At 43.1% G+C, this 144,179-nt stretch overlaps 1 long non-coding RNA gene across 19 annotated transcripts; it reads right to left on the bottom strand.

The window, feature by feature from the left end:
- Positions 1-93,973: 93,973 nt before the first annotated feature.
- On the bottom strand, positions 93,974-139,443 carry LOC102151232. 19 transcript variants are annotated; one of them, XR_005372136.1, is made up of 11 exons: positions 139,029-139,420; positions 135,027-135,131; positions 131,264-131,419; positions 129,756-130,013; positions 127,290-127,442; positions 102,640-102,779; positions 100,973-101,149; positions 100,531-100,635; positions 98,914-99,095; positions 94,861-94,918; positions 93,974-94,284 (listed from the first exon to the last, which is right to left on the bottom strand). It is a non-coding gene; the product is annotated as an uncharacterized LOC102151232 (long non-coding RNA). The 19 variants fall into 19 exon arrangements; XR_005372135.1 differs by having other exon boundaries at positions 93,974-94,918; XR_005372137.1 differs by lacking the exon at positions 94,861-94,918.
- Positions 139,444-144,179: the final 4,736 nt, after the last annotated feature.

Raw genomic sequence — 144,179 nt, 5'->3', positions numbered from 1 at the left:
TCTGGTTTGAGGAAGAGTGTGGAGGGCAGTGACATTCCCTGAGACAGGAAAGCTTAGGGCAGTAGTTTTGAAGGGTATTGGCAAGTTCTGATGGGCATGTCAAGTGTGGACATCTACTGGGACATCTAGCAGCCATTGAAGTTAAGTCTGAGGTGGTAGGGGAAACCATGTTGAAAAGGTCAGTTTGGAAGTTATCAGCTCATAGGTTATAACTAAAATCTGATGAGAATTTCTATAGAAATTCTCAGGGAAAAGGCATGGAGAACAGCAGTGTAAAGCCTGCAGGGGTGGCGGTGGGGATGGGGAGGAATGGGGAAGGAGAAAGTTTTGCCACAGACTCTGTAGCAGAGTGCCAGAAGCAGGGATCAGCAGAGTGATTAACAAGAGGATGAAGATGTGTATTGGATTTAGAGAGAAAAAGAGTATGGAGGCCTGAAGGAGACTCGTTCTATGGAAAGGTGAGGGCAGAAGGTGGTTGCGATGAGCTGTGAATGTCATAATTGAGCATGTATTGAGTATGTCTTTCAGTCATTAGGAAAATTTCATGATAAAATGTCAATTCCTTCTAAGAATTAAAGGGAAATCCTTTGCACTGAGGCCTCCCAGGGCCTCTGATCTTACTAAAGGGAAAGCAGAAGATGTATAATTCATTCGTGTTCTATGTTTGCTTGGCAAGCGTGCAGCACATTCATTGGGAGGCCATAGTTGGAGAATATAGCAGAAGTAGCAATAAGATGTCTTCCACTAATGGGGGTGAAAGGGTGGTCAGCTCGTGATGCAGAGTTTGTCAAATTTTATGAAAGCAGGAAAAAGAGATGGTCTAGCAGTCTTCAACTGGGTCAGACAATGGCACACCTTGTGTCAATACATAAAAGCTGTAATAATGAACAATTCCACCAAGCTCAAATCAGCTTTTTTTTTTTTTTTTAAATGTGTAAGCCCCAGAAAAAGATTTCATAGAAGTGTGTCTGGAGGAGAATAGGAAATGTCACTGCTGCTGAGCTCTATTCAAAATGAGCAGGAGAAAAATACAGACTCAGGTAATTAGGTTTTTAGATCCAGCTCAGACTGTAGCATCTGTTACCCGCCCTGTCTTCTGGGTCTGATGTGTTGATCAGCTGTTCCGTGGTGGAGAGCAGAGTCCAGAGCTTTCTTCTCTAAAAGCAGAGCAAGAACATGGGCTTTGAGCTGACCCAACATTTATTAGTTCCATACTATTTGCAAGCTCTCTGAGCTCCATGGATTTTTGTTTGTATTTTTCATTTGTTAAAAGGAGTCAGCAGCACTTTATCAAAGATTATTGAGAAGATTAAACTGCCTTTTAAAATAGTTGAACAAGTCTATGAAATGCTTACAATATTATGCAATAAGAAATTTATTTTTTCAAAAAAAGTTATTTATTTGAGAGGGAGAGAGAGAGAAAGGTGGGGGGAGGGGAGGTGGGCAGAGGGAGAGGAAAAAGCAGACTCCCCAGTGAGAAGGGAGCCAGGCATGGGACTTGATCCCAGGACCCTTGGATCATGACCTGAGCTGAAGGCAGATGCTTAACTACCTGACTCACCCAGGCACCCTGAGAAATTTCTTGATTCTATTTTTTTTTCTTTCTCTGCCCCCTCCCTTCTTCCTCTCTCCCTTCTTGCTTTCCTACCTTCCTTCCTTCCCTCTCTTTCTCCCAGTGAATATCTATTCCTTCAGGTAAAGGACCTCTCAGGAACCTAGTGCCACCTTCCCCGAAATTTATATTATTTACATCAAGATCATACCCTGCAGATAATGGATGTGAACTTCAAAGTGCCCCCCAGAGGCAGAAAGGCCTTCAAAGGCCTTGGAATTCTCCTAAGCAGATTGACCCTTACCAGGACTTGATTTCAACAACAAACCTCATCCAAGCTTTAAAGTGACTCAGCTCCCGAGGGCCATATGCACAGTTTTCCATCTCATTAACAAAGAGCTTATTTCTCGTGAACCTTTAAAGAAAAAACAGCTCTTTCCCAAGAAAACAACCTCTTATCACTCCAGTCTCTGAAATTGGATTGAAAATCACCAAGCAAACTGTAAACACCATTTCCCAGTGCAAATGACCCCCATCTGCAGACTTGGCAGGATGGAAAGTGTCTCCTTTTGATATTCCAGCTATCTGGTATTTTCCTGGCATCAAGGTGTAAACTGTAATTTGGAGAGTCACAGCTATTCAATTTTCAGAGGACAGAATTTGGAATTTTTTTATCTAAAAATTTTAGGGAAGGGAAGCTAAACTGATCACTGGCAAGTGAAAATGTACATCTAAATCTCTTCACTGGACTCAGAAGGAGTCCTTCTGTCCTTCCATTCCTTTATGGGGGAGTCTATTCCCTTAGTCTGCACTCAGGAAATAATGTTTACCAATACCCAAATGCATGGTAGATTAGAAGTAAAAAAAAAAATTGAAGTAGAATGAGAAATTATGGGCTGACAGTATATCAAAAAGAAATGTCAGCTAATATTTAAAAACGGGAGTGAAAGCTAAACATGACAAACACAGGGAATCAAAAGCCACAGCAGTTAATGAACATTTGGTGCTCAGAGATGGGCTATGCACCTGCCAATCCTCCCTCCCCAAGGTCACCACTCTGATGCTGCTCATCATGGTGAGGGTTGTTCAGTGCAAACATGGAGAAGAGAGAAATGTACACATGATGCAATCACTGCCTTATTAAGACTAGAATATTTCCATATTCTAGGAAAGTTCCCTCATTTCTCCTGCCCTGATTTCTGTCTTGGTAGATTCCTTTTGCTGGTTCCAGAGTTTCAAGTAGAAGGAATCATACAGAATATATTCCTTTGTGCCTGACTTCTTTGATTCATCATGTTTTTCAGGTTCATTTATGCTGTGGGTATCACATATCCATTTTTTTTTTCTAAAAATTTATTTATTTGAGAGAGAGAGAGAGCACGAGCAGAAGGGACCAAGGGAATCTCAAGCAGACTCTGTGCTCAACAAGAAGCCCACTGCAGGGCTTGATCTCGGGACCCTGAGACCATGGCCTGAGCCAAAACCAAGAATCAGATGCTTAACTCACAGAGCCACCCAGGTGCCCCGTAAATCCATTCTTTTACTGCTAAATAAGTATTCCACTGTGTGAATTTACCACACTTTGTTTATCCATTTACATATTAATGACCATGTCTACGTAAGTCTTTTCATGGACATATGTTTTTATTTCTCTTGGTAAATATCTAGGATTGAGACAACTGGGTTTTATATGGTTGGTATATATTTAACTTTTAAGAAACCACCAGTTTCCAAAGCGATCATTCCATTTTACACTCCTACCAGCAATATGCAAAAGTTCTAATTCCTTTGCATCTTCACCCACACTTAGCACTGTCAGTCTTTTTACGAGTTAGCCATTCTAGTGTGTGTGAAGTGATATTCCCATTGTGGTTTTAAGCTGCATTTGTTTTATGACTAATGAATGATTTATAGAGCAGGGATCTGCAGGCTATGTCTAGGGGCAGGACCAACTACATGGAATACATGGAATAAAAATACGGAGACACTTGCGTAAAAGTTAATAAAAATTCCAAGATAACAGCAGCAGAACATTAAACAAAGCAAGAAGCCCTTTTAAGTGCAGGGACCTGTGGACTGCAGAGGGCACATGACCTTGAACCCGGCCTTGTGTATGGGCCAGATCTAGCCCAACACCTATCGTTGTTAGGCTTATTTATAAGCTTTTTTAAAATATATATATTTAAATAGTTAAAAAATGAAAAAAAAGTCATTTTTTTCGTGATATTTGGAAATTGTAGCAAATTCAAATGTCAGCATCCATAGATAAAGATATAATCTAGCCATGCTCATTTATTTATGTATTATTTAGAGCTGGACAATGACAGTATTAGTAGCTGCAGCAGAAACTGTATGGCCTGTGAATATTAAAATGTTTACTGTCTGGTGCTTTACAGGAAGAGTGCGAACTCTTTTCATGTGTTCATTTTGCCATTTGTATATTTTCTTTTTTGAAGTATCCATTCAAGTCTTTTGTCCATGTTTAATTGCATTGTTTATCTTTCCATTTTTCATTTTTTCAGTTTTTTGTTCTTTTATGATTAATGCTTTTTGTGTTTTTAGAAATCTTTGCCTACCTCAAAGTTGCTAAGAACCTTTTCCTGCCTTTTTACTGAGAACTTTATACTTTTATCTTTTATACTTAGGTCTATGATCTATTTTTAATTATTGCTACTTTAGGAGGCATACTGAGAGATAGAAGTCAAATTTCATTTTTTTCCCCACATGAATATCTAGTTGGTTCTGAACTGTTTATTTAAAAAAAATTTTTTTTTCCCATTGAATCAGAATTCTGTTGAAAATCAATTGACCATATCTTTTTGGATCTTTTAAAATGTAAAATGATATAAGTGTGAACTCATGCTGTATTTTCTCTTTACAAAATGATCTGTATTTTCTAGGTCTGTCCACTGGTAGGGACTAAAAACAGTAGCTATCTTTGTAGGAGTGAGCACCGCAACTCAAATATTGGTGTCTAAAAACCATTTTACAGCAAACCAGAATGAATCTGGAAGAAAAAACATAGAGAATCTGGGATACTTTTCATGCCAGAAAGTAGAAAAGCTATGGAAGACCTTTGGAGTCTTGGGGAAATAACAGAACGGCCAATTTCAAGAGGCTCCACTGCCCCAACATGGGCCAATTTGTACACCAAATTAATAATAGATGTAATAGATTTAACATAACAAAATGCATGAAAAAATCCCTATGCTTATACGCGTGCAAAAATAAACACACGCACACACACAGAGAGCAAGTCCATTTATATAAAAAGCAGTCTATCATCATAAAAAAAAAAAAAAAAAAACAGATCCAGGGTTACTGGGGGACAAAGAAAGAGTTGGACTGCAGAAAGGACACTGAATATCTATCCTACCAGTGGTGGAAGCATTCCTCATCTTGAGCGTGGCAGTGGTTTCACACATGCGCAATTACCAAAACTCCTCAATCCGAGTACTTTGAATAGATGCAGTTTGTTTTTACATAAGTTATTACTCGATACAATTGACAAAGAAAAAAATTAAACTAGGTAAATTTAGTTGAGAAGATATTTCTGAATTTCTGTATACGCGGCAATTGTTTATCCTGTCCGTCACTGTGAGGAATGTTGACATGTAGAGCTATAACTGTTAATGTGTGTGTTTCTTATCTTAATTTTATAATTTTTGCATTCCGGAATTATGAAGCTATTTTTAGATTCATACGTATTTATGATTGCTGTGTCCTTCAAAGGAATTGTTGTTTGTATTATTATGAAATGGTCTCTATTTTTAATACTGTCTTTTAAAAAAGTGTCTATTTTTTATTGGAGTTCGATTTGCCAACATATAGTATAATACCCAGTGCTCATCCCGTCAAGTGCCTCCCTCAGTGCCCATCACCTAGTCACCCCCACCCCCTGCCCTCCTCCCCTTCCACTACCCCTTGTTTGTTTCCCAGAGTTAGGAGTCTCTCATGGTTTGTCACCCTCTCTGATATTTCCCACTCATTATCTCCCCTTTCCCCTTTAATCTCTTTCATTATTTTTTATATTCCCCAAATGAATGAGACCATATAATGTTTGTCCTTCTCCGATTGACTTACTTCACTCAGGATAATACCCTCCAGTTTGATCCACGTTGAAGCAAGATACATCTATGAAGGCAAGGGAAACAAAAGTAAAAATTAATTATTGGGACTTAATCAAGATAAAAGCTTCTGCACAGCAAAGGAAACAGTCAACAAAACTAAAAGACAACCTACAGAATGGGAGAAGATATTTGCAAATGACCTGTCAGATAAAGGGCTAGTATGGAAGATCTAGAAAGAACTTATTAAACTCAACAGCAAAGAAACAAAGAATCCAATCATGAAATGGGCAAAAGACATGAACAGAAATCTCACAGAGGAAGACATAGACATGGCCAACAAGCACATGAGAAAATGCTCCGCATCACTTGCCATCAGGGAAATACAAATCAAAACCACAATGAGATCCCACCTCACACCAGTGAGAATGGGGAAAATTAACAAGACAGAAAACAATAAATGTTGGAGAGGATGTGGAGAAATGGGAACCCTCTTATACTGTTGGTGGGAATGTGACCTGGTGCAGCCACTCTGGAAAACTGTGTGGAGGTTCCTCAAAGAGTTAAAAATAGACCTGCCCTAGGACCCAGCAATTGCACTGCTGGGGATTTACCCCAAAGATACAGATACAGTGAAATGCCGGGACACCTGCACCCCAATGTTTATAGCAGCAATGTCCACAATAACCAAACTGTGGAAGGAGCCTCAGTTAATACTGTCTTGAAGTCCATTTAGTTTCTTAAAAATATGACTATCCTTCTTATGCTCATTTTTATGGGATTATCTTCTGCATCCTCTATTTGTTTTTTTTCCTTCAAATTGAAAATACATTTCTTATAGGCCACATATAGTTGAGTGTTCCTTTTTGAAATTCTGTTCTGACACTCTTCTATTTTTTATAAGCATCTTAAATCTTTTACCTTTATGCAATTATTGGTATGGTTGTTTCATATCCACACTTTGTTTTGTTTTTCATTCGTCTACTGGTTATCCTTCTTGTTGCAAAAATCTTCTTTTTTTTTCTTTTTAGTATTCCATTTGTTTTCTCTGTTGGTTTCCCACCTATCCTAATCTTGCCCCAAGGCTAACAGTATTCAACATTAACATATCCGTCTGTTTAGAGTCCACATTGCACTACTTCATACTTCACACTTTACACTTGGCATTTCAAATATTAAGTTTTCCAATTCCCATTTCTAATTTCATGTCTGATGCTTCCTGTTCTCAATTCCTTCTCCTTAATTCACAAATATAATAGCTTCAGAAAAAAATATAATTCCATTTACCATCCCCCCCATCCTTTCTCTTATAGTGCATTAAATCATCAGGTGTCTTTTATGGAAGTTATGAGAATAATAAAACATAACAAAAATAGCATTATATATATATAATATATATACATACATATATATGTATGTATATTTCCATTTAATTACCATGTGCTGTACTCTTTATTTCTTCCTGTAGATCCCAGGTTACATCTGGGATCATTTTTCTTTGACCTCAAGAATTTTTTTTAAATCATGTTTTATTTTGATTACTTGAAAGAATTTTTTTTTAAATTATTGAAGTATATTTGACACAGAATGTCGCATTATTTTCAGATATGCAACATTGTAACTCGACTGAAGAGCACGCTTTAAAATTTATTGTAGTGGTATCCTGCTGGCAAAAATATTCAGCTCCTAATTTTTTGAAAATATCTTTACACTATAATTTTTAAAGGATAGTTTTACAGGTTATTGGATTCTGGATCAATGGATTGTGGTTTTGCAGCAATTTAAAGCTATTGTTCCAGAGTCTTCTGGATTCCATTCTTTGTTTCTGGTGAGAACTTAACTATCATTCATACATTGTTCTTGTGTATGTAATGTGTCTTGTTTTCTCTAAGTGCTTTGAAGACTCTTTATTATCAGTTTAACTGAACTACTTACATCTGATTTTATCTGTATTTTTTCTGCCTTGAATTTACTGTGATTTGTGGATCTATATGCCAAGTGGGGTAAATTTTTAGCTATTGTTTCTTCTTTTTTAAAAGATTTTATTTATTTATGAGAGACACACACAGAGAGAGAGGGAGAGACACAGATAGAGGGAGAAGCAGGCTCCATGCAGGGAGCCTGATGTGGGACTCGATCCCAGGTCTCCAGGATCAGGCCCCAGGCTGATGGCAGTGCTAAGCCTGTAAGCCACCAAGGCTGCCCTAGCTATTGTTTCTTCCAATATTTTTTTCTGCCCTATTCATACCATCCTCCTTTCATAGTTCCTATTACATTTATAATAGTTTATATTGTCCCATAGTTTCTTGAGGTTCTGTTTATTTTTAAATCTATTTTTTCTTTGGGAACCTGGGTAGCTCAGTTGGTTGAGGATCTGACTCTTGTTTTTGGCTCTTGTGGTCTCAGGGTGGTGGGATCTAGCCCAGAGTGTAGGGCTCCTCACTCAGTGGGGAGTCAGCTTCCTCCTTCTCCCTCTCCTGCTGCCCTTCCTCCCATTCATGTACACTGCCTCTCTCTCAAATAAATAAATCTTTAAAGAAATTCTATTTTTTTCTTTCAAATTAAGTAATTTCTATGGATCTGTCTTCAAATTCATTGACTTTCTCATTTGTGAAGCCTATCCAAGGATTTTTTCTTTTAAATTCTCTTGTTATATTTCTAAATTCAGGAAATTCATTTGGTTCCTTAGAAAGTTTTTATTTTTCTGCTGAGGTTCTTTTTTTATATTTTATTTATTAATTATTTTTAATGCATTAAAGCTATACTTCTATTATTTTAACAGTAATTCCCCATTGACTCTTCAAACTTTTTATAAAGGTCATTTTAAATACTATATTAGTGATGCCTGGGTGACTCAGTCAGTTGGGCACCCTACTCTGGGTTTCAGCTCAGGTCAAGATTTCAGATCATGGGATCAAGTCCTGCGTTGGGCATCTCTCTGAGTCAGGGAGAGTCTGCTAGAATTTCTCTCTCCTTCTTCCTTTACCCTGTCCCCCATGCTCAGTCTCTCTCTCTCTCTCTCTCTCATAATAAATAAATCTTAAAATAAATAAAAAGTACAATATACAAAATCCAACACATGGAGCATTCCAAGATTCCTTTTTTTTTTTTTTTAAGATTCCATTTTAATGACTGTCTTTTTCTCTTGATTGTATGTCAAAATTTCCTTTTTTCTTTGCATGCCTGGTAATTCTTGATTGTTTAATGGATTTTGTGGGCAATATGTAGTATAGATTCTGAATTCTGTTGTTATGTCCACTAAATGTTGAATTTGTTCTACTAAGTAGTTCAAGCACTGGCTGATTACACTGAACTTGGATAGACTTGATTTTATGCCTTGGTAGGCCAGATCTTAGGAACACTCAAGCTGTTGCCTTGACCTTTTCTAACTCAGTAGGACTTAATGTTTAAACTCTGCATCTCCTATAAATCTCATCAGGGCCTCATTTTAGTTTTGTTGAAGGTAGGTCTAAGATAGACTTTTCTCTTAAACATGTCTCTTGCTCCTAACATATGACCTTTATGGTGTCCTAGCTAGACATGTGCTGTGTTCATGAGATAATGATTTTATACATTTCAGCTAGACAAAAATATCACTGTCTCCCAGCCCTTCCAGACCACAAGACTATCTGTTTTATTCTCAAATCTATGGCAACCACTCAAGTAAATATGATAAAAATTCTACATACATGTGCAGCCCAACCCTCAGCTAGGACTTGTGAACAGCTGTTCCTATACACAGGCTTCTGGCTTAGCCCTCCATTCCACATTCTCCTCTTCTCCAGTGCTCTTCCCCAGAATGACAGTCATTTCAGTTGTCCTGAACTAAGATCTCTACATCTGTGGATCAGTGGGACCTCCATGCTCTGCTTGCGGATCTCTCGCTGGCAGAAAGCCAGTGCAATTATAGGGCTCACCTCATGAGTTTCCCTTTTCTCATGGTTTGGAGTCTTGCACTGCCTGGTGGTTAATGCCAAAAAGAATTACTTTTTCTATTTTCTTCAATGTTATGATTGCTTATATTGGGAGGGCTAGACCAGGACTAGCTACTCCATCATAGTCAGAAAGCATAAGTCTTATGCAATTGCTTTTATGACTAATGTCCTTTGGATATATACCTTAATTCTAGGTTTCTACTTTATAGAAATGTACACGGGCAAAACATGCAGATATTATTAGCTGAAAGTCCTAAAAAAGTTCTACACCAATTAATATTTTGTTTTACTGGATTAATGTTTTAATACTAAACCTTAAATAACAAGAGTCACATTTAGCCTTCATTATTTATTGGAGATTTTTTTCAGCAGAATCATAAGCTAGTGATGAAAAAAATAATAACTGCTTAGTTCTGAAGTCATTACCAAGGATCTCTGGAGCCTACTTACTGTCTGTTCCTTATGGCCACCTCTACTTCCCTCCAACAACTAGGACTGGCTCAATCTTGATGGAGGCACCAGCTATTTAAGTTCACTGTACTTATTCTCCTATAAATTAGATAGTATATATCTTTCTTGAAGCTCAGGGATGAAAAAGTTAAGGTTAAGATGGGTCTCAATCAGCTGTTACACTCTCATCTAGTGGAAAAACATATCAGTGGAGTTTCTATCTAATGTGCCAAATACTAGGTAGAAGAAGGTGTCCAGGAAAAAAAAATATTTAAAAAACAGAAAGGGAGGGAGGGAGGGAGGGAGGGAGGGAGGGAGATGGGGAGGGAGGAAAGGAGGGAAGGAGGGAGGGAGGAAGAAAAAAGAAAAGAAAGAAAAACAAGTCCCTGTTCTGAAAGATATTACTGCTGAATAATTTCAGAAGACCTAAATTCTAATGTCATATGATGGGATTAATTCTGGAAATATAAGAATGAAGTACTAAGGAAGCTTGGAGCAAAGCTACCAACTGCTTTATGAAAGAGAAGGCAAAGAGATAAAGTAATAGGTATAAATACAATAGATGAAAATTTCACAGTCAAAATTTCTCACTAGTAAAGATACCACTTGCTTTATTTCTCTACAAGTAAACTTACTTTATTGGGGAAACCACCTTTCCCTTTTGGTAGAAGACAACTTAGTCTTACCAATTCAAGAAACATTCAGTCACTTCTGGCTTAATATTGAGTCTCCTGAGAAACCACTAAGCCAATTCAGTATTTTCTTTCCCTCCTCCTTTACTGAAAGTATGCCTCAGGATGATGTCATTCTTAGGAATTGCTTTTTATCTATTTGTTTGGGTCTGAGTAGGGGCTTTACCTTTATTATCCAAGAATTGTGGGGAGGACAAGTGCCCTGTGGTCATCAGCATGTATCTGTGTTGGCATCTTCTAAGATAAAGATTATTCTTCATCATCACTCCATTGCTGACATAAAACTCTACATTTCTGTTTGTAATTGGTCACTATGTTCATGCAGGTCATTCTCTATCTTCCTTAACCCTACTTTCATACCTGTTCTGGCCTACTGGCTTACACTGAAACATTTTGTACCCTTCCCAGAACACATGTATAACAGAAATTGGACATTTGCCTTCTCCAGATGATTGTATAGTGTATGGCTGCCTGTGGACCCATTCTGACGTAATGAAGTAGAGTGATTAATGTACAAACATTGGAGACGTTCTTCCTGAGTTTGATCCTGGCCCACCAAGGACCAACCTCAGTCACCTAATCTCTCCATGCTTCATGTTCCTCGTTGATGAGGTGATTATAATAGTATTCTTTACTTCCTGGAGTTGTCCTGAGAATGAACGATAGTGATACATCCAATGTGTCTGAAACTAGCACAGAGTGAGCATTATATAAATATTATTTATCTTAGCAGCAGCAGCAGCACAGCAGCCTAGACTTTTCACTCAGCAGTTTCTACTCAAGCACCAAGTTGAACCTGGCTCTTAAATCATAAGGCTTACAGTCTTGCAACAATACCTCATGGGAAATTAAAGATAACGAAAAATAGAAACTAGGCAATGTCTCTTTGTGCTTGGATTTATATCAGAGAACTTTCCCAGATTCGCAACCTTTTAACTTCGAGTTGTTTTCTTCAAGTTTGCCTTTCCTCACCAACTATATTGCTTCAGTGTAGAAAACTTATCCTACAATATTTGGTATTTTGTTCTTCTCTCTACACTTATGGGAAAAAGATGCTCTGCATCCTAGAGCACTTAACCTTTACCATTCAAAACAAAAACAGAATTCACTTTCTTTTTTCAAAAAAGCCTCATATGTATAAGCTTTGATTTTAAAGATTTGAATTTCCTATAGAATTCAGAGCCTATTTTTGTCAAAGTTGAATATTAGCTACTTCTCTTCGCAAACCTGCTGTGCAAGTCTATTCTGGGGCAATGGATAGTAGTGACCAAAGAGCCAGATTATAAAGAAACGATTTTTCAAAGGCCATCTGAATATGTTTTACCTGCCTCCTCCAGCTCCACCTTCCAAATTTCTCCACCCTGCTCCGTGTCTTAAGACGCTGAGTTTTATGAACTATATCAATAGGCCCACTTCCCCTCTGACTTCCAGTTGGGTTTGGCCAGTGGGGAAGACTGACAGCCATTGTACTTGATTTCCTTCCTGTTTACTCTCTGCAAGTGAGCTGGGACTCTCTGCTAAAGTCAAATCCTCTCCCACCATTGTGGGTACTCTTTCCCAGGCCTGATATGTGCTCCTTCTCCTTCCCTTTTTTGGATTGGGGTTGCAATTACTGTCCAATATTGCTAGCTTTTAAACACTTCATTGCTTCTATAGGCTTCCTTTTAACCTCCCCATGATGTAAATAGTCTCTTTATTAAATACTTCTCAATTAGCCCATTCAAGTGGGCCTTCTGTTTCCTGCTAGGATATTGAGTGATCCAAAAGGAAAGTGGAAACTTTGGAGGACAAACAAACAAACAAATTGACCAAAAAGGGAAACACAACCACAACATACTGTTTATTATTCCAAAAAACCAATATTAAGATATTCACATTTTCAAATCTAAAAATCAGTCTTTAGATGATTCACTACAGACTTCATTTTGGTAGCAGAATATGAGGCAATATAATCAAGTGTGAAAAATCAAGATAATTCACCAGATACTGAGGAAGAAGAATAAGTAAGATCAAGAACCACTAATATCCAATTGTAGTAAATAAAGAGTGGGGGTGGGGATCAATGGTAAATAGAATAGAAATATGTTCGTACATTATCTACATTTATAAAGGTAACTAAAAACGGTGGAATAATGCTCTTTTGGAGTGGGGAAAGGGAGGTAGAGAGAGGTATAAGTGAACTAAGTCTTCATCTCTCATAGCAAGAAATCAATAGCTTACATTTAAATTTGACAAATGAAGAAAGAGAGGTTTGACTGTATTATACAGACTTATGGAAATAATGACCAGAATAATGACGAAAGGAAACAGTATGGAGTAGTGGCTTTAGAGGGCAAGGCTGTGTCAGAAAAGGAAATTATGGCTTTCCATCCAAACTCCTCTCCATTATTAGGACATGGTTTTGAAAACTGTGTGCATGCCTTATTTTGATTCTAAAATATTAACAACCCTGAGGGGGCTGCAAAGCACCACTTGTTGGCCAGTGTTGGCCGGTGTTGCCCAGTGAGTATGTGAGTCAGGCAGAGGAGAGAGTGGACGAGAATGACTTTTGGAAGCTCCCATTTCCAGTTCCTGGGGAAGGAGGATGTTTTTTCTCACATCCTGAAAAGGCTTGCCCTTGCTGCTCCAGGTTTGCTTCCTCCCTTTGTACCTGAGTCCCAAACCTGGGCACACCTCTTTAGACTATGATAGTGTCACTTCTCAGGGGAGCTGAAGAGAGTGAGGCTCTGTTCCACTTTGTGCCACATGCTTGATGCAGGGATCTGGGGAAAGTGCATCACTTCTGCTCTGATGTAATGACATCATTTGGTTTGTCATTTTTATACATGAGTGACAAATCTGTTTCTTTGCCAGCCACCCTCCTCCAATCTTCTTATGATAGCTGTCTTTTCAAAACCCAGTTGGCATTGTTTAAAGTATGTGGGTATCTCGTAGGCAAACTGTGTAGGTCCCCTCTCTTTCTCGCAGAGCCTTTAAGACTGACTTCTGGAGAATAAAGAAACAGGGACCCTTGGGTCTCCAGTCAGGCTTGAGATGAGAGTATGCGTCTCAAATGAAGAGTGAACAGAAACACAGGCTGCTCTGATTTCAGAACATCACAGGAATTTGGAACCTGCTGGCTTTAGGTTGAATTTCCCTCCACAAAAGGGTGAAGGTAGCGCTGAGCTAGCACTCAGGTACATCCGTGATAACCAAAGCCAACCATGCTTGAATCTTTTCATTCCCCAGTAGGAAATGGCCCATGCTCCTTAGCCCATCACCCAGGGTCATAAGTAATATGCCCCCGGTCCTAATTCCCTCGCCCTGGCTCACACATTCAACTCCTCACTCACAGAATATACAGTCCTTGTTCTCAGCAAATATCCCATGCTCACTCAAGTCCACAACTGTGCTCAAGCCATTTGTTTTCTCTAGAACATCTTCAGCAGGAACACATCCTCCCATTCCTTCAAGTCTCAGCCAATAGGCCACTTTCCCAGGGCCTTTTACAGTGGAGAGACCAAGGTTTAATGAAGAGAAAAAAGTCCCCCAAGGTTACTTAAGTGTTTAGCAGAATTGCAGAAAATAAGACGCTACCTTCCCTGTAGAATTTCTTCCATGAAACTACATTGATATTTGTGTCTATAGTTTTGTGTCAATGATTACAACTGACTTCTGAGTGAAGTTTTCTTCTTCCTTTTGCCTTGGATATCTGGGGTTCTTCATATGCTAAGCCTCCCAGGTCCTGACATACTTCTTTCCTCAGCTCAAGGCTGCTCTACATCATTCTCTAGATGTCTTCTACTCCTTTATTGTCATGAGGGCTCCTACTTTGGTTCTTTTCCCCGGAAACCCCAAGAAACCATGGGTTTCTTGCCCATGGTTCAGCCTGGGAATGATTTTCATTCATCTTCTTCATAGCAGGGAATTCAAGGAACTTTTTAGAGCACCTAGAGGCCAAGAAAATGAAGTGAGTCACTCATTCACAAAGAAGGGTTGGCATCTAACAGAATTAATCTCAGCATCACACCTGAGTCCCACCAAGTTAGGAGAATGCCCACAGGGAACAGAATTGGAGGTAGTAGCAAGCCAGTGGAGAAAGGATTTCTGCAGGCTGCTAATCAGCAGAACCACAGACTCAGAGTCTATCAGAAAATGGCAAGACCATCAAAGGTCTGTGGGTACCATCACTTGATGCTCAGATGGAGGACTGGATCCAGTGGAGGGCAGTCAAGTGCAAGGCAACAGCCAGTTAGCAGGGAAGCCAGAAACAGAATAGAGATCCCTGAACATAGGGATCCAGAACTCTCTTTGTAATTTTATTCTTACCCAGGTATATCTTGTGTGCTTATAATTTTGGGCTGTGTTAAAATGTACCCCAAGTTCCTGGGAAATACGATTCTCTTCTTGGATACAGCCATGGCCCTCATATGACCTCAACTACATGCATGAGAAGAGTGGATCTATAAGTGCTAATTAATCGTTGGAGGAAAACAACTAACATCCTTCCTGAAGGACTGAAGGACATACAGAGACCATATGGTATTTGTATGGCAGGTCCTTCTTTGCACAAGGACCCTAGGCCAGTTCTGAGAACAGGTACACCTTCAACACCCTGGCGTTACATTGTATCATCACCTCAACTCAATCCAGCACTACAGGGGGAGTAAGGTGGGAAATTTGGGGTGTGGAGTGATGAGGCTGGGAGCCAGGGCCTGGGCAATCTAAACTTTGTTTTATCTCTAACTACCAGTGTGGCTTGGGGCAAGATTGTTTCCTTCCTTTCTGAGTGGATTCATTTGTGCAATGGAGCTAAAATCTTTTACAGATTGGATACAGAAGACTACTGAGTTGGATGATGTCTTGTACTGGTGGTAATGTTTAAATTTCTCTAGGTCTGGGTATTTTATTCTATGTATGCTTCAAAATGGATTTGCTGAGGCAGTCCCCACATTGAGACCTCTTGATCTGGGCCCTCTGAGGTCATTTCTATGTCCTCTAAACCCTAGCATGCTCTGCAGATAACCCTGCCCCAAGCTCCCATCAGGAACTTGTAGGTGATGAGGACAGGAATCCTGGTCCCCTGATTGGATAGACCATGTTGCATCAAGGGAAATCACTAATTTCACAGCCATAACTAGATGTAAGGTTACCAACTCCCCCCTATTTGCTAGAACTTTCTCAATTCTAAAACTGAAAACCCTACATCCTGAGAACTTTCTCAGGATCAGGCAAATGAGGATAGTTGGTCACCTAACATGAAGGGAAAAAAGACAGCTTCATTGTCCTGCTTCTAAACATGCAGCAGGGGGCAGCCCTGGTGGCTCAGTGATTTAGCGCCGCCTTTAGCCCAGGGCCTGATCCTGGAGACCTGAGATCGAGTCCCACGTCAGGCTCCCTGCATGGAGCCTGCTTCTCCCTCTGCCTGTGTCTCTGCCTCTCTTTCTCTCTCTGTATCTCTCATGAATAAATTAAAAAATCTTTTAAAAAAAATAATAAACATACAGCAGGTAGCAGAAGCTACTGTTTTCCATACTAGATTTGGTGGTTAAAAAAAAAAAAAAAGTGGAAAATCACATAGGCTGGGCAATCAGCAATGGGTTATTTACTCGATGGAATATAGCCAAGAATGGAGGGAGGGAGTGGGGGTAAGGAGATTGGACTTGATACTACAGGCACAGGGTCATATTTGTGGTGTTTCTGTATGTTATAGTGATGTGCATAGCAAAGCTCTGCTGGAGGCATATTCATCCAACATTTAGTACAGAATGGATTGAACTAGGTGACACTGGTGATAAAGATGGAATTTCAGAGTAGAGAGGATGTGACTCTTCAAGAGTGGAGTGGTCCACAGAAAGTCCACTGTAGGGTCAGAAATAGGACTTAGGGTTCAATAAATATCCTGGATACTGACCAAAGAATTGGCAACTTTCTCCTTGAGGTGATGGTAGTGAAGCGGTAGGATTGGTGGTGGTGGGAGCCAGGAAAGTGATGGTGGGGACCAGAATATGAAATCAGCTAGAAGTGGTCTCTCAGTGACTTCACTGTCTCCCTCTCTTCCTTTACCTCCTTGTCCTCCTCCTCCTCCCGTTCCTCTTCCTCTCCTTCATCAGAACCACTTCCCCATAGTCTGCTCAGAACTTCCTCTCTACCTTCAGTCTTGCTCAGTTTTCGCACCTGTCTACTGCATCCATCCTCTGCCACCATCATATTAGCCCCAGATGGCAGTAGTATGAGCCAGTAGTAATTTAGTATGAATGTTAACTCCTGGCACCTGCTCCTCAGGATTCCTGCTTTGCACCTACTTTTCACTAAAGAAAATGGTAGCTTTAGGAGAGGGATATCAGAGCTCAGAAAGCGGATGGGGAAACACCACCCAAGAACCAACATCTCCCTCATGCCAGTGGAATCCCACCATGAAGGGGAGAGTGGGAGAGAAGTTCGTGCTCACTGCAATGTTTCCCACCTCTTCAGGTTCTTGGCCCACTTAGGTCATGGTTGCTTTTATGCTCTCTGATGATATCAAATGGCTACTTTTTGTTATATTTCATAATTTGTCTCAGCAAATGGATTAGTCTGACAAAAGATTTTCTATTAGAACCAGAAGCTGAAGCATCAAGATGCATTTTAAATGCACCATCTTTGAATCACATTGCATTAATATTTTAAGCATCTTAATAAATAATATTATCTGCCTGCTAGGAATATTGTACTAAATTTTGCTCCCAGTAGCATTAATTAGAATGCTTCTTTTCTACTCCACTGAGTACACTGGACCCAAAATCATTATTTTTTTAATTTAATTTATTTCACGAAAAGTATGTTTTAATTTATCAGTATCTGTTAAATTATAATCAATTAGAATACTTAGAAGTGATTTTTAATATGGTTTGTTTCCTAATGCTAGGGAATGGCCCATGATTCATTATGAAGAATTAACATATAGAATTTAGTAAAATTATGAAAATGTTTTGTCCTCTAATCCATCCTTCTTATTTCCTTTTATTCCAATCTCTCATTTTTGCCATGAAAAAAGAAACTGTGATATCCTGCATCTCACTGAGAGAACATATAAGCCTCCATATTATTATTATTATTATTATTATTATTATTATTATACTGTTATTACTATATTATTATACTATTATCATATAATGTGCCTGAACCCACATGAGAATAAGTGACAACATGAGCACGAAGTATGATGATTGGTCAGTGCCAACAGTCAATGGTCTGTTATTCCAAAGAACTCACCTAACTAAGCAAGCTGAGCCCCACTGAGCTCTGTAGCCCATCTTCATTCCAGGGCTATGTAGGTCAGCCAAGGCAAAGAAACAAGTGTCCATCTATGGCTGTCAAGCTGAGGACTAATTGAATAAACCAGAATTTTTTTTTCCAGGAAAAAATAAGAAGTATCTTTATTTTTTGCTACGAAGTTATTTTTAAGAAAACTAAGAATGAAAACAGCATGTGAGTGGCATTCTAATAGTAATTTAAGAATGTGAAGATATTCATATAAATATATCAGTTTAAAATGTTTAAAATATGGACAAATAAACTATAAAAATTTTGTAAAATTATGAAAGGAGGGAGGAAGAGGAAAAGGATGGAAAGGCGTAGACAGGGATAGAAACCAGACTTCCTTGAATAGATCTGGTTCTGTAGATTTGATTTTGAAGCAATGAAACTATTTTATATGATAATAAAATATGAAAGTCATAAAATACTATACCTAAATTTAAAAAAATGAATAAATGAACTAAATTTACCAGCTCCAGTTGGTAGAAAAAAAATGTTAAATAAGAAAGTATTGCAGGCAATTTTAAAACACAAGAATTTGTACATTTCCAGTGGAATTTACTTTTAGAGGAAAAAGAATAACCTATAAAATTTTTGAATATTTTTCAGCAATCATATTGGTAATGGTAGTATCATTCTTATTTCTCTTTATAGAAGTATTTCAGCTAATGATGAAATACAAATAATAGAATCAAGGATTAAAGTATCACTATTTTACAACCCCTAAATAATTAATGTCACTAACACAGGGGGTCCTGGGTGGCACAGCTGGTTAAATGTCAGACTCTTGTTTTCAGCTCAGGTCCTGATCTCAGGGTCTTGAGATCAAGCCCCATATCGGGCTCTGCACTCAGCATGGAGTCTGCTTGAATTTCTCTCTCCCTCTCTCTCTGCCCCTCCTGCTCATGGTCTCTCTCTCAAATAAATCTTTTTAATAAATAAATAATAAACAAATAAATAAAGTCATTAATATAAAAAAACAGTCACCAGAAGTTGTCTACCCCTAATATAAAAAACATAATACCTCCTGTGACTTATAAAAATTAAAAGCTCAAAACTGAATATCAAGCTCCTAGAGTCAACTACAGATTTATAGACATCACAAGGGGCCATCAATTAAATCCAATCTATGGGAAACTTTATAGGACAAATGGCCTTTTTCTCATCAACAAACAAGTTGCAAGGGAAAAAATAGTGGTGGAGAGTGAATCTGCAGATATAAGAGGGTTCAGAAATTGTATCAACCAATTGCAACATGTGGAGATTCTTCAGAAATTTTTAAAAAGATTTTATTTTTTAACCAATCTACACACAACATGGGGCTCAAACTTACAACTCTGAGATCAAGAATTGCAAGCTCCACTGAGAGAGCCAACAGGTGCTCCTGGATCTTTTTTCTTTTTTGATCTAGAATAAAACAACCTATAAACAAAAAAAAATATGTATAACAATTAGAAATTTGGGGGGGTGGGGAAGTAGGTGAAGGAAGTCAAAAGCTTTCAGTTATAAAATGAAAAGTCATAAGGATATAATGCACAGCATGGCGACAAAAAGAGAGAGGGGCAGAGAAGGAGAAAAAGAGAGAGAAAGGAAAAAGAAAGAGAAATTTAAATGTTGACTGAATATTTGATATTGTGGAACCATTGATAATTTAAGTTGTAAAAATGATATTTTGCAGAAGTACCAGATAAAATACAGAATATCCAGTGAAACTTGAATTTCTGATAAACAAAATAGAAACTGCTTTTGTAACTATATTTAATGCAATATGCCCTGTATGTTTTATTTGATAAATCTGGCAATTATGGTATTCTGGCTACATTGAAAACAACAGTCCTTATTTCTCACATATATACATACAGAAATGTTTAAATATGAAAAAGAAAGATCCCTGAAATTGCTTAAAGATACTTTGGAGACAATGAGGTGTATGAGGGTATAGATAGAACAAGATTAACATTTCACTGTTAACTGTTAAATCCTAGAGATGGATATGGGGGTGGGGCAGGCTCATTATATCATTCTACTTGTGTGTCTGTCTTGAATTTTTCAAAATGAAAAGTTCAAGGAAACATAGTCTGAATATTCCCAGGTCTATCAGCACCTGCATACAAACAACACACAGTAACATCAAGGCCCACTTTTTTGGCTTCCGCTGAATTATGTCAGAATCTTCCCTGTTTGTGTTAGCTTCTTTGGGGCTGTTTCACATGTACTTAAGATGGTTCCAGTAGCTTCTCGTCAGGGCAGCAAACACCTATCTTGACTGCTAACACCACTGGCCAGGCACAGTCACTTTCCTGGTAGCTTCCTGAGCTCTCCAGGTGTCAAAGCTGCATTCAGGAAGCTGGAAGATAGGGTTGGGAAGGGCTGTTATACAACTCTGTATCTTACAGTGTAATGTGAGTCCTGAAGCAGCACTCCTTGGACCCAGTCTCAAAAAAATCATAAAACATCTCATTTAGCTCTGAGAGTTAACTACTCTCTTCAGTGAAATAAAAAATCAGTCACTCAGGCTGAGAAAGAAGTAAACAAAGTTCCACCTCCTTCATTGCTTTGTCCCCTTCTCAGGTCTCCTCCACCTTCAATCCCTTCCTGCCCCAGTCCCTGTCCTGGAACTTGTTCTGAGCTAAGGTCTTTGGGAAAGGTTATTGCAAATGAAGGGGTGGTTGCATGGCTCCAACCCTCCTAATATACAGCTGGAGAAACTGAGTCCTGAAATAGTGTGCCCAAGCGACACTGCATCAGAGGCTGATTCTACATTCTAAACATGTTTCCCTGTAGTTATCAGGTGCTGGGACAGGCAGCGGATTTTCCTATACACAGTGGAAGCGATAAGAAGCCGCTCCAAAAGGCAAAGTCATAGCCCTTGAAGCAAATCTCACTGTCATCCCAGGTCAGGACAATAATTCTTGCACACTTATTGGTAAAAAAAGGTAATATAGTCCTCCTTTAGGGTAGTTGAGGTAATACTGAGTTCCCTATAAACTGGAATCCTGGACATTACATCTGAATCATACCTTTGTGCATCATTATCCAGAAGTGTGCTTCTGAACATAAAACCCAAAGTTAGCTTTGATCATCCAGGTCCTTCAATCTGGGACATGGTAAACAGCTACAAGTTCAGCTGTCTTTGTGGGGAGAGAGCAGAGAAGTGGGTCAGGCAGTGTAGGAAGTGAATATCAGTTGCTATGTAGAGAGCACTTCCTGGGAGACAAGGGCTTTTAAATGCTTCACACCATTTAATCCTGTAATATCTTGCAAAGTACTATACAGTTCCCGTTTTACAAAGCAGGAAACTGAGATCCAAAGAAGTTAACACACTTCTCACACAGCAAGAAGAGCACTTTCTTCTTAATATCTGATACCATACTCAGAACAGATCAGAGATAGATGGCTGTCCCCATTTGGAGATACTCAGGAAAGGTGTGATCTGTATGGGGTCACTGAGACACATTAAAACAGGTCTGGGTTCATAGATTGTGTCTCTTCCTTCTTGGTCAGTGGTCTGTCTACAGTTCCACAAAGTACTCACTGGGGTTAGGTCATCTTACCCTTGGGCTGCAGTGAGCAATCAGGCCATTCTAAAGAGATCTGCTCAAAATATGTTCCATCCTAGCTCTGATTTCAGCAAATTCCCCACTCAGAGTTGTGTATATTCTCCTAAATGTTAACCAAAAGGTACACATTACTCATAAAAGTGGATTCTGACACTCATCTTCCTGCAAAGGTTAATTTCTATCCAAATTTTCCACCTATGGCCCCCTCTGATGATTCAGAAGGTGTGTGCTCATGAATGAGGAGGTGCAAATACATATTTGGAGTTTTAATTTAACAGTAGAGATATAACTCCACTTGAATTAATAAGAACTTCCCTCCTTATTGCTTGTAGAGTCAATGGCATTTTGTATCTTTGCAAGTTAGCACCATCAACCTAAAGGAGATGAGTCAAACATTATTATTCATCTCCTTCTCAAAGTCCTCAGGATATGAGATATAATATTGATTTTTGTATTGACAAATTTATAAAACGATTTTAGAATTTTTATGCCAGGAATAAACCCTGCTTAAATTACCTGGGACCTCTTTTGTGCTAGAGAAGAGGAACCTTGGATACTCTGTTGGAGCAGCCACTACAGAACAGAGAACACAGCTACCACAGTGCTTTTGGGCACATCTGGGTCTCCTGCCCTTAACACTCTGGCACACAACACATGCTGCATTCATGATTCCTGAATGAATGACTGAGGGAATGAATGTAGCAGGGAAAGTCTGCTTTTTAAAGTAAAATAGCACATAAATGAAATGAAAAGTTACTTATGAAAGCAAATCAACCAACCAACCAAATGACAAAATGTTATAAAAAAGTGTGCTGATAGAGGAAAATAAAACAAATGGCCCAAAACTTAATGCTCATGAAAATTAGACTCCAGAATGAAAAATACCTCAATCTGATTCCCTCTGACTTGTAAATACATGGAGTTTCATCTTAGCCTTTATATAATTCTATTTTTTTGGAATTTATATTTATTTCTACTAAATTCCATTTATCTTGGATAAATGCCAAGTGGATCTGTGGTTGACAATTATGGCAAACTAGGGTTGTGGTCTCTGATAACTCTCTTTGAAACCACACACACATACACACACACCTCACCAATTATTTATATAGGACAGAATGGCAAATAAAAGCTCAGTTTGAAAAGGCACATTGATCTGTGTTTGCTTCCTGGCCCTTCACTTACTAGCTTGACTAAAACTAAATGTCTCATTTGTAAAACTGGAAACATGAAATTTATGTTGTAAGAAAGTTTTTTTTTTTTTGTTGTTGTTGTTGTTGTTGTTATAAGAAAGTTTTAAAGAAATAGCTCATTTACCATTCTACCAATACATATACAGGATGCATCCCATATGCCAGGAATCATGCTAGGAACTTACATGCACACACAAGTTTCCTGCCTTCTTCAAGTTTACATTCTAGAGGGAAAGACACAGAATAAAAAGGAAGCAGATAAAGGACAAATAATTACAGACTGTGATTAACGCTCTGAACAAAATAAACAAGGTGTTTTAATAGACCGTGGTAGGAAGACCCATGTTAGATAGTCCTATCATGAAAATCCTCTCTGAAGACATTGAATCAGAATCCTTAGAATTGAGAAGGAACCACTGAGGAGAGAAACTTAGGCAGGGAGAATGGTGAATGCCAAGGCCTTGGGCTGGCAAGGTCCTGGGAGGGTCAGGGGGCTGAAGAGCAGTGGTCAAGGAGAAAGTTAAGAGGTGAGCTGAGAACAGGGTCAGAGTCAGATCATGCAGGGCCTTATAGACCTGGAAGAGCTTAGGTTTTATGCTAAGGGCAAAGTGAAGCTGTTGAAAGTACCAAGCAGGGAAGATGACTTTGTCTGATCCACATTTTTTAAATAATATGGCCTCTGTCTGGAGCATAGACAGTGCAGGGGCAGAAGTAGAAGTTGAACTACAAATGAAGAGGCAAATCATAATAGATGAGAAAAAGAAGATGGGGATTGGAACCAAGAACGGGTCCCTGGAGAAAAAGATAGATGTGTGCATTTTTTGTATATTTTGGGTAGAGGATGGACAGGACTTGATGAAAGGTTGAACAGTGGGAGTATGAGAAAGGGATAATTCTAAGATGACCCCCACGTTCTGCTTTGGGGGATAGTCTGGCCATTTACTGAGGAAAAGACCTGAGGAGGAACAGGTTATGGGTTACAAATAAGATAATGCATACCTTGTATGGAAAGCACTTAACGCAGTTCCTGACATGTAATGTGCTTTCAATGGGTGGTACTAAAAGAAAATGCTTCTATTATCTGATAATTCAGGTCCATTAGTTTCCCTTGACAACCTATTACAATTTAAATAAAATCTTCCAGAAGAATTTTCAGTTTCATTTTTCTGAGCTTTATGTTCACCTTTTTGTAACTAAATGTTTAAGGTAGATATATTCCTAATCTTAAAATCTCCTGGGGTAACGAAGACAAAATTCCTATTGCTGTTCCATTTTTCATTTTAAATAAACACTGCACACTACAGTGATTTTTGTGATCCATTCTTCCCAATTCTTACTTTTACAAGAAGACAGAGATGCCCTTTGGCCATCCACAACAAGAATAGTGTCTCGCACGGCGGCCACAGAGAGACCGACTATGCTTCTTCTAGTCCAGGGCCTGTGACTGGGGAGGCCTAGAAATAGAGAATAAATGTTGTTAACATGTACTGGTAGATTGCCACTGGTTGGACAATGGGCTTTAAGTACTTTATAATAGGGACAGTCCCTTGGAGCAGACAAGTTGCTTCTTGACTTACAGATTCAGATGGTTACTATAGCAACTTTCCAGCAGAAGGTAGTAAATGATCCTAAAGAAGAGGAACCTCATTAAATTGCATACAATTGTTGTTGGGCTATGACTGGGTGCACAATCTCTCATTAAAGACTTATGACCACCCGGTGGATGGGTTATGTCATTATCACCTCCACCATGCTGATGAGAAAATTGAGACTTATAGAAGAGTGACTTGTGGCCCAAAGTCAACTGTACAAAATTAGAGAGTTGGGATTTAGAATCCAGGTTCGAGTCAAAAACCCAGAAGCTTAATTCCTATTCTGTATGAACTTCCCAAAGACATGTGTGGTTCCCCAGAATGATTGTGGATCTTGCCAGGATACAAATTCTGGCTTAATGTAAAGGAACGTATTCTAAATAGCAGAGCTGCCCCGCAGTGGAGCAGACTATTTCCCGAAATGACCTGCTCACCAAGGCTGGTGAAGGTGCTCAGATGGCTGACCATGTCAAAGCAACTTCTACAGAGAAAAGGAGTTGAGCTAAATGGCCCATGACACAGAGTCATACAGAATAAACAAAGTCAGTCTCTGGGGGGAGGAGTGTAGCCAATATGCTCGTTTCAAACGACTCAATTTTGGGTTACAATTGTAGAAAACCTCAGAGCTTTATTACTTGTTATTTCTTATTTCTCTTGGCTGGCTTTCTCTTTCTTAATCACCAGACTTGACTCTAAATAGCATTTAGCTGTTTGTTAAATTTAATGTAAATCAAGGTGCAGCCTGCAATCTACTCTACTGATAGAACCCAAAAGGGCATGTCTACTAAAGACAAGTAGGATCTTTGGATGAGTACATAATCTCTCAGGGTAGCGAATTTTAATCAGATAATACACTTCAGTGCTTTTTTTCTTTAAAAAGATTTTATTTATTTATTCATGAGAGGCACAGAGAGAGAGGCAGAGACATAGGCAGAGGGAGAAGCAGGCTCCATGGAAGGAGCCCGGTGTGGGTCAGTATCGAGCCCCACACCAGGCTCCCCATGTGGAGTCTGCTTGTCTCTCTGCCTATGTCTCTACCTCTTTCTCTGTGTTTCTCATGAATAAGTAAATAAAATCCTTAAAAAAAAAAAAAGCTTGGACTCTATCTTCCAGTAATTGGTTTTACTCTAGCCCTTTCTCTTCTTAGCCACATTGGCCAAGTCACTCAATTTCTCTGGCCCCTAGTTCCTTTATTCTTAGAATAAGGGTAATGAAAATATCTATCAGATAGAGTTGTTGTGAAGATTATATAATAAAATCTAGGTACTGACCAGAACATGGTAGCACAACAAATCTTAGCTACTACTATATTCCATTGTCTCTCACACTTGTGTATTTATGCTACTTGTGTGATAACCACACACTGGCAGTTGGCTCTGACATGCTTGATGCAATAAAAGCACTTCAGTGTGGCCCAGCTCTGCTCTGACACCGATACTGTAAGTAGAAACAGGTGCGACACCCAGGGTGAATGTTCCATAACACAAACCCAATTGGAAAGTGCTAATAAAGGAAAGGATTGTTAATGGCACCAAAAGAACAAAATCCATGGTAGCAAAAGCAGGTAATATAACCACAATAAAATTAAGAATTTCTATATTTTGAAATATGCCATGATTAGTGTGAAAATACAAGCCTCATTCTAGGGAAATATAATTCATACTAGATGAGAACTAGCACAGAATTCTTATTTAGAATATGAAGAACTCTCAGATATTTGTATTATCTGGACAAACAGTGATTAGGCATCTACTGTGTGCTAGGAAGTTTTCTGGATAATGAAGTGGAACTTAAATTCTAGGGAAGGAAATATACATGCAAAAAAACTAAGTATGCAAATGCATATATAATAAAATCTTCAAAGATGCAATGAAGAAAGTTATAATACAGTAAAATGTCAAGATTGTTGGACATAGTCTTGTAGTCTCTCTTTTTTTTTGGGGGGGGGACATAATCTCTTTCCAATGGGAAAATTGAAGGAGTCTTCTCTAAACAGATGATATGTCAATAAAAATTTGAATGAAATGAGATCCAGTCTTGCAAACCTCAGGAGGAAGGACATCCTAGGAAGAGAGAACAGCAAATGCAAAGGTCCTAGGGCAGGAACATTCATTACATAGTCAAGGTATAGTGAGGAGACCGCAATGGAGTTAGTGCTAGAAATTGACAAGAGATGACCCTAATAAACTGAGACAGGTATTGGGTCATATTGTGATCCATATGTCTTGGGAAGGCATCTAGATTTTATTCTGAGTGTAATGTGAATCCATTGGAGGATTTTGAGCAGAGAATGCACAATCTGATTTCTATGGTGCCATTGCAGAATCATGGGCAAGAAATGATGATGGATATGACTTCAGTGTTAGCAGTGGAGATGAAAAAATTCAACGTTTATGGGATGTATTTGGAAATAAAACCAATAGTGCTTCCTAATGGATGTGGGAGATGAGAAACAAGGAAATCAAGTGTTTTGAACCCAAGGAATTTGTTAAACAATGATAACACTTTCTAAGATGGGGGGCGGGAGTGGGACAGCGATTTATTTCAGAGGACGGGCTATCAAGAATTCTGTTTAGGCAAGTTACTTTGGAGATGCTCAATAGAAATCTAAGCAGAAATGCCAAATAGGAAAGTGAAGGTATGAGATCTTGGAAGAATGTGGGACAGAATGAGATCACATAGGGAGTCTGTGGAGCTGAGAAGGGAAGAGAAGGTGAGAGATAGAAGCAAGTAAAGTGGAAGTAATCAGGTTATGGGAAGAAAACTGCTTTTGGAGTGGAGATGGAAAGCACTTGAAAGAAGCTAGAATGTTTCAAAAGCGACAATCAAAAGTTACAAACACACTTATCCTACCTTTATATCCTTCAGTTCATGGAGATCAGTGAAAAACAGCACCCACTTGAGAGGAACTCTGGATAGGGCAAAGCACTTTGGATAGACCCAGTTTTGAGATACAATAAGACAGTGAATAGTCTTAGAAGATATTTTAAAAATAGTGAATTTACTGGTGACAGCGAGTGAGGAGGGCAGAGGAAAGCTGTGGGAAGTTTGAGGAAGGATGGAAAACATAATGGGAGGACAGAATGCACAGCCATATGGGATCAGAGTCATGGGAAGGGTGGATGATGACCTGGAGGTCTTAAACTTCCCAGTCGAGTGAGTAGCCATGCTGTTACTTCTGACGGTGTTATTGGGGGAGATGGGTAACTCATATTAACCCCAATATTCATCTTAGGACTGGGCTCTAGGTCTGTTTATGGTGTCCTGCACAAGGCAATAGGTGGTTCTGATTCGGGAATTAATTCTAGCAGGCCTGAAATTAGCCTGAGATGTTTATTGTTACCTTCATGAGACTGACTTATGATCAAGATGCAACATGTATGGATTAATAGTATCACTAGTAAGTATAGGCCATGGTGAGCTTGAGAAGAGTTTTAACCAGCTCGTGAGCATTGTTTATTGATAACAGCAAAGATGGATGGTTTACACTTTAATTTTTAAAAAAGATACTTCATTGCTAAAAAAATGCTAAACATCATCTGAGCTTTCAGCAAGTTGTAGTCCTTTCATTGGTGGAAGGTCTGGCTTTAAGGTCAATGGCTGCTGACTGATCAGGATGGTGGTGGCCCAAGGCTGGGGTGGCTGTGGCAAGTTCTTAAAATAAGGCAAATGTGAAGTTTGCTGTATCAATGGGCTCTTCCTGTCATGAACTATGTAGTATTCGATGCTGCTTGATACCATTTCACCCACGGTAGACCTTCCCTCAAAATTGGAGTCAATCCTCTCAAACCCTGCTGCTGATTGCACAGCTAAGTGTGTGGAATAGTTTAAATTCTTTGTTGTCATTTTGAAATTTCACCAAGAGTAGTTTCCATCTCAAAAAATCACTTTCTTGGGGGGCACCTGGGTAACTCAGTCAGCGAAGCATCTACCTTCAGCTCAGGTCATGATGCCTAGGGTCCTGGGACTGGGTCCCTGTCAGGCTCCACACTCAGCACGGAGTCTGCTTCTCCCTCTCCCTCTGTCCCTTTTGCCGGCTCATGCTCTCCCTTACTCTCTCATAAATAAATAAATAAATAAATAAATAAATAAATAAATAAATAAATAAATCTTTATTAAAATAAAAGTAAACCACTTTCTTTGCTTATCCATAAGCAGTAATTCCACATCTATTGATGTTTGATCATGAGATGGCAACAATTCAGTCTCATTTTCAAGCCCCACTTCTCATTCTAATTCTCTTGCTGCTTTCACCACATCTGCAGGTACTATCCCTGCTGAGGTCTTGAACACCTCAAAGTCATCCATGACGGTTGGAATTGGCTTCTTCCAAACTTCTGTTCATGTTGATATTTTACTTCTTTCCACAAATCACAAATGTTTTTAGTGGTATCTAGAGTGGGGAATCCTTTCCAGAAGGTTTTAAATTTACTCTGCGGAGATCATAAGACAAATCGCTATGTATGGCAGCTATAGTCTTACAAAATGTACTTCTTCAATTGTAAGACTTGGAAGTTCATATTAACTTCTTATTCTTAATCTATGGGCTGCAGAATGGATGTTTTGTTAATAGACATGAAAACAACACTGATTTTGTTGTACATCTCTGTCAGAGCTCTTGGGTAACCAGGTGCACTGTCAACAGGCAGTAATATTTTGAAAGGAATCTTTCTTTCTGAGCAGTAGGTCTCAACAATGGGCTTAAAATATCCAGTAAACTAGGTTGTAAACAGATGTGCTGTTATCTAGGCATATCTTGTTGTTCCATTTATATATCACAGAAAGAAGGGATTTAGCATAATTCTTAAGGATCCAAGGATTTTCATGATGGTAAATGAACACTGGCTTCAACTTAAAGTCATTAATGGCATTAGCCCCTAACAAGAGAGACAGCCTGTCCTTTGAAGCTGGGTACTGACTTCTCCTCTGTAGCTGTGGAAGTTCTAGATGGCATCTTCTTCCAATAGGAGACTGTTTAATATACATTGAAAATCTGTCGTTTAGTGTAGTCAATTTCATGAATTGTCTTAGCCAGATCTTCCGGACAACATGGCTGCAATTTCTACATCAGCACTTGCAGCTTCCTTCATCTTACACTTTTATGTTATGGAGATGGCTTCTTGCCTTTAGCCTCATGAGCCAACCTCCACTAGCTTCAAACTTCTTCTGCAGCTGCCTCACCTCTCAGCTTTCATAGAATTAAAGACAGTTAAGATCATGCTCTGGAATAGTCTCTGACTAAAGGGAATGTTGTTGCTGGTTTGACCTCCTATCCAACCCACTAAAACTTTCTTTATATTAGCAATATGGCTGTTTTTCTTTCCTATCATTTGTGTTCACTGGAATAGCTCTTTTTAATTTCCTCCAAGAACTTTTCCTTTGCATTCATAATTTAGCTGCTTGACACAAGAGGCCTAATGTTCAGCTTATCTCAGCCTTCAATGTAACTTCCTCACTAAGCTTAATCATTTCTAGCTTTGGATTGAAATGAGAGATGTGCTGTTCTTCCTCTCACTTGAACACCGAGATACCATGGTAGGATTAGTTAATTGGCTTAATTTCAATCCTGTTGTGTCTCAGGGAATAGGGAGGCCAAGGAGAGGGAGAGAGATGGGGGAACAGACAGTCAGTGGAGCAGTTAGAACACATGCAACATTTACCAGTTAAGTTCACCATATTATATGGGTACAGTTCATGACACCCGAAAACAATTACAACTGTAACATCTAAGACCATTGATCACCGATCACCATGGCAAATATAAAAATGAAAGAAACTTTGAAATATTGTGTGAATTAACAAAATGTGTCACAGAGACACAAAGTGAGCAAATGCTGATGGGAATATAGCACTGAGAGATGTGATCCATAGGGATTTTCCATTTGGGAAAAAATACAGTATCTATGAAAGGCAATAAAGCAAAGCACAATAAAAGAAGGAATTCTTGTCTTGTGATAAATGTTAGAGTAGTTTGTAGCCTTGGGGAGTAGGGATAGTCTGTGAAGGTCAGGGAGAGAACTTTCTGCTCTAGCAGTTCCCACATTCCAAATGCACAAAACACTCAAGCTGAGGGCACTTTAATGCATGAATGTTATGACTTATGAAAGATCTTAAAATGTACAGAATAAGGTGTCATTTATAAGAATTTTGAAAAGAACACTACGTGTGATATATACAGATGTAGACATGCCGTAAAATACAAAACATATATATTTAAACCATTAACACCAACTCTAGGATAATGGTTATTTCTGGGGAGAGAGGGTGAAAGATTTGGTCCAGAGAAGTGGACTTTAGTTATATTTATTTTAAACAGGACACCTCGTCTCAGTCCAGTTAGGCTGCTGTAACAGAATGCCATGGACCGGATGTCTTATAAACAACAGAAATTTATTTCTCGGTTTTGAAGACTGGGAAGTCCAAGATCAAGATTTCAGCAGATCTCAGGTCTGGGGAGAGCCCACATTCTGGTTCACAGATGGCTGTTGTCTTGCCATGTCCTCGCATGCCCTAAATACTATCACATTGACGGATTAGGTTTCAACAGATGGATTCTAGGGGGACACAAACATTCAGTCTATGGCACATATGATACAAAAATGTCTAAGAGTTAACATTTAGTTGATCTTGGTTGTGAGTATATACATGACAGCTACACATCTGTTCTATTTTAATATTTTGAAAAAATTCGTAATTACAAACTTTAATTTTAATGAAAATGATAAGAAATTTCTGAGGGTCAAAAGCTGAAAGGTAAACTAGTAGCTGGTAGTTCTAATTCACATTAGATGAGGCTTCCTTTCCCTGGTGCCTGAAGGAGCAGCCCTCCACCCCTGCTTCTTAAGTTCTTCTGCTCCTCAAGTGTGTTAAGCCCAGATGGTTATTTTCAGACCTCCTGGGAGGGGTCCATTGCCAAAGGACTTTATCAGTGGTCAGGAAGCCATTTCTTCTGTGTTTCTGAGCCTATCTTGGGTCACAAAATCATCTCAAGCAATGTGGTTTCAGGACCTCTGGTTTTATACTAGGAAAGCTGAGATTTTTGGCAAAATTGAAGAGTGCCAGAATTGGAGTCTTCAAGCCTGACTGCCGATTGAGTGGTCTTCCTTCCTCCCTCCTTCCTTCCTTCTTTCTTTCCTTCCTTCCTTCCTTCCTTCCTTCCTTCCTTCCTTCCTTCCTTCCTTCCTTCTGTAAAACTCTTGATTGAATGCTTCTGCAGAGAAAGCTCTTTAATTCAAAAACAAGAAGGTTATTTGACAATTAAACAGAAGAGATAACTTCCATTTCTTTCAACCTTTTACCATCAATATGATTAAATTTGCTACAACAAGGAAGATGGAATGATGGATGACAAAGAGGAGGCTCATTTTGGATTTCAGATCTGGAGCAAGCAAGATATTACCTTCCAAACACCTATCTGTAATGTGGTTGCATTGAAAAGGCCTGGCAAGTATATAGATAGAATGATTTTTTTTTTCATTTTATGGGCTTAAAAAAAAAAACCCAGATTTACTAATGTATAATTTACATACCACAGAATACACTCATTATAAGTATGTGTTGGTGATGAGATTTAGTAAACTTATCAAGTCCTGCAACCATCATCACGGTCTGGTATTAGAACATTTCCATCACCCCCAAGAGTCACCTCCAGCGTGGCTGCCGTCAGCCCTTGCTTCCACTGACTATTCAAGCCATTGCTGTCCTGAGTTCCACCTCTGCAGATTTGTCTTTTCTGCAACCTTCACATGAATCATGTGGTTTAATCCATTTGTATCTGGCATCCTTCACTTCCCATATGCCTTTCATGTTCACCCATGTTGCTGCATGAACCAATACTTCAACCCTTTTTATTTCTGAGTAGTATTTCATTGTATGGATGTTGAGCCCATTCTGTTCATCTATTCACCAGATGCTGGACTTGTGGATTCCATCCAATTTATCACTATTATGAAAACATGCTCTGAACATTTGTATAAAAATCTGTGGGAAGGCATGTTTCCATTTCTTTTGCGAGGTACCTAAGAGTGGAATTGTATGTGAAAATTTAGTTTTGGAAGAAACCATGAAACTATTTTCCAAAGTAGCTATACGATTTTACAGTTAAACCAGCAATGTAAAAGGGTTCTACTTCTGCTATGTCCTTGCCAAGACTTGGTATTGCCAGTCCTTTTCATTATAGGAGTTCTAGTGGTGCACTCTCCATGTCCTATCTACTATAACATTCGGTTTTCTACCATTTCTGGACCTTGTCATGCACCTTCACAGACCTGTACTGTTTTTATTTATTTATTTGAGAGCTAGAGCAGGGGGATGGGCAGAGGGAGAGGAAGAAGCAGGGAGCCCTACTCAAGGCTTGATCACAGATCCCAGGACCCAGAGATCATGATTTGAGCCAAAGTCAGACACTTAACAGAATGAGCCACCCCATGCCCCTTGCATATTGGGTTTTTCTTTGCTTCCAATGCCATTCTTAGTCCTTAAAACTCCTTATCCTTGAAGACTCTAAGTTGTGATGGCTTCCTGATGGCTTCCTGACACCCATTGACGCTCTTGGATATTCCTTAATCTGTGCTCCATCCTCAGCATTCCACTTATGGCATTGTATTGTACCTAGGGATTGATCTATCTGCTTTCCCCATAATTATGTCAGTTATTTGAGAGAAAGGCACTCTTATTCCCTTTGTACTCACACTGGGTAGTATCTGGAATACAGTAGATATTTTCTATATTCTTAATTAAGGAATAAGTTAATGAGCATTTTAATGAACAGATGAGTGAGTGGTTGGATGAGGGATCAGAAGATTATAGAAATGAAAACATTTTAAAGAAAGAAGAGCTTTGAGACAGTGCCAGTCCCAGTCAGCCTCTGCCTCCTGGGACAAGGGAAGCTGATTGCAAAGGTGATGGGAGAAAACCTATTTATTAAAGTAGAGCAGCAGACATGCTTGCAATGAGAATGTATCAGACTGGAAAGATTTTGATCACAAGAGCTGAAAGACAACGTTCTTTCATCAAGAACTTTTCACTTGACAGTAGCAATTTTTATCACAATGTTTTCTGACCCAGGGACACGTGGAGGGGCTTGTTTTTGTGATTCTATTTCCTCTCAGTGTATAGCCCTTGACTTTTAAACTACTTCAATAAAAGAAACCTTGATACACTGGTGTCATTAACAATGGCTTTCCTCTTTAAATGGAGTTTTTAGCTCATTCCTAAATATGAACTTATTGAAGTTCATATTTAAAGCCAGATGAATCTCTCAGCTGCCCCTCTTTACCAGAGCTTCAGGAACCATTAAGTCCATCACTGGGTGAGAAAAGTAAGCCTAAGTTCTACTTCCTTTAAAAATGATTTATTGTGAAGGAATAAGAAACAAGGCTCGTGGCACAAGACAGTTCTGAGAAGTGCATAGAGATCTGTCAGAATAGAATCCAGAAGAGGTAGTGAATCCCCAAGAGAGGAGATACATCCCAAAATGCTGTTAGAACATTTTATATAAAACATAAATTACAATTTCCTCCAATATATTTTATACCGATTTTTTTTATTTGATGCCATGGCAGTTCTATGAGGTAGGTAACAATTATTGCTACTATTTTACAGCTTAAGAAACTAAGGTCAGACTGTTTATGCTACCCACAAGCACTAGATTGTGGGGGTGCTTCAAATAAGTGGTGAAGCTAGAATTTAAAACAAAATATTTTTGTTTCCAAAGATTAGACAAACATTATCTCAGCTTGAGTTCGAAACAGACATTACAGGCAGATGCCTTTTTACTTGATGGTTTTTGTTCAAGTACTTCATAGAAAACAAATTTTGCATCATAAAGCACACCTAATCCTCCAGAGGTGGCTATTCCCATTTTTATTCATTACTTTGTGTAACACAAGGAGAAGCTTCACTGAAATTCAGTCTCTGCCCCCAGGAAGTTGCAATGAAGAAGTTGCTAGTTATTCAGTGACTAAGAAGCTTCAGAAACCTGCATATTTTTTTTGAGACTGAACCCAGCTGTTTGCCACTTCTTGGGTAGGAGATACATTGAAATGCATTCTGGAGAGGTCACCAGAATGTTCTATGAACTTGGGGCTCTTTTTTCCATCAGAGATCTTCAATCCTTATCAGTAAAAGGAAAGGGTTTCTTGGAGATAACTTCCACTTCCTGGGGAGATATAATTCAAGTAATGACCCTCCTGGAAAAAAATGTATCACACGTGAAGAGTACATGTTGAAAATAACCCATTAGTTAGTTGACAAATCTCACAAGTTATGGAAGAAGAGAGAATTGGTCCACTCAGACCACTTGCCTTACTGCCTTGTCACAGAACCATAGAATTTCCACTGGGGTTTATTATTGACAGTATTTTACAGATAGGGAAACTGAGACACAGAAAAGCTAAATTGTTTGCCTAAAGCCACATACTCGTCATTGAGCTATACCAGGTTATAACCAAAACACCATCTTCTTCTAAATATAAAAATCGGTTTCATCAAATTAATTTGTACTGGGAGCCAACTACATGCCAAGAGCATGAGTTTTGAAATTAAAAAATTTGAGTTTGAATTCATAGAGTGGTGGCTATTCAATTCTGTGAAGCGTAGCCAAACAACTGGCCTTCTGCTGCCTGATTCCTTGGCTTATAGCCAAGGAGTTGGAGTTGGATGGAGGGAAAGAACAGAAGATGGCCATGATGGTAAATAAAGTGATATAGGCTGATGTGTCCAGGATAAGGTTCCAGTTCAAATTAAGTGTTAAATAGTCAGGTTTTTTTTTTTTTTTTCCAAAGTCTTAAACATACTTATTGATTAAATTGTTAGCTACCTGTTACTGGCCATGGAAGATGAAAAGGTATTCCTCATGATTGATTCTTTTCAAGATGACGGTTAATGATATGATCCAGTAAAGGGCAAGGCAGGGAATGATTTATTATTATTTCCCACTAAGAATTTGGGACCACCCAGAGCCACTTCTCAGCCCCACAGTTCTAGTGGAGTAGAATCAGTCTGACTCAGAGCCCTCTATTCAGTTTTCCCAGTTTCATTGTAGGGGGTGTGGCATTAGTTGGGAGTGAGAGATGAAAACCCAAGGAGCCATCAGGGGGAAAGGCCATGCTCTTTTCCACAGCTCTGACTCTGGATATAATAAAGAGCAGAAAGCACAGGGTAAGCAAAGGTGGCCCTTCCTTGAGGAGGTGGTACCTTCAGTGGGAAATTAGGGCATGTGTGTCAATGTCCTCAGGCCATTGTAACAAGTGAGTGGCATGTGGACACTTGAACCCAGGGGACATACAGTGCGATTCTGGGAGCTCAGCTTTCATAGACAGAGACCAGAAAAAGACCTAAAAATGTCTTGCTTGCTCCTGAGCTCTTGATTCCTGGAAGCCAGCATGAGAGCCCAATGAACGAGGAGGCCGTGGATGCTAGTGACTGAGGAGGCCATGCTTCAGAGGAGAGAAGTAGGGGCTGTAGAATTGGACCCATTGGATGTCAAGTCCCCAGTTCCCTCCTTATAGTTCTGTGGCCACGTCTCCCTGAGGCACAGTATTCTCCTTATGTGTGAAACTAGGGTAAGAACACATACTTTGGTGTACAGTAAACAAGATAATGTATTTAAAGTTAACGAGTGTGTGGCACGTAGTAGGTAGTTAATAAATGACTGAAATTAATGATTCTGAAAGAAACAAGGTGGCAGTATGTGGAAATATTAGACTTAAAAGAGCCAAATTATAGGAGAAGCCTGATTCCACAGGCTTCAGAGGCTGACATCCAGCACCGGGACTGGATTGGAGATGTTCTGACACAGATGGGGAATCCTGGATGCACAACAGCACCATGAGCCACTGGGCAGAAGGAAAACAGTGATCCCGTCTCCTTCCTCCTTCAATCTCTTTAATGAGACTCTGAAACCAAAATTTACCTCTTCAAACCAAAGAGCTACTCAATACACCTTTCCCAGTAAAACCCTTCCCTTCTCAAAATTCTTTAGCAGATTTAAGCTCTGAAGAGAGAAATAAAGAATATTTAGGTCTAAAAGGGCAATTACAACAAACTTAACCCTTCCCATGTTTTACGTACAGGGAAACTGGGCCCTGGAAGGAGAAATGACCACTCACATCACACAATGGTAGGTTGGAATTAGAGTTCCTAACTTTATCCCAACTACTGCAGAGGCCACTTTAAGAATTAGTTTTTCTATAATAAGTGGGATTAAAAAAAATTAGAGGAAGGAAGGCAGGAAGGCAAGGCAGGCAAGCAAGAAAGAAGGAAGGAAGGAAGGAAGGAAGGAAGGAAGGAAGGAAGGAAGAAGGAAGAGAGGGAGGGGGGAAGAGGAGGTGCAGGGAACTTAGGTACATCTAAGGAAAATTTGTCAAATCTAAGGATTTTTTTCAGCAGGCTTCCTGCATGGGAGCTTCTAGAAGTAGTGAGCCCTCAAAGCTGCTTGGCCTTCCTCATCTCTCTGATTTCATCTCCTGTAAGCACCCCAACCATCCTCTACTACATCAGCAAATCCTAGAACAGACTTTGCCTCCTGGCCTTTGCACTTAATGATGCCTTGGAGTGTGTACCTGGATTCTGACCAATGGAGTTTCATTCCCTAGCTCAGGTATCCCATGGGACTCTGGGCTTTCAGCCTTGGCACTTTTCATACCAAAGTGTAATGGTCTGTTTGCTTTTCTGTCTTACCACTAGACAGTGAGCCCCTGGAACACAGGGGCTGTGTCTTACCATCTTACTCCAGTTCATGCTGTTTAACTTTAAAAAAAAAAAAAAAAAAATCTTGTTTAAATGACTGAGTGAGGGGCACCTGGTGGCTCAGTGGTTGAGCATCTGCCTTTGGTTCAGGTCATGATCCCGGAGCCCTGGGATAGTGTCCCACATCGGGCTCCCTGCATGGGGCCTGCTTCTCCCTCTGCCTGTGTCTCTGCCCCTCTCTGTGTGTCTCTCATGAATAAATAAATAAAATCTTTTTAAATAAATAAATAAATAAATAAATAAATAAATAACTGAGTGAGTCCATGTTAAGCATGAAGGGATATTTATTTCTGCAATGTTCTTGCTCAAGCTTTGTAGGTATCTTCATAAATCCTTCATCCATAATGCAGTGCTCATGATATTATAAAGTCCTATCCCTAGAGTGTATTCTACTCAGATTATTCTGTTAAATAAAACAATATTTATAAGCCATGAGTAAATAGTATTTATATACTACAGAGATTGTTATTAGAAACCTGTCACAGGAGGTTTCTAGTATAGTGAAACAAGAGTTTCAAGTGTAGCAACTGTAACTCCACTAGAAGATTCTACAAGTCCATGCTGGACCTGTTCACTGTGTTCACCTTCCCTCTCTTCCTCTCCCTCATGCAGGCTCTGATCCTCCCATGTCTCCTCTCCTTCACCCTGGAACCCAGGCCAGCAGTAGAAGCCAGTGTCCTAGAAGGAGCTCCACCTTGAGAAGTTCTGCTTCCATCGGGGGCTTCTCGACCCTGGAGTGAACCCTCAAAGAACAGACACCCAGTCTGTCTGCTGGCTCTTCCTCAGAAGAACTTTCCTATTTGCTCTGTGATCTTACCATCACTGCCCAGGAAGAGGTGGGCCAGGCAAGCAAAGAGGTCTCCAAGGCCCAGAAGAGGTTTGAAGCTTCTGTTTGGCTCACATTCACCCATTCCATCATTTTTAAGAAAACTTTCCACAAATGAGATGCTTATGGAAGCATATCATAGACTACTATCCAAACACAGTAATTGTTACTATTTTTCTACCATATTGTAAATCCCTTTCTGGGTGGAGACTCCAGCTTATTAATCTTTGAATCCTTAGGACTTGGCACAGCATCTGGTTCACAATAAATCCTCAAAACACACATTGAATGAATGAATGAATGAATGAATGGTTAACAGCTAGTATGAGTCATAAATAATCATATGATTTAATGTAACCAAAACCCTTAGTTTGGCACTTAAGGCCTCTTATGACTAAAAACACTCTGTGGATATGTGGACAGGGCTCATAAAGCTATTTTGAGGATTTGTAAAATTCTTTTTGATAAAAAGATTAGATTTGATAATCCTCATTATAGTTAAATAAAACAAAAATTGAAAATCACCAGAGGAAAGAGATAAAGAGTATTTTGTGCTCTTTTATTCAAAAATATGTGTTTTCTGATGCAGAACGTCCCAGATTTTAGCATTAATGTGCTCTGGCTTGCAGGGGCCACACGTGGCTGGTTTTGATGGGTTTTCTGGAGCAGCTGAGTGTGGCCACAGGCCTGTGCAACTCATTCTTTTGATTATGTCTCACTGTAACGAGCACAGGGACTTACTTCAGAAAGGACAAAACATCAAGATACGAGAGGACTGGGTTTAGCTTCCTGAGCTGCACAGACAGGAGTCTGGACCTTTTCTGCCTCTCTGGGCTTGCCTCACTGGGTTCTGGGGCTGAGATCACAGATTTGCAGTGGCAGTAAGAAATATCCTCAGGCTGTCTGGGGGCCGAGAACATCCTCACATAGCCCTGAGTATCCATGTTGGAGGAAGAGTACACCCTCAGGAAGTTGCTGGACAAGAGAGAGTTGCGGGGGACTGCCCGGGTCAGACATTTCAAGGTTCATGAGAATCATGAACAAAATCTGCAACCGGAAGCTCCTGCCTGAAGCGCCCACTTTCTTGCTGATTTAAACGGCAGGGTAGTAATTACAGGTTCTTCGCAAGCCTCCTTAGACCACACTGCGTCTCTGTAGGCACTTACATTTTATTTGATGACAGTGACATTGATGAATAATAGTTTCCACCCCTGCAAATGATTACTGATTCTATAGCTGGTCTAGTAGAAATTTTGCTGCAAAATTTAACACTTTACACCAGGAGAGAAACATTCTCCCTTGTGTGCAGTTTTCTCATTGGTGATCTTGTACCAGATTTTCCCTCTTCCCAAAATCTTGGGTATTTTGCTAGAAAACTCCATTTGTCCTCTCTCAATCTGGGATACAGAGATCAGAAACAATACCTGAGGTACACTGAACATGTACTGCATGCCAAGCACCCCATGGGTGGTAACTCATTTGATTATATGCATTCCCAAAATAATTTGGGTTGGTACAACCTAATTTTACTGCCTCACGGTTATCATTGATCCTGATTGTGGCACAGAAAGATGCTACAGACACAGGCACCCTGTATGAATTTAAGTAACTCATCCAAGATTAGCATAGATAGTGATGGAAGGCGGCTGAGATGAGGATCCAGGGATTCATAATCCGTGCACTACAGTTTAAGAGGAGGGACAGGGACCCGAAGCAGCAGGGAGAGCCCAAGAAGCCAGAACCCCTGGGGCTGAGTTTCAGCTCTGCTGCTAATGACTTGCTGTGACTGGGACAGACCCTTGTGCCTGTTGGCTCCAGCTGCCACAGCAAAGCACCACAGAATAGGCAGCTGAAGCTTAAGACAACGATGTGTTGTCAGACAGTTCTGGAGGCTGGAAGTGCAAGACAAAGGTCTCGGCGGGGTTGTTTTCTTGAGGCCCCTGTTGGTGGCTTGTAAAGGCCATCTTCCCCTGGTGTTCTCCCGTGGTCTTTCTTCTCTGCATGTTCTCTGCTGATGCCTCTCCCTCTTCTTGGGAGGACCTCAGTCATACAGGATTAGGGCCCACCTATAAGACCTCATTTATCCTAACTACCACTTTAAAGACCCTGTCTCCAAAGAGAGTCTCATTCTAAAGTACTGGGGTTAAGATTTCAACACAAGAATTCCAGAAACACAGGCTAAAATCAAGGCGTCAGCAGGGCTGCATTCCCTTCAGAGGCTCTAGGGTAGAGTCTATGCCTTTGCCTTTTTCAGTATATTTTTACTTCTTCAGAGAACATCACTTTAATCATGGCCTCTGTTACCATATCCCCTTTCTCACTCTGACCCTGCTGCCCCCTCCTTGTAAGGACTCATGATTGCATTCGGCCATCCGCGTAACCCAGGAAGATCTCCTGATATCACAATCTTAAGGTAATTACATCTGCAAAACCTCCTTTACCATAAAATGTAACATACTTATTTTATTAAGTGACTATTTGAGACTCATTTAATCCTATCTTATAATTAATGCTGTTTTGCTTACCTATTGCTGCATAACAAACTACCCCAACATGTAGTGACTTAAAATGACAGTTGCTTCATTATATTGCATGATTTTTATGGATTAGGCATCCTGGCAAGCTGTGACAGACCAATTCAGCCACTTGTGGCATCCATTGAATTCTCTGGTGGTAGACAGGTGGCAGCTGGCCTGCTCTGCAGATCCAAGAAGTCTCCTATCTCTCCTGCCTGGGGCCCTGGTGAGCTGGCTGAGAGCGTGGTTCAGATGAATCCCTCTCCTCTCCCCATGCCAGCTCTGAGACTCTCCTAGTATCCCTCTACTATGGTAGATGGACTTCTTACCTGATGACTCAGGGTTCAAGAGAGGTGCCCAAGCCACTGCCAGTCTCTGAAGCCTGTGCTGAAAAATTGACATAGTCAGTTCCACCATATTCTCTTAGCCAAAGCAGTCACCAAGGCCATCCAGATTTAACAGGCGAGGATGCAGACCCTCCTCTTGATGGGAGTAGTGTCAGAGAACTTACAGCTTTCTTTAATCTGCCATAAACACTAACAAATGTGTCCTTTTGTCCTCTATCTGGAAAAGATTAAAAGCATATAGTCAGAAAGAGGAAAGATACTGTTGTAGGCAGAGCTGTTAAATATTGCGGTCATTATCCTTGGTGGACGAGCAAACTGAAGAGGAATGAGACGTGACCGGAGTCATGAGGGGAAACAGAGAAAACACATCAGATGAGACCATGGCAATGAAAAAGCGCTAGAGCCTGGAGCTAGCAGGTGCAAGGTCAGCTAGCCAAATGGCTGGTTGGTCCTTGAGGGCATCACTACTCCCAGCAAAGGATGTTAGGAATGTCCATCCATATATGCATTTATCCAACTTAACACTTACTGAGCATCTACTGTAAACAAACACTGAGCCAGTCATTAAAGGTATAAAGATCAATCAGACAAGATCTGCCTACCAAGAGCTCCAAGTCCCTGGAGGAGAAAGACATGGCAGTCCTTAAATACAGCATCCTGACTACAAATTATATTTCCAGTGATAATCCTGGGTCAGCAAAAGTAGGTTGCACCAACCCAAATTATTTTGGGAATGCAATGGAGTGGATAAATAGAACAGTTATACATCTATTTGATTTTCCTTGCAATTGCTACTTAAAATACATCCATCCAAGGGAACTTAATTACTGAGTTTCTTCCATAGCCTGGAAAACTCAGATATCAGGAATTACTTGTTTGCCGTGAATATTGCTGTTTTCCAGAGGAGTCTCAGGACTCCCCTATTATCAAATATTGATGGAGGTCACATAATGTCCCTGGCACGGTGCTGGGAGTTTGTGTTACATAATCAACACAGCACCAATCCTGGAGTACTTCTCATCGCATTCAGTGAGAGAGAGCAGTAATGGCTCGCCCTTTGCTCTAATGTTGATCCCACACTGTTCAGCAAATGAAAGCCCGCTGTGTGCCAGATAGAGCTCTGGGCAGCAATAGTCAAGGTAGACTGAGCTCTTTCCCTCATGGGACTTACAGTCCCATGGGGATGATGACAATAAAGAAAAAACAAATAAGTAAATAATAAAATTCAGAGGACATGAAATGATCGGGAGAAGAAAAAGCTGAGGATGAGGCCAAGTGACTGAGACAGAGTAGAGAAGGAGAGGGGGTCTCTTTTAGATAGTATTGTCACTATTTTTAAATGTCCTGGGTCATTGAAACATATTACATGCCTAGCCCAGTGCCTGGAACACATTATATAGTTACTATTCCGATGTGTGACCATCACCACAGCCCTGCTGACACAGCGTCACTCCTATACTTGCCTCCTCAGAGAGTAAAAGCACGATGAAGACACACACCAAGGCTAATTAGACAATAAATAGTAAATAGTTGGTGAAATGTTGCAGCCAGCAACCAAGAAATAGTCTAACTCCGAGGCCCCAGCTTGCCTGAGAAAAGACAAGACAGAAATAGATGCCCCAAATCTTTTCATCTAAGATTTTTCATGGACACTCAGAGAATGCAGCAGGAAGGGACCCCACATGGAGAACAATTAGATCGTCTTCCCAATCTCGTTGCTGTTTTATTTATTTGCTGGTCTTGAGGATGAGAAGTATTTATGGAGCAGAAACACCTATTAGTTTAGAATTTCCAGGGCATACTTATGCACTTGTTTTAGTAATTAACTCCCCAGAAACCAATGTGGGACTTAATTTGGGGAAATTTTGTACTGCCTGGTTTGGCCAGTTTGGTAAATAAATGTCAATAGCAAAGAATTGTCTATACTGGGAAGGAGAGAGAAGGGGGGGTGTGGGAGACACACAGACAGACAGAAGGGGGAAGAAGGAAGAGAGAGAGGAATGTGTGTGAGAAAGAGCGATGAGGAGAAAAAAAAAAAAGAGAAGGAGGGAGGGGGAGAGAGAAGAGAGGCACTTTCCTGTGAGCGGAGAGTCAGAACTTCATCCTCAAGTCAAAGGCCAACCAAGAGAAATAGCCAACATATATGGACCATGTGCTCTGTGCTAGTCTTAGTAGGTACTTCATGAACATAATTTCATTATATTCTTTCAACAACCTTGAAAGGTAGTTGCCATTACCCAGGAGATAAACTAACTTGCTCAATGTCACACAGCTAGTGACAGAGCCTAGACTTGAGTCCAGGGCTGTTATTTGACTGGGAAGTATTTCACTACGTATTGACTGCACTCCAATTCTTTGAAAATTAGCATTCTCCAATGAGCTTTTACTGTATAAAAACCCACCCTAAAACTAAGTAGCTTGAGACAAGAACCTTTTGCTCATCTTATCATTTGGTGGGTCAGCTGACCACTCTTAGCATCTGGGCCAGCTCAGCTGATCTCTGTCGGGTGCATGTCCCTTGGCCAGTGGTGGCTCAGAGCCTGTCCTCTGTTTCACCACTCAGCATCTAGCAGGATGGCTTGGGCCATTCCCATGGTGGCCTCGGAGTCCCCAGTGCAGCAAGGGAGGAGAGCCTCAATAACCAAGCACTGTCAACCCTCCCACCGGCCAAACAAAATCACATGGACAAGCACAGTGTCAAGAAGGAGGAAAGACTACTCGAGAGTATGGAGGGGAAGGAAATTTTTTCATACAATCATAACACTGTTTGGGGCAGACTGTTTATTTATTCATTTACTCAGCCAACCTCAGTGAGGTCCTTTGTAGCGAGGCTTACTCTGGATCAAAAAGAAAGATGAAACAGACTTTGATCTAGAGCTTCCTATCGAAAAGAAGAGATGAGTACGCAAAAATACGGACAATGTGGTCAGCACTCGGTATCATGTTAGGGAAGTGAACAAGTTACTCAGGGAGTCAGAGAGCCAGGGAGTTATGGCAGGAAAAGCTTCATGAAGGAGATTGCATTTAATCTGGACCTTGAAGGATGGCTAGGAGTTGTTCACACTCAGATGTCAGAGAGCAGGTGTATTATTAGCTTGAGGCTGAGCAGCAGCTTGGCTGAAAGTGAGACCTGAGCCCTTACTTCTCCAGACTCAGCGGGTTTCTGCACTTGCATTGCCGGCTCATGAGCTGCAAGTTTATGAGGCTCTCTCCTTCATAGAAATTGCTCAGGCTCTTGTTCCACTTTCCAGCTCCATTATCTTGGCAGAGGAGTAATATCTAAAGAATTAGATCCGTGAGAATGGAGAAATGGGAAGGAGTACAGTGTTTCAGGAAGCCCATGACCCTTGAGTTCTCAAATTCTGTCCCAGAGCTAGAGAAGGAAAAGGATAGACCAGGGCAAGGTGTGTGGGCGGGTAAGTGCTGCTTCCAGAAAGGAGGAGGTAAAAATCAACAGAAAGGGAATGCTTGCGAGATGCTGGAGGCAGGAAAGTCAAGAGTCACCACTAACTCTGAGATTTCTGAGTCAGCCACAGAATGGCAGTGGTGCCATTGACAAGACTGGCAAGTGAAACGGGAGCCCCATTTGGGATTTGTTAGGTTTGGGGTCTTTGTGCGACACACAGGAGGGACTGCGCATGCGACGCTGGACATTTAGACTAAAACTGTGGGAGCAAATTGGAGGCTGGGAAGGGAAATCATCAGCGAGGGGCTGGGTACTAAAACCCTAGGTCCAATGAGATCACCAGGGAAGAATTTACCATAAACACAAGAGGGGGGAAATAGAGGATCTTTTATGTAGCAGAGGCGAAGAAAAGGGAGAGAAAGAACACAAAATCTAGCAGTTAATGGAATGGCATCACCATCCACACATCTTCCTAGAATCAGTCAGAATTTTATATCAAAGCCTGAGGGTTGAGGCCCCATGGGTGGAGGCCTGGAGGGAAGTGGTGACTGCATCATGATAATGATCCCCACCATTTTCAGAATCCCTTCTATTCTAATCGTGCACAGCAGCACGGTGCAATGATTAAGAACACTGACTTTGAAACCAAAACCCTGGGATTCAAATCCTGGCTGCACCTAATTAATGATCGCCTCTCAGACCAGTCACTGAAACCCTCTCAGGTTGCTTGTGTGTAAAGTGAAGATAAAAAAATAAATAAATAAAGTGGAGATAGCTTCTAGCTTGACGAGTTATGGCAGGGATTACTGGTGTGACTAAGTTAAGTCTTGAGAACTGCGCCTGATACAGAGTATTATGAAAGTAGCCATAAACTTAAATATTTATGGATAGATGCCCATAATTTATAGGTGGAAAGAAGAACATTGAAATGTTGTGTCATTTGATGAGTTTGGGTTAAAAAAAAAAAAAAGAACCAAATTATTGAGTACAGGACTGATGTTCTACTCAGGAGGTGTGGACAGGTAGAAGCTCTGGGAGAATCAGGACCCACGCAGAGTGAGAGACTCAGTAATATGGGAAGGGATTGCACACTGCACACACCCCAACACCCTGCGGTGTGCAGGCTGGAGATGCCACGGCCCTCAGGCTGAAAGCACATGTCAAGGAGAAAATGGGCTTGTAGCATCAACCAAAGCCTAGAGCCCGGGTCCTGATACCCCCAGAGGGTGGGGAGGAATTAGTCACAGGGCAGTTGGAGGTCCTGTGGCACAAGAGGCAGCAGGACTTGATCATGCTATAAAAGAAAGAAAGAGGATTCTAAAGATAATTCCACGTTCACTTGTGTTCTCTGCTTTCAGCTGCCTGGAGCACTGGGCTGCCCGTACTTTTCTATCCTGGGAAACTCAGAGAACACATTCCAAAATTTAATAATGTGTATGCTGGAGGGAGTGTATGGAAATGTAATGCCGAATGAAGGTAAGAATTGATACGTAATGTCAGTCAAAATTCCTGAGCACTGCTCCCTAGGACCCCATCACCTCTGTGAACACACAGGTGTGTGTGCCAGTGCTCATGGTGTGTGCACGCACATGCACACACACAGTCTTCCCTTCTTTTCCTTTTTCTTTTCTTTTTTCTCCTCATCTTCTTTTTAATTTGTGCACTGGTGCCACATGACCTGTAGGTCAGGCTCGCCTTCCTTAGGATGACATTCAAGACTTTTCATATCTGGCCCCACCTTCCTCTGCTCCCTCATTTCTCATGACTCTCTCGACGCTAACCTACAACTAAATGGACGGCTCCTCATTTTTTGAGCATGCTACAAATGCTTATAATTTTTACCCTTAGTAATTTGTTTTTTCAGTAAGTCTGAAGCAAATCAACTAATTTCTCAATCTCTGTTTCCTTTTTGATAAAAACTATCTTTAGCAGATTTGTAAGAAAAAATACTTTCAATATAGGTAAATTATTTTCTTTCAGTGCCAAGCACATTACAAGCACTTAAAAAACAGAAACAGTTGTTTTATTTTTATTATTTCTTCTGTTAGCAAAATTGTTGTTATTTATAAGAGATTTTGCGTATTACAAAGATTATGGAAATATAAAGAAATTAAAATGCCCCCAATTCCATCTTTGTGAAACACTCCATTTATTTCCTGGATCCGTGTATCTACAAATCTATGAGTTCATGCTATGTATAACTGTGTTTCCTGACTTTTCCACACAGCTTTATATCACAAACGTTTCCTTACATTCCTAAAATTTCCTAAAAATACATTTTGCAGCTACGTATTATTCTACTTCATGGATTTGTTTACTTGATCATCCCCAGTTCTTAGCTATGTAGGTTCTTTTGAAAATATCTCTTTATAAATTAAGCTATGATGCACATATTGCTAGAAAAAACTCTTCTGAACTTGGATTATTCCTTTAGGATGATCTATAGAAATTGAATTAGTGGATTAACACATATGAACATTGGAAAGCTCTTTACACATATTGAAAAAAAATTGCTTTTGGGGAAGTGAGACTGGTTTTACACCCACTGCCTACTCCTGATGGGCTTCAGTTTCCTCCTGACCACCTCTCCTCCAGCCCTGTGGCTCTGGGAACCAGTAACCAACAGCCGTGGGTTTTCCAGGGAGCAGACTGGCCTTTCTGGATGCCTGGACAATAATAGCACTGACTCAAATACTCCTGGGGTCTCCCACAGGAGACAGAGCAGGGACTGGACTCCAGTGCCCCCCAAACTTGACCACAAAATCCAGCATTCTTTGGCTACCTGCATAAGAAGAAAATAAAAGCTCAAGCTCTGTGCCTCTTGAGCAGCAGATCTTGCAGGAATGGGGAGGCGAGGTGCTTACTGAAAGGAGGGTGCTCACCACAAAGCCTGGCGAAGAACAGAGACCAATCCAGTCTGTGCCGAGGTGTGGACCCCACTGCTGTCATTTCACCCACTTTCCCCCTCATTACAATACTAAAAATCAGGCCCAGGGGTGGAGACTTTTTAACTTGTTAATTAGACATGTGATGCGTGATGAAGCATCTCCTTTTAGTGCGCAGGCGCTAAGAAGTCCCTGCCTCTGCACCCTCAGACAGCACTCTTTTCCCACCTAAGTTTCTTTAAAAATTTTAAAAAACTTCCCCCTGATGTCTCCTTGGGGAGTCTGCCTGAGGAGGCTTCCTCTTCCTTGTGCTCCAGTACAAGCCCCAGTGAAGCCTTGCTTGTGCTTGTAAAGGTTGGCTCAGCCTTGTTTCTGGCACTCCTGGGTCCAAGGACCTGAGTCTGGGAACACACAGACGTGCCAGGAAACCTTTGTCTCCCACGATGAGACAGTGGAGCGCAGGCTCTCAGCCAGATCTCTTGGATCAAATGTCACATTGTCTCTGCACCACAGCCTCCCCATGTGTACAATGAAGAGAGCCATGGCACCCGTCATGGAGGGTTTGAGGAGAGGATTTTGAGAGCTACTCAACATACAGATGACTAGGACACCTGCATCTTTCCATTGCTCTGCTAATACTCCTGGAAACTGCCACAATGGAAGGACTTTCTAACAGCACGTCCCTGCCATGATAGCTGCAGCAGGAGAACAAGGTCATGAGCAAAGTAAAGGCCACAACCGATGAACACGACTCTGCCTGCAGCTGGGGGTGCAGCCTTGGAAGGGGAGTAAGCAGTGGAAGGTCTGTGGGGGGGGCGGGGGGGGGGGGCTTGTTCTCATGCTCTCTGTTCCATGAAGCCAAGCTTGGATTCTAAAATTAAACTCGTCTCCACTACCCCAAACTGCCATGTGCATTTGAGTGTCGCTTGCATTAAGGAACAGTTCTTCATCTGATCTCATTGCCATGGTTACACCTCCAAGAGCAAGAAATGTATGGCTCTGCTGCTTTTGTCAAGTCAGGCCTACTTTTCTGTGATTCAGGCCCAGGGTTGCCAAGTCGCTGCAGGCTAGTCTTGGGAGGGGCTCACTGAGGCAGCCGGGGAAGGACCAGAAAGCCCTTCTGCGGGAAGGTGGCACCTGGGCCCACGATGCAGACCAGTTTTCCAGCACAGTGGCTGACTCTGACTTGTCACGAGCCCTCCGATGTGAGAATTGGTTGGTGGTTTGGACAGACACAGGGTCAGTTAGTGCACACGGGTGGTGCTCCTGGCCATGTGAGTCCATCAGCCAGGTCCAGAAATCCGGGTCTGCCTAGGGCCGCAGCACCTGCCCAGAGTCCAGCAAGGAGACAGACACATAGACGAAATGCAAGGAGAAGACATGAAAGGGTTGGTTTTGGGGGCTCAGAAAGAGCTCTCTACCTGCAATCAGGGGAAGGGTGGATGTAAGCAAGTGTGCATGCTTCTTTCGTCCACACTCCACCCCCCACCCTATGGAGAGAGCTTGCCTTCCAGCACAGCTCAGAGAGGGGGCAGCAGAATGACTTCAGCTCAGGCAGCTGCAGACTTCTGCTGTGAACGGTCAGTGTCCATGTCATAGTCTTTGAAGGCCACGTACAATCTGTCACATAATGTGCTCCTTTTCCTCCCACAACACTTGGAAAATGTAAAAACCATCCTGACCTCACGGGCCACACATAAACAGGCCTTGTGCCAAGCTCCCCTCTAGCCTCTTGTTACTCAGGGGGACCTCTGAACCAGCAGCAGCCGCATCCCCTGATGGGCTCTTACAGATGCAGAAACCCGGACCTCTCGCCAGACCTACTGAAGCAGGATCTGCCTTCTTAACAAGATCCTAAATAACACTCTGGAAAAATCCCACATGAGTTGTTGAGAACAAGTGTTTCTCTATAATAGCAAAAAACACAGGAACCTGTAAGTATGGATGAAGTGCCCCTTTGGCAGGTCTCCTGTACCTTTGTTTGAGCATGCGTTACACTCAGCCTTGTAACAGTGTGTGTATGTGTGTGTGTGTGTGCACACGTGTGCCCCTCTAACTACATGGTGAACTACTGGAGGGCAGGGAACCAGAATTTGCTCACGTCTGAGTTCTTTTTCCCTTAGATTTCCATGTGGAGAGAAAGCACAGTGCAGAAGGGTTCTGTTTGCCTTACTGAGCAATTGCTTCCTACCACTTGCTGTGAATCTCCCTAAATCTTAGTTTCCTACTCTGTAAAATGGGGCTCGGAATCCCTTCTTTCCGGGGCCGTTGAAAGTATCCAACCATGTACAGAGAGGGTCCTCCTCTTGCCTAGGACCTAACTGGGCCTTTGTAAGCAGCAGCCCTTTAGGAGTGACAGGTCTCGCCAGCAAGCAGAGTCCTGAGGTCTGTGGCATCATCCTGGGAGGAGGACTCTAACATTAGGGGTTGAGGAGCAGCTGGGACCCTGAGACACCCCCAACACACAAGCACAAGCAAGATGTGGCCCTGCCACATCTCCTACATGATGGGTCAGCACTCCTTGACCTTGGAATAGAGCAACTGAACCTGTAGAGTGATGCTCTCAAGTCCTTCCCCACTGGGTAGGAATTTCAGGAACATAGCTCTCCAAGTACTCAGCGTGGATATGTCACACGATGGAACCAGGACCATTAATAATTACATGACAGTAGCAGGGCTCTAAAAACACCAAGAATCTGAGGTGCTAAGCACGGAGGCTGCTGGTGGTGACTTGTTGGGGATGAGCGCCATCTCCTGGAAACAATTAGAAACGCTTTAATAATTACCCCCAAATCCCGTCCTACACATACATGTAAGCCAGTGTTCCTTAAAGATGTTTCTTCAAAACTCCTATGGGGAGAGGGGGGGAAAGGTGAGTATCTAATCATAATATATGATTAACTATTATTAAGGTTTATAAAGTATAACATCAGTAGCATATTATGCATTATGTATAAGTTATAGCAGCAATTCAATCAATCCATCCTTCAAACAATACCTATTGAATTTATTTTGTTCCTGCTATGTGCCAGGTACGGTCCCAGGCATTTGGAAAACTCTCAAAAATAAAAAAAAGATGAAAATACTTATCCTCGGATGCCTGGGTGTCTCAGCGGTTTAGCGCCTGCCTTCAGCCCAGGGTGTGATCCTGGGGACCCAAGATCAAGTCCCACATCAGGCTCCCTGCATGGAGCCTACTTCTCCCTCTGCCTGTGTCTCTGCCTCTCTCTCTCTCTCTCTCTGTGTGTGTGTGTGTGTCTCTCATGAATAAATAAATAAAATCTTAAAAAATACTTATCCTCAAGTGATCAGATAATAATCAATACACATAATTAGTGAGAAAATCATACAGTATGTTAGAAAATAGTAAGTGCTGAAGAAGTGGAGAAGAAAATGAGCAAATTGTGTGTAGGGGATTGAGTGGGGAGGGTATTTGGGGGAGGTTGAAAAGATGTTACTTAAATAGGATTTGTAAGTGAGAGAGGTGAGCATGTTGGTGTCTGAGTTTCTGGCACTGGGGTCAGAGGGAACAGCCAGAACAAAGGCCCGGGAGCAGGAGTGTCTGGCACATTTATGGAACAGAGGAAGCCTCTGACACTGGAGTGGAGTAAGACACGGGGAGTGGGAAGAGAGGAAATCAGAAGGAAACTCAGGGGTAGATTAGCATTGGGTCTTATGGGAAGATTCTGACTGACGTTTTAAAAGCATCCTTCTAGCCATGGAGAAGAGACTAGGACTGTGGACAGGGATCACGGACAACAGCAGAGCCTAATTAAGGGGCTATTCCATTTTTCCAAGTGAGAAATTAGAGTAGCTCAGCGCAAAGGGATCGTTGTGGTGATGGCCCTACAATAATATATATATATATACACACACACACAGAGAGAACTGAAGCTGCCTCTTGTCTCAATATCTAGAGGAACTGAAGCTGCCTCTTGTCTCAATATCTATCTATCTATCTATCTATCTATCTATCTATCTATCTATCATCTATAAATATATATTGAAGATTTTATTTATTTACTCATGAGAGACACACACACACAGAGAGAGAGAGAGACAGAGACACAGGCAAAGGGAGAAGCAGGCTCCATGCAGGGAACCTGATGTGGGACTCAATCCCAGGACCCCAGGATCATGCCCTGGGCCGAAGGCAGGCACTAAGCTGCTGAGCCACCCAGGGATCCCCTACCAGTATATTTTTTAATGAACAGATGAGATCAAACTATGTAATTAGAAGCTCTAGGATTTTCTTGCCATATGGTGAGACTGTGTCACATTGGAGATCATACACTTAGGAAAGGTAAGTTCTAGAGATCAGAGGCTGCAGAAGGATTTTACAAATCTGTACACTAAGTGTTACACAAGAAAGGGGTTTCGTGAAGAACGAGATTTGAGTGCTGATGACACAGGCTTGTTTCACAAGGACTTAAGCAAACAAACCTATACCACACGAAAGGCATTTAAGGTGTTGAATATATTGTGACCTAACCCTGAATTTCCCCCTTGGAAAAATAATAATTCATAATTCAACATTCACTAATTCAGTATCGGCGGTGACTTTATAGAACATAGCTGTCCTGTAAGTAGTAACTGGCTGTATATTTTCTAAATGCAAATATGAATATGTTCATCCATTTATTAATGTTGTGATATGTTGATTGGAGAATGACCCTAATTTTTCTCTTCCTTTGCATTACATCTTTTCTTTTTTTTTTTTTTTTTTTTGCATTACATCTTTTCAAACCCCTCCTTCTAGAGAGAGTCTATTTTGTTCCCTCTCTTTTAAAAAGATTTTATCTATTTATTTCTGAGAGACACAGAGAGAAGCAGAGACATAGACAGAGGGGGAAGCAAGTTCCTCATAGGGATCCCGATGTGGGATTCGGTCTCCGGACCCTGGGATCATGCCCCAAGCCAAAGGCAGATGCTTAACCACTGAGCCACCCAGGAGTCCCTATTTTCTTCCCTTTGACTCTGCCCTGGTCTTTGTCTTGCTCTGGTCAATAGAATGTTAGAGAAGAGATACAGCACCACTTCTGAGCTCAACCCTCAAGAGGGCAAACAGCTAGTATTCTCTTTCCCCACACATAACCCTGAGATCACCCTAAGAATGCATCTGTGAGACCGAGACAGTTGTTTAGGCCACCCTAGCCTGCCACCTGCTGTACGTGGGAGAGAGGAACTGCTAGCACATGCTCACCAAGATCCGCAGAACCATACCACTCCACCAATCTGTGGGGTCGTGAGCAATAATAAGTGGGTGTTATTTTAAGACTCTGCTCTTGGGATGGTTTGTTACACAGCACTACTGCGGCAATAGATTACTGGCACAGACGCTGAGAGACACTATTGGCTTTGCCTGATGTTTTGTCTGTGACATAACTTAAGGTGATGCCACAAGGAGACCAGAGGGTCTGAGACAAGAGGCAGCTTCAGTTCTCAAGTACTTTATGGGAACCACGTTTTTGTACTTGTCAGATCCGGCCTTCTGGAATCATTCCTCAAGCTCGGGCCTCTATTGTGGCTAAGCCCCCACCACATAACAGAGGTGGATCATGGTGGTTTCATCCTAATAAATGGACAACTAGCTTGTTTGTTTTGAGCAGCTAATGTTTGTGCATATAGTCCCACAGAAGTCTTATTGTTTAGACAAATAACGAACATGCTTCCTCGACAGTGAACACTTGTTCAATGGTCCATATGTGAGCAACCTCGGGGCACTTGCATTATTGACAGCAGTGAGTTGAAGGAGTCCAATTTTGTTGGATGTCATGATTTTAACTCATGCTTGTTTCCCTTCTGCCCAAAATCCTGCAAATACCCCAGTTTCATGATGTCATTTTAGTGAAATTAGATTTGAATATTTTCAAATTGTGTAATTCATTGTATTCAGCTTTAAGACAGACCACTAAATAGTGGATTCAAGCCACCAACAGGATACCTGGCAGTGCCAGTCGCACATCACACGTGGCCTCCTGGGATCTAAATATGATAGCTAATTAGATTCCCACACTTTTTTAAAAATTAAATTCTCTATTTGGCTAGGGTCAGGCAATTTACCTTTAGTCCACTAGTGAATTATTAATGTCTGGTTCCAAGTTAATATTCATGGAAAGACTTTAAGTACTATACAACTAAATATAATTAAGAGCTAAAATGTATTAAGTATATTTCCAAGCCGTGGTAATAAGGTGAGATGGTGATCGTGTGACCTTTTAATGACATCATAGAGTATTGTATAACAAGCCTGCCAGAGCCACCTTTCTGTATCAGGAACATAACTGTCTTTGACTCATTCACTGATCTTAACTGACCAGGGCTCTGACATCTTACAAAGTCAGATGTTAACCCACAGAAAATTGATAAAAATTGGGGCTTTGTATGTGTGCTTCTGAAGTCTATGACATTTAGAGGAGAAGGATGGGCACCAAGGGGCTGAAACATACAAAATTTGGAAAGCCAGGATGGAGAAGCAAGGGGTTCCCAAAGAGGAGGCATATCTGAGATGAGACAGAATCTGAAGGGTCTTCCTGAGGGTGTGAAATTCATGCACTGACTCCCTGTATTTCTCATTCCTTCATGGTTTCCAGGACATACGGGGATCTCAAATCAGTATTGGATGAGTGCAATGTGTTGAGGGAAACACACAGAGAAGACAAGATCTAGGTGGGAGGAATCACAGAAATAAAGCTCCATATAAGCAACACTTTGCTCAACTAAGTGGATTCCAGGAGGGGCCATGTAGCAGAAGACCACAGCATGCATCAGCACCGTAGTTTCTCATCTGAGGAAATGGGAAGATTTTATTTCTATATTATTTCAAGCATACAGAAGGATTCATTAGGTTTCTTAAAGAAGCTACCAGGTGAAATAACTCCTAAAATAAGAAGTTGTAAGGTGTATTAGTTATCTACTGCTGCATAACAAATTACCCCCAAACTTAGAGGCTTAAAACAACACACATGCACCCTCTCACAGTCTGTGCGCTGTGAGTCTAGGCGTAGCCTAGCTGAGTCCTATGTTTCAGGGCCTTCCTTGATGCTGTGATCATGTTGTTAACTGTGGCTGCAATCTCATCTGAAAGTTCAACTGTGGAGGATCCGCATCCACGATCCCTTGTGTGCTGGCTGACAGGATTGGGCTTCTTGCGGAAGTTGGGGTAAAGACCTCAGTTCTTTGCTAGTTGCTGGATGGAGATTGCCCTCAGATCTTTGGCAGGTGGGATGCTGCCCTATGGCAGCTTATTTCATCACAGCAAGTAAGATGACAGGTGGGACAAAATGCCAGCAAGAGAACAGTTTAGCAAGACAAAGTCACAGTTGCATGTAGCACAAATCATAGAAATGACATTCCATCACTCACCTTATTCAGTTCTTCAGAAGCAGATCATGAGGTCCAGCCAACACCCAAGAGCAGGAATTACACAAAGGCAGATGCCGGGAGATGGTGAAAATTTGGGGCTTTTTCAAAGTCTGACTACCACAAAGAAAGGCTCTAGTGAGATGGACCCCCTCATATTCTTCTGATAAAATTGTAAATGTGCACAACTTTTTTAGAGACCTCCTTAGCAATATGTGTCCAGATAGCAAATGTGTATGCTATATGGTCCAAATATTCTAATACCAGGACTATTATAAAGAACTGGTTAAAAATGCACAGCAAAAAAATCTGAAGACAAAGATCTTCTTCTGATCCTATTTGGACAAATGAACATAAGAAGCCACATAAAGGAGTCCCATTTAGGTAAAACCATGGCATGTGTAAATCTGGGGATGTTCAGCAATAATTGAAAACAAACTTTATTCACTTAAACTTGTATTTTAGACACAATCACATGACAGAAAATACAGTCTTCCCCCAATCTCACTAATGGCCACATAATATTCCATTATATGGATCTTATAGAATTATTTAGCCCAAACTTGTGGAAGTAGTTCAGTTGTTTCCATCTTGCTTTTACAAATGTCCTTGTAAATAAGCTTGCTCACAGATTATAGTTTATGTGGAGAATAAATCCCTAAAGGTGGAATTGCTTAGGCAAAGAGTTTATATGCCTTTAATATTATTAAATGAAGTATGTGGTAACAATATTCACACACATGGACTTCATGCAGAGTGACAGGAAACATCTACTCATGATGGCAGCTTGAGACACTTGTCTCTTTCCCAACTACCTTCCCCACCCAGATTCCCACCAGGAAGAGACTAAAGGGAGACCATGCCAGAGGGCTCCAAAGACCACTGAGCAAACAAGAATCCCTCATGACATGTGGGTGTCTGCGTAAAGTGTAGGGGGACACCTTGTTGGTGCTTGGATATTCCTTAAGCCACGGAGTCTGCTGATCCACACTGGTGCTACCAGGCTTGGGCAAAGGCCAGACCCACAGAAAGATATAACCCTCCAGCCAGGAAGGGGCCATGACGGAGCATCACGTTCCCCTCAGCTCTCAAGTGAGAGGGGGCTTGGATGCTCTAGGATTCTGCTGCTTGCACAGAGGAAATGGGGAGGAGGTGAGGGCAGAGGTCAGCATCCTGCCTGTCCTGAGGAAGATGGGCCAGATAGGAATCGGATTGAGAATTCACACCAACCACTCCATGGTACCCCAGGTCCCATGCAAACCAGGCCCAAAACAACCGGTCTGCCCACTCCGTTTCCACATCTACCAGCAATGGCATCTGCTCCTGTGACAAACAGAAGACTGGAGATGCCTCCTCAGCCCCCACTAACAGGACAAAGCATATGGTATAAAGAGAGTCGGGGAGAGGGACAGAGTGGGTGGACCTGTCCCTCTTCTATGCTCTCACACACTTGTGTTTGCAATCAGTGCTTCTGGGAGGAAAAAAAAAAAAAAAAAAAAAAAAAGACTGGCATACTCATGATATTAAATAGGCAGGCCTCAGTAGGATAAAGGGTGATTATTTTTTCTCCCCACTGTCCCTTCCCTCTGCCTTCTGGGTTAGGGATTTTCTTGTCCCCTGCATGAAGAATCAGGCAAGTCACAAAGTTCTTCTTAGTCACACTCCTCAAAGGAGGTGTCCTGGGGGCACTTCCACACATAAGAACAGGCTCATCCTGATAATCAAAAAGACTCATCTAGAATATTAATGGAAGCCTCAAATTCTTACCCAAATTTGATATATCCTAGTGTCCTGTGCAGGTCTGACCCAAGTTTAAAAGACTTGATGGGGTGAAGAAGGGCACGACAGGCATATATATGTTTTGTCCTGCTCAGGGGGGTCAGGAGGCACCTACAGTTTGCACCTGTTTGTCACAAGAGCAGATACAGCTGGCGTGCATATACACACGTCTGTCTGCGTATATGTATGTATGTATAGCGTGTATACACACCTGTGTGTCTGTGTATGTATATATAAACTCTTCCAGCAATTCTGCCCACTACAGTTAGAAGTCATGGAAGGAAAAAAGAGGCAGGAAAGGTCCTACCAGGCTGGTACAGTCATGACCTGTGATTAAGCCCTCTCTTTTGGGGGAGTGTTTTTGTGGGTTTTGTAGGGATTCCCCTACTGAGGACATCTACCTGCTGTTCTCTTGAAATGGGAGACACCTCTCTTCCTGGACATGGTGTGGTCCATTTTGCTGGGTCACATGGCCCCCACGTCCACTTCTAGGCATTCCTCCAGACATAGCTCTTCCGAGGGTTCATACGGGTCCACTGGTCCTTGGGGGAAATTCACCCACTGGACCCAGGAGCAGCAGGAGAACAGATGGCTCCCAGGACAGTCTTGGCTTCCTCGATTCCACTGCTCCAGGCATAGCCTGTAATCTTGGCTATTAAATCTTTCAGACACGCTTCACACCCCAGTGCCATTTGCCCCTCAGACTCCAGGGAACACAAATAAAGCTCTCTGAGTAGACCCTGATGCCAAAGCCTCTCCCACTAAGATGTGGAAGGGTGCTCCTTCTTCTTTTCCTGGGACAAACAGGGAGGGGGGCATTGGTGGCATTCAAAACCCCCTCTGAGCATGCCCCACTCCAGTCTTCTTACAGTTGGAGGTTACAGACAGAGGTGGGTACCCTACTTCACAGAATCTGGCTCATGATCTCTGAGTGAGCCCCAAGCAGGTGATCTCACACCTGGCTCTACATGGGGAGGTTTTCTGTACCTCTTCTGCTGCTCTCAGCTTGGGGCTCTGCTAAAACTGACCAAGACCTGATTTTAGCCTCATGCTCACCATTAATACCTTCTTCACGACAGCTTGCAAGGAGGACTAGAGCTCTAGATTGGGAGTAAAATACCCTTGACCCTGTATGTCTTGTTATCCTATTATATTCCTTTAAAAGAATAATCAATGAACTATTTGTCTTTCAATAAAGCAAAGAAAAATAAGCTTTATTTTACAAGAGACAAGACTCTGGGTGTAACTATAATTCTTTAAATGTTTAAGTCAATTAAAACTGTCAAATTTTGTAAAGGTTGCTGTAAAATATTTTTTAAAATACAGGTAAGCTTGTATTTACTAGATAAAAGTAACATAAATTGCTAGAAAGAAAGGATCCAGGATGTTCTATCCCAAGTCATGAGTTGTTTTAACTCAATATTTTTGGATGCTAAGAAAATAATTTCATTTTGTATATTCCATAATGTAAATAGTTTATTTGCTCATTTTTATAATTATTAGAACTTTCTAAATGCTATTCAATACAATTTTCTTTTCTTTTACAACCATACAATCTGAGTTAAAAGATGCCCATGGCCTGAGGTAGGTCTCAGGCTACTACTACCACCCAAGGGACTCATCACAATATTCAGAGCAGAGTCAGTCACCCAAGATTGCTTTCATTTTGAAATGATTATGCTTGACAAGGTGGTGGCCTCTCCCAGTGGGCCTGAAGGCAGATGGCTACTCTCCTCTGCCATGACAGGGCGTTAGTGTACTTCCTGTGGAGCATCTAAGTGAACACCCTTAGGTCCTGTGTAGCTGCCCTGTGAACAAATCATGAACAAATTAACATCTGATTCAGACTCAGTGTTGACTCTTTCAACTGGGGGACATGTGTCACAAGATGCAGATCAGAGTTTTAGCCAGATTTCCTCTGAGCTATTCTCTTCAAAGCAGTGAGCAGGAAAAATTATATTAAATCTCTTCTGGGAAGGGATGTTTTTATACAAAGCTATTTACAGCCTCATTCTGAAAAGAAATGAGAACTTAAGTAATTTTCTGGAATGAGATTCTAATGATCTTTAACCAGGATTTTATTTTTTTTTCTTAAATTTAGTTTAATAATAGCTGACCATTTCAATTTTGCGGAAATTATGCCCACCAAAGTGGAACCATTCAATAGAGCTTTTAGAGACCTCTACCCTTGAAGCCAGTTCTTGAGATAAAAACATAAAGCTCATAATTGATGTGTCTAGAAACTGTTGTTAACAAGCTTTAACCTTTCCCTAAGGCTCTCTGAATCATGTTGATGCCATTTGCTTGGAACTCAGAACACAATGGGTGCCATTTTTTTACACCGAGGGAACCAACCACCATTTTGTTTAAGAAACACTGTCAGTTATTTAGTAATTGGGTAATAAAAGTAACAGAGAGTATGGAGGAGGCAAAGAGAAACGAAAGGTTAAGAAAAGGAAAGGGGAGAAGAAAATCGTTCCTGCTCATGGGAAATCCTGACAACTTTCTCACTGAGGCTCATCACCCTTTGTGTAGGTAGAGAATGGCAGGAATGGAGTGAGCCAGGAATAAAGGAATAAGAAATCAGAGGAGTCCTCACATCAAATCACAATGGGCTGCATGGACCACTGTGAGGACCGTGTGGGCTCTTACTGGGATCCCGTGGAGGAGAGATTGTGAAGATGCAAGATGGGAGGCAGGGAGGCCTATTAGGAGGCTGAGGCGGATGTAAACAATCCAGAGAAGAGATGGTGATGGTCAGACCAGAGGGACAGCCCTGGAGGCACTGAGAAGTGGCTGCCCCTTGTACTGTGATACTAGTGACACCAGCCTAGGTCATTTAAAACCAGTAGCTGCGTGGACATGTGCTGCTTGCTGAGAACAAGGCTAGAGCTATTCCGGAGTTCCAAGTTCACTTTATTGCCAGTGTAACAGTTGATGCTTTTAATCAACTAGCTGGGCGTAGTGGGCATAACGTTACCATAAGGATGTTGTGAAATGCCATGCTTACCCTTTGCTTTGGTTAGGTTTTTTTCATTTTGCTTTCACTTAAAAATTAAACATGGGTCTCTATTTCAGTAACTCCTCTGTCCCTGGTTCCCTGGTATAATGTTCAGCCTTTTCTAAATAAGGTTTCAAATCTGTCTTTGGAGTGACAATAAGAACAATAGCAACCACTACCACCAAACCGTGGACCCAGTGCTCCTCCAAGCAGTGAGGGACACCCCGGAGGTGGATGCCATTATTATTTTATTATACTTATCTCATCTGAGGAAGCTGGGGACATAGAGGTAACTTGTGTGAGGCCATAGATCCTCTCCTGAAGAACTGGAGATCAGAGCACTGGACTGCCATGCCCCGCTACCTCCCAACACAGCCTACCTTGTATTTCTACACTTGTAATGTTGAATGAGGACAAATTATAAATTGGAAAAAAATACCGATATATATATATATATATAGAACGTAATATGGGAGAATTTGATAGACACAATTATAATGCGAATTTCAGTGTCCAATCTGTTTCTGAATGTTATGTCCATGGGAGGAGGGCAGGGCCCGAAGAAAGACAGCAGGTTCAGTTCTGTCTTTATGGTGTTATCACCTAGAGCAGAAAACTCACACCCGTGCACCCAAGAGTCCAGCCCCAGACGAGGAAGCTAAGCCTCATACGAACAGCAGATAGGGTAGGAATTCAGACACCTCCACGATCATTTAGGTCAATACATTTGCTTATGAGCACCACCAGCTGCCACTCACGCATGGTGCCATAGGGTTAAAATAAGAGTGAAATAGAGAAACTCAAAAGAACAACCCTGGATTTTAGAGTCAAGGAGACTTGTATGTGAATCCTGGATTCAACACTTGCTCCCTAGATCGCCTTCAGATTACCCCTTCTGCCCACCCATACCACGAAGATACCAACCCCCTGCCTCCTAGGCTTGTGGAGAAGTGTACAAGAGAGTCTTCTGTCAACTCAACTCCACCGCCTGCCTCTTTCCTCTAAGGCTAAGAGCTGTGGATCCAGAATCACCTTCCCCACACAGTTCCACGTCAGAATTTCCATGAGAGGAACTCCCTTGGGATTTGGAGTGTGGAGGTGAAGCAGCAGCCACCTGCTGGAGACGCATGAAGATGAGACACAGTGGCTTCATAAATCTCTCCATGAACTCCCACTTTGGTCCTTAGACATGGTGGCTCCTCGGACTCCCCAGTAAGCACTGGTTTCCCCACCTGTCTTACTACTTCAGGCTGAAGTCATCCGTAACTGTTTCTGCCATCCTCTGCCTGTGGCTTTGTAGACCTCTCTCCGTCAGCTCCTCTGACTTTCGCAGAAGCCCTGATTCCTGTCAAGTTCACAGTGGTTCTCTGGTCCTGACTGAATTCAGGCTGAGGCACGAGGCTCAAATGAATTGATACACAGAATTGATAATACAGAAAGTTGGCATCAAGAAATGGGTATAACCAAGTCCTTTGGTAGCTCAGAGCGATCGTGAAGAGGACATTTTAGGCAGTGATTTGTACCAATGATTTTCTTCATCCTTGAGTGTCAGAAGATTCAACCTACTTTTCAGAGTCCAAAGATACTAAGGGTCTGGAGAAAATGCAAGTGGGTTTGAGGCCTGGCTCCAGACCTTTCTTGCTATGTGGTTTTCACCGAGTTACTGAACCTCTTAGAGCCTCATTAACTCATCTATGCCTTTCTAGTTAGTACAGTTAGAATGATAATATTTGTTTTTGAGATTTTGAGAACATATGCATGGAACACTGTGTACAGACCTGGCATGTAGTTGGGATTCAATGAAGGTTGGTTACCTTCTCTCTACCACTTCCACAGTGAAATGAGGGGTGTGTTCATAGACCTGGGAGCCACTCAGGGGGGCTGGAGCATCAGGTGTGAAAGAGTGTGAAGAATAGCTCTGAGTCCAGGCCAGAGAGAGCTTTGATCACCCATCTCCATCTTTCTTCTGTGAACAATGAGGAGTCTTTGAAAAAGAGTCGCAAGTAGAGTTGACAACACTGTCCCATTTTTGTTCTGGGAAGATCCTTTTGGCAGCAGTATAGAAGATGGCCTATAGAGGACCAGGTCAAATATCTGGAAGGCAGGAGAGGTTTGAGGGGTCCTCAAATTAAGGAGGGGGCAATAGGGATAGACAGGAAGGAAGGAATTTGTTGGATACATAGGTGGTCTATCCACTGGATTTTGTGTCAATTACAAATACACGGAACCAAAAGTCTAAGGCATAGGTGGCATCTTCCAGAACAGAATTCAGGATGCAGGCTACTAGAAAGGGATTTATTTCCTATCTAAAAAGGCTGGAGATAGTGTATAGTGAGGCTATAGTGAGGCTGAAGCCTGGGCTGCAACCTGAGCTCGTTAGGTCATGTCCAACAACCAAGGAAATCACAGGAAGAGGAGAGGGAGCTCCATGGCATTGCACAATGTGGGATCAGAGATGAGCCCCCCCCCCGCTATAGTATTAGGCCCCTTGGCAGATCTCTGAGGCTACCGTTACCATTTTGCAGATGGGTAGCCTGAGGCCCCGAAAGATGATGGGGCATTTTGTCTTACTCATCCATGTTGGCTAAAGGAATAATCGAATCAACAAATCATCCTTTCTCTTAATCCACACTTCTGCCAGCCTGGCCCTCTAACCTCAGTACCTTCAACCTCTGGCCGGAGTCCCTGCCTCCAGAACCTTCCCACTCAATGAGCAATGCTCACCACTGCCAGAGGCTCCGAAAGACGTTTAGTTCGAGAAAACACATGGGGGCCTTGTGGCCTCCACTATTACAGTTTACGCATATTGTTTATGGCGCCATTTCCAGGCAGTAGGTGCTCTTGTCCCCATTTGGCAGACAAGGAGGCAGAGGCAGAGACATTGACTACGTCACCTGAAGCCACTCTGCCGCTGAGGATGAGGAGTAGAGTCTTTGCACCTCGGCACTTTATTCCAGATCTGGCCTCCTTACCACTGCCTGCCTGCCTATGGGATGGGCTTTCTAGTAAAGGAGAAGGAGGCACAAATCATTCGTCAGCAGCGACATGAAGATGTCAGCACCAGGGCCCAGAAGACAGATGCTTCCTCCAGCCTGGTGGGTGAGGGAAGACGTTCTGCTGGAGAGGAGGAGGTACGAGGCAGGAGTGCTCAGGTAGAAAGCAGTTGGGAATCTTCCAAGACATCAATACGATTGTGACACTCCCTTGCTTAGACCTTCTAGTGACTTCCCAAGGCAAGCAGCATACACACCCAGCTCGCCTTCCAAATCTGGGCTCCTCTTACTTCCCTGATACCATCATCCTGCTCTCTTCCCCTTGTCCACTACTTTACCCCCTCCCTGGCCTTCTCTGCCCACTGGCCTGCCCATCTGATCCCAGACTCAGGGCCTTTGCACTTAACCCTTCTTATTACTCGGAATTCTCTTCCTTACTTCTCCTCCTCCTTTGCAGCTGGGGCCCCTCCAGAACAATCTTTCTCCATCACTCTAGCTAGTTGTTACCAAAGCTGCTCTTTATTTATCATCTTCAAAGTGCTTATTGGTACCTGAAATGATCTATCCATAATCTATCCATCTACCTGTCTCTGTGCCTTTCTCTGTCCATCTGTCCATCCGTCCATCTATCCCCTCCCTCCACTGGAATGGAAGCCCCCTGAGTGCAGGACTTCCTCCCATGTGTTCTGATGCTGGTGTCTAGGTCAAGCTCCTATAAAAGTCAGATGAATGGCCAGCCTTTGGTGGGGTTTCAGAATGGAGACAGCCAACTGCTCCAGGAGAACCTTCTAGAGGAAGGAAGACCAGAGTCAGAGCCAACTCATAGTTTGGAAAAGAGAAGGAGATTCATGCTGGAGGTTGCCCCTCCTTTTCCTCTAAAACAGCAATTCAAATGAAAAGTAGGACACCCCGATGAACTGTTCTAAAGTACAAGGTCGGAGGAATGTCAGACAAAGGGCCCAGAAACCTCGCTTCTTGTCCTGACTCTCCAAGTAGTTTATCCCAGGGCTTCCTTTCTCCGGACCCACCTTAGTTTGACTGTCCCAGGAGGGGGCAGGTGGGAGCCTGGTGGGTCCCAGCACCACCCTTCACTCGCAGACTCCAGATGACTGGTGACACTGGTGACATCCTTGCCCAGGCACTGCCCACGTGAGAGGCCGGGCTGCTTATTCGAGACGCGGCCGGCCAGCGTAGGACAGGTGTCTCAATGACTGCAGGGTCCATTCTGAGCCTCCGGGAGGACGGCACAGCCTCCTGCCTGGGGGGCGCGGCTGGAGGGGAGCTGCGGCGACGGGGATGCGCGTAGTGGCTCCCTGCGGCCAGCAGGTGGCGCCGCCCCCCAAGGCACCGCGCCTCCCGGCCTCAAGGTCCTTTGAATGCCCTTGGAGCCCCACGACATGCAAAAAATAGCCAAGGCTGATGTTTAGTAAATATGTTCGGGTGCTGGTGGGGCTCCCAGGGGATGAGAAGGGATTGACACACACCCGGATACGGGAAACCGTGCAACTTGGAAAGCGGGCCGAGGAGAACAGCCATTCCCCTCCGAGTTCTTGCAGCCAGTGTCAGCGGGGAGCTGGGCCCAGGGGTCCCCACATCTCCACCCTGAGCCCCCCGCCCCCGCCGTCACCCCATGTGGCCTCCTCCCACAGCCCTGAACTCAAGGCCACAGGGATGTTGCAATCTTCATTCTTGGAGAGAACACAAGACAGTTGTTTCTCTGACCCAGGGGCTGTGGCCTGTGGGGCCTGCAGCTGTCTCTCCAGGAGGCGAAGGCAGGCAGGGGCTAGGGAGAGGGCCGGCCGGGCCATCCCGTCTGAGATCTACTCTCATTCTCTGACAAATTCAACAAACATCCGCTGAGCCCTCAATCCGTGCCAGGCTCCCGAGGCAGAGCCGACCCTGCCTTCAGGAGCTCCTGCTAGAGCGGGCAGACCGATGTGCACAGGCACTGCAGGTGGCAGGACAGCCGGTCTGCAGAGGGGAGCGGGCTCCCTCTCATCCTGGTGGGGGCCCTGCTGTTAGGAAGGGCTCGTGGAGGAGGGGACCCGTGAGCTGAGAAGTAAAGGAGGAGCCAGGACTGGGGTTCCAAGCAGAGGGAGCTGCAGAGGCAGAGGCATGGGGGTCATGGAAGCGAGCCTGGAGTTGGGGGGCTGTTTTGATATCGCCCGGCTTAGATTTTAGGCCAAGAGGTGGACAGGACAGTGGTGAGGAGGCGTCGGCAGAGGTAGGCAGCAAGGAGGACCTGGAGGGCTGTGTGGCCCGTCATGAGGAGAGCAGGACATGGTCGCCAGAGGGCTTTAGGCAGGAGAGAGGCCTGGCGACAATTCAGAAGAATGACCGTGGCCCTGGCCTGGTGCTGAGCTGAGCGGGAGGCCGCGCTGGGAAGGCCTGAGCCAGGCTGACAGATCAGAGCTTTGTAGCTGAAGCCCAGCGCAGGGCTGAGGCCAAGAGGACAGAAAGGAGGCCGAGGAGGGGGCGCCCCCGCAAGAGGAGCCTCTCTGCCTGCAGCGATGTCAGCCAGAGAAAAGAAGCCCCCTGGGTTGGTCAGATAGCATCCCTTTGATAAAGGCCCAGAGAAATCCTCCAGATGTCATTTATGTGTAAATCAGCCTGCATTTTCCCTGGCTAACAGCAGAGGATATTTGAAGATCTTGTCAGCCTCTCTCTTTGTTCCCGGATCTTCTCTGATGAAATCGTTCGGAAATCCCAAGTTTGATGTGACTCGGGAGGGTCCAAACCCCAGCTGATGTCGATTTCCATTTCTCGGGTGTCGCTGGTCTCCTTGAAGCGTCAAAAACAAACAGATGAGCGGAAGCCAGAATCAAAAAGGCAGAAACGATGGGATCGTGAAGCAGCCTGGATCACGGATGGGGTGATCTTGTTCCCAGTTGTTTTTACTTACTGTTCACACCGATTCTTCGAGCTGCGCCCATCACCGCCCACGCTCGCCCCAGGGCCAGAGGCTGCTGGGACTCGGGGACACCAGCCAACAGCCCCTGGACACGGAGAAGGGCTCCTTCCGAAGCCCGTTGCTCTGCGTCTGCTGGATGCATCTGCTCCCTGAACTCTTTTCAAAACCACTGCATGGCTCAGGGCTGCTGGGCCGCCTGTGCGTCCCCCAGGGAAGGGAGAGCAAGTGTCCCACCCCCAGGCCGGCAGCTCCGGGGTGCGTGGCCACGTCCACGGCTCTGGAAGGGTCGAGCCCTGAGCCAGGCGCCTAACAAAGGGCTCCGTCCTTGGCAGGATCCCACCCGTGTCCATGGGCAACCCGCCACTGACGGAAGTCCCCAAAACACTGGGTGATGAGAAAAGGAAGATATCATCTCTGAAAGGCCTGATTCGGGAGCTCCTCTGAGATCCAGCAGGTCCCCCTGCCACATGCTACATGTCAGGCCTATTGCCCGATAGGCCCTGATTTACTGCCAACCAGCTATGCAAACTTCAACCAGTTACTTACATTCTTGAGCCTAAGGCATATTTTTTCCCCAGATCAAAGATGCGAGCGTTTGATGGATGGTCCGTAAGCTCCTTCTAGCTGTGGGAGGCTCGGATTCCCTCACAGTACTTGCACTGACTCATTGAGCAGAGAAGATTGGAAGCGGGAATCCATCAGCCCCTGCACAGGGGCTCACGCCCCAGGAGGGACAGAGCGATGAGGCTCTAAGTGGAAGAAGGCTGTAATGCAGAGGGACCAGGGACGGGGGACAGGGACTTACAGAAAAGGCAGTGAGTCCCTCTTCTGCGAAGGCTCAAAAATGCTCCTGGGAAGCGACGGGCTGCAGGCATCATCTGGGAGGATGAGGAGGGTCCTGATGGACCCCAGCGCAGACGTGGCCCATGCGCAGGGCCAGGACACAGGCAGGAGCCGTGTCTTGGCAAACTGATGAGTGATTCACTCAAGCTCTGAGGATGGAAGGGCAGATGAGGTGGAAGTCGAGCCTGATGTTTAAGCCCAGAGTCCAGGTCAGGAAGGGCCTTGAATGCCTTGCTAGAAGTTTAGCATCAGCACCAGTTCTGCCAGAAACATGCAGAGGACAAGAAGCCCAGGCCCTACACGTGAGAGAACATCTCTGCATGTTGTAGGAAGCTCAGAGTGAAACTGAACTAAGGCTTTATTTCAGCTCAGAAATTCATTTTTATAAGATCGGCAGCCCTAGATCCAGGTTCAGTACTGACTCAGACCATCAGTGAGCTCCCAGGGTCCCATCCCAACAGTCCATTCCATTCCCTTCCAGGGAAACTGAGGGGCAGAGTAGTCTTGAGTCTGTACCAGGAGAGAGTTGACCAATGGTCATGTGGCTGGGTTTCAGAACTCTGGAGAAAGTTCCAGAAGGATCCAGGACTCCTTGATGCTCACCATGGCCAAAGGTTACCAGGGACTGAGACACTCGGGGTGGTAGCCACAGGTGGTCCAGAGGATGGGGACAGGAGACCAGAGCAGGAGGAAATGCCACGCAACTCTGGTGAACTGCTCCCAGGGAAAGACTAGGCTTGGTGAGTTATGCACCCTCTGCCATGTAACAGGGTGACTTCAAATGAGTCAGCCTCAGTTTCCCCCTCTGTGAAATGGGGCCAATACTATGTCTCTGCCTCTCTCTGTGTGTCTCTCATGAATAAATAAATAAAATCTAAAAAAAAAGAAAAAGAAAAAGGGAAAGTGTTCAGTAAATGAATTTCTTTAATAGACAGTTGCCAGGTGTCTAAACATATGCCAGGCAGTGAACTAATTTTTAGGAAGGATCTGTGAGCAAGAAGCGCTCCCGTCTTCAAGGGGCATACAGTTGGGTGGGAAACCCAGGTAAGGTGCTGGCGGTTAGGGCACAGCGCGGCAAGGGCTCTGGCAGGGGTGCCCCCAGGATAGCAGGTGCCACGCATGGGACACCTCGCCCCTGGGCTGGAAAGTCAGGGGGCATCGGGTTCCACCTTCCCCCCCTGCTCTCTTTGAAGAGCCCTCCCTGGCCACTCACGTGTAGGTCAGGAGCGACCCACGTGCCCAGGCGGGATGGTGAGGGAGATGGGACTGGGTGAGAGAGCTTGGTCCAGGCAGCTGGGAGCTGGCGATGGGTGGAGCACAAATTATGAGTGGGAAGAAGTAGAGGAAGGAAAAGCAACCTCAGATCGTGAAGAACCCGCACCCCACGTGAAGGAGGGTGGAGAGGCTCCGAAATAATGGTGTGTGATGGAAGGGATGCAGGTGGCACAGAGACGGAGAAATATTTGCTCTTTGTTTTTAATTTTTTTAAAGATTTACTTATTTATTTTGGAGAGAGTGTGAGCGAGCAGGGGGGAAGGGGCAGAGGCAGAGGGAGAAGCCGACTCCCCACTGAGCAGGGAGCTTGATGCGGGCTGGATCCCAGGACTCCGGAAATCATGACCTGAGCCCAAATTATGAGTTGAACACTCAACCAACTGAGCCACCAATATTTGCTCTTTAAATGCATTATTCCAGGCCAAGTGTGGAGCACAGTCAGCTGGAGGCAGGGAGATGAGATGCTGGCTCCTGTCCTAACCCACAGAAGATGGCTGGTAGTGATGACAGCGCAGGCTTTTGACCACTCACTGTGCTGAAAGCATTATTAAGCAGTTCGTATGCATTACCGATTTCAACCTCTCAGCAGCCTGTATCAGCACAATGATCAGCCCCAACTTAAAGGTGTGGGGAGGAACATCCTACAGTGTCAAATAAATTGTCAAAGGTAGCACAGGCCGGATCTCCAACTCCAGAACCCACACCGAGGCCCTCAAGCGCTGATCACTGCTCTACCCTGGGGCCAAGAACCACAGCAGTGGGGATAGAACAAAGCAGTGAAGCGAGAAAAAGCCAAAAGAACCTGGGAGACTTGGTGGAGCCCTGACTGAGGAAGTCAGAAGCACATACAGCTTCCCGGCCCTTGAAGATTCTAGGCGCTGTGGTACCTACTGTATTAGTTTCCTGGGGCTGCTGTAACAAACCCTCACACAATTGGTGGCTTAAAATAGCAGAATTGTGTGATTGGGTGATGGACATGAAGGAGGGTACATGATGTGATGAACACTGCGTGTTATAGACAACTGATAAATTATTGAACACCACATCTGAGACTAATTATGTACTATATGTTAGCTAATTGAATTTAAACTTAAAAAGATAAAAAAAATAATTAGAAGAATTGTATTCTCTCAGTTCTGAAGGCCAGCAGTCCAAAATCACAGTGAAATCAGGGTTGATCTCTTCTGGAGTCTCTGAAGGAAACTCTGTCCCATGCTTCTCTCCTAGCCTTTTCTGACTCCCAGCAAGCCCTGGCATTCCTTCACTTGTAATTATATCCTTCCAATCTTTGCCTCCATCTTCATTTGGCCTTCTCCCCTTCTCTTCTCTTATAAAGACACTTGTCGTTGGATCTAGAGTCCACCTAATAGAGGATGAGCTCATCTTGAGACCTTAACTATGTCTGCCAAATAAGGTACCATTCATAGGTCCAGATGGAATATCTTTTGGGAGAGTACCACTCAACCCACCAAGGTTAAGAATCATGCCCACCAAAGTTGTGAACAGAGAAGGAGGAAGATGTTGTAGGTAATCTCTCACAAGCTCCATTTTTCATATGCTGAGATTGGAGTGTTTTGAGATTTCTGAATATTGATATCTAAAAGGTGGTTAGATAAAAAAAAATCTAAAGCTCTGTGTCACATCAATGCTGGCACTCAAAAATATTCAGTAAGTGGGCAGAGGAGATGCACCCAGGGAATACATGTTGAGACAGAAGAGACAGGAGTTCATATAAGAGCCCAAGAAGAAGTGGCCCAAGGGCTTGAGACTGGCCTGCGGAGTCACAGAGAGGAAGAGAAGAGTGGAGGTAAGTGGGAGTGGGCTTGGTGATAAATGCTATGGGGCAGTCCAAGGAGGTCCCCGAAGTGGCTCAAGGACTTAGCTTCACAGGACTGTTTGGGGCCCTTAGTGAGCACAGCTTAGAGGAGGGTAGGGGGTAAACTCCAGATGGCACAGACAACGTTTTCACCAAGTTTGATTGTGAATGGAAGGGAGAGATGAGGCTGTGTTCAGAGGTGGATACAAGACAGAAGACCGTGGAGGGAAAGGGACAGGTCTAGGGAGGGGAAGTATGGAAAGGCCAGTGACGGAGGAGATAATCAATGGGGTAAGGGAAAACTGAAAGAATCAGATCTGAGACATCACAGGAAGAACAGGGCATTTTTTTTTTTTTGGCTGTAGAGCGGAGGTTTTTAAAGGATAAGAATGACTGCAAGTAGTCTGTAGGTGTGAAGTCAGGAAGCAGAGGGAGATGGTACCCTGCACCACCTATTTTCTCTGTGAAGTGGAAGATAAGGTTATCTGCGGGGAAGGAGTGGGAAGTGGTGGGTAGGAAGTCTGAGAATCATCAAGAAGATTTTAAATAGCTACTATGGGAAACAAAGTTGACTTGGGAACAGAAGGATTTCTTGGCAGCATCAGGGTTGGAGACCATGAATGTTCTCTGGCAGCATTCTGCACAGTTGTGTGAATTTCCCCAGAGGTCCTAGTGAGGCGCAGAGATGGTTTCATTGGAGCAGAATTAGGGATATCCGGGAATATCCAAAAGAAAGATAGTGGGACAGAGACTAAAGGATGTCTATAGAGAAGGCTGAAGGAATGGGCCCTAAAACCCACCCTGAAGAAAGGAGGAGAGAAGGAAGGAAAGAAGGAAGGAAGGAAGGAAGGAAGGAAGGAAGGAAGGAAGGAAGGAAGGAAGGAAGGAAGGAAGGAAGGGAGGGAGGGAGGGAGGGAGGGAAAGAAGGAAGGAAGGAAGGAAGGAAGGAAGGAAGGAAGGAAGGAAGGAAGGAAGGAAGGAAGGAAGGAAAGGGAGGGAGGGAAGGGAGGAAGGGAGGGAGGGAGGAAGGAAGGAAGAAAATCCAGAATAGATCTGACAAGAGTAGAGGGTCAGCCACTGGTACACAAGGGTTACAGATGGGGCCAGAAATGAGCAGCCAAAACACAAGAGGCCATTAGCAAAGAATTATATGTTTAAACTTAACAATTGGAGGGACAGAAGCTCCAGAAGACGGAGGTATCTAAAAGTGATAAACTGGGGCCCCAAGAAAGATATATAATCTTACGTCAGGTTCCCTAGAAGCAGAGCCTGAGGCAGGGATTCTTGCGAAAGTGATTCATGGAGGGGTTGCTCTCAGGGGAAGAGAAGTGAGGAAAGCGACATAAAGCTGAGGAACAAAGCTAAGCAAGGATGTGATCTTGCCTGGAGGCTAGTTTCAGCTCTGGGGCACAGACTGTACCAACCAATTGGCTCCAACTTGAGGCAAGGGACTGGCCTTTTGTACTCCAGTGCCAGTCAGCTGTTGGTCACTGGCATAAGGTGGCCCCATCTGCTCGAGGGTGATCCTGCAGAGACAGGAGCAGCTGTGAGTGGCTGATGGCCCACATTTACGGCACCCAGGAGTTACTGTCATCTCAGTGTGAATACAAGTCTAGGAAAGGCACCTCCCAACCCTACATGCAGTGGTCTGGGGAGTATCAGCAACTACCATGAAGTAGTGTCCTCAAGGATGATATTACAGGGTTCAACATTTCAGGTTATGGAATATTTGATGATGAGTCCAAAGGGGCAGGAGAAATTGTTTCCCACAGATCACTGGTTCTGTGAGAAAGGGATGAAGACTTGTAGAACAAGGAAGGTAGAATGTTGAGAAACACAGAGTAGGTGATGCGTCTGAGAAAGGCCAGGTGACCCAAGCAGGGACTCTAAGCTCAGATAAGGAACCGAGAGACAGAAGGGCCTGTGGGTTCAGCTGGTGTAAGGTCATGAGCCAGCCTGGTGGGAGAAGAGAACTGGGCCTCCTAGAACATACCAGCCTCATCTCAGTTTGGTCATACCCTCCTCATGAGCAGGGCAGCAAATCCATGAACTGGCTCCAGGACTACTATCCATGATTTCTCCTTCCCAAGCCCCTCTCTCGAACCTAACCCTCCTACCTGGACCTGCATTCATTTTCCTGCGTGGGAGACAGATCCTTTGGAGGGATGCCTCGATTGTTTGGCCCACAGAAAGAAAAGCAGCACCCCGTCTCCAGCTGACTGACTTTCCAGCCCATCTCGAAGGCTGAGCTCAGACAGGGCCTGTCCTCCGAGGTCAGTGTGGACAGCTGAAAAATGTGCATTCGGGTCTCCACAATCAGAGGAAGCAAGAATTTGGCCCAAGGATCCATCCCTCCGTGTACCAAATGACAAGAGTGTCATGAGGTCTGCCCATCCAGGGTGCTTTACACTCCTGGAATCCAGCCAGGCACGTGGGGAGGGACAGATGCGGGTCCGCTGCAGGTGTCTGAAGCCTGGTTATCATTTTTTTTCTTTTTTTCAATACGTGAACCTGTCTCTAGGATCTGTGAGTGAGCGACTTTCTTGACCATGACAGAGCTCCAGGTTTCCCAACTGGTGAGCTGAAGAACTGGCATTGTTCTTGGCCTTGGAGCACTAGGGTACTCTAGCATGTTTTGTAGAACACTAGGGTACTCTAGAATGTCTTGCAGAGCACTAGGCTACTCTAGCATGTCTTGCAGAGCACTAGGCTACTCTAGCATGTCTTGCAGAGCACTAGGCTACTCTAGCATGTCTTGCAGAGCACTAGGCTACTCTAGCATGTCTTGTAGAGCACTAGGCTACTCGAACAAGTCTTGCAGAGCACTAGGCTACTCTAGCATGTCTTGTGCTATTTGAAGCATACTAGGTGGCTTTGGACAAATCCCTTGCCCTCTATAAATACCATTTGCCTCGTCTACATGGTGGGGGACGCTACCACCAGCCTTCCAAGGCTTTGGCATCAGATCTTCCTAGCAGTGCACGTGTTCAGGTATTGTTCCTGCTCAGGACTGGGACCCCAAGGGGATTGTCCCAGCCCCAGACATCTTTGTGTCACTAGCCCTGTGGCCAGAGGCAGGGTAGCCTGTGGTAGAAAAGGAGAACTCTTTCCCTCCACAGGCATGACTGAATTTGGTCTTCACTGGACTTTCCAATTCTGGGTCCAGATTGGCCTAGTCTCCAAGCAAAACGAGCTTGTGGGGACACCGCTACAATTACCCAGAGTACACCTCATGATCAGCCACCTGGGAATGTGCAGGATCTTTCTGGAAACTTCTTTCCCTTTAGAAGCAACCTTTGGACCTTTTGTGCAGAAATTGTTAGAGAGAGCTCATGGAAAGATAGAGATCCTCTTAGTTGCGTATCTTGCCCTCTCCTTTTGGTTTATTTGAGGCCAACAGATGACTGAGTGGACGAACAAATGGGAATTCTGTACTGGACATCATGGTGATAGGAGGCCTCTGTAGCTCCTCCGGCTCTGCACAATGTGGAGAAGCATGAAGAGAACCCCAGGAGAAGTACCTTCAGAATTGGTGAGCGATACCCCTGGTTCCTGGTTTGGGGCTGGCCTGGTGGCCCATCTGCCCTGAACTACCAGTACAGGCAGCTGCCTGACTCTCCCACAGGTGGGCCCACCTCGACACTGACTTCTAGTTCTGAGGCCCCAGAGAAGTGTCATGAATTCCTATGAATCTGAACCTAAGGTGGCAGGAGAGCCACAATCTCAGACCCATGAGTTGGGTGAGTCAGAGGCGACTGAACTAGCACTGTTTCGAGAGGGAGCTGGGAAGGACGTAGAAAACAACAAAACGTCAATTCCATCTCACACTCAGGAAGCGAAACCCTTTGCAGAGACTCCGCAGTGGGAGGGACTTCTCAGTTCTTCAAGACAATGATTGGGCCCTTGAAGTCCCAAAATAATCCCAGCCAGGATCTTAGTTTGCCAGAGCTGCCCTCACAAAGTAGCACAGACTGGGTAGCTTCGAAAAACAGAAGGTTTCACACAATTCTGAAGGCCAGAAGTCAGAGATGAAGCCCTCTGAGGGCTTGGTTTCTCCAGAGGCCTTTCTCCTTGGCTTGTCCACAGTCACCTTCCTGTGTCTTCACAGGGTTCTCTGTGTGTCTCTATCCTAATCTCTCCTTGTAAGGACCCCAGTCCTAGCGGATTAGGGCCTACCTCCCTATGACCTCATTTCACCTTGATTACCACTTTAAAGACCCTGTCTCCAAACACAGTCACATCCTGAGGTCTTGAGGATCAGGACTTCAACATAGACATTTCGGAGGGACACAACTCAGCCCATACCAGGCTTGAGCGAGCTGACACAGTAGGGTGCAAACAGGAAGCTACTTCATTCTTTCCCATCAATCCTCATTAAATGCTATCTATGGACACCCCTCCACCCCCTCCCACACCAGCCCTGGGCGAAGTCTCAGGCTGGTCCCTGCTCTTTCACTTGTCCTCAATAAATAAAATAAATGTGTCTATTTCAGTCTACAATGAAAACTCTTCCTTCTCCTCCCCACATTTCCAGAACCCACTCTCTTTCTCACCCTGCCCCCCCTCATTCCGAGTCAGGTCCCCATTCCTGTGTTTCTGCAAATTCCAAAGGGTCATGAGCCAAGCTCTCAGAGCAGGTTCATCATGGCTCTCACCGGGGGTGCTAGGTGGTGGGTGGGCAGGGCACCCCACCCCTTTCACCCATGAGTTGCAAGCAATACCCAGAAAATTGAAACTCTCCAAAGAAATCTTCCCTGTACATTCTTCCATCTGCTTTTTGACTAAGGACTGAAAAACTAATTTTGCCATTTATTCCCTTGCCCTGTGTCATTGTTGGGCATGTATTCCACGGGTGTCAGCCTCTGGAGTCTCGGGAGAAAGTCTCAATTTAATACCCTATGAGATTTTTTTCCACATAATTTCAAAGTCAACAGCTGTCTTAGGGAATCTTAGAGATAGAAACCAAGTCCCTGGAAGAAGGGACTGGCCCTAGGGTGCCTGGGAGGGGTGAGTAACAGAACCAGGCTTACAGTCCCGATGGCACACCTCCCAGGTTGTGGTCTTCCCAATGCATCACAGTTACACTGGACCTGAATCAACACAGTTTCAGATCCGTGTTTTCCAAATTGAATAATGCATCGTTAAAAATACGTTGGATATGTTTTAAAAAATGCCTCCAACTCCGCATGTCACAGAAACCTTTTGTCTCCATTTCCCTAGGAATGCTATTGTCTAGAAGGGTCGGATTGCAAAGGGGAAAGAGGGGAATAAATCATTTTTGAGGTCAAGGAGAAGAGCTTGGCCTGACAACAAAAATCCATGCCTTCTGGTTTGTCCCCAGCTTTACAGGCCACTCCTGGGTTGAGAATAGTGTGAGCTCTCTCTCCTCCCTCCCTCATTCCCCACACCTCCCCCAACAGGAGGATGTTTAAATTCTGGAAGTGGAGCTCCCATCTGCTCACGTCTTCTCCTATCACCATGGTTACTGGGCCCAGAGTGGTCTCTGTGGAGACAGAGGCAGAACAGTAACCAGGGACAACTCTACAGCAAAAGGCTATAAAAGTGAGCATCATTTTTTAACCCCCAGTTTAAGTTGGCATGCCCATACTCCTGCAATTTTGTTTTTTGAAGTGGCACGTCAGATTTTAAAGGCCTTTGATCCAAAACAAAAAATAAAATTTGATGTTTGGTAATACCCTACAACTCTATTAAAAATTCACTCTTCAAGCGGTGCTACCTCTGAACACAAGGGTGAGCGGTGTGGGTGGCGGGAGGGTGTTGGCCACATCTCAGCCCACCTCAGCTGAGGGGCCACCACCACTTTCCAGGGTGCAGGTGGGGGCAGGAAGCGGAGAGTGGTGGGGGTGAGTTCCTGAATCTAATGCAGAGGACAATGGGAAAAGCTGATGACACTTGTAATTCCTGACCCCTGGTGATTTGATTAGATCTCCCAGGATAGCCTCGATGACATTCAGGTTCTGTGCCCAGCTGTCTATTTTTTTCCAACCAGGTGGGATTTTTATTCACTGAGCTCCAGGCTCACTTGCTGTAGGGAGAGAGAATGCAGATGGCTGAAGTGGTTTGGGAAGACTTTCCATTTAGGGGGAAGGAGAATCAAAGAGGCTTAGCTTCCAGACTGAGCCTTTGCTCTCTGGAGCTTGCATGGCCCTCTCTCTTTCTGAAATGAGTGGGGCAACAAGGTCCTGGGTTAGAGCAGAGCATCTCAGTCTGGGTGCACTCGGCACCTTCCGCGAGTATGTCAACAGTGCCCATGTCCCGGCCTGATCCCCGGACATTTGATCAGGATCCCTGAGAGCAGAGCTCACTGGAGTTTTCAGAACTTCCCAGATGATATTAATCGGTGGCCAGGTTAAAGCCAGTGGCCCCGGGGTGCTTCAACATGCCTTCCATCAATGAGCTGTAACCGCTAGCAAAGGAGAATGGCCGGGGTGGACACACACAGGTGAGGCCTCCTGGTCGGCCAGCAGCTCCACACCTCCAGCGTGGGCACGGCCAGGGCTCAGTGGGCCCAGAGGCACAGCTCTGTAGTCAGCCTGCAGGACCATAAGCCAGCCGTATGGTCTTAAGAAAAGCCTTTTCCATCAATACTACAATTTGTTTGCATCTAAAATAAAGGGTGCGATATTTTGAAAGTGTTAAAATGCAGACTCTAGAGCCTATGTAACTAGATAGCTCTGTGACCTTGATGAAGTTACCTAACCTCTCAGGGCTTCCATGTCCTTACCCGCAAAATGGAAAGAGTAATAGTTTGCAGCTTGAAACACTGAAGACTTCACTGAGCTAATTCAGGTAGAATGATTGCCAGTGTCTCTTTAGGAAATACACGGTAGATGTTGGAACTTACTGCAAATCAGAGAGGTTGGATAGGTGATTTCTGAGGGCCTTTCTCGGTCACTGAGGCAGGGTCCTGAGGAACAGAGTGTGCCTGTGGCAGTGTGTGAGAGGGAGGAGAGAAACCTTCATGTGCAAGATAGTAAATGGGGTGCCCAGACTTTTGGGAGCAGGGGCTGGAGCTAAAGAGATATGGATGCACCATCAGACAGGGGAATAGGGAGAGGCCATGAGGGCAGGCCCTTAAATAACAGGATGCAGAATTTGAGCTCTCCACGCACACAAAGGACCCCAAACATTTCTCACTGGGGATTTCAACCGCAAACAAAATCTTGTAAGGAATCTGATTGTCTACAACCGATAAAAGTAGAGGTCCTTGATTCGCAGCTAGAATTCTAGGATGGGGCTGCTTCCTGGGCCTCCTCGTACCATGGCTGGCTCCGAGCAACCTTCCTGGTGCTCCAGGACTCTGTGGAGCACAGTTCGTAGCCACCACTATAAGGAACAGAGGTCTTGGGAAATGGGGACCAACTTTGTTTATTTTAACCGCCCCCTGCACTGTGCTACGTGCAGTCTGTAGCCACCAAGCCTCGATGTCTCTCTGAAGTCAGACACAGGATCTTGAACTTTGAACCTGAGCAATGAATGTGTTTTCAGGCTGATTTCATCACGTGCCCTATATCCCCTTGGAGCAGTTAAGAAGCTTACCTGAGTTTACTTATGATGGAGGGCAAAGGAGTATTATTTGAATACTGCGGTAATGATACTGGGTAACACCCAATCCCAACCATCTCATGGGCTTATTAAAACAGTTATGTCACATTCACAGTGGGCACATCCGCTGCAGCACTTTTGGCATCTGCCGGGTTTGGCCGAAGTCGGCTGGGATTGGTCGAGCTTCACCCTGACTGTGGGTTGGGTGTAGACCTGCTTCACGTGTCTGCAAATTCTGGGGCCAGCAGCTACCTGGGTGTTTTACTTCCTGTGATGAAATAGAGGGATAGAAGGAGCCTAGGGTAGCCTTGCCATGACTCTAAAGCTTCCAATCAAAACAGGTGCCTGTCACTTCCACCCACATCCATTCACCGGTGCTCGCCATATGGCCAAGGTCAAGGTCAGTGAGGCAGACAAGATTCCGCCCACAGGGAAGCCCTAGCAAAAGAAGGAGGGAAAGGAAAAGCAATCAGCAAACTGTCCCTAGCACAGGTGACGATGGTGGGAAAGCTAAGCAGACACAAACCCAGAAGCCTATCAACTCTTCTCATGCTCCAAGCCCATATTCTCTCTCCTGCAGCCGGCCTCCCTGGGCCACCCAATTGAAAGGCACCCCTGTCTCTCTGACTATCACTAGGCTTGGCTTAGCCGCCCCCCCCTTTAGCTGTCTCCTGAGTTGGCTTGTAGGTGGATCCAACACTGGGTTTCCCTTGCTGCCATGCCCAGGTGGGCACATCACTGCTCAGTCAACATCCACTGCTTGCTCTACAGATGAAGGAAGGATCCAGGAAACCTCTGTGGCAGCTGAAGCAGGAGAAGTTCAGGGGTCGTCGCACTCTCTTTCTCAACCACCAAAAGCTGCCTTTAAGTGTGGTGACGTGATGGGAAAAACAAAGCCCTTGGCATCTAGATGCCTGGGTGGCTCAGTGGTTGAGCATCTGCCTTCAGCTTAGGTCCTGGGATCGAGTCCCACTCGGGCTCCCTGCAGAGACCCTGCTTCTCCCTCTGCTTGTGTCTCTGCCCACCCCCCCCATGTATGTGTCTTTCATAAATAAATAAATAAATAGATAAATAAATAAATAAATAAATAAATAAATAAAATCTTTACAAAAAAAGGCCTTGACATCTGGAGCCAATCAGGTTCAAATTATAGCTCTACCATCCACCAGCTCTGTGGCTTTGGATGAGTTGCTCTACCTCGCAATGCCTGTGATTTCTTATCTGTAAAATGGGAATAATAGTAATTACTTCGCAGGATGATTGTTGTTTTTCAAACACAGTACGTGGAATCGTGACTCAAGCCCATCAGACTTGCTGTCCTCTCTCCCTAAGCCACTGTCCCTGTTAACCTGTGTGGTTTGCTTCACCACTTCAGCCAGGTCTCTGCCCAAATGCCACCTGGTCGGAGACCACGCCCTGCTATGACACACTACCTCCCTGCCCGGTTTGCTTCCCTGTTGTACTTACTGACACAACACTCCTTTGTTCATTTGCTTGTTTATATGCTTAATTATTGTCTATGCACCTTCCCAAACATGATGTGGACTCTGTGGAAAATTGGGACATTGTTGTTTTAACCATTTCAATAATCCTTGTATCTCCATTGCCCATTATGATGCCTGGAAGCCGTTGATTAGACATTTCTGGAATGAATGAACTCTAAGGATTGAATGAGATCATGTCTGTTAGAATGCTCCCACGGTGCCTGGCACACCATGCACACTCAATAAATGGCGGCAATGCACTCTTCTGGTCTATCCCAGCTCAGAGCCCAGCCTGGGTCTTTCTGCTCTGGGTCCAGGAGACGCAGCTAGCCAGAGGAGGGCACTGAGCCTCTGGGGCAGCCGCCTGCATGCAGACTTGGGCACACACTTAAGGAATTTTCAAGCAGTTAGCTCTCTTCCTCCATCCCTACAAACAGAAGGGCCTTGGTCTTGAGGGGGCCCAGAATATACTCCATCATCTTTATCTCCTTTGAGGGCCCTGGACACATCATCATCCAGATTTACCATGTGAATTACATGCATTCAGCTCATTCCTAAATGCCTTCCTCTGTGTAAAGCAGAAAAATCAAGCCGGAAAATTGAACTCTAATTAAACACATGCATGATTCCATTTGTTCAATTAGAAAAGCCCCTATAGTAGAATGCATTGACACGAACTGTAAGCCTGAAAGTATTTTATACCCCCCCCCAAAAAAAAAATCCCTTAGTGGTGACTCTGGCCCCTGTCGTATGACACTTAGAACCTCTGAAAAAGTAAGATAATTCTGTAAAAATGAAGGATTAAAGCACGGACAGTTCTGTAAATGGAACTTCAGTAAAATTTAAGTTTTAGAAGCCTGCTTCATGGATATTTTTCATATTTGGGGCACTTTGCCTAAAGTCAAGAAAGCGAGCCTCAAAGTTTCATGATTAAAAGTTCTATTGATTCAAGGTTAGCCGAGCTCCTGCATGCTGGGCGGTGGCCTGGATCCTGAAAAGACACCGAAACAGTGCCTGCCCTCAAGGACCCATCCTGCCGGTAGCCCCCAGCCATGTTCATAAATGAGGTCACCTACTACTGCCTTGCCACAGCCCAGAGGAGGGAAGAAGTGCGGTGGGCTTGGGATAGGGGGGAAGGAGGAGGAGGGGCGAGGAGGAGAATCTTCATGGGAGCCTCTTGAGCTGCACATCTTAGAGACAGCAGGTATTCAGCAAGCAAGCCAAAGGGGAGGGGTGTGCTGGCAAAGGGCCCAGCACTCACAAAGGCAAGTGGGGGCCAAGGGGAGCAGGGAAACTTGGGTCCAGGCCTGACCATCCTCCTCAGCATGCTAGGGAAGGACGGGGGCTTCCACATGAGATCGTTCTCTCTCTGTCTCTGTGGAGGGCCACACCGAATATTACCACACGTGATATCACAGGAAAAACATTTTTTTAGCTTTATAATTTTTTTTTTACTAGAGTTTTGAGAGACGGTATGCATTGTGCAGCTTCTGCTCCTAAAAGTTCCTCTGTCAGGGGCTGTGCCTTTCGACCCTGTGGAATGTGAATGAAAGAGAGTCTGCAGACCTTTAAGACAATACCCTTCTAGTTTCTCCTGGGTGACCTTGCAGGTGCATAGACACACAGTCACATACAGATACACACACATATACACATGCACGACACACGCACATGCAGATACACACATACACACATATGAATGCATGTATACAAGCAGACACACACAGGTGCACATCAGACACACACAAATGCACACACAGACACACACACACATACAGGCACACAGACACACATATAAACACATACACACACAGATTCACACACCTCGCTTCCTCCCTAGTTCCATCTACGCACGTATTTCTCGATGTTTGCACTCTGCCATCTGTTCCTGCCGTTCTCATGGTGAAGTCCATCTAGGGTTCTAGACCGTTCATTCAGGACAAAGTTGGTGCTACTGACCTGACCCGGGGGATGTGTCACCCCCCGGACCGCGCTACCTCTCCAGCCCCGTCTCTGACCGCCCCTGTTCAGTACTTTCTGCTACAGCATCAGGCAGGTTCTGCTTCTGGTTCTCTGCACACATGCTCCCCCATTTCTTACCTCCTCACCTCTCTCCCCAAAGCCCTCGCTAGCCCTCTCTGCCTGGCTGGCTCCTGCTCAGCCTCAACACTCGGCTCAGGCTTCCCGTCTACCTGTCCTGCCCCAAGTTAGGAGACCCTGGGCTTCACTCAGCCTCGCTCCACCTGCTTCCCAGGCCCCTCTCGCCTCCCCCACAGCCAACTCTCCCTCTAGGCTTGGTGCCTGGGTGCCTTAACATTATTGTTAAGGACAGAAAAAAAGGTTTTAACTTCTCTGAAAATCAGAAGAAACACGGAACATAATGGTGATGAATGGGAAGTACTGAATCCAGCCCCTATTATATACATATTCATACCAATGCAGTCATAAAATACAATTTAAAAAAAAAAAGGTCTACAGGAGAAGGACCCATAAAAGCAAAAGTGCCAAAAGCCTTAGAAGCCCTAACACAGCCCTACCTCTCCCCCACCCACCCCTGCCCCTACCCCTCCCAAGGCTCTGGGTTCTTGAGACGCTGTTGGGCAACTTTGCTCCCCGCCACCCCGATTCTGTGTCAGCACCTGGATACAAGCTCACTCGGGTGATGAAGAAACTAGGACCCCTGGGTCAGGGGAGAGCAGAAGACTGCTGTCACTGGCCTGTGACAGAACAGGGCCATTGAGTCCTGGGAAATCAGTCTACGGGACCCCAACACTCTACTTTAAGAGCTGAGGGAGGGGAAGGGAGGACAATCTGAAATACTGGGGAGAATCTAAATAACAGCAGACACCCAGGCCTAGTTTGTTGCTGGGGCTGAGAATCAGTGAAACGGTTCTATATTGTCATCGTGCAGAAGAATGTTCTGACTGTCCCTCGAAAGTAATCATGTGAGAATGCAGGATTCCTGAGGCAGTCCTCAAGACCAAAGGAGCTAGACAAGCTTCATAAACCCTCAGGAAGAATGAGCAGTGGATAATGTATTTCATTTGGTATGACTTCTGAAAGATTGGGCTCCTGGAATAATCATCACTGGTAATGAAAGTTCTCCTCATGTCTGTAGGCAAACTGCTTAATAACAGACTCAAAAGATGCACCTACATTATTTTTAGTGGGGGGCTGGGGATTCCGAATGCCTTACCGGAAACGATTTTTTTTGTCAGCTTCCAAAGTAGGAGATGAATGGTGGCCTATAATAAAGTCAGGAAATGAAAGTTTTCCATCACAGAATTCTGGCTTGGAAAGCTGGGAAGCCCCCGAGAGAGCACTGTGTGCCCTCCCCCAGGCAGGGAGTGGCTGGCCCCAGGTCTCCCAGAGAGGCACCCAGCAGCCATTGCAGGAGGATAAGAGAAGAAATCATGAAAATATTCAGTGACAGAGCTGAGAAGGAACCTCCCCATTTAAGCAGCAAAGTCGCATGTAGATGTCTCAGAGAGTGGGATGTCTTTTTTTTTTTTTTTTTTGAAGGATGAATGCAAGATCTCCAGCTGAAGTGGACATCAGTGTATGCAAGGCCGAGGCCCTCTGGAACAGGGACAATGGAAAAATACAAATCACCAGGTGTCGGAACCATGGGGACCATGTTAGTGTAGTTGAGAGAGAGAGGTAAGGCTGGAAAATGAGGAGGGGCTCCAGAGCCCGTTTGGAGCCTCGCTCACGCTCCTATGTCATGAGCAGGAAGGCATTTAGCAGACTTGGAATTTCCTCTCAGTGATGGCCCGAGATGTCATATTTTATGTGCACGACAGAGATGAGATTCATTCTAAGCGAGGCGCAAATATATCTTTATTCTGAAGAGCCTTGCAGTACTCTCTTGCTGGAAGATAGGAAGCAAACCTCAACTCAGAGGGAAGGGACAGGCCTCTTGAGGAGGAAGGGACTAACAATGTCTCAATAGACACAGTTTGTCAACATTTCAGCGAAAAGAAACATGAAACCTTTTCCCCCCACGGTGGAAAAATCAATATGATACTAAATTCTTTCGCTTGAGCTTTGCTTTCTGCCTTCCACTACAGCATCAAAAATTACCTGAAATTTCAGAGGGAGAAATCACAGCGAAAAGAGAAGGAAATTGCCAAGAACCACTCACAGTGAATGAGTGCCAGGGCAGTGATTAGAACTCAGGACTCCTAGAAGGCCCATGAACCTAGAAAACTAACGTCCAGAGATGCAGAGTGTGAACATGAGGGCCAATCCCCTCTCCACTGGGGTCTCGAACTGAGCTTCGATTCCATGCTCACTGGGGTCTGTCGGATGTGAAGTCTACCTTATAGGATAACTTCAGAGGAAGGCAGGGAACAGAGTCCACAGGGAATGGAGAATTGGGAGAGGGGTGGCATGGTTCAGAGTCTGAATGTCAAGCTCTTCAGGGGTTGGCAAGCAACAGACCTGAGATCACTGCACGGAATATGGTTGCCTGTGCCTCTGAAAGCCAACCTCCAGTTTGCCAGCTTTGCCAACCGAGGTTGGCTGTCACCTGACAGCTCAGTAATGGGTGAGTGCATTTCCCTGTCGAGTGCCCCCTCACTCTATCGGCAAGTGAAAATGCAACGCCCGTCTAGTTTTCTTTTAGACATTTTGTCCAGGAGCTATACTCACTTTGGTTCAAATGAAGGATGTCCTGAGCTAAATTTCCTTCCCCTATTTGGGCCATAGTTGGTCTCAGAACTATTCTGGCTTTGCTATTTATGGTTTATTTGTGTTACGAGAAAGGTGGCTACGTGTGTAAAGCAGATGCTCTTGTGATGTTTTAGAACAATGTTGTTGGATCATTCCGCCGTGGGTCCTCAGATTAAAAACCCTTCAGATAGAGTCTCCATGAACAGTAAAATCCTGGGAGGACAAGAGGGATGGAAGCAACCCCAAACAACTAGCAGAGCTGTGCATGCAGAAACAGCGGCCCCACAAGAAGCAAGCACACAGGAAACAGGCCCCTCTATTACCTCTACCACTGCAAGATCGTGATAGGAAAGAACCTGCTTCTGAAATTTAAGGAAAATGAACAAATCCTGGGTTTTTATGGAAAAATTACCCTGATGCTCAAAGACAACATTTGCAGCTTTCGTACTTACAGGGTGTGAAGCTCGCAGGAATCATGTGGTTTCTGTTTTTGTTGTTTTAGTTTCCCTGTTCCATATGGGAAAATGATCAAAACAGGATGGTGCATCCTGGAGTCTTACACTGGCCATTGTAATGGGAAGAGCATTTGAGATTGGGTAAATAGACAGGCTGCTTCATCCTGGGAATACCGTTACTGGGGCAGCCTCAAAATACATAAGATTTTCAGAGATGGCTGTGAATCTGGGCCTTTTCACACTCTTTCGTTTTATTAATTTAATTATTTGTATCATCTTGAAAATCAATTTAGTATTGAAACTATTCCCAAGAAGAATATGATATGCAAAGCATTTTTACTCCTAAAAAGTACAATCCACTCTCCTCTCCCTATTGGTAAAAATATTTTCCTATCTTCCCAGAACCCTGCCAATCTCCTGAGTTGAGCGCTCTCTTAAGATTCCTTTGTTATATCTCTTGTGCTTTTAAATTATTGAGCAGTATCGCCTTCTCCATAATATCCTTGTCCCAATTTTACTAATCACATGTGGTTACTCTGTTCCGCTCCCTGACTTCATACACATCCCTCAGTCTTTTTCTTGGACAAAATCTCTACCCTCTGGGTGTTCCTTGTCTCCAGTCCAGCAATCCTTTGTACGAATATTTTGGTTTTCTCGTAATTTATAGCCTTTCCTTGGCAATGTTGATATGAAACAACTCCACAACAAGCAAATCCTAGTATGCTTCTATTTCCCCAGAAAATAGCATGGCACATTCGATAACCTGTGTGAAGTTTTGCATTTCCCAAAGTCCAGCTAATGATTTTCATTGCCTTCTGACCTCTTGGAAATTTGGAGTTCACCCTAAATTATAGATAACTTTCCTTATGCCATTCGATGAGTTTGAAGAACTCTTGACTCCCAGCTATTGCCACACAGTGGTGCTAAGATCATGGGTATTTGATGAAGTATCTGTTGGGTATTTGACTAGAGCATTTAGACTCCATGTCCTCTGGTCGTGTCACACACACCCTGATATTAAACAATCCACTCTCTGGTCTGGGTTTTTGTTACTCATGGCTCCCTCCCCTCTCTTGCTGCCAACAACTCTATGTCTTCCAATCAGAACAAACGCCATCTGGGCATTTAAGTGTGCAAACACACACACACACACACACACACACACACACAAATACAGACATACACACCACCACCACCACCTTTGACCTTGCTGTTTGCCTTCTCAAGAATCAAGAAAAGCATTAGACAAATGACCAAGGCTCCTTGGTGCTCTTTCCTGCAATTAATTATTTTCCACCTTTTCTCTGCAATCAGGTGCTCTATTGAATTCAACCAATATTTTCTGGAGGCTGTACTGAGTATGGAGAATACAGATTTGAACAAGATACTGCCCCTGCCTTCTGGTTATCCACTGTCTGATAAAGGAGGCAATTGGGTTTTTTTTTATTTTTTTTTATTGGAGTTCAATTTGCCAACATTTAGCATAACACCCAGTGCTCATCCCACCATGTGCCCACTCAGTGCCCATCACCCAGTCACCCCAACCCCCCCACCCACTTCCCTTTCCACTACCACTTGTTGGCTTCCCAGAGTTAGGTGTCTCAAAGGAGGCAATTGTGTAAATAATTGAGAAAGCAACATGATCAACAAGAGAACTGAAATATTATATGACTTCTCTGAAGTCACAAAGCCAATGACTAAGGGAAGATGACTAGAATTCAGGTTTCTTGTGTTCTAGCCAGAGACTTTACCAGAAAGAAAAATATGCCTCGGTTCTCATTACGATAAAGCGAAGGATGACTTAGTGAATACATTTAATTACCCACATTTGTGAGGAGCTTTAAAATGTCTCAAGGAATAGACATGCAAGAAAGAATTGGCGGGTGGGAGGAAGAGGAAGAAAAAAACTATAAAAAAATACAACGATGTATTCTATTCTATTCTAGCATTCTATTTTAAGAAGACGGAAACCAAATAGTGTTTGCCAATCCATCTTGCTCCAAGCCTCTAAAGGTGGCTCGAAAGTCCTCTGGGTCAACATGACTTCTGGAAGCGAACTGGGAAATGTGAGCAGGGAGAGGGTAGACACTGAGCATCCCAGAAATAACAGCTCCTGTTGGAATTTCCAGTCTGGGAAAGTGGTGTCTTTCCATAAGAATCAGAAGAAGCAGGGATCAGACATTCAGCGTGGTGTCCCCCACTTGACCCTGGCAGAGAAATATCAGACAAATCCTAAAAGGCACAAGGGAATGAGAATTGATTGAAAACGATCGAATGTGATGAAGTGGAAAAAAAACAGAATTTCTAGTCAGAGTCTTAACTCCTCCACCTGCTAATGTGCAACCTCAGTCATGTCCCTTGTCTCTCAAGTACCTCAGCTTTCTTGTGCATGGCAGCAGAATAGCAATGCTTTCCCTGTTAACCTCCCAGGATGGCAGGGGAGTGAGGAGGATAAGAGAGTACGTGCTGACCACGGAATTTTGAAATGCTCCACACCACTGAGAAGTTCTTAAAAAACTATCACACCAAGCAAGAACTCATGTGTCGTAGAATCTGAACCTACAGAGCTGGGAAGACTGTTTTGTCTCACCATGGCTTTCACTCATTTGCTCGCTCAGCTGCTCTGTCATTCGATCTTAAGCCTTCACGGTGGATGGACCCCAAGCACCCTGCCAGCTATGGACTCCAGAGATGAGGGAACCATGGCACCTGCTCTCAAGGAGCTCCCAGTCGGGTGGGGGAGACCATCCCTCAGATAATCAAATACTGAATGAAAGGCAAGGAAAGAACGTTGAAGCAATTCCCTCAACTGTGTGAGGCGGGGTGATTGCTCCGATGAAGCAGAACTATAGCTGGGTCTTTTTCTTTTTAAAGATGTTATTTATTTATTCATGAGAGACACAGAGAGAGAGAGAGGCAGAGACACGGGCAGAGGGAGAAGCAGGCTCCATGCGGGGAGCCCGATGTGAGACTCGATCCCAGGACCCTGGGATCATGAACTGAACCAAAGGCAGTTGCTCAACCGCTGAGCCACCCAGGCGTCCCTATAGTTGGGTCTTGAAGGGTGTATAGAGTTGAGGTCAGGCTTAGGATTTGAGGGAGGGGCAGGGGACAATTAAGTTTTGGCAGAAGAATGAGCACATGGTGTGCTTGAACTGGGAGACTGTGAGGCCCCTTCTCTCCACTGTGGGGGAACAGCCTCTGGGGGAATCTACCAGAACCTCCTGGAAGGCTTTCTGCTCTCTCCACCTCCAATTCTGCCTCAAGCACTGAAAGATGTATGGTCTTCCATTCCCCCACTGGAATGGGAAGCATAGGAATTGACCTTCTATTATTGATTCAAAGGTACCATGCCTCTCAGGACATTAGGATGGCAAAATTATTGGGGGAGAAGAAATATCAAGTCTCCTAGCATAAGTGACCCTGGAGCTAAACACCTGTGAATGTGTTTCTGTACATTTGGCTGTATTTTTATCTACATACGAAGCTAAGTAGCACCAACAGCCCAAAAGAAAGAGGATGGAAACTCTCTGGTGATATGTCAAAAAGCCAAGCATCAGATTTCATACCTGGTTCTGAACACAGGCTTCTCAGGTGGCTTAGTTCCCTAACTTCAACGTCTTTATTCAGGGATAGACCTACAATTTCCATGTTGCATTATTGATGCTCTGAGAAGTCCGGGCAAAGGGTGGCTCAAGTAGTAAGTGTGTCTGAAACCAAGCTGTGTTCAAAGATCGGGGCTTCCAATCCTGTCTCTGACTGCTCCCACCTCCCTCCCTGCTTCAGACCTGTTCTCACACCACAACTCTGTGCCCCCTACACACGCACACACACCCCTATTCCTGTGGCTTTAACACGTCTTTACCTCTTTAGGTCAATCTCTCCTAACCCCGGCCGCCACCGCCACCCTTTTGCCAAGAGCCAAACCTTGAAGTCCTCATTACTGCATCCCTCTTTCTTGCTATCCCGTTCAATGTCCCATCGAACATGCATCTCATTTTCCTGTCCCCATCTCAAGCCTTGTTTTCCCAAAGGTCACAGTGGGACAGCATCCGCCCACCCTCTCCCAATCCACCTTCCACACAACTGCCACATTTCCCCTCCTCAGACACAAACAACTCCACGCCTCCCTGTTTCTTAAGAAGTGACTGGCTTCGTGTTGTCTGATGTCCAACCTCATTGGCTGGCATCCGGGTTCTCCTTGGCTTCACCCTGCCAACCCTCCATCTCACTCTACTCCAGCACATCCAGGAACACTCATCACAGTCTTCATCTCCTTCTATCTCATGCCTTGGTTATTTCCACTGTGGCTCTGTGCAATTGATACTGTACTCATTGAGGATGTCCTTCTCCCACTAGAAATACCATATCTTACTCTTCCTTCAAGACTCAGCGAGAGCTTCATGTCCTTGACACATGGCCCCAAATCATGGTGAACTCCCCCATGGTACAAGCTCCTGCTGCTTTGCCAAGTCACTGGAATAATTTCTTAGTTATTTCCTGTGCTTATATGTCAACTTATTAACAGGATAATAAATTTCTCAAGGACAGGAATCATAAATTCTAGGTGTGTCCCACTAGGCCTGGCACATAAAAGACATTTAGCAAATGCTTTTGAATCAAGGAATTTTTATGACAACCAATCTGAAATAGATTCAAAAGAACAAAACAAAAGAAAGAAAGCATAATTTATCCTATGATTAGATAATCCCACAATTAAAATAAGTTAGAAATGATGATTATTATTAATAGAATTATAGCAGATTAAAAAAATAGTAGGCTTTAAAGCTCATTATTGTGAATGCTGGAATCAAATCCTGGTCTCAGTGTCTGCTCTGGGGACAATCCAAGCTAAGACAACTCCAAAACCCATACTAATGAGTTTAGATTTTACCTGTAGATTGAGAAAACCAATGAAGTATTTTAAGTAAGGAAGTGGCGTGGTTCTCTCTCTCTCTCTCTCTCTCTCTCTCTCACACACACACACACAGACACACACACACAAACGCATATACAAATTATATAGATATATATGTTCATTAAAAAATAATAACTATCATGGAGATGGCTGGGAGGAAGAAGGATTGTAGAAGCAAATAAGAAGAAGAAGAAATCCCGATTAAGAATTTTTGGCCAAAGTCAGGGTAGGTTCAAGGTGGTCATGAAATAAAACACTAAGTTCCTGACCTCCTCTGGCGCCAGACTCTGTAGCTACAGCTGGTCAACTTTGCCTATTGGAAGTGATTTATATTTCCAAGGAGGTGCCCACCCACTTTACTGGAAGCTGTAATTGCAGATTACACCCATGTTTTCCAAGGAGAAAATGCCACCTCCCCACTGACTCATGTCCATTTATTGAATAACTTCTAATCCCAGGCAGAGCAAGACCTATTTGAGCATTTTTTCCCACTGTGCTCATCCCAAAACTGATCTTGGGCCTTTCATTGAGTGCGCCATTTGAAAAATCTTCATTTATTAGGAAGATCTGTTACCTGGTGGTAAAATAGTTTCTCCCCAGTCCTGGCTCTGCCTCTAACTACCCTTGTCTAAGCCTCAGTCTCCCCATCAGAAAGATGGGTATGAAATCCTCACAGAGCTACTGTGTAGATGAAAGGAGGTAGCTAGTTGTTCCAGATGCTCACTGTTGGCATGGTTTCAATTGACATGTGGCTCTCCACACCCTTAAATCTGCAATGAGTTAGTCAGACCTGGTAGGGATTTGTCTGCTAGAAAACACACTGGAGAGCTGAGGCCAAGCCTGCTTATCTCTGAATTCCCCACCACATCCACCTGGGGTCTAAAATGTGCCCATCCTCCTCCCCCTTGGATAAACAGGGAACAGAGGGCCTGAATAGAGGTTGAAGAAGCCTGATGCTGAGGCTGTGGCTGCATGGTGGGGTCCTGGGGACAAAAGAACAGAAGGGTGAGGTGTCCATATGCCAGAACCTGGTTCAGCTGGGCATCTCAGGAGAGCAGTGCATGTGTCCCTCCAGGGATGGGGGGCTGTGAGAGGCTGGGGACATTTCTGAAAGGTGTGCTAGCCCCTGCAATGAGCCTGACCAGTGCTAAGCTGGACAATTCTAAGGACAGAGCATGGAAAGAAGCATCACTGGCCTCTCCAGGACTTGTCAAGAGGCTGGGTTATATATATGAGAAAGCCAATAATCCCTTGGACTATGGGATGTCCAACAGGAAGTTCTGGGAGGGAAATGGACTGCCGGGGTAAAGGGCTTCTTCATAAAATGCTTACAGATGTCTCTGCCTCTCCTGCTCTCTCATGTTCCCAATGTCCTCTGCTCCAGGTTCTAGCTTCCATCCTGGTAGTTGTCATCTGGCACTATTCTTATCCCTCCTTGCTAGCTGTGAGCATCTGGTGCCATGACCGGAGCATCCACAGGCCTTTGCTCAGCCCAGGGTATGCTTATAATAGTTTGACACCCAGTGTTCTCTGTGTTGTTTACAATAACCCACAAGATTTGTTAGACAAATGTTCTCACGAGCTCCAACCTACAGCTGACACAGATGCACAAGGAAGTCTAAAAACCCCACCCAAGGTTACATGGGGGAGTTTGGCCTTGAACTCCTGATTCTACTTCCCACCAAGGAAGTTCAAGTTGTCTATAATTTCAGGACAAGATCAGATTAGGGCACAAGCAAGCACACTGGCTGCTATGCAAGCTCCAGGTGGTAAGCGAGGCAGCTGGATGCCCCTTGTCAGGAAAGCTGAGGAGGGCAACTCTCTCCAAGTGGGCGGAGGGAACTGTGACCTCGGAGCATCATGGTCTCTGACCTATGGGTTGCATGAGCTCAGAGCTGCCAGCTTAGTTTAGCTCATGGGAATCCTGAGTCTGAGATGCTCAGAAGGCAGCTCTGCATCCCTACAACTTGGTGACACTTCCCACTGCAGAGGGGTTTTATACCCAAAAAGTTTACGAGGCCCCTGTCTGTAGCCCCAGGACATCCCTGCAGGATGTGTACTAGGCACTCTTGGCACTGTCTGAAGTTGGGGACACCAGGGGGGCTGGGCTAAGTGACTTGTCTAGCAGGGAGTCAACGGCTTCTCAGGGCCCCCACCCTCCGCTCCAGAGAATTATCTTTTTAAAAAATTAAATAAAAATACACACACACACACACACACACACACCCATCCTCCCAGGAGTACACTTGGTGTGTGACAGACGGATTCTATTTCTGTTCCTAAGAGCACGTGGCATAGTCAGCAAGAACACGCAGAGAGGCAGCAGCCCCAGGAAGGCGGCCTGCTTAGCCTCTCCTGTGTTCAACTCATGGAGCAGGTTTTGGGGATGGGTTTGGAACCCCCCAGTTGCCAGTCATTTCTGATGAGCTGACACTTTACAAATGCTATTTCTTTCAGATTCTGGGAAGTTTGTGTCGCTACAGATATCATTAAGGCAAGCTCTGAGTGTGGGAATAAATGTGATTGGTGCTACAAACAGATCCACAGAGGGCAGAACTGAAAGGCACCTTTCAGTTAGAAGAGGACCAGGCGCCTGCCCAGGGACACACGGCGAGCGCAGCACGCAGCTGAGAAGCCCAGCCAGGCGCTGGCCGTGGCCGAGGCTCTTTCCCCAGGCCACAGCCACCTCTAAGTTTTCTTTGTGAAAGACAAGCAAGAGCCTCTGTCCAGGAATCAAAACCACGGTAGGCCACGTCCTCCCTTGATCCCTTCCTATGAGGTTTCTGACTGCAGACAAAAAAATTAAAGAACTCTCTAAAACAAAATCGTCTTTTATTTTCAAAGAACATGACACCTTCACGTTTGTCTTTTATAAATTATCATTGCTGTGGTCTTCCGCTTTTTCCTTATAACTTTCAAAGCATCTTTGTTTCTCTGTTCTTGTTTCTGGAAGCTCCGGCTTATTGATCTGTTCAGTGACGGAGACTATGGCTATGGCTCAGTCCTGGGGGTAGGGGGGTGACCCCAACGACTTTGGGTGCTGCCCCCTGTCACTGAGAACTCCCAGCACAGAGCATGGCTGAGACAAAGTTCTGTTTGTGGAAGTCCTAACCTGTTTCGGAAGCCCCATCTCAGACATCACCTGCTCTGGGAAGCAAGAGAGGTGATCCGTTGTACACACGAGCATCCGGATTGCATTTCTGAGCCAGGCCCTCCTACGGGTCCTGAGGACACACAGCATTGCCGTGAGCATAGGTGACACACAGCCTGTGGGCCCCCAGGGCCACGCTGCAGGCTGCCTGTGAAATCCTGTTCATACATTCTCGGCTTGACCTTCCCAAGGTCACAGGCCAGCCAGATGAGACAGTATTGAGGGGGGCAAAGTCCTAGCGCTGGTTTTGTTGGCGTTCCCAGCTTCCATAGCCTTCTCCGTGCGAGGCTCCCATGCCTCTCTCACTCCCTTCTGCCCCCTTCCAGCACATCCAGTTTCCAAAAAGGGCCTCGCCTCTGATCTGGGCCCCCAGATCGAAGGCCAGACACTGCACCCGCCTCCCATCTACCCCCCTACCGTGTTCTCTACATCTGAGCACTTTGAAAAATGTTGTCCTCTACTGAAGGGAAATTCTTGTATCATCCAGCAGGGTCCTCGTGGCAAAGCCAGGGTCTCTTCCTGGAGACCCTGAAACTGCCCAGGATGAAGCAATCTCCCTTCTCCTGTGGCCCATCAGCCTGGAAGGCGGCCTCAGAACGGCCAGATTCCAGACTTGCAGTCTAGACGGATCATTGGGCCTGACCCCCAACTGAAAAATGTGAAGTGTGAGCCGTGGGTAAGGAGGAACTCCTGGGGGAGGAGGGGCATTTCACACCAGGCCCTTTGCATGACCTCTGGAACACGGGAGAAATCTGAGCAGTGCTACAACTGTCTGGGGAGGGGTCATGCCCCATGGCCTAGTTAATCACGTTTCACAGAGTCTGAATTCAGGGGCTCAGAAACAGCCCCAGTGAACTCGCCGCTGCGTGACCGCTGACCCTCTGTGGAGAATGGAGCCACTGTTCCGGAACAGGCCTCGGCCTCTCGGCATCCGTCCTCTGAGTCCCTCACTGCCAAAGCAGTGGTCCACCCTCCCAGCTGGGGTCCTCCCCTGTGAGAGCTCCCAGCAGGGCTCAGGAGGCCCCAGAACCACCCAACCTGGAGACATCCTCCCATTGGGTGGAGTCTCTGCTCTTGCAAGTGTCATGACAGGTTCCCAAGGTCACAAGTTTGGGGCTCAGAGATGCCCTGAGCACAGAAAGACAGCAAAGCCAGGGCTCAGATGCCATCATTACAAGTCCAATTTTACATGACAGCCAAGGCAGCCAGGAAATACTGAGTCCCCTGCCTAAGAAACCAGCACAGACATGAGCCTTAGTAGATATTGGTGAGAAGCACACACGTGTGCACACACACACGCACACCAAGGCAACATCCTGAACGTGAGCCCAGGAGGAGGAGCAGCAGAGAAGCCGCAGTGTTTAAAGATCTGGGGTGCCCAAACATGTGCCAGGAGAGCTCACTGATAAGAGACCAGGGAAGTGTGCTGCAGAGAAAAGCCCATTTCACAATCCCTTCCTGACTATTCCGTGGTGTGTCACCCAGATTGCCCTAAAGGGCTGAGTCACTCATCACCCCAGCTGCTGGGAGCATTGGGAGCAGATGGCTCTCAGTTGAGTTCCTTTCTCTGAATCCCTGAATTTCACTTCCTTAAAATGAAACACTTTGCCCAAGGTCACACCCTTCCTAGAGGCAGCCAATGATGTCCAATGACTGGTCATTAACAGGGTACAAAGGGCCAGGTTCCCTTCTTCTATTTAAAACAACTCAGGGGACATCCCCACTCAGAGCTGAGGCTGCAACTATACTGCAGGGTGACTTCTCCCTCTGCCTAATCCGAATGCCTCCATCCCCTGCAGGTATCAACACTGAGAAGGCTCCTCCATGAGCTAGCTTTCTTTCTTTCTTTCTTTCTTTCTTTCTTTCTTTCTTTCTTTCTTTCTAAGATTTATTTATTTATTTATTTATTTATTTATTTATTTATTTATTTATTTGAGAGATGAGGGTATATACTCCCTTACAATGGCACCGGCTAGTTCATGCCGCCCCGTCTGAGGAGCTGGCTGGGCCGGTGCACGCACTGGCCATACAGGCATGGACCCCCACCCAGTGGAAGAAAAATCCTCAACTAGACATGAGCCCCCCTTGCCTGGGTGGGAACAAGAAAACTTGGGGAACCCCCTGAGCCCCAAAGGAGGGAAGGCCAGGATTCTAATGGTTTGTCTGGGAATAAACTATGGGCTTTCTACCAAAGGAAAAAAAAATGACGGATATACCCCCTCATCTCGCAAATACATAAAGGAGAAGAAGGAGAGAGAGAGTCCCAAGCAGACTCCAGGCTGGGCACGGAGCCCAACGCAGGGCTGGATCCCAGGACCCTGAGATCATGAGCTGAGCCAAAACTGAGAGTTGGATGCTCAACCGGCTGAGCCACCCAGGCATCCTTCCCCAGAGAGCTTCCTGCACACTAATCTCAATTTCTCAGGCTGGTTCCTGGAGCATCCACCCCAGACACCAGGTGAAGCCCCGAGCTCACTGATGAGGCTACACCCAGAGAAGATGGAACCCTTTGCCCAGAGTAATTCCTAGTCTCTGGGGCAGGCTAGCATTCCAAACAGTAAGCATGCTCACGTCAGTAGACCTGGATTCAAGCCTTCCACTCTGGTTTTTCTTGCATCCTGCTTCTGGTGCCTCACTTTCTCCATCTTTAGAATAATTATCTTTTTAAAAAGATTTTATTTATTTCTGTAGTCGAGAGAGAAAGCACGAGCAAGGCAGGGGCAGAGGGAGAGGGAGAAGCAGACTCCCCACTGAGGGGAAAGCCCCACATTGACCTAGATGCCAGGCTTCTGGAACATGACCCCAGCCGAAGGCAGACACGTAACTGACTGAGCCACTCAGGCGCTCCTAGAATAGTTCAAATGACCCATCTCATGTGGGGCACGTGATGACCACACGAGAGTAACCACTGGTCCGAGTGCCTCGTGAGCTCTAAGGGGCTGTATGATGTGAGTGCTCCACAAGTGCACAAGGTAGACCAGGAGCCATTCCATCAGCCCGGAGACTTCTGGGAAAAGAAAGATCAGGGAACGCATTAGTCAGGATTCTCCAGAGAAACAGAATCAATAAAATATATACAGGCGTGGGTATTTATTATGAGAAATTGTTCCACAGGATCATGGAGCCTAAGAAGCCCCACAATCTGTCATCTGCAATTTGGAGACGCTGGGATGCTTTGGTATAATTGCAGTCCAAGTGCTGAGGCCTGAGAACCAGGGAACCAGGGCACCAGGGAACCAAGGGTATAATTCACAGTCCAAAGCAGGGGACTGATATTCCAGCTCCATCTGGCAGGTAGAAAGCAAGAGGGGTGAATTCTTCCTTCTTCTACCTTTTGTTCTGTTTTGTCCCTTGAGGGATTGGATGATTCCCACCCATACTGAGGAGGGCAATCTACTGAATCCGCCCATTGAAATGTTAATCTCATCCAAAAAACGTCTTCAAACACTGCCCCCTCCCAGAAATAATGTTTAATCTGGGCACCCCATGGTCCAGACAAGATGACACATAAAATTAACCATCACAGGGAGCCAGATTTTGGAAGATCTTGAAATGGGAGACCTGGGTGCCCATAACAATTTACCCCTGAGGGCCTTGGCCAGGGCATGTCTTCCTTCTGGAATGTTCTGCTCTCTTTTCTCCTGTCCAGAAAGAAATATGAATGCATCATCTCTTCCCAATGTACTAACTAAGGCAAGCGGAGATAAGGAACTTTCTTGCTGTCCCCCTAGAACACTCAAATATACTATTCTAACAATTGGGAGATACCAATCTTCCTAACCAAGGCCTTTAATTATCAACACTCAGTGTGAAGTGAGTTAGACTCCCCCTTAAGCCCCTGTAGACATCCCAGGGCCTACATTGTGGGGAATGAAAACTGAACCAGTTGGCCAGGGACATACCATCTCACACTGCCCTAGAAGAAGCATATCAGGTTGGTGGCACCGCTAAATGCAAAAGAGTAGGACCTGCAGAAAGGGTTATGGACATTTAAGGAATGGGAATAGGGAAGAAGACAGGAAGAGAAAGCCAGAACCCTCTACAATGTGATGTGTATGACCTTGGAGTCATTAAGGGCTTTTCACTGTAACCCAGAGGGGCCACCTCAGCAACCACGGGCAGATGATTCTGCAACAGCACTGGTCAAAGCACAGAATCGAAGCCAGCATTTCTCATCTCTTCCATGATTCTTCCATCAACTGAACCAGTGACCTCACAGAGTCAAAGTCTGGCTTGCTCATCTCCGAAGTGAATATTTTTCACTTGCATACTTGCCCACAAACCCTAGTCTATAAAGCCACATGCACAGATTGATGAACCTTGACATAAATGTATGCACACAGACTCATGTTCATTCTCTCTCTCTCTCTCTCTCTCTCACACACACACACACACACACACGGATACTTAACACTCAAATTTTTTCATCCTTATCCATGGTTTGTCTATGGTTTTATGATCGTATCTGTGACCCTAGGACCTGGTGAGTCATGATGACAATTTGACAACGTAACCATTGTCTATTTGACACTGTAATTACTCCTGTAATACCTCATTCCAGCACACAAAGGTTAAACAAGGTGGAAACCCATTGTTTTGCGTGTGACTACCGAAGACCATTGAAGACCATAGTAGTAGCCGTGAAAAATGAAGAAACTAGTGCTAAGCTAGCTCCAGTTCTTCGGACAGGACTGGGAAAGCCCGCAATTACTCAGGTTTTTTATTGCTCTACTTTTGGTGAAAAATGAGAATTTCTTGTTCTTCCACATAGATAAACTATTTCCACCTATGTTCATCTTTAAATTGACCAAGCAAACCAAGTATTAGCTACAGAAGGTGGAGGGGGCCAGTCTTCTGAGAGACCAGTCTCCTCTAACTCATTCCTACTATATGAAAGAAATGATGGCTCAATTTAGCACCAGCAATTTCATGTGCCAGGCAGCATGGCAGCCATGAGGGGAGGGTAGCAAACTGCAAAAGCATGCCCTCAAACTTATGTCCATCTTATCTCTCTAAAAATAACTTCCGAATATTAAATGTTATTTAATACTTACACCTTTAGAAGGGAGGAAAATTGTCAAATTAATGATTGCCTCCATTTCAGAGAAGACACACTGGCTCAGAGGTGGCAGGTAATGGCTTCCAGGTCGGAGGTCAGAAGAAGCATAAACACATTTTTAATTATCTGTTGAAATGTGAAACCTGAGCTCTTTACACAATAGACAGCTTCTTCTATATTTTAGACCATTTAGAACAGGAGTGACAGTTAAACATGACTTTAAAAAAAAAGTGAGCAAGAGAAATTAGTGCTCTAAAATAATTCCAGTTTGGGTCATACTGATTCATGCTGGTGATAGGAAATCAGAATCCTGCCGGGCGGGCAAAGGACTTGGAGGCCTCAGACACATGAATTGGTCACGTTGAATTCTATCATCCGATTCCGGGTATATCACTGGAGCTTCATTTGCATTAAATGAAAAGGAGTCCAAAAATACACACTGTTGCTAAGGTTACATCTTGTTGGATGCAAATGAAGATGTGTTTGTGCAGACCAGTTAAAAATATCTTGGCACTAGCTTATTTTCCCATTGGCATAAAGGGATTTATCGGGAGCCTATTGCGCTGAGAGGTTAAGTTTACCCTAGTCAGCATTAGGGGTCTGGAAAGCACATTATTTCTGAGTAATATTTCTGGAACTTGCAGGAACTACTCTTCTTTTATTAATTCAAGTCATACGTCTGGTTTCAGTAGGCTTTTTTTTTTTTTAATATAAGTATCACCTAATAACAGGACCTACTACTGCAAATCTAGGCATACTTCCCCATGCTCTGAAAGAGCTAACCACATTGATATTTTTTGAATCTGGGAGAAAATTGGGAACAAACAGTCCTAGGGATTGCAGTCCAGTGAGATAGGCCGAGAAGAAAAGCATCCTTCTCATCCTGCTGAGTCTTTTATGTACATTGTTTTACTTAATTCTCACAGTAACCTTGCCAATCAAAGGCTGTTATTTCTTTTTAAATTGGGGAAACTGAGGCCCAGGGACATTCTTCCACTCTGTAGTAGGTGGAGGGGCTGAGAGTTGAATTTAGAATTAACTGAATTCATGGTCTTCTCTCTATATTGTTCTGTCTTTATAACCAAAGCTAAATTATCAAAGAGGACTTTAAAATAGGACATACATATGAGCCCAGAAAAGCAGCTGAAGCTTTGACATTTTAAAAATAAAAGGCATTATTGAAAATCGAAGTGGCTTTGACTTTTTAACCCAAATTCATAGCTTTGCCTGAATGTGTCTCGGCTTTCTGTGTGTAGGGACAAATGCTTCTGCTTCCCCTCCACCTCTGGACATAGCGCACCCCCAAATCATTGTCTCACTCGTCATCAGCTCCAAAAATGTTAGAACCAGAAAGGGCCTCAGAAACCATCTCATGGTTTCTTGAAGCATGAAGTTCTGGTAAGGAGAGATTCCTAGGGAAGGCCATTCACCCACCTGCTTGAAATCCCAAATACAGATGGTAGCTCACATTTATTGAACACTTACTCAGTACTGTGTGGCTCTCTTCTAAATACTTTACATATTTTAATTCCGTACAGCAACCTTATGAGCCAGGTCTATTACCTCCATTTTACAAATGAGAAAAGTGACACATAGAAAGTTTAAGTAACTTGTCCAAATTCATGTCTCCTCTAAGCAGTGGAAATGGAATGAAATCCCATGTAATATGACTCAAAATACTGGGTTCTTCACCATTGACCTTTACTTCCTCAAAGTACCTCCTACTTCACAAAACAGCGCATGCCAGTGTGTTCTTAGGAGGGTATTGCCTGCATGGGGTGAGCTCTTGTTTGCTTTAGAATTCTGTGAGGTCTGGAATATTGGCCAGGCATGGGAAGAAGAAGCCAAAGGAGGGAAAAAAGAGAAGGATGAAAGAGGGTGACAGCTTAGAAAATCTTGGGTTCAAAAAGAATATGGGGCTGATGGTCAACTCTTTCTAGAGCTATGCTATGGGAAAGGGGACCAACCTAATCATCGCTTTAGTATATTGATCATATGTTAGAGGTCAGATGTGTGATGTGCACTATTCCTAAGCTTCACCACAATGCCGCAAAGTAAATGCCACTTGAAATATAAAAGTTAATGAAAAGTCATTTGAGTCTCATCTTCCCTCAAAACCGCCCGCCTTCCATTCTATTCCTCCCCAAACACCATTCTTTCTGGCTGCATCAATGGCATCCATCCATCCAGTCATCCAAAGCCAAAACCTATGCATGCCCCCTGGATTTCACTCTTTCCCTTCATCCCTATATATGAATTACTAGAAAGTCCTAAGGGTTTCATTCTTGAAATATATCTTGACTCCCCTCCTCTCCGTTTACCTTACTACCATCCTGGCCCAGACAATGACGAGAGGTTATCCGGATAAGTCCTAATCCCGTCATTGCTCTTCCACTCCTTACTTTTGTTTTTCAGAGAAAGTGGAATGATCCTTCTAAATGTAAATCGAGTAACATCTTTCCCTTAAAAAAAAGTTACAGTTGCTTCCAACTGACTTTCAAATAAAATCTACACTGAGTTTAGGATTTGTCTCTTGCCTTTCTCTGTAACATAATTTTGTACCACTTTCTGAGTCACCTGTCATTCTTCAGCCACACTTCTGTTTCTTCTTGGAGCACTCCAAAAGTGATTTTTAGTAGCTGTTCGTTCAGTCAGCAAAGCCTTCCCCTCTTCTTTTCACGTAGATGGTTTTTTCTTATCTCTTATGTCTCAAATGCTGAATGTCCCCTCCTCAGATAGGTCTGTCTGTGTCACCCAACCTAAAGGAATATTTTCTAAAACATTCTCTCATATTACTCTATTTCACTTATTTCATAATACTTATCAATATCTAAAACTATATTTTTATTTGTTTACTCTTTGTTATTGCGATGGACTGAATGTTTGTGTCTCCCCCTAAAGATCATATGTTGAAGTCCTCATCCCTAAGGTGATGTAATCTGCAGATGGGGCCTTTGGGAAGTGGTTAGATCTAATTGAGGTCATGAGGGTGGGGCCCTTGTGGTGGGATTAGTGCCATTATAAGAAAAAAAGAAAGACTCCAGAGTTGTTTCTCTCTCCAAGAGCAGGCACAGAGGACAGACCAGAAGAGTACACAGTATGAAGGTGGCCGTCTATGAGCTGGGCAGCAGACTCTCAGCAGACACCAACTATTGGCATCTTGATTTTGGTCTTCTGGCCTTCAAACTTTGAGAATATTAATTTCTTTTTTTTTTAAGATTTTTGTTTAAAGATTTATTTATTTATTTGAGAGGGAGAGAGAGATAGCCAGAGAGAGAGAGCACTTGCAGGAGAGAGGGAAAAGCAGACTCTCTGCTGAGCAGGGAGCCTGATGTGGGGCTCAATCCCAGGACCCTGGGATCATGACCTGAGCTGAGGGCAGATAAATAACCAACTGAGCCACCCAGGGATCCCCAAGAACATAAATTTCTATTGTTTAAGCCACCCAGTCTGTGTATTTTGTTCTAGCAGCCATAGCAAATGAAGCAAATAATATTAAAACATAAAATGAAAAAAACATAATTGCACAAAGCAATGTAAATGTCCTGTGAAGCATTGTTTTTGTAGTAGTGGACATTTGGAAATAGATTTAATTTTTATTGAAAAGAGAATTTTTAAAAAATAAATGGATACATCTATTCTAAAAATATATAGAATACCTATTTGTGCTAAGACAAAAAAAATCAACTTGTTAAATCAAAAAAAGCAAGTTACAGAACATTAAATATAAAACAACCACATTTATATTTTTTTTTAACATGAACACATCTGTATATGTATTTGTATGCAAATGCATAGCAGAAGTTCTGGAAGGATACCACAAACAGTTAACTGTGGTCACCTCTGGGGAATAGCAGGGATTGTGTACACTTATGGGTGTGTCCTGTCCTTTTCCTTTGAACTCTGTATATTTCTATGTTGTGGCAATGTTTGCATTGGCTATGCATCCCTGTACTTATAATACAGAAAAATGATTCCTCAATTAACTCGCCATATCTTAATTAACCCATAATGATAATGTCCTGCCTGTCCTGGCCCAGCCTACTCTCCCCAGCCCCACAGTACACTGTGATGCAGCCTCTAATACCCCTCAGCTATGTGGGAAGTGCAGCTGAGGCCTTGTAAGTCTTAGTATGAGTAAAAACGCTGAGACAGCAGAAACATGATGGAAATTTCATTAGTGAACTGCATTACCAGGACCAAGACTGTTAGGTTTGGAAACATCCACACTTCTGCCTGGGAACGTGGGGTGTAAGCTTCCTGCGGTGGCTTGGACAGTTGTTTCCATTCTGGATGCCTCTAAAGCCAAAGGAAAAAAAAAAAGAAAGAAAGAAAGAAAGAAAGAAAGATAGTCATGAAAATTAAATTATGCAAATATGAAAACAAATATTTACCAAGCACCTACTATGTGCCAGAACATACACTGGAAAATATGAAGTTGCAAGACCATTTAAGCTGATACAACCATGCACGAACAGTATTATTGTTCCCATCTTACAAAAGAAGAACTGGCTGGGAGAGTTTGCTTAAGTGGAATGATTCTGAGATTCCTTAATAAAGCACTGTTTTCTCTTAGGAGATGGAAGAAAAGAAAATGTACCCTCCCCTCCCCATCTTCCTGGATATTAATTGGTACCTTCTATGGTATGCGTTTTGTCTCTGGCCTGGGTGGTGAGGGGGGGCTTTAAGGCAGGATCAGTTCTTCCTTCCAGGGGAGGCTTCCTGAGGCATCTCTCCCTCTCACCACTCTCTGGCCCCATTCTCTTGGTGCTGATGCATAGGGGCAGTCAAGACGGAAATCCAGGATCCCCACCTGCCGGAGAATATCAGCTGGAGCAGGTGTCAGAAGCAGAAGTTTGCTTCAGATCAAGAAAGGAAGATGCTGGAATGAGGTATGAGGTCTGGGACAGTGGGGAACTATGAGGGAGCAGTCAGAAGGAGAAACTTGGGGCGGGGGCAGTTGGATGGCTCAGTTGGCTGAGCTTCCCACTCTTGATTTCAGCTTGGGTTGTGATTGAGCCCTGCGTCGGGCTCTGTGCTCAGCAGAATCTGCTTGAAATTTCTTTCTGTCTCTGCCTCTGCCCCCTCCCCTACTCATGCCCTCTCTCTATTTCTCTCTCTCTAAAAAAAAAAAAAAAAGAAAGAAAAGAAAAGAAAAGAAAAAGAAAAAAGAAGTGGGAATGTTGGTATGTTAACTATATTCCTTATTTTCCGTATTTTTGATGCATCTGGAGACTCACTGACCAGGGAGAAGATAATCCTCACAGGGCTAGCTAATTCCCTGAGACAGCAAAGGACTTGCCGGGGGTACACCTTTCCTGTACATGGCTCACAGATCCAGAGCCCACACTGCCAACCACCTCCTCTATCTGGCTCTTACACTCCTGGAGGTAATATTCCTCTGTCCTGCTCATCCCAAAGCCAGGTCTCAGAAAACAAGCGGCAGCCCCAGTGCTCAAGAGCCTACTGAAATTACTCAGACAAGTCAAGGCTACATCTGTTTAGCCTACCCTATCTTGCTTTTCCTTCAGAAGCCACAATAAAGCCTATGTTTTCCCTCTTGTTCCTTCTGCTTCCTGACAATGATGCTTCCCCTGTGTGGCCCCGGTGGCCTGCCATGCCTCGTATTTCCAGGGAACTGTAAGTAAAAACTTCTTCCTTTGTGACAATCACTTCTGTGTCTATATGTCTTATCATATCGAGTTAAAAACCAATCCAGGGTCTGATCCAACAATGGCACTCATTATATGTAAGTGATGAATCACTGAATTCTACTCTAAAAACAAATATCGCACTGTACGTTAACTAAAATTTAAATAAAAATTAAAAACATAATAAAAACACAAATAAAAATAAACAGAAAAACCCAACTTTAAGGTAGGTTTTTAAATAGCTTATTAGGAGAGAAAATCAGTATCAAGATGCTGAAGACACTGGCTAGTATCTGCCACCCAGGACTGTGAAGACTAGCCTGTGATGACCTCACCTTGCCAGAAAGCCATGCCATCTATCAGTCGGAGCTCTAGGACCCTCCTTCCCCTTTATCAAAACTGTCTTTCTGAGAAGTGTCTCTATGGGTCACTCATTGGTCTCTGATCTGCTGAACTGTTGTAGGCATGTTGAAAATTCTTGTCTTCTGGGAAAGAATATGGAACCTTTTGTGTGGAAACCCAGACAACCCACACCTCAAGGGCACAACCAATATCAACTCAAGACAGCAGTTGATTTCTTGCTGTCTCTTTGCACAGGGAGGGGGGGGCAAGGTTGGGCGGGGTGAGGTTGGGGTTCTTTCTCACCACTCACCATGTGATCCTTATTATGCATCCAAAGGAGGATCTATGTACTCAGAAGCACTCTTCTCTTGTTTCTTCCAGAGCAACCAAACTGGATGCTGATCTCTGCGATATGAAGTTCCTTCTCCTCTTCTCCTTCAGTTTCCCCATCTGTACCATGAGATTAATAAACAGGTTGGTCTCTAAGTCACGTCCAGTTTGAAGAGCACTTGATGCCCAGCTAACGCCTTTTGAGACAGGCTGAGGCTTGACTGTACCAGAGACCCAAGTTAGACCAGGAAGCTCTAATTTTATTGGACATGCCTGACTTTCTTAATGGTGCGTGACTGCTGGGCATTGTGCACACACATACATACATATATACATGAAGAAGAAAAAACCAGGTTTACTTATTGATGCCAATTCCTCCACACTAAAAGCCAATACTTCAGACTCTTGATAGCTTTTCCTGGATTGTAGGCCATCTGGATGGCTCCTCAAATCCTGATCCTTACCCATTAATTATAATAAGGCATTCATCTAACCCTAAGTAATGCAGGAAGCACACAAATACTCCACTGAGAACAAAGACCTAGGCCCAGGATATTCTAACAAATACAGGTGCAAAATGCATTTCAGAAGGAGGAGCTAAGTGAAGAAAAACTCTTTATACCTTCACTTAAAGGAACTTTCTTAGAGCATTTGATTTTAAGTATCCAGAACCAAACAAAGTCACCATTAAATTCACTTCAAAGGCCTTTTCTATGAGCTCTAATGGGACTTAGGAAGGCACTGGTGGTCATGAATTTGCTTTTATTCCTTTTAATGCTGTGCATCTAATGTGCTAAATGCACTAAGTACCTAATAAGCTATAAATTGAATTGAGAACAACTTCATTATTTTGTTTGGGGAGTGAGAGCTATCCATCCATTAGTTAATTTGCCCATTTCAAAATAAATAATAAACATATTTTATAAATGGGAGAAATATATGTTTTTTAATAACATTTGTTAATTCCTGCTCCTGACATACAGGCAAGACAATGGGTTAATAATGAGCTCCATCACACTCCTCTGCTTCTCCCACCTTAAGAAAGTAAAAGGAGAGAATTCAAATGTTCACCAATGAATAAGAGTAATAATAAATCAAAGAAAATTCCTATGAGTGTTTGTAATATATCAAGAGCCAAGAGTTAATATATGTGGCAAAAATGAGGAGATATGGCCATGTATTTGGAGGGATCTAAAGCTGTTCACTGCCTGAAGCCCAGAGCTGTAGACTGAACCTAAGAATATCCCACCAAATGGATAGAAAGCAGGATGACCTAACCAAGGAGGAGATAGAGGCAGAGTTACCACAGAGAAATTAAAACTCTGAGGCTATAAAGGCACCATCATGTGGTCCTAATGGACACTTTTTAGCAGTTGTAAAACTCCTGAATTGAGAAAGAAAAATATGGCCTAGTTTCAGTTAATCCCATAGGTCTCCATATGACTGCCCCTACGAGTCAATTTACAATGGAACTCCCACAAAAAAGAATTCTACTGAGTATGAGAAACCATATGAAGAATTGCCATGTGATATTAGCAGCTGCAATGAAGAAGGGAATTTATCAAAGAAGATGGAATTTAAACCATCCAAAGAGACAAATTAAGGAAGGGAAAATATAAACAAATAGTATGGGGTGAAAACATAATGAGTGAATATCAAAAAGATAACACGCATTCTTAAAAAGAACAAGGAGGGGACTAAAATCAGAATGGGAGGGAAACTCAATAACTTTTAATTGATTAAACAGATCCAAGAAAGAGACTCCTCTAGAATGCAGAAACAACAGAACCTAAGAGAAACGGAAGCTAGAATATGAAATTATAGGATGCATCAAACAGGTGTTCAAAAGTATTGCCCATATTTGCTATCTTGAACAAACTGTGACCAGATTCTAATTTCAAGATTCTAATCACTTCATGTATTGGTCAGTATTACTTCTCTCTATTCTTCCCATCTTATTTTCTATAAATTATGAATTATCTGTTCCTTCCTTGATAGTTGGTAAAATATCTATCTTTAGCCAAATGAGTATGGGGAACATACAGAGTGGTTGGTGGTTGGGCATCTCAACTATAAATGAAAGTTATTTGATGGTAATCTTTTAAGGTTTTATTTTTCTTGTGAGGTTTTTTCTTTGAGATATAATAGACATGTAACATTGTATGTTTCAATACACAATGCTTCGGTATTTATATATACTATTGCAAAATGATCAGTACAGTAGTCTAATCAATTTTTTTGTGTGTGTGATAAAATTTTGAAGGTTTACTCTCAGCAACTTTCAAACATAGTGCAGTATTATTAACTATAGCCACCATATTGTATATTATATCCCCATGACTTATTTATTTTGTAACTGGAAGTTTTTACCATTTGACCCCATTTATTTCTTCTTGCATCAATTTTCATATTTATATTTTGCCTTTAAAATTTTATGTTTCAGTTATTGGAAAAAATTAAATCATTTTTAAATGTGCATTAGATAAAATCCAATACTCATTGATGGTATTTGTTAAATGTGAGAGAATACTTTAATCTGATAAAGGTATGCTACTAAAATACAATAACAAGCTTCACATTTGATACGTTTAAAATTGTGAGTTCCTGACCAATGCCTTTAGACAAGAAAAATAAATAAATGATAAAAGCTCTGAAATACATAAAAATTTTATTATTATTATTTTATTTATTATATTATTATTTTATTATTACTGAAGCTTATGCGATTTCGCAGATAAAAAAATCATCAAAAGAATCCAAATACAAACTAATAGAATTAGTAAACAATTTTAGCGAGGTAGGTCTCTAGCTAGCTCAATAAACAATCATAGTTTCATTTACTAACAACAAAAGATTTGCAAATGAATTTAAAACTGAATTCCATTATAAGAAGATAAAGAAAATATCAAACACCTAAGGATATCTCTAACAAAGGATATATAAACACTCCATATAAAAGTGTGCAAAACATTAGTGAAGCAAATAATAGGAGACATAAATGCAGGAATATAAGATACCATAGAATAGAAGACTCCATATTATGAAGATATCAATTATTTCTAGTTTTGTTTCAGAATTCATTGCAAATAAAACCATAATACCAGCCGATTAGTTTTTTTTTCATTTGCATTGATTGTTTCTTTCTGGGAAAATTAATAAACTGATAGTAAAATTAAAATGAAAAGCAAGGTTTTGATATGATAGTCATGAAGAACAAAATGAAATTGGAGTAATTGTACTCTCAGCTACCAAGATTTATTAGAAAACCATACTAATTAAGAGTGTATGGCATTAGTGTAAGGATAAAGAAATTAGTGAAGCATTTAGCAGATTCAGAAACAGATTCACATATATATATATATGGAGAATTTATTTATGACAAAATGGCTCTGCGCACAGCCATGGGGAAAGGATCTTTTCAATAATTTCTTTTTCTAGTTTAAGTAGACTTTCACATTGGAAATCATAAATCTTGACCCTTACTTTTTTCATATACATCATACAAAACCATCGGATTGTTTGCCTAAATGTTAAAGGTAAAACAACAGTTTCTAAATTATAGCATTTACTCAATAATATATATACTAAAGTTTATGATTCAGCAGAAAGAAAAAGCCAGAAGAAAAACAGTGAGTTAAGAAGCTGATGAAATAGTTCAGTAAGTATGAATTTTATTGATTGTAAATATTAAAACTTAAACTAAAAGTAAAATGTATATGAAGTTGGATACTACTAACTCATTTTTAAATAATTCATGATGAAACAAAAAGAAAAGAAATCACTCAGTATTTAAAAATGAACAGAATATACTATATTCTAAAATTAGGACATGTAGATAAAAAGGACATAGAAATAAGGAGCCAAATGTCTCATTTAGAAAACAGGAAAAATTGAAAACAAATGAGCTAGCAGTGAGGAAAAGTAAAATAACATAAAAAAAAGTAAAAAGAATTTTAATAAACAAAACAATAATTGAAAATAAGTCAACAAAATATTTGGGATGGTTGTTTTCTCCAAAGGTTTTTTTTTTCCAAAAGCCTAATAAGATATGAAAAACAAACCAAAAAAAGGAAGGCTAAAAATAATATTACAAAAGATAAAGACCTATTGTAGATTTTGTAGAGATTTTTAACTAAAGGAGATAGGAATAATTATGTGCCAATAAATTTGAACTCAGATAAAATGGAAAACTTTTTAGAAAGTAATAAAAATAGATTCAGTAAGAATATTATTAAGATCATTGTATACGTTTAAATGCACTTTGGCTTGCTGGTGTTGTATCTGAGAATTTTACACCTATGACTTAAAAGTGAAAAAGATCTATGGTTTCTTTCTTTGTGTGTTTGTTTTCTTCTTTTTCTAATAGAATATTAAATCCTCATTTAATTTATTTCTTTTAGTAGTTAATCCCAGGAATTTATATCATTGTACATCATAGGAAAGATTATTCTGAAATGTACTTGTCATAAAATAATGGCCTTCCATAGTTAAAATTTATGATTTACTCATAAAAAAAATTGCATGATGTTCTTCCATCCTTCTCTCACTGGTTGGTTTATTTTAATTGCCCAAGATAAGTTGATGTAAGGCAGGTTGGAGAAGCACAACCAGCTGCAAGCTACAGAATGATCTTTCCCAGTCCTTTCTATAGCCTCCCCGAGCCTTTCCCCCACACAATCAATTAGAAACCTCACAAGTGAAATCTCCCCTAGCCTAACACTTTGCCTGGCACATAATCGGAATTCTCTTCCTTTCTCGTCTTTTCCTTCTTTTTTTTTTTTTTTTGAAGATTTTATTTATTTATTTGAGAGAGAGAAAGATTGTGAGTACATGAGCAGGGGGAAGGTGCAGAGGGAGAAGCAGACTCCCTGCTGAGCAGGGAGCCCTACACAGGGCTTAATCCCAGGACCCTGGGATCATGACCTGAGCTGAAGGCAGACGCTTAACTGACTGAACCACCCAGGCACCCCCATAATAGGAATTCTATGATGGTCTGTGGCATTGAGTAAAATTGAATTATTATCATTTTTTATTAATCACATTATACAGTCTATTTCATGTTCTAGATATTTTGCTTTTTTCTAAGAGAAGAAACAGGAAGATGCTGATCAAATCAGCTTCCAGGCCTGGGGTTACTCATAGGCAAATCTGATTAGCAGGTTGTGTGGATTTTGAATTCCACTAAGTCCCAAGCATTTTCTTGCTCCTTTCAAAAGCTTTTTTATTATAGAAACTTTCAAGTAGTTACAGAAGTAGACACAATAGTATATTTAACTCTTATGAACTCACTATCCGGCAGCAACAATAATCAGGTCATAGCCAATCTCTTTTCATCCATTTTCTCTCCTATTCTTCCCCATAATATTTGCTATGTGAATTTTAATTTATTTGTATTTTATTCAGCTTTATTGAGATATAATTGAGATATGCCACTGGGAAAGTTTAAGGTGCATAATGTGATGACTTGTGTTTTTTTTAATTTTTTTAATTTTATTTTTACTTATTTCTTCATAAGAGACACACAGAGAGAGGCAGAGACATAGGCAGAGGGAGAAGCAGGCTCCTCCCAGGGAGCCCAATGTGGGACTCAATCCTGGGACTCTGGGATCATGCCCTGACCAAAGGCAGACACTCAACTGGTGAGCCATCCAGGTAGCCCCCCACATAAGATTAATTAACATGATTAACCAATTAATAATATGATTCACAACTTACTAATCAGTACTTTTGTGTGTGTGGTGAGAACATTTATAGTCTACTCTCTTAGCAACTTTCAAGGATATAATACAATATAGTTAACTATAGTCACCACACTGTACATTAGATCCTCAAAACTTACTCAGTTTATAACTGGACATCTGTACTCTTTGACCAATATATCTCCTCCTTTTCCCCACCCCAGCCCTGGCAGCTACCATTCTACTCTGTTTTTTTTTTTTTTTAAGAGAAAGTTTTTTTTTTTTTTAATTTTTATTTATTTATGATAGTCACACACACAGAGAGAGAGAGAAAGAGAGAGGCAGAGACATGGGCAGAGGGAGAAGCAGGCTCCATGCACCAGGAGCCCAATGTGGGATTCGATCCCGGGTCTCCAGGATCGGGCCCTGGGCCAAAGGCAGGCGCTAAACCGCTGCGCCACCCAGGGATCCCTCTACTCTGTTTCTATATGAGTTTGCTCTTTCAGATTCCTCCTCCATGTGAGATCACGCAGTATTTTTCTTTGCCTGATTTATTTCACTTGCATAATTCCCTAAAGGTCCATCCATATTGTTGCAAATGGCGAGATTCCTCTTTTTTGTAGCTGAATAATATTCCATTGTAAATATTTCTTTCTTTCTTTCTTTCTTTCTTTCTTTCTTTCTTTCTTTCTTTCTTTCTTTCTTTCTTTCCTTCCTTCCTTTTTTTTTTTTTTTTTTTTTTTGAGAGAGAGAGAGGTTTAGAGAGTGAGTGCCAGTAAGGGGAGAGGCAGAGAGAGAAGGAGAGAGAACTCTTAAGCAGACTCCATACTCAGTGCAGAGCTGACATGGGGCTCAATCTCATGACTCTGAGATCATGACCCGAGCTGGAATCAAAGGTCAGACGCTTAATTGACTGAGCCACCCTGGCACCCCTACACTATTTTCTCTATCCATTCATACATCAGTGGGCCTGGAGGTTATTTCCATGTCTTGACTATTGTGAATAATCTGTGATGAACATAGGAATGCAGGTATCTTTTCAAGATAGTTATTTCATTTCCTTTAGGTAAATACTCATAAGTGGGATTGCTGAATCCTAAAATTTATATGGAATCATAAAAGACCCCAAGTAGCCAAAACAGTCCTGAGGGGAGAAAAGAAAAGATGGAGGCATCACACTTCCTGATTTCAAACTATATTACAAAGCTGTAATGATCAAAACTCTATGGTACTGGGATAAAAACAGACACATAGACCAAGAGAACAGGATTGAGAGCCCAGAAATAAACCCGTGCATATCCAGTCAACTAATATTTGACAATGGAGACAAGAATACTCAATGCAGAAGAGATATTCTCCTCAATAAATGGTGTCAGCAAAACTTGATATTCATCTGCAAAGAATGAAATTAGACCCCGATCTTACACCCCTCACAAAAATTGACTCCAAATGGATTAAAGACTCAAATGTAATATCTGAAACCACAAAACTCCTAGAAGAAGACATAGAGAGAATGTCTCGCCTTGACATTAGTCTTGGCAAGAATTTCTTTGGATACGGCATCAGAAGCACAAGCCACAGAACGGCTATTAAAAAGGTAAGAGAGAAGCATTGGTGAGGGTATGAAGAAAAGGGAATCTTTGTGCACTGCACCATTAGTGGGAATGTAAATTAGCACAGCCACTATGAAAAATAGTATGGAGGTTCCTCAAATATTAAAAAATTTAAAAATTTCTAATTAAAAAAATGCCAGCCATCTTTACAATTGTGTTTGTCAAATCCACGCAAAGTCTAGACCAAAATGTCTGTGCAGTGAATGCTTTCTCAGGAAAGCTTTCACTTTTTGCAACAAGGGGAAGTCTCTGTGAAAGTGACAGTAGCAGGTGGCCATCAGTAGTCCCCAAAGAATCTTGTAGAAGGAAAGGCTCAATATGAGCATTTTCTGTGCTTGACCATATCTGCTTACAGCAAAGGGAGATGCCTCAAAGTGGCCAAGTATATACATTGAGAGAAAGAACAACACTCTGGGAAGCAATGGCTTAAGAAAATAAAACCAAAACAAGGTTTCTGTGGCAGATGCTACTGGGGCTCCACCCAGATCCCCTTGGGTCTTTTCCAGAACCCATTTCTCCCTGTCTCTGATTCGTAAGGCCTCAACTGAGAGACTCTTCCTTTGGCTTCTGGAGATGCTTTGCCTGAAAGCGCAAAGAGTCAGAGGGGCTGGGGGCTTGCATTCTTCCTCACCCACCACACTACTCCTAATCCCCTAAGGCTCTTAGCCAAGTTTAGAATATGAGACTCCATGAAGCTCCAGGGGAGACCAACTCTGAAGCACAATTCACACTCCAGAGCTCCTCTTGGAAGCAGGTTGAGGCTGGAGCTTTGCTCATAATTTCCTCCTTGCTTGCTTGTTTGCTTGCTTCCTCTTTCTCCTTTTTTGTTCTGCCTCCATCCCTCCCTTACTGGTTTATCCTGGCAACACATTCTACATAAATCATTTGCACATGAATTTCACCTCCCAGTCTGCCCCTGGGAAACTCAGCCTAAGAAACTTTCTAACCCCCAAGGAAGCTTACAACTATATAAAAATGGATTTGAATCCGGTGGTATTAACTCACTATTCAGTCATCCAGGAGTAATGGCAAAAGGCCTGTGGTGCTTTGTGTTACAGAAATGTAATGCTGCCTCATTCCTTCAAGGAACTTTTAGGTTAATCAGGATCATCAGATAAGAACACGAATAATTATGCCATAGAGCACCAATAGGATTTCCAGGGTTTGGATGGCCCTTATATTTGTCTCCTTCCACATCCCATTGCCCTTTCCAACTTCCCACTGAAGTGCATCAGCCAGGGGACAAGGTGACAGCTGTACAATAACACTGCAAAATAGTGAAGCCTCACACTACATGCCTGACTACAGAGGAGGGCAAAGAGAACAGCTGGTTATTATATGCAAGGTGACACCCTCCCAGGCAGTAAGTAAATGAAGCCAATCCCACTTCTATCCCTCCCAGCTCTCTGCCAATATTGCAACATCTCCTGGATAACTGTCCAGCAAAGACAGAAGAAAAATAAAGTCATGTGTCAGAACTCATCAGAACTAGAGTCCTCTCACATCATTTTCAACACACATGAACAGACAGCCAGGGACATGGGGATGGCTTTGGATTGTCAGGATGGACATGAGGAAGAGTGTCTTCATAGAAGGAATTGCAAAATTCTACAATCTCTGTGGTGGTGGACTCAGTTACCAGCTTGGCCTCCTTCTATGGAGATGACTAGATGGACCACTAGCACTGGATATATGAAAATTTTCAGGAAAAAGCAAGCTGAGCTCAGCAACTCAGAGCAAAGGGGACACAGGGAGACAGAGTCTCCGGGGGGTGGGGGGGGGGGGAGGAGAACACACTTAAACACAAAACAGAACAAGCCAAAGCCTCCTGTACTCTGAAAGCTTAAGCTGTCATCTTGCTTGAGTTGAAGGTGGTAAATATGTACATTCTGCTTCATTCTTGACATTGATAAACAGGTGCATTTTTTAAAGATTTTATTCATTTATTTGAGAGAGAGAGAGAGAGAGAGAGAACAGGAGATAGAAGCAGAGGGAGAGGGAGAAGCAGACTCCCTGCTCAGCAGGGAGCCAGACATGGGGCTTGATCCCAGGAGCTGGACATCATGACCTGAGCCGAAGGCAGATGCTTAACCAACTGAACCACCCAGGAGCCCCACAGGTGCATTTTTTAATATAAAGTAATCATGAGAAGACATGAATTAGGATTAATGACTTCCAAAGCAATACAGTAAACAGCAGAGGGGAAATAATGAGAAAGCAAAACTAACAAAGCATAAAATAATATAGCAGGAATGAAGTCAGTCTACCCATGATCAATATTAAATGTGAATGAGTTATGAAGATAAAATATATTGAAAGTTTAAAATAAAATAATAAACTATGCCAGAAAAATACAAACAGAATACAACTTGTGGTGACTGCATTATAATAACAAAGCAGAATTCAAGAAAAAGCAGCAAATGCGCCATTATAGATTACTGAAGCAGATACTTCATAATGGACATAGAATACTTATTTGTAAAGGAAAGCTTTTTTGTAAAGTTTCCTCAGAATCTGCTGTAACAAATAGACAATAAGCAACAACATGGTAGGCTAACATGTACATCAAACAAGCTCAAAAACAAAATAGTTTTTCCAAATGTACACAGAATAGTGATCACATAAAACTCAAAAAAGAAAAATGTCCCAAAATAAAGATCGAGGCTATATTCAACAAGTATTTTGCAATAAAAGAGGAAATTACTAGTTAAAAATCTTGAAAAAAAAACCACTTTCAGTCTTGTTCCAAAAAAATCATAATTGATGTCACAAATTATTACTAAATTAATAATTACCGACAATAAAAACACAGTATAGCAAAACTTACCCATTTATATAGCTAAAGGAAATTCATGAGTTTAGTGTATTTCTGATTACTAAATAAAAAAGATGAAGAATGAATGAAATAAGCATCAAGCTCAAAAGTTAAATGAAGGCAAACGAAATAACTGAGAATTCCTAAAGATAAAACCATAATTCATTGTGAATCAGAACACAACAAAAATTAAATTTAAAAAATTAAAAGCTAACTGAGGGAAGAAACCAATAGTTACTAGAGAAACCAATTCTCTAGTAAATGATATCATAGAAGAGATAAAGCAGAATTTAAAAGTAACAAGAAGTGGGCCCTTAAAGGAAAAATTTTAATTATAAGACAATTCTAAGTATAATGGAATGCAAATGAATTTGAAAACCCTGTATGAAAATATAAATTTCCAAAATTGACTTGTGAACAAAACCATAAATTGAATGGATGAATAACTTTGAAGGACAATTAAAACTCAGTTACTTAAAACCAGCAGTGGTGCAAAATATTTTTAAAAGTAGACATTTAGGAATTCAATAATTCTCATGTTATGTTTTTAGAGCACAGAAAGAGATGGAATGTTTCCCAATTATTTTTATAGCTGAATTCTAATATCAAAATGTTATAAAGACATTCAAAATAAAACCACAAGGGATCCCTGGATGGCTCAGCAGTTTGGCGCCTGCTTTCCACTCAGGGCGTGATCCTGGAGACCCAGGATCAAGTCTCAGGTCAGGCTCCCTGCATGGAGCCTGCTTCTCCTGTCTGTGTCTCTGCCTCTCTCTGTGTCTCTCATGAATAAATAAACAAAATCTTAAAATAAATAATAAAATAAAATAAAATAAAACCACAGACATAATACACTTGAAAAGAAAATGTATGTGTATAAATAAATTACATTTTAGCAAATCCAAGAGTACATTTCAAGATATAAAAACAAGACTGTTCCATAAGGTTACTCAGGGCACAGTGGATGCCATTGTAGTGATTTTAGCAAATGGAATGAGTAGGATTCGTTTTCTTTATGTCAAAGTAAGTCAGCTTTAGGAAATCTATTAAAAGAATTTAGAACATTAACAAGATAAAAAAGGAAAAACCCTATGATCATTTCTGTAGAGAGCAAGCTGACATTTGAGAAAATTAATATCCTTTCTTGATTAAAGCAATTTTTTTTTTTTCGAATTGGAGTCAGAAGGATGCTTCTAAATACCATCTACTTGAGAAGCACAGGTAAGAGGTCTTCCCGGAGAAAGGGGTCCCCAGTGCAGGCACTACTGAATCTTTTTTTTTTTTTTAAGATTTTATTCATTCATGAGAGATGGAGAGAGAGGCAGAGACACAGACAGAGGGAAAAGCAGGCTCCATGCAGGGAGCCCGACGTGGGACTCGATCCCAGGACTCCAGGATCATGCTCTGGGTCGAAGGCAGACACTCAACCTCTCAGCCACTCAGGTGTCCCTCTACTGAATCTAAGAGAGCACACACTGAGCATCTCCCAGACCCACGGAGCAGGAAGGCTGGCTGCAGAGGCACCAAGCCTGTGTCTGCAGGGGTAGGTTGAGGGGTGCAGGGTGCAGGTAAGGTAAGGTGGAGAAATGAAGAAATAGTGTAAGGCTTCTTGCAAAAACACATTCATCCTGGGGGGAGGGGAGAAGATTTCACTCTAAATTTAAAGTTTGGACTTAAAATCTTGTGGTGGGGGAGCAGGGTTAAGCATCAGACTCTTGGTTTTGCTGATCTCAGGGTGCTGAGATTGGGCCCCTGGTGTGGCTCCAAGCTCAGGGCAAAGTCTGCTTCAGATTCTCTTTCTCCCTCTCTCTCAGCCCCTCCCACTCATGCTCTCTCTCTCTCTCTAAAATAAATAAATAAATGTCTTTTAAAGAATCTCTTGGGGATCCAGATAGAGCTGTATTGAATTTATAAATTGACTCATGGAGAAGTGATATTTTTATAACATTAGGCTGTTTCTATTCAGGTATTCTTTTTATATCCTTCAGTGGTTCTCTAATGTACCTTCCAAAGGCTGGGCATATTTTTGTTAGCATTTTCTCTAGGTATTTTTAATCATTTTGAAGCCATAGGAAGTACTTGTTTTTTTTTTCCCTCTCCTTATAATTTCCAAGTAATTCAGATTTCATGTTGGTCTTGAGTCTAGCCTCGTAACACAATTTGTTATTCTTATATGTTCATGTTATCACTGAAATAATGATAAATGGTCTACAAATATCGTTTTTGTTTTCCAGTATTTATGCCTCTTACTCTTTGATTTCATTGAGGGAATTGTATAACTATGTAGACTCATTTTATGGGAGGAAGAGGTTTCCTCTGTTGTTCACTTTCTGAGGAATGTGTGTGCATGTTATCAAGAATGTTTCTGATATCTGTTTAGATGATCCAATAGCTCTTGTCCTTCTATGCGCTAAATAGTGAATTTCATTGTTTTCTTGATGGAGAACCACTATTACATGGCAAGTGTTGGAGAAACCTTAGAATAATACACTATTCTTTTAATTCCACTGCAAAACTCAATAGTGTAAGTATGCTACTTCTGAGTTTTGCATATATGCTTGGGAGATTGACAAAGATTTGTGAGCATGTATACACACGCACACATGTGTGTATGTTAGTCATATTCAGGTCTTATTCTCAGGATATTAAATTGGCTGTTTTTCTGTGCCTTTAGAACAGTTAATGCAACACAGGAATTATCTCACTTACAAAAGTTACCTGGAGAAGAATCCTTTATAGGGCTGGATCTTGGCTATCTCCCCCCCATTTCTCTCACATTAATAGATAGGTCTGTTTACTTTTATTGGTTCAATTTTCCTAAATTTTGCATCACCAGAAAAATCACCCATGATTTTTAGTTTTACTATTTTCATTAAGAAAAAAAGCATTATTTTTATTATATTTTTTAATTTTTTATTTATTTATGATAGTCACACACACAGAGAGAGAGAGGCAGAGACACAGGCAGAGGGAGAAGCAGGCTCCATGCACCGGGAGCCCGACGTGGGATTCGATCCCGGGTCTCCAGGATCGCGCCCTGGGCCAAAGGCAGGCGCCAAACCGCTGCGCCACCCAGGGATCCCTATTTTTATTATTTTTAATCATTATCATTTACTAATCTTCATATTTGTTCCTTTCCTTTTTTTTTTTTTTTTTTTTTTTTTTTTTTTTACTATTTTTTGGGTTTTGGATTGAGAGAGATCTCCCACTTTATCGATGTTTTCAAAGAATCATCAAGGGATTCCTGGGTGGCTCAGAGGTTTGGCGCCAGCCTTTGACCCAGGACATCGATGTGGAGTTCCCAGGATCAAGTCCCGCATCATGCTCCCTGCACGGAGCCTGCTTCTCCCTCTGCCTGTGTCTCTGCCTCTCTCTCTCTCTCTCTCTCTCTCTGTTTCTCATGAATAAATAAAATCTTTTAAAAAAATCATCACTTCATTTAACTGTTCAAGTCACTTTTATTTCCATAATTTTGCTTTTCTCTTTGTCAAAAATTATCATTTTATTTTCAGGTTTTTTTTTTCTACCTCTTTAAATTGTATGCTCACTTCTTTTATTCTCCATTTGTTTTTCTGTTATGTGAAAATAAGACTATATATTTTCCTATGAAGACTACCAAACTGACATGCTATAGCTTTTAAAATGTAGTACACTTGTACCTTTTTCCTAAATAGATATTTTCTGCCTTTAATTCAAAGCTTATGTAAGATTTTTTTATTCTAGCCTTCTAACTGAAGCATAACATACATATGGAAAAGTGCACAAAAAGTATCAGGATGATGTGTGAAAATTTTTTTTATTTGAAATTAGTAGCTTTTTAGTGTAACCCATCCTTGTGATGTATTTTCTAACTTTATTACAATATTGCCAGAGAATAAAATCTATACAAATGCTTTCTTTTTTTATATATTTCATTAAGATTTTCTTTGAGATGTAACACGTCAGTTTTTTGTATTATTTACGCTTTTAGAAAAAGATGTGTTCTTCCTCTTTATTGGTATGAAGTGTCATAGAAATTATATGCAAATACATATGATACAAATACATGTGATATATCACGCATGTTCCAACACATCATGCTTCAGATTTCATTTAATTTTCCTCAGTCATTTCCAAATTTGCTCAAGTCAGAGTACAGCTCACGAACAAATTTATTTGGATGGCACCTTCAGAAAATAACAGAGGTGCTTGAAGCCTGAGGTAATTGATTCAAGGTTGTGGCTGCCACAGGTCCCACCAGACCACTCCATGGCCACGTGGATCAATATCTCAGCACTTGAGTGACCCATCTATGGCCCACCGTTGTGGGGAGGAATCAGAAAGCTCAGTTCTCAATCCTTTTTTATTATTTACGTAATCTGCCAATTTCAGAAAAATGTGTATTAGCATGTCACACATGAATGTGGATTTGTCCAGTTCCCTTAGAATGTGTCAGTTTTTCTTGTCTTTTGAAATGAGATTGTTAGAGATCTAAAAAAAAAAAATCCGTGATTCATATCTTCTTAAGATTATAAATCGTATAAAATATTTCATGTGTCTGTTGTCCTGCTTAGAAATCTTCGCTTTCAGTTTTCTCTTACCTAAACTTAATATTGCTATTTGGGCATTTGTTCTACAGCCATGTGCCTGGCGTAGATAAAACAGTTGCTTTAAATTGTGCCTTCTGTGTGTCCTTCTGTTTTAATTTTTTTTTTTTTTTTTTGTCCTTCTGTTTTAGGTGTGTTACTTGTACATGGCTCAGAGCTGGCACCGTATCTGAGGTTTTCTTTCATTTGTATTCATTGCAATTATGTCTGTTGGGCTTATTTTCGCATTCGTATTTTCTCTTTAGTCCACTTTCTTGGTGTTTCTTTTTATTTCTCTATCTTGGGTTTGTTTTAATCCGTTGAGTTTTCCTTTTTCATTTTGCTCCTCTAGCATTTTAATGTCTGTGCATCCTACTTCACTTCTGCTGGCGAAAGCCCTGAAATCGTTACATGACTTACCAACTGCTGACCCAGCTCGTATTCACATCCTTTACATCAGCAAGGCAAGACCTTAGTTTCACCTTCTTCCTCTAACTTAGGCCTCCTTCTGTATTCAGATTGGCGCTAAAATATTTTTAAAGTGTGCTAAAATAGTCACTTTGACCATTAGCTTTATTTTTTTTTTAAAGATTTTATTTATTTATTTATGATAGACATAGAGAGAGAGAGAGAGAGAGGCAGAGACACAGGCAGAGGGAGAAGCAGGCTCCATGCACCGGGAGCCCGACGTGGGATTCGATCCCGGGTCTCCAGGATCGCGCCCCGGGCCAAAGGCAGGCGCTAAACCCCTGCACCACCCAGGGATCCCTGACCATTAGCTTTATTGGCTGCTGGTATTTGTGTGGTGTGGTTTTGTTTGTTTATTTACTTACTTATTTGGTAAGAGCATTCTTTAATGCTCTGTATCATTACATATACCTGTATCAGGTACCTGTATCATTCTTTTTTTCTGGAATTTAGTATCTATCTGCCAAAATCCATGCTTCAACAAGCTTATTCGAAGACTCCCTGAGTGATAAATTTTATGAGTCCTCACACTGCTCAAAAATCTTCACTTTGTTCTCTCTGAAATTTAGCTGGAGTTTGTTCTAGGATTCTAGTTTCAAAATGATTTTACCTCATAACCTTGAAAAAGCATGTCCTGTTGTTTTGAGCTTCCAGCACTGCCACAGAGAAGTGATCATCTAATCCTCAAGCCTTTGCTTATTTTAATTCATCTCAAGCAGCACTTTCTGGGTCTTTAGATTTGAAGATTCTCTTCTTTACTTAGCTTCTGGAGTGTTAAGATGTGACCTATCTCGCAGAAAGGAGGGATGTTCTTGCTGTCAATCACCTGACGAAGGGCAGTTTCTTGGGTAGGACAAAGTGTGATTCTGCAGATGAGAATAATGCCTATGGTCTCTGCTCTCCCAGGGTCACAGGCCATATTATCTTCCTCTCACATACCCAGACTCTGTCCAGTCACTGGAGCATGAAGGGGTGGGATCCCAAAGTGATGGGGAAGTTTTTATCCAAAGAGAGAGTGAATAATGTCTCAAGAGACGGTTTAAATTTCAAGATCAGAATAAGCTTTCTACTAGATTGAAATTTGGGTCTGGATAGTGTTTGTTTTGTTCCACGTGTATTTGGCATGTGTGGGAGCATGTTTGGTTTTCTTCTGGCTAACCAGTCTGTAGAGATTTGAGGGCAAGTCCATTTAATTACATACAAATGAAAAACTAACCATTGTCATTTCCTCTGAAAATCCAAGTTATTGTGAGTGTTAACCCATGACTTCTTCCAATAGCAACCTTTTGATAAATTGTGTTACAGAGAAAGGTGAATAAGAAGAAGAGCAAATGAGTAAAATCCTAGGAAATCACTTGATCTGACATTTAACTGACTCTATGATCTGTACCAACCCACCTTCAAATATTTCTTTGTCATTTATTTCTTTCATCTACCCAACCCTTTTCCAAGGATCATTTCCTCCAAAATTAGAGTCTCTCAGAAAACGTACTATAGCTTCATAATGAGAAAATTGCTCTTTTATTTGAAGCAGAGGCCTCCTCCTTCCATCTGTCCCAATGCCTCTCCCAAGCCCGTTTGCTTCCCTTCTGTTCGGAGTTCTTAGTCTGAGTATCAAATGTTGAGCCTCAGTGGACACAGAGAATGGGAATTGAAAGTGGAGATGAGTAGAAACTGAAGCACCAGCCTGGTGGAGACATGGGGTCAGATAAGAACCAGCGAGCAGAAACAAAAAGAAGGCCCTCTATACAAAGTGGCACAGAAATGGCCTTTGTGTAGACCCGTCACTGCTGGGAATAGAGGGAAGAACCTGGTCAGGCTGTTGTCAGGGATTCCAGAACACCCTATCAGTGGCCTCTGGCCTGGTTTTCTTTTATAGGCTTCTACATCCGGAGGTGTCAGGCTCACGGCTAGTGTGGGCCGGGGTATCAGGGATGGTGCCTACCCAGAGGGGAAGAAATCTGCTTAGAAGACAAGTTTTATTGTGAAAACAGCTCGAGAAATCTCCAGCGAGTGACTGGCACTGTGCTAGTAGAGTCAGGTTCAAGGAGGTATCATCCAAGGGCACCCAGGCCAATGGGACCAAGTGCATTTATATGTACAGGTCAGAATCAACTGCTAGTGGAATGGGTGCCACTGTGAGCACGGAAATTCCTGCCCTGGTGTTGAGTTCCCACAACCCCTCTAGTGAATGCTTAGTGAAATAAGCCTACCTGGGCTAATGCTGTGCTCCATCCCCCCTCTTCTGCTCTCAGCCCCGTCTCTCCTCTTTCCCCTACAGAACCGTGTTCCTCCCTCTACTGGCTCCATGGTATTTTGTCTAGAGGATTGCGAGATGGTTCTTGAGATTCTGGAGAATAGTAACATGCTTCCTCTAACACAGCTATCTTGAAAACCATCAAAATTTAAGTTGTTTTCCTTAGCGCATAATAGCAGAGCGAACATTTTGACCTCATCCTTCAGATTCATCTGTTTTTGCTGAGCACCCACCCCTGAACCCCAGGGGAAGTCTGAAGGTTGGCATTGGGATCAACATGCACATTTTCAGGCCTCCAGCTCCCAGGAGCAAACCAAATGGGTTGCATCCACCTTCTCTGGGTTCACTCTTCAGTTTGGGCCTAGCTTGTGACTGCCTGGGTTCAGGCTCTTTCTCCCTAGGGAGGGGACTGAGCTCTATGTGCCCTGACCGGATGGCTCCATCTGTGCCCTCGCGGTGACACCCTGAACTCCTTCGACAGCCTCTGCAAGGACACATAAACCGGAGCTTCCATCCCACCGCCCAGCCCAAACTTGGCAGGGACAGACTCATTCGTTCATCTTGCTCGGCTTGTGTTCGCCCACAGTCTTTCCTCCCATTCCCGGAACAACCATGTCACCTCCTCCCCTTCCCTTTCTGAGTGAGTTCTCGGCCAGTTGGCTCTGCCCTTCTGTCACAGCCTCCCTCCAATCTGCCCTCCTCCGCCCCTCATCCTTGCTAGCCCAGGCCCCTGCAGCCTTCCTTCAGGTGCCTTTGGCCTCCGGGGGTCCACCTGCTGCTGCCAACAGTGTGTTTCCAGATCTGCGATCCAGGTGACCCAAGTCCTCTCCCTGCCAGCTCTCCTTGACCGGCCCCCCTCTCACTTAGTAAAACCCAGAGAACCTCAGCAACCATGGGGGCTGACCCAGGGTCCAAGTAACCCCCTCTGGCAGCCTTGCCGATGGCCATCCAGCTCTGCCTGAATGTAGCCAATGACCGGGGAGTCCCTTCCACACTATAGTCCTCTCCGATTTTTGCAACACTGTCTGAAAGTTATTCCTCAAAATCACAGAGACAGGGAAAGGCCTTGAAGGTTCCCAGAACACAGATCTATTGTGGTACATGTGTGAAAACGGGCCAGAAAGCTACTAGAACCGCCCAGTCATCGCACGGAAGTCCGTGCGATGTCTGGGCTAGAACAGTTGCACTGCCTCCCTACCCTGAGTGTGCCCCACTGCACCATCTGTCAGGTGAGCTGAGCTCTGCCTCTCTGTAATGTCACCTCTAGCCATAACCGCTGTCCTCTGGGGTCACTGGGGACCCCATTTCCTTCTCTCCCCCATGCCAGCAGACCTTGCACCACTGTTCTTTATGGAAATTATTTTCATGTGTTCCTGGAGGCTTCTCTTTCTTAGGCTCAGTGCCCAGTGTCGGATCCATAAGCTGACAACAGCTCCACTAAGGCTTTTACTCATGCCTTTACCCAACCTGGATTTCTTACTGAGTCATGTAGAGTTCTTCTTTCCAGACACACATTTGCCAGTACCTTCCTCTGAAATCCATACTTGATAACCCCCCTCTTCCAGTGCTGGCTTCTTCCTGCAGCACTTCAGTACCATTGGCCAGAAATCATTGCACTGCTGCCATGGTCTTGGCCATGTTACTAGGGGCTCTTTGTTTTTCTCGACTGAGCTTCTTGGAGGCAGGGAATCATGTTTTATTGATCACAGGTAAGGAAATCGTGTGTGACTTTTTCATCACTGTTATCTAACTTTCCAATTTTGCCCCCATTCACACGAGGAAAGTGGGGTTCAGGGAAGTTGGGGGATCCCTCAGCTGAGTACTATCATAGCCTGGACTAACTGACAGCCAGGCCTCTCATCTTCCCTTCCAGCACTTTTTCCAACACATTCCCCTCAGCCTATAGAGAGTTTCAATACATCAGTTCTTTTTCTTTTTCTTTTTTTAAAGATTTTATTTATTTATTCATGAGAGACACAGAGCAAGAGAGGCAGAGACACAGGCAGAGGGAGAAGCAGGCTCACTGAGGAAAGCCTGATGTGGGACTCAATCCCAGGATCCCGGGATCACGACCTGAGCCAACGGCAGATGCTCAACCACTGAGCCACCCAGGTGCCCCACACCAGTTCTTTATGTAATTGATTTACCTGTTCAGGTAAATTTGTATGTCCTCTGAGTAAGATAATCACCCTTGTAATAACATCAACAACCTCATACACCATCTCTAACTAAAACTTTGTAGATTTTCAGCCTTCATAAGAAACTAGGCACAGAGGGTCACTTAAGAAATGCTGTTTTGCTGACAACAGTGATTTTTACCATAAGTCTTCATTTAGGATAAGTGTGCAATTCTAGGGCACAAGGCCAGAGTTCTTATTCACCTTCTCCATAAGCAACTGCAAAGAAGTTCTGCAGATGGAGCCCTGCCACTATACTGCAATTGAAGCTCTCACTCGTCATTTCTCTGCAACCACACTCGAATTTTCAATTCCCCAAATAGAAAATGAACTGAATAGACATTAACAAAGTAATCTCTCCACTTCTTTGAAAATTGCAAACTAGCTGAATTTTTCTCTTATGGTTGATAATAGCCATGCAGAAACCAATCATAATTCTTTCTCTTCAGCCTCTGAAATACATCATTTGGAAAAGCTTTCCTTATTGGGAAATAAAATGAGGAGAAAAATCGTATTAGAGACTAATGAACTCACATAGCGTTATTTTCATTACTTAGTAACCTTGGGGTATGGATAATTTTCTTTAAATAAATGTTTAAATGTGGACTAAGGGAGACATTGCCTTAGAAGTTTGAAGTCATCAAACAATATTGATAACTTTTTTCAAGTTTATGAATTTTGAAACAGAATAAAGGTCTTTTATGTCTTCAGGTATCTTTAGCTGCAATCACATATTCTAGCTAAAGTCTTTTTAGCCTAGGGATTGACCCAGATTGAGACAAAGGGAACATCCATTCTAAAGGCATGAGTGTCTATGCAACAACTGCAGCCACAGCTCAATGTTCAGGTGTCCTGTTTTCCTATAGGGACAGACAGAGGACTTCCCATGGGGGCTAAGCACACACTCCAGGATGAGGTGTCTCTTAGAAATCTAGCTGGGCATCACTCAGAGCAAGCACTGACGGGACAGGTCCTGGAGAGTCAGGCACAGCCTCTGGGGCCTTAAGAAGCCAAAGAAAGGTACAATGCAAGGGTGAGTTGTGCAACTGGGCAGGGTTGCCTCTTTGCTAAATAAGTGACATGATTTGAAGTAAAAAATAAGCCAGCTTGGGATACCTGGGTGGCTCAGTGGTTTAGTGTCTGCCTTTGGCCCAAGTTGTGATCCCGGGGTCCTGGGCTTGAGTCCCACATCTGGCTCCCCGCAAGGAGACTACATCTCCCTCTGCCTATGTTTCTGCCTCTCTCTGTGTCTCTCATGAATAAATAAGTAAAATATTAAAAAAAAAAAGAATAAGCCAGCTTCAGCCCAGTGTTGCCTGTGCACCTACCGAGTGTCTGGCTGCCCACAGGAGAGACTTCCTTTCCACTAAAGTTTTGTCTATCCCTTTCAGAATATGTGTGTCCCCCGTGCTCTGAAAAGGAAGGCAAAGTGAGCTAAAAGATGCTCCTTTTACTCAAAACAAGATAAAATTGCTGGCTTAAAAATAGAAAAAAACAAATCAGCTAACAATTGTAAATCCATAGCTCTAACTTGAGACCAAGAAGGGAAAATCCCAAATTGAAAAAAAAAAGAGAGAGGGAATCTCAAAAATGGTAAGTGAGAGTTAAAACTGCAAAGTGTTACAGGAGATTTGGAACCTGTTATGAGCCTTAACAGCTGGGACTAGGGATTAATGCCCACACAGAGAGAGAAATTTAGCCAGCAGCCTCATGTGGGTGGGCAGCTGGAACTGAGTGGCCTGAATTGATTCTGCAGCCACTAGCATTGCAATTGGTAAGAAAATCATGCCCAACTAATCCAAGAAAGCTGTAATGAAGTTGCCTACTCACCTAGGCCTATGCACAAAAATACACACACCTGCAGGTCATCAGAACACAATGAAGGATCCAGATTTAAGCCACCTGAATAGTTTAGGACCCTGAGTAAATAAATAAATAAATGTAAACATCAATCCAGTACATCTAAATCCAGAAAGTCCCAGCAGATACAAATGAGAAACCATCAGCTAAAGCAAGTCACATGTGTTTCTCATGGAAACTATCCTCACTGACAACTAGATCATAGCCAATATTATAAACCATATGAGAAAATGAATGACCAGGAAGAAGAGGCAAGAGGAAGAACAATCTTAGAGATAATAGAATAATGTTTTTAAAAATTGTAAAATAAGTATTTTTAAATGTTTGCAGAAATAGAGGAGTAAATAGAAATCACAATGTAGAAAAAGAACAATATAAGGAAAAGAAATTCTAGAACTGTAAGTCAATTAAAAACCAACAAAAAAAAAAAACCCTATGAAACCCAAACATGGAGACTATGCATTATTTTCAAGTACATGAGAATCAGTTCTAAAAACTAAATATATATTAGGATATAAATAAAAATGTGTTCTTTGATCAAAATGCAAGTAAGACTAAACAAAAACTTCTTTAATTCAAAAGTGGAGACTTTCGGTTTCCACTTTAACATGTAAAGAACTTGGAAACTTTCATTCCTTTGCTTATAACAAGAAAAATCGAAAAAACTGAACTGAAAATCAACAACCTTTTATGTATCAGAGACCTGAAGTCACAGAAGCAGAAGCTGAAGTCTTGGGTGGAGTCTGGTAGGAATGGTTAAGGTTTAATTGCTAATATCTGGAGATGAAGTGAAGACTAGTTTGAGAGATTAAAAACTCCTAGGGGCCTAGCCTTAGGAGGGCCCCCTCACTTTCAGGAGTAAGACTTAATTACAAGATCATATTCCCCCTTTCCTAGCATCACAATGTCAACAAAAGCTCTTCTTTAATAAGATGTGATCTAAACTAAAAGATAGGGCACCTGGGTGGCTCAGTGGTTGAACACCTACCTGCCTTTGGCTCAGGTCATGATCCTGGGGTCCTGGGATCAAGTCCTGCATCAGGCTCCCTGTGGGGGTACTGCTTCTCCCTCTGCCTGTGTCTCTACTTCTCTCTGTGTCTCTCATGAATTAAAAAAAAAAAGACATGATCAAAACCAAAAGAAAATTCAAGACTCAGCCCCCACTTAGGAAGAAGTCTCTAGGGAAACCCAAAGATAACAGGAGAAATAAAACAAAGACACAACAGGAAATTTCAGCCTCTAGCATCAAAGCTAAAGGAAACAATAACACAGCTTAACTCCCAGCCAGATAAATACAAAACCTCATAGCTCAGTTTCTTTTATCTGATAGATACATCATGTAGGCTTTCAATAATAAATCACAAAGGATGTTAAAAGGCAAAAATAATGAGTGGAAGAGGAAGGAAGAGGAAGAGGAAGAGGAAGAGGAAGAGGAAGAAGAAGAAGAAGAAGAAGAAGAAGAAGAAGAAGAAGAAGAAGAAGAAGAAGAAGAAGAAGAAGAAGAAGGAGGAGGAGGAGGAGGAGGAGGAGGAGGAGGAGGGGGAGGAGGAGGAGGAGAAAAAGGGAGGGAAGGAAGGATGGAAGAAAGAAGGAAAGAAGAAGGGATGGAAGAAAAGGAAAGAAGAAGGAAGAGAGGGAGGGGGGATCTGAGGAGAGAGGGAAGAAGGGAGGAAAAAAACACTGTTTGAGGAGACAAGGCAAGCATCACAGCCAAACTCATATATGGTAGATTTTGGAATTATCAGACCAGGAATTTAAAATAACTATCATTGATATGCTAAAGGTTCTAATGGAAAAAATGGACAATATGCAAGAACAGATTGGAAACTCTAAAAGATAATGAAAAGCAAATGCTAGAAATCAAAAATATTGTAACAGAAACAAAGAATTATTTTGATGCACAAGGCTAAGGAAACCATCAGTAAGCTTGAAGATATGTTGATAGAAACTTCCCAAACTGAAACGTTTTAACAAAATTTTATGAAAAAAAGTCCAGCTGACTGTAAAAGAAGGCCAAATGGAAATTTTAAATATTTAGTGCCTAAAAATAAAGGAAGGCTTACACAGTAAAACATTTAGGTTATTCATGTTCACAATTTCTGGATAAAGGGAGGCCTAGGTGGCTCAGAGGTTGAAGCATCTGCCTTTGGTTCAAGGTGTGATCCTGGAGACCCAGGATTAAGTCCCACATGGGGCTCCCTGCATGGAGCCTGCTTCTCTCTCTCTGCTTCTTTCTCTGCCTCTCTCTCTGTGTCTCTCATGAATAAGTAAATAAAATCTTAACAAAACAAAACAATTTCTGGGATATAGCTAAAGCAACAGATGAAAATTGTTAAATCCATTTACTCACAAATAAAAAGATATAGGATAAAAGTGAATTCAGTTCTCTATTTAAGAAACTAAAAAAAAAAAAACAGAATACACCTCAAAAAATCAAAAATGAGAAGTAACAAAGAGTTAAATAAATTGAAAATGGGATACAGGAATTATAGAATATGATTTGATTAACTCAATATATGAGGTAAAAATAAAGAAAACAAACACAGAAATTCATCACAATGATCACTAAAATCAAAAGCTTACATGCTAAAAGTCTAACGATATATAAACCCCAGCACGATTTTGAAAATGAGAGAAAATGAATATGAATAATATCAAATATATTAAAAATAAAAAGATCACATGTCAAGTTATATAATTACTAAGAGTAAAAAATTTTAAAAATGCGTAATAGTGCATTGCAAAATTTTATGTTAATAAATTTGAAATTTAGATTTAACCATTCTCTTGAGAAATATAAATTTCCAAAATTGACTTAAGGAAAATTAAAATCCTAGGCAAGTCAATCTCATTCAGGATAGATAATTAAAAAGTGTCCCTTCTTCAGGGAGCATCACAGTGAGTTATAGTTTCAAGAAACAGATAATTATTGTTTATTTTAAAGCACACACACACACACACACACACACACACACAACTATTTCTGAGAACAAAGAGAGCTACCTGCATAATTTTCGAAGGCTATTATAATTTTGATACCCAAACAAGGGTAGTAAAAACAAAACAAACAAGCAAACAAACCAATTTTGTTTGTAAACACAAATGCAAAAATGTAAATAAAATTCAGTTCTTTCAACTCAGAAGTTTATATTAGAGTTTCCCATAGAATTTCAAAAATAATCTAACAACAGGATCACCTGGGTTGCTCAGTCATTGGAGACATCAGTTCATGACTTTTGGCTCAGGCAATGATGTCAGGGTCATAGGATCAAACTCCGTGTCAGGCTTTGTGCTCAGTGCAGAGACTGCTTGTCCCTCACCCTCTCTGCTCTCTCTGTTTCTGTTTCTCTCTCAAATAAATAAATAAATAAAATATTTTTTACAGAAGTAGTTCATAAACAGAAGACCCACCAATAATAGTTTATCACATTAAAGAAATTAGAAAAGAAAACCTATATGATATGTAGAAAATTAATTAGGTAGAATTTAGCATCGATTACGATAGAGATCTTTTTTTTTTTTTAAGATTTTATGTATTTATTCATGAGAGACACAGAGAGAGAGAGGCAGAGACACAGGCAGCAGGCTCCATGCAGGGAACCCAACGTGGGACTCGATCCCCGGACTCGAGGATCACATCCTGGGCCAAAGGCAGGCGCTAAACCACTGAGCCACCCAGGGATCCCTATGATAGAGATATTTAGTGAATTATGAACAGAAGAAAATTTTCTTACTTCATAAAAGCAGCTACCAAGAACTTCCTGAATTATATTAATTGTGAAATTCTGAAGGTATTCCCAGTAAACTCAGAAATGAGACAAGGATGACCCATATATGCATCAATATTTAACATTGTACTAAAAGTCTTAATCCATGCAATAAGATAAGAAAAAGAAATGGATAGATAAATATTTTAAAGACCTAGTCTTTTTTTTTAATTTTTATTTATTTATGATAGTCACACAGAGAGAGAGAGAGGCAGAGACACAGGCAGAGAGAGAAGCAGACTCCATGCACCGGGAGCCCGACGTGGGATTCGATCCTGGGCTTCCAGGATCGCGCCCCAGGCCAAAGGCAGGCGCCAAACCGCTGCGCCACCCAGGGATCCCCTAAAGACCTAGTCTTAACCACCCTTGGTGATAACTGGTGTGATTGTCTGTTTCAAGGGTTGACAACATTTGTCTATCAAGGATGAAATAGTAAATATTTTGGACATTTCAGGCCATACGGTCTCTATTGCAACTACTCAGCTCTGCCATTGAAGCATAAAAACACCTATAGATAATACATAAAAAAATGAATGCGATGGTACCACTAATACTTTTTCTATAAAAACTGGAGGTAGACCAGATTTGATCCATATGTTATAGTTTGCCAATCCCTAGTCTATGAAAAAGAAAAAAAATAGAAGAAAAATACTTAAAATTAATTAAAAATTTTATCAGGATATATATTCTAAAGTCCATATCAAAGAGAAAAATCCAAAAATTTCTTTAAAAATCAGTGGGCAGCCTGGGTGGCTCAGCGGTTTAGTGCCGCCTTCAACCCAGGGCATGATCCTGGAGACCCGGGATGGAGTCCCATGTCAGGTCCCTGCATGGAGCTTGCTTCTCCTTCTGCCTGTGTCTCTGCCTCTCTCTCTGTGTCTCTCATGAATAAATAAATAAAATTTTTTAAATAAATAAATAAATAAATAAATAAATAAATAAATAAATAAATAAAATCAGGGAAAAATAGGTACATTATCTACCAGATATCAAGATGCACCATATAAATAAATTAATCACAACAGTGTAGTATGTGAAGAGGGATAGACATAAACTTGATTTGTGTTAAGAGAAGTATTAGAAAACAAAGAAGAAAGTATCATGCTTGGACAAATGGCTATTCCAACAAAAAAGAAAAAAATGATGCCTTTCTTATACCATTTTCTCAAGTCTAATCCATGTGTATCAAAGATGTAAACAAAATTGAAAAATATACTTTATAGATTTAGATCAAAATATTAGAAAATATCTTTTTGTCTTTGATCAGAAAAAGCTTTCTTAAAGAAGGAACAGAAACTATAAGTTGACTTCATCAAAATTAAACTCTTGTATATATAAAAGACATCACAAAGTTAAGGCAAACAACCCATTAAACGAAGGAATCAGTAACACATAATAGGCAATGGAGTGGTATGCAGAATATAATTTTTAACTCTTACAAATCAATAATGAAATCATAGACAAATTATAAATCTATAAATTATAAATGTCATAATAGATAATAGATAAAATTGCAAAAGATCTGAACAGATATTTTATAGAAGTGAAAAACTGAAAATTCAACAACCATGGGAAAAAAATGTTCAATCTCCTTAGTAAACAAGATGTAAATAAAAAAAATAAAATTACACTTTACAAAAAAGATAAAATCTGACAAGAGAAATGTTGGGAAATATACTATGAGTATTAAAATAGTAGAACCATTTTGAAGAGGAATTTGTCATTATCTGGTAAAACTGAACATGTACATAATCTACATAATTATATAGTTATCATGCTAGATAGTTTTAAAAATCCATACTGTTGAACAAATAAAGGTGAGAACCAGAATACCATATGATGGCCTTCATGAAAACTTTAAAAGTATAATACCAAATATTAAGTGCACACACTTACTTTGGAAATTTTTAGGAAATATGAATGGAAATATTCCCAATGACTTCATAATCGTGGTTGTCTCTGGACAGGGAAGATTGGGTTTGAGGCTGGAAGATGTATCAGTTGGTTAGGTAAACTTATGCTGTCAAAACAAACTCCAAATTCTCAATCTCAGTGGCTTAAATGATAGGATGTATCTATGTCTCAGGCTATATGTCCATCAGGCATTGGTGGCAGAGGTGGGGTGACTTCTCAATGTCATCCTTTCTCTGGGATCTAGGAAGATGAACATTGCATTTTGCAACAGGAGAGATAAAAGTTTCAGAGATAAAAGTCTCACCTCAGCAGTTGAGTGTTCTAACCCAGAAGGGACTTATGTCTACCCACAAAGCATTGGCCAGAACTGGTAACAAGATCCCGAAACAAGACAGGGAAGTACGGTACCCCCAGCAGCCAGAAGGAAAGAACCCGAATTTTCTAAGCATTAGAAGTTTCTACTACCCGTGGAAACATTTACTCATTAATCATTAATATCCTATTATTAATCATTAATGGCCTGTTATGAATCATTAATATCCTATTATTTAATAGAAAAAAAAAGCACAAATAACAAGATGTTATTCTAGGTGATGAGAACATGGGTATTTGTTATATCATCCTTTGCATACATACTCCCCAGAAAGGAGTAAGCACTTCCCAATCACCACTCCTTAGTGTGAATTTAAGTGTCTCTGCTTGCGTCAGGACAAAGCATACGAGAAAGGAAATGGGTGCACGCTGACATCAAATTTTCCCAATCACTCTCAACAACGAGTATCAGCTTCCGAGAATATAAGAAAATCTCTCTGTGAGGACCGCTGTCTAAATCCCTGATCCCCCATCACGTCTGTCCAACTAAAGTATTCACGATGTCCCAGGCAAATCAGCATCGCAGTGCATTTGTTGTTATTTCTACCTTTTCCTTTTTCTTCTCCTGGATCAGCCCTTCTCAGGACTTCAACAACTTTCCCTGGAAGCCTTTCTCATAGCCTGGCTAAATGCTTGTCCCTAAAGTCCGTAAATGCTTCTCATATATTTTCATATTTGTTTCGCACCTGGGCAGTGAATTCATGAGAGCATCTTTCCTTGTATCCCTAGCACCTATCAGGGTTTCTGGCATATAGTAAGTGCTAAGTAAATTCTTAAGTATGTGAAAATATAAAATATGTTCCAAACTCCAGTGATGCTTGGGAGGAGACAAATAAGGGCCAATAAAAATCTGACCACCTGCAGGAAATTAGCATGAAATTACCATGCATGACACTTTGGCAATAAACAAAAGCAAAATAGTCTTGCTATGTTTCTGCTACTGAATGAAATAATGATTCTGTGGTGGTGGTGGTGGTGGTGGTGGTTTAGCTTTTCACAGTCTTTTAACATCTGTCATTTTACTTGATTCTCTCATCATTTCTCTAGGGAAGTCAGGGCAGGCATTTATAATCCATGGTGAACAAATGGAAACACTGAAACAAGAGGAGTTTACTGACCTGCCCCAAATCATAGAACATATCAAGCAGAATTGTTCCTAGAACCCAGGATGAAGGACAGCAAGCTTTTGCCACCAGATCACGATGCCTGTTCGATTGGCAGTTTCCAGTTCTTGCCTCCAGAACTTGCCTGGTTCTCTCACTTCATAGGCTCATCTGTCTTGGGGACAATACTCAGTGCAGTCCAATAAAATAGTTTTAGGACTTCTAAGAAATTATGGAGGTAACTGGATAATTAATGTGCAGAAGATTAGTATCCTAAATATGTAACAAGCTGAAAACTTTAGGGCTCAAATCAGAAGAGGAGGAAGATTTGTTCAGATCAGAGAGAGAAAGAAAACACTAGCTGGAACCAGCACACCATGTTTCAATTCCCCCCTCCCCCAAAACTCCCAGATTCTGCCTTATTCTTACCATATGACCTTGGGAAATCCCCTTCCCTTCCTGGGCCTCAGTTTTTCTATCTGTTAAATGAACAAACTGAATTAAATTATTAAATTAATTAAATTATTTCCAGGGCCCTTTCTGCTCTGAGATTCGTTTAACACCTTGAAGTGCCTAAATGTGTGTAATAAAAGATAACATTGTTTTTATTTCTTAACAAAACGCACACACAAACCCATATTAAATAGATTCATGGAAGCCTTGGGTATAAAGGAAATGTAGAAACCAGAAAACCAATTGCACTTATGTTCAGCAACATAAAAATCATTATATTTTCTAAAATCTCCCATTTCCTCCCCATTAACAGATGGGAAGCAGTTTGATGGAGTTTATTGGATGAAGCAGCTGCCGTCTGAGCAGTCACGCCACATGAGTGACGCTAATGAGACAGGTGAAATATTCAAGAGCCCAAGACTCTCCCCAAGAAATCACTGCAGCTCTATCAGGGCCGTGTTGGGCGTGCTCATGAATTAGTCTTCGGCTCCAAGAATAGACTCTGTAAATACTATTTCTTATAATGACGATGATTATTATTTATAGCTTGCCCTAGCCTCCCAGGCAAATGTCCCAGGAAGAACAAAAAGACGCTTAGTATAATTAAAACAAAGAAAATGTAGAGGTGTTGGCATGTAAGGAAAGGGAGCATTTCAACATCAGAAGCAGAGAACTATTTGTTGGATTTGCCTAATAATCACTAATGTGGATTTTATTTTAAGATCACACAGCCAGAAAAGCACATTGGAGAAGTTTTCTAATTCATCAAAAAAAAAAAAAAAAAAAAAAAAGCACTCTAAAAAAGCACTCTTCTATTAAAAAGATCCTATGTTGCTCTTTCAAGCTTGATTATACTTTACTTTTCCAGAACTAACTTCAAAGGACAGTTTTTCTAATCTCCGGATCTTGAGGGATTCAGTTTAATTCAGATCAACTCTGTGGATATTTATCAAGTGGACATTAGATGTCAAGGACTGAGAACACAGATGTTAAATATATATCTATATGTGTATGTGTATCAAATAGGTATTTATGTGTACCTATGGGGCATATTCATATGTGTTTGTATCTATATGTATCTATATATAAAATATGTATATGTATGCATACTTATGAGATATATATACACATATACATATGTACATGTATATATATATAATTTCTAAATTTCAGGAGCTCAAGAAGTGATGCACAGAATTAAATCACTGTGAGATAGAGTGTGTGTGAGTCAGTGGGCCTAGGCAGGCTGAGGATCAGGATTCAGAAGAGATTTGGTTACAAAATGATGTTCTCCTACCTGGAAGGTACATTTGGACTTTGTCCATGTGATAACAGAAAGCGGGCATTCCAGAGAGAGGAAAGAGCAGGCACAGAGAGAGGAGTGATATAATATTTTGAGTTAAGGAGTAGAAAGAAATGCAGCAGGAAGAACAAGCAAGGGCAGGCTATAAACAGCCAGGTGAGTTCTACAAAGATGTTAAGTCTATGTTGCTGGGGCTGCCCCCATCACATACGTCTCTTACAAGTGTTTCTGGGCCTCAAGTGTATAGTAGTGGGCTGGATTGAATATGAAGGCAGAGGACCAGTCAGAATGCTGTCCAGGGGGCTGCCTGGGTGGCTCAGCGGTTTAGCGCCTCCTTCAGCCCAGGGTGTGATCCTGGAGACCCGGGATCAAGTCCCACGTTGGGCTCCCTGCATGGAGCCTGCTTCTCCCTCTGCCTTGTGTCTCTGCCCCTTTCTCTCTCTCTCTCTCTCTCTCTCTCTCTGTCTTTCATGAATAAATAAAATCCTAAAAAAAAAAAAAAGAATGCTGTCCAGGTAACTCAAGGGAGAGCTGGTAAGGAGTTGACCTTGGCAGTGGCTAAAGGGAGAATGAAAACGTATTTTTTGAAAACCCAAAATAGTATGAGTTCTAAATATATCAAGCATCACTATTATAAGGTATTTTCCAAGTGATTGAAGAGTCAGAAGGCAAACACAATAGGTTGAAAATCATTAACATGGCCATTTATGTGAATGTCGCATATAGTACTTATGTGCATGTAGATACAAGAACCATTGGTGCATTATTAGCAGGGATTGTAAAGAAGTTCAATACTCAGTCATTCTGTTTGGTGAGAATTTTAACATCACCTCAGTACCCCATTGTGTTTTCAGCTCTCCACATTGGAGGCAAAGTCTGATAGCAAGAGAGAGAATCATGGCTTGTGTCTAAATTAACCTGTGGGCTTGCTCATTGATCAACTTCCTGAAAAGCAAAGAAATCATTTGTCAAGAAAAGGAGGAGGATCTGGTTGCCCAAGGAATTCAACCCTTGGTTCTCAGTTGTGAGTCATGACACGACACCTGTGTTTTATTTTCTTGGCTGTGGCTAGGACTCAACCGATGACTTGAATGAGTCCCATCAAGCCTTAATTTCCCTGGCTATAAAATGGGTATAGTCAGAAGTGAGCCCCACTTACCTGTTTGTGATACTGCATAAATGACTAGACAATGCCTATAAAATGCTCTCAGTCTTTGCTCAAAGGTCCATATAGATGTGTCATTACTTTGTTGATGCTGATTTTGGAGTTGGCGTGGGCTTTGTGGGTCGTGAGGTAGTCCCCTACAGGGACTGACTCACTTTGTCAAAGCTGCTAAAACTTGATGCAACCAGCAATTTCTGGATATACCTGGCTAAGCCTAATACTGAGATCAACTGACCATGAAAAAATGTCAGAGAGTTTGGCCTTGGGAGAGACTAGAAGTCTTACCTTGAAGCTTTGAAATTTAGAGACAGAAGGAGAGAGAAGAGAGAAAGAATGAAAACAGAAATAACTTAAGGGTGGAAATAGTGAAGATCACTTTTTAAATTTGGTAGCTCTGTTGCAGCAAGCACTGTTTTAGGTGCTAATTAATTATCTGCATTTTGTTATCTTATTCGTGTTTCTATCTGGCACATAGTGGCATCAATAAATATCAGTTGCAGGAACAACCTTGAATGGTTCATCCTATTGTCCCTGTTTTATATATGTGATTACCAAGGAAGCAGGAAGTCGAGAAACCTGCCCAAAGTCATACTGCTCTAAGTGGAGGAGAGGAGCCCAGATTTAAATCTTGACCTCACTGCAAAGTTCCTGCACAGTTCTTGTGACTCTATTGCCTCCGGCCATCCACTTCACTTCCTCTCACCACCAGTGTCTCCCTTTCAGTTCCTGGGCTATGTCATCTTTCTCCATTGTTGGCCGTCATTTGACACTATTTTTCCAGATCCTAGAAATGTATTGCTCCCTCTTCCCCTTGGGGGGAGATGAGTGGATGCTGTCGTTTATCATTTTTTACCCACCTTGGAAGCCAGTATCTGTATTATCCAGATTTGCCACATGTGAGGGATCTATTCCATATATCCTGCTCCTTACTTTCAAAGGCCGGGAGGGCTCTTCTCAAATAACTGCAAAGAATCAAATTAGGCTGATGACATTCACATGGGAGAAGAACCAGAGACATTTTGCTGCTTTAATAATATGTTTATAAATTGTTGGGGAAATTGCTAAAGAAACAGGAGACCGGATTGAATGGCTCACCCATTCGGTTGGCATTGACTGAGTGCCAGGTTTTTATGTATCAGGTGTTTTTCAAGGTCCTGGAAAGATACAAAGAGCAATAAAACACAGATGCTGGCTTCAAAGAGTTCATAAGTCTAGGCGGGAGGCACATATAGTTTATGTTCATTATTTGCAGATATTGCTTTTATGAATTTGCCCACTCATCAAAATGTACGTGTAACCTCGAAATCAATACTCTGGGTGCTTTCTTAATGTATTATTTCCCAAAGTGCACCAAGCAGTGAGAAACTCAAGTTGCCAATGCACCTTCTTAGCCTAGGTCAACCGAGGCGACACTGTCTTCTTTTTTCAGCTCTCATACTGTGAACAAGTACCTTTTCTATAGTCTACTTCGTGCAAGGTTTTTCCTATTTTTGTACTTTATGTTGGTGATTATGGGTTTAAAATGGCCCCAAGCATAGTGCTGTCCAGTGCTCCGACGTGTACAAAAGGGTGATGGGTCTTATGGAGAAAACGCATGTTAGACAAGCTTTGTTCAAGCATGAGTTAAAATGCTGTTGGCTGTGAGTTCAATGTTAATGAATCAAACCATATATGGTGCACATTGAATAAGGCATTTTAAACAGAGACACAGGTAAGACACAGCCTGGGGAATGCGTTGACAAAGGGGTGAACGCAATACTATGGTAGCACACAAGCAAGAACCACGGAGTCCACCCAGGAGAGCTGAAGGAGGCATTATAGAGGGGTTGCTTATGAGCTGGGATTTAAAAAAAAAATACTGAATAGAAATTCAATGAATGTACCAGGATGGAAGGTCATTCGATGCAGATTGGAACCATATGCAAAGCAAGGGAGGCCTGAAAGAGCCTGAGATGCTCAGTGATTGAAAAAAAGTGATTAAAGTCAGATATTTTAAGTCACAGGCTCCAATTCAGCCACATGCACAACTTGCAGGCATTACCAAGTTTCTCTACATAGTTTGGACTGTGATTTTTTTGCAATAAGGAAGTGTGCGGTATGTCAGCTGTGAAAATTGGCTCAATATTCATAATCAAATCTATTATGCTCCCTCTGAAGCCTGGGCCATGTTTCCGTAGAAACCCCTAGTTACATAAAGGAACCCTGGCCCGTAATTGGCAAGAACATCCCCCACCTTTGGAAGCCATTATAGTAACGCCGGAGGGAAAGCAAGTGCTGTGTAATTCCTGCTGGAGGAAAGTAAACTGGGAGGATAAAAATAAAGATTCCTGGGGTGCCTGGGTGGCTCAGTCAGTTGAGCATCTGATTCTTGATTTTGGCTCAGGTAATGATCTCAGGTCATGGGATGGACCCCTGAGAGGGGCTCTGTGCTCAGCAGGGAGTCTGCTTGGGATTCTTTCTCTCTGTCTCCCTCTGCCCCTCCCCCCACTCACATTCTCTAAATAGGCAGGTAGATAAGTAGATAGATAGATAGATAGTTAGATTAAAATAAAATAAAATAAAATAAAATAAAATAAATAAAATGTGTCCTTCCTATAGAGTAGCAAGCAGAGGGCACCATAGGGTTTGGGGACATGGAATCATTCAGCCTCCACTTCAAGCCCTCTTCTATGAATCAATCCACTAACCAGCTCATCTGTGATGAACACTTACTATACGGCCAGCATGACTCAAGGCACTTGGAGACAACACACACATACACACACACACACAGACACGCATGCGCACGCACACAGTTACTCTTTCCTTGATAACTGCAAAGCTGTTTGTTAGCCTTCACATCAACCTTTGGAGGTAGGTTTTATTACTTCCGTTTTATAGAAGAGAAAACCAAAACTCCAAAGGCTTGAGTAACTTAAGTTCACACAGCCAGTGAGTGGCGGGATCAGGATTTATGCCCAGCTTTGATTTCACATCAAGTGGAAGTTTTATGCGTGTCCCAGAAAAAGTCCTTGTCTTCAAGAAACTTGGGTATGTGACGAATCAGAGGTGTAAGTGGCTCAGATTGTTAGTTTCATAGGAATTCAGAGTAAAGAAGCATGAGCACATGGTGTCACAACTGCCCCCAGAAGTCATGAGCATCAGACCAAGTGGTCTTTAATGGGAGAGGAAGTCCTCCTAGGTATACAGAGAAGCAAAAGCTCAGCAGCAGAAATGATCTTTTGGGGGAACAAGGGAAAATCTAATTTGTCCAGGAATTTAGAGGGAATGCTCTAACAGCCCTAGAATGGGTCTCCGTGGGTAGTTAAAGGAGCCTCAAGTGGGATCAGCCCCTGTGGCTTTGTCTCCAGAGAGGATGCTCGTCTTTCATGACCCTGCCATTCATTCCGTAAATATCAGCCGGCACCAAATTTGTGCCAAGTATTGTTCTCAGCACTGCGGATGCTTTAGAGAATGTGTTTTCAAATGTGAAAGAGTAGAACCTGGTCCATGGGGAGCAGCCCACAACCTCCCCCGCCCCCTCCAGTGATGATGGCATTTTTCACCTGACCATTGTCCCTGGTGCCTTTTCTTTTTTTCAATCCCAATCTCCAAGCACACTTCAACAGACACTCCAGTCAAGGTCACCCAGTTCCCTGAAACTCCCAAGGTCAAGAGCAGCCTTCTCCGGCTGCTGCTCTGGTTCTTCACTCTCAGTCCCCTTTGTGCTGTCCCTCGGGCACCGCAGCCACACCGAACCCCCTTCCACCAGGGCCTTTCTCTTGTCACTCTACCTGGAGCGTCCTTGACCCCATTTCCTGCTTACTGAAGACTAACTCATCCCTCTGGGTTTGGCTTAAAAGAATCTGCTTCCAATTTCCCCCAAATCATGATGAATTCCTTCTTGCCCTGGGCCCACACAGCAAATACCTCTGGTTTAGCCGGCTTTCTTTTCTGCCTTGTCATAAAACCCGGGCTGGCAACCTGTCTGAGTCCCTCAGGGCCAGGGACTTGTGTCTTTATGCCATCATTTAACACAGTGCCTGGCCCTGTGTCAAAGCTCGAGAAACATCTTTTAAAAAATAAATAAGTGAAGAGGATGCCCTTGAAACTGGAACAGTTCCGTTTAAAGTTAATTTAATTAAGACACTAGGTTCGTTTTAGCAAACTTATATTGTGAATGAAAACCGTCTGAAATTTAATCTCAACCTACCTGCCCCTTCAATGACAGTTTAATTTCACTATAATCTTTATTATAGTAACCTCTAAACCTGTTATTAGTATTACTAATGAAGTTGAAAGACTATTTCATCTGATTATTGTGTCTTAGGAAACACTTAATTATTAAATTCCACACTGATAATTAGAAACCCTATTATTTCACAATGGGCTAGGCAATGCTACACAGGTATCCCTCAATTTTACTGAAACAGAAGCCATCTTTTAAGTATGTGGAAGTGAAATCTCATACATCAAATAGTCTCTTCTCCAACCTAAGCTATATTATTATTAGAGACAGACAGGTGTAAAGTCAGGAGCATTCCCATGGTATGAAATGATAGTGCTTTATGGGGTGAATGGCATCTGTGGCTGGTTCACCTTTGTCCTCTCCAGAGCCTGGCCAGGTCCAAGGTGGAGAGAATATGCCAGAATTTTTGGTGTGTGTGTGTATGGGGGTAGGGGGGTACAGTCAGAAGCCTCTTCTAATAGAGCCACCCAATGATAAAACGTATTATCTTTACAGGGATTGACAACACAAGCTGGGCCGGGCATGAAGGGCCTTGACCCCCAAAAGAGGAAGGGGAAAGTGTTCATTCTAAAGACACTTCCAACTGCGAGACTATTTCATTCTAACTAAACTGTGCCCTCCTGAGCCTTACCTGAATTCTTACCAAAACCCAGAGCAGGAGCCGTGCTAGGCAGCTCCCAGAAGCAATCCAGAGTCGGAAGGAGGCTAGGATGGCATCAGGACCTTAGGCATGGGGGACACTGGAACTCGGAAAGGAGACGGAGTTGATCAAAGTCTCCGGAAGCTCGCCACACTCCGGGACCAGGGACCAGGACACGTGTGCTCCCAGCCCACGCACCCGCTGAAACCGACCTGGCCCCCACTACAGGGCTAGGCCCACGGTAGGGGTTTAATCAATGTTTCATGATGCTCCGCGGAATGACTGGGAAAGGAAGCAGGAGAAGGCGCCCTCCCCCCTGGCCCCCCAAGAGGAGCTCTGACTCACAACCTGTTTGGCACCGCGCACCTCTCGGGTTTCCTGAATCTCTCTCTAATGCCGAAAGCCTCCACGGCAGATGTTTTAAAACAATGATCGCGACAATGACACTGTAATCCCCTACGTACCCCCTTGCATCACAAGAATTTTTTGAAAGTGTTTTTGCAGGCTTACTCCTTAGGGAGGGAGCATTTGCAAGACTTCTTCTGGTGGGCCCACGGGAGACCTGCAGCCCCCGGGGCTGGGGCTCTGAACGCGAAGGGCTGGGAGGCAGGGAGGCCGGCGGGAGGCAGGGAGGGAGGCCGGCGGGAGGCAGGGAGGCAGGGAGGATTCCGCGGCTTCCGAACCCAAAGTGAGGTGAGAGCGCGGCCGCGTGGGCTGCGGGTGGGCTGCGCCCCCGGGACTGGCCACGGGCCTGTCTCGGGGTTTCTGGGAGAGAAGAGTGGGAATGAGGGAATTCGGCGTGTAGAGGCGGCCAGCGCTGGTCCCGGCTCCCCCCCGGAGGCCGAGGCGGAAAGAAGGGCCGCGGCCCGGGAGCGTGGGGGCGGCGGGCACGGGCTCGGGGGCGCAGAGGGGGCGCAGAGGGGGCGCAGAGGGGGCGCGGCGCGCGCGTTCGCGGCGGGCGGGGCGGGGCGGGGCGGGGCGGGGCGGGGCCGGGCCTGGGGCGGGGCCGGCTGGGGGCGGGCCGGGGCGGGGCTCGGGGCCGTCTCGCAGGCTGCGGCGGCCGCGGGAGAGGCGTCCACGGCGGCGGCGGCTGGGGCAGCGGCGGCGGACGCTGCGGCCGAGCAGGGCGGCGGCCGACCCCGGGTGAGCGCGGCGGGGCGCGGGGTGGGGGCGCGGGGAGGGGGCGCGGGGCCAGCGCTGGAGGGAGGCTGGGAGGAGCGCGGAGGACCCAGTGCCTCAGCCCGCGTCCTGCGGTCGCCGTCCCGATGTCCGCCTGTGCGCCCGGTGCCCGGCTCCCCGGGGCTGCCTCCTGACTGCGTTCCAGATCGCCCCCCTCACCCCTCGGCCGCTCGGCGCCGCCACCCCCGCCGGGCACCTCCGGCTCCAGAGCGTTCTTCCAGGACGCCCCAACCCTCCGCTTCCCCTTCCCACCGCCAGGGGCCCAGAGGCGAGGGTGACCCCCGCCCCTCCCCTGTGCCTGCGCACCTGGACCCTCTGCTGCCACCTGCCCCAGATGTTCTTGGCCAGCCAGCGCACCGCTGTGCCTAGGACCCAGGCCTCCTGGCCTCAGCACCTTCCTCCTCCTCAAAATCCCAGTCTGGCAAAAGGGACTTTACAGACAGATCCTGCGCTTTGGGAACAATTTGACCCACTTCCCAAAAGGCTGGTCCCAGGCCAGCCATGCTCTTTGGTGGACACCTGTCTTGCCTGCCAGCTGAAGGACCAAGAAGCCTCTATCAGCATGAGCCTGTGGGCCCCTGGATCCTTCTCCAACCGGTCCTGAGTTGGTGGCCAGGGTCCCCAGGGGCCAGAACCAAGAGATCTTTGTCCTTTAAGACCCCCAGAGGAATTTGCTGACCCCACTCCCAGATCCTCAGAACAACTCCCAGCCACTGTGTTGGGCCTGCAGGGTCCGGCACTGACGGGGCCACCATTCTGGGCCTGGTGTCCTCATCCATGTCCTTGTTTCCCTGCCTGCTCCCCAGGGACTCCGGGGCAGAGTACTGGGGCAGGTGTTTTGGGCCTTGGTCGCCCCCACAGTTCTGTGGCCCTCCTGTCTTACTCTGTTGGAAACTTTTCCCGGCTTTCACCATCACCATCATCATCCCTCTGGATAGGGCCTGGGCCATCTGCATAGCGCAGAGTCCCCAGGGCACAGCAAGCTGGGCTGGGTTCATGAAAGGCTGGGACCTATGCTACATGCGGGCCAGCAGAGGGGCGGCTGGGGGGCAGGGGGGCACTGCTAGCCAGGTCAGCCTGGGGCCTAGGGCTTTAGGGGGGGTCCGTGGCTTTCAGGGAGCTCCGAATGGGGTCCCAGGCTTGCTTTGCTGAGAGGAGAGAGGCAGAGCAGGGGCTGTTTTCCCTGCGTGCTTCTGACTGTCTTGTGTTGCTATGGTGACAGTTTTGCCTCTCTTCCTCCTTCTGACTCTTCTGGGAGCTGGTTTTTATTGGTCTGTTGTCCTGTCTTTTATGGCTCTAATTTCTCCTTTCTACTTGCCCTGAAATAAACAGTCATAAACATGGGCACTGGGCCCAGGCTGGGGGCTGGCAGAGGTTCACCTCCCTCGGGCCCCGGGCTCCGGTGAGGGGAGAGGGGTGGGGACAGTCCTGCCCACGCTGCCTCCTGCCTGCAGCCCTGGGAAGCGGGCAGCAGCGCCCCCATCTCAGGCACCCGGTGGGTAGCGTGTGGCCTCGGTGCTGAGAATAGACTCTGTGTGTAGAGGAGGAGCTCTCACTGACGTGCATGACACCCTGTGCAGCAGGGGCTGTCCCCACTTGGCAGATGACAAAACTCAGCTCCGAGTGAGCTATTACCCTCGGGTCACACGGGTTTGAACACATAGTCAGCGCTCAGTGTTTGCTCAGTGAACAGAACAGTGATGGAGCTGGCCCCCAAAGGCCTGTCTCCCTGACTTCCCACCCTGTGGGGTGCCTGGTCTGGCTCCTCCCGGGACCAGTGTTCAGAGCCCCCTGAACCCCGTGTTTTGAGGATGCCACAGACTCCCACGGGGGCGAGCTGCCAGGGAGTTGCCTGCCCCAACTTCTGGAGACCCAAGTTGAGAGGAGAGTCAAGCTACTTGTGACTTCCTGTTTTTTTACTCAGCATCAAGAAGCATTCAGTTTGCTTTTGCTCATGGGGCCTAGATGCAACTGGTTGAGTCAGGGAACTGAGAGCCAAATGAACCCCCACCCCAGGCAGCTCTGAGTGAGGAGTTCAGAGTTTGCCAGGGCCATAGGGTCACCGACTGTCAGCTGTCAGCCACAGTCTCCAGAGAAGCTGCTCACCTCTCTTGCCTTTTATTTTCCCTTTCTTGCACACTCTCCTCTTTTCCAGCCACCCACCTTCTCCCTTCACTTTGCCAATCTATGCTCCAGGCTTGTTAATCATGAGCTGAAGGGGCATTATGGTCCCATGAAAAGACTAGGGAATCAGCAGCCTCACTGTCGACTATTGGCCCTGGGGCAATCAGTTCACACCTGTGGGCCTCATCTTAGTCTTTAAAATGGGATTAACAGTGTCTGTTCCAATGGCCATGTTTGCTTGTTCCTGAAAGGATGGCACACAGGAGCCTGTAGAGAGGGCTTTGAATGATTGACTGCCTTAAACACCCCTAATGTCCTCATCTGGTTGGGAAATCTTGATGTTGAGGAGACCCTAAACTGCCCAGAGATGGAAAACTGATCTAGGAATCATTAAGGCATGAAATCTCAGGGTTGGAGCCATGGTCTAAAGTCCTCTTGTCCAGCTTTGATGTTGAATTCTCTTCATTTCACGCACTTGACATTCATTGAGCATCTACTCTATACCAAATGCCATTTCGGGGACTGAGGACTTAAAACACTGTCTGTTATTCCTGTTTTCAGAGAACATAGATGTAGAAAGAGATCCTTATGATACAGTCAGAGAGGTGGTGCGATGAGGGGAAAGTCAAGGAGATATGGGGCCCCCGACAACTTGACTAGGTCACCCATGAAGGTTGAATTGGGCAGCCTGTGCTTGGTGGCTACGGTATAGCTGTCTTACCCCTGCCCATTTGGGGAGCCCTTCAGCCCTCACAGTGAAGGGGGGTATTGCCATGGAGCCCCTCACTCAGTGGATGAGCAGGAACAGCGAGGCCTGTGGCAGGGAGCCAGGTCTTCCTTGCTGAGTTTTGACTCGTCGACCCAAGTATCCTCTGGTTCCTCTTTCATCCTGGTTAAACTCCTTTCTCAGAGGCTGCAAGAATCACCTGACAGGGCAGCAGAGTGATGGGAAAGAAGTGGATTGTGGAGTTGGCTAGGAATCCAGACTTTGCTGCTGCTCTGTCCCAGCTGTAGGATCCTGAAGGACCCTCTAACTGCTCCGAGCCTCAGTTTTTGTACCTGTAAAATGGCAATGCTGATACCTTCTAGAAAGTAAATGATCATATGTCTTTCTGGGGTCTGGCATGGTGCCCACCTCACAGTAGACTTGCTGTTACTTAGTTTCATTGATGAGGAAAGAGTCCTCAGTAGCTGGGTCTCTGGGTCCTCTTAGAATGGTGGCAGTTGCTCTTTGGACTACTTCAGGCCTTCGGAGATCCCTTCATTATGTGGGAAGTTTAAAAATTGCCCATGCTCAGCTTCCTCATCTGCTGGTTAGTCTTCAAGTTATCTCTCACCAGGTAGGCTATCCTCCATCTCACGGCAACTCTAGGCAAATCACCAACATTTTTGATTTCTCAAAGGGGAACAAACTTGAAATGGCCCCCAAATACCCTGAGTTTCAAGAATATGTTACTATCTGCGAGAATCCTTTAATATGACTGAGCCCTGCATGCTTATTTTTGCTTTGTTGCCTTTGATTTTGGTGTCAGATCCAAAAAATTCCCTGCCGAGACCTGTGTCAGGGAGCTTATCGCCTGTATGTTCTAGGTTTATGGTTTGGGGCCTTACTTTCAAGGTTTTAATCCATTTGGAGTTCATTTTCCTGTAGGGTGGTCCAGTTACATTCTTTTAGTGGTGGAGGCATCCAGTTTAACCCAACACCATTTGTGGAAGAGGCTGTCCTTTCACCATTGTATATTCTCAGCTCCTTCGTCACAGAATACTTGAAAAAATGAATGCTTCAAACTCTTCATTCTGGGCATGTTTAGCTTCCTTTTTTTAAAGTTACTATATATA

This window comes from Canis lupus, chromosome 17, assembly GCF_011100685.1.
Source record: "Canis lupus familiaris isolate Mischka breed German Shepherd chromosome 17, alternate assembly UU_Cfam_GSD_1.0, whole genome shotgun sequence".
In the NCBI taxonomy this organism is placed as follows: domain Eukaryota; kingdom Metazoa; phylum Chordata; class Mammalia; order Carnivora; family Canidae; genus Canis; species Canis lupus.
Note: the sequence above shows the minus strand (reverse complement) of the source record. Positions and strands in the feature narration are given on the sequence as shown.